Source organism: Oncorhynchus mykiss, chromosome 5 (assembly GCF_013265735.2).
Source record: "Oncorhynchus mykiss isolate Arlee chromosome 5, USDA_OmykA_1.1, whole genome shotgun sequence".
NCBI lineage: Eukaryota > Metazoa > Chordata > Actinopteri > Salmoniformes > Salmonidae > Oncorhynchus > Oncorhynchus mykiss.
Genome location: NC_048569.1, coordinates 62,566,630 through 62,710,808, shown reverse-complemented (window position 1 = coordinate 62,710,808; position 144,179 = coordinate 62,566,630). Strand labels below are relative to the sequence as shown.

The 144,179-nt window shown below is 43.5% G+C and overlaps 2 protein-coding genes across 4 annotated transcripts in view; one reads left to right on the top strand and one right to left on the bottom strand.

The window, feature by feature from the left end:
- Positions 1-20,922, bottom strand: part of LOC110524271 (fibroblast growth factor 10) — a 57,040-nt gene extending 36,118 nt beyond the window's left edge. The window contains exon 1 of the mRNA XM_021603761.2: positions 19,952-20,922. Within this exon, the coding sequence (XP_021459436.1) occupies positions 19,952-20,309 (358 nt within the window). The 5' untranslated portion in view covers positions 20,310-20,922. The remainder of the gene's footprint in view (positions 1-19,951) is intronic.
- Positions 20,923-30,593: 9,671 nt separating this feature from the next.
- LOC110524270 (DNA-directed RNA polymerase, mitochondrial) lies at positions 30,594-124,571 on the top strand. 3 transcript variants are annotated; one of them, XM_036978023.1, is made up of 21 exons: positions 30,595-30,802; positions 31,349-31,447; positions 31,587-32,461; positions 32,606-32,739; positions 51,819-52,005; positions 59,302-59,451; positions 65,977-66,144; positions 66,463-66,633; positions 66,753-66,992; positions 68,482-69,276; positions 69,424-69,546; positions 71,725-71,847; positions 73,325-73,504; positions 78,623-78,709; positions 79,751-79,864; positions 102,544-102,596; positions 118,151-118,249; positions 118,773-118,845; positions 120,263-120,354; positions 122,216-122,289; positions 123,616-124,571. In XM_036978023.1, exons 1-21 carry the CDS (start codon positions 30,670-30,672, stop codon positions 123,663-123,665), a joined length of 4,020 nt encoding a protein of 1,339 aa, XP_036833918.1. In that variant the 5' UTR covers positions 30,595-30,669; the 3' UTR covers positions 123,666-124,571. The 3 variants fall into 3 exon arrangements, 2 of the variants coding, with proteins under 2 accessions (XP_036833919.1, XP_036833918.1); XR_005051828.1 differs by lacking the exon at positions 102,544-102,596 and having other exon boundaries at positions 30,594-30,802; XM_036978024.1 differs by lacking the exons at positions 120,263-120,354; positions 122,216-122,289; positions 123,616-124,571 and adding an exon at positions 119,924-120,234 and having other exon boundaries at positions 30,594-30,802.
- The last annotated feature ends 19,608 nt before the right edge of the window (positions 124,572-144,179 follow it).

The following is a 144,179-nucleotide window of genomic DNA, read 5'->3' as shown; positions in this document are numbered from 1 at the left end:
TCGCATGGAATAGCCTTCATTTCTCAGAACACGAATAGACTGCTGATTTTCAGAAGAAAGGACTTTGTTTCTGGCCATTTTGAGCCTGTAATCGAACCCACAAATGCTGATGCTCCAGATAGTCAGCTAGTCTAAAGAAGGCCAGTTTTATTGCTTCTTTAATCAGGACAACAGTTTTCAGCTGTGCTAACATAATTGCAAAAGTGTTTTCTAATGATCAATTAGCCTTTTGAAATGATAAACTTGGATTAGCTAACACAATGTGCCATTGGAACACAGGAGTGATGGATGCTGATAATAGGCCTCTGTACGCCTATGTAGATATTCCATTAAAAATCAGACGTTTCCAGCTACAATAGTCATTTACAACATTATCAATGTCTACACTGTATATCTGATCAATTTGATGTTATTTTTAATGGACAAAAAATGTGCTTTTCTTTCAAAAGCAAGGACATTTAGCAAGGACATTTAGCTAGCTAACCAACATCTGTAACAATGTATTTGAGAGACAACAAGTAGTTATTGTACAAAGGTATTTATGTTTTCAATAAACATTGGAGACGACATATAGCTTAGAATCTATCGCCAGTTTTGTACGGCGCGGTGCAGCGCAGCGCGGCTCGGGGCGGAACATATCGGACCAATTTTTCTCTCCATGTCCCTGGATTTCGGCCGCTGGCTCTGGACGTCCATGCCTGGATCTCGCAGCTAGCTAGCTGCTATCCGTGTGACTATCGGCTTTCGTCGATTCCGGAGCTAACATCAATTGTTCCGGAGCTAGCCAGCTGAAGAGCTCCATCAATCACTCCTGGGCTGCAGTCACCTATCCGGACCCGTTTTGCTGCCTACGCGGAGCCCCACCGGGCCTTCACGGCTGGACTGCCGACGTTGTCTACCCGAGGGAATTGTCCGGCTGGCTCCTCCGGCGCAACGTTGCCTGGGCGCCCATCTGCGGCCTGCTAGCCGTTGGCTATCTTATCGGCTGCTATCTGAATAGACAATCGGACAATTTTTATTTTATTTTTATTTATTTATTTATTTTTCTTCTTGGGCCTCTATAACCATATCTATTGTTTTTATTTTTTGTTGTTGTTGTGTGATTTGGATTAATCCCCTCTACCACACGGAAACCCACTAATCTACTGACGGAACGCAAGAGTTGGCTAATAACAGACCTCCATCCTATGCTAGCTTGCTCCTATGCTAGCTTGCTACCGATTTAGCTGTCTAAATCGCCGTGACCCCCAACCTACCTCTCCACTCACTGGACCCTTTTGATCACTCGACTGAGCATGCCTCTCCTTAATGTCAATATGCCTTGTCCATTGCTGTTCTGGTTAGTGTTTATTGGCTTATTTCACTGTAGAGCCTCTAGTCCTGCTCGTTATACCTTATCCAACCTATTAGTTCCACCACCCACACTTGCAATGACATCTCCTGGTTTCAATGATGTTTCTAGAGACAATATCTCTCTCTTCATCACTCAATACCTAGGTTTACCTCCACTGTATTCACATCCTACCTTACCTTTGTCTGTACCTTGATGTTATTTTATCGACCCCAGAAACCTCCTTTTACTCTCTGTTCCAGACGTTCTAAACGACCAATTCTTATTGCTTTTAGCCGCACCCTTATTCTACTCCTACTCTGTTCATCTGGCGATGTAGAGGTGAATCCAGGCCCTGCAGTGCCTAGCTCCACTCCTATTCCCCAGGCTCTCTCTTTTGACGACTTCTGTAACCGTAATAGCCTTGGTTTCATGCATGTTAACATTAGAAGCCTCCTCCCTAAGTTTGTTCTATTCACTGCTTTAGCACACTCTGCCAACCCGGATGTTCTAGCTGTGTCTGAATCCTGGCTTAGGAAGACCACCAAAAATTCAGACATTTTAATTCCAAACTACAACATTTTCAGACAAGATAGAACTGCCAAAGGGGGCGGTGTTGCAATCTACTGCAAAGATAGCCTGCAGAGTTCTGTCCTACTATCCAGGTCTGTACCCAAACAATTTGAACTTCTACTTTTAAAAATCCACCTCTCTAAAAACAAGTCTCTCACCGTTGCCGCCTGCTATAGACCACCCTCTGCCCCCAGCTGTGCTCTGGACACCATATGTGAACTGATTGCCCCCCATCTTTCTTCAGAGCTTGTGCTGCTAGGCGACCTAAACTGGAACATGCTTAACACCCCAGCCATCCTACAATCTAAACTTGATGCCCTCAACCTCACACAAATTATCAATGAACCTACCAGGTGACTCCCCAAAGGCTTAAACACGGGCACCCTCATAGATATCATCCTAACCAACTTGCCCTCTAAATACACCTCTGCTGTTTTCAACCAAGATCTCAGCGATCACTGCCTCATTGCCTGCATCCGTAATGGGTCAGCGGTCAAACGACCTCCACTCATCACTGTAAAACGCTCCCTGAAACACTTCAGCGAGCAGGCCTTTCTAATCGACCTGGCCGGGGTATCCTGGAAGGATATTGATCTCATCCCGTCAGTAGAGGATGCCTGGATATTTTTTTTAAATGCCTTCCTAACCATCTTAAATAAACATGCCCCATTCAAGAAATTTAGAACCAGGAACAGATATAGCCCTTGGTTCTCCCCAGACCTGACTGCCCTTAACCAACACAAAAACATCCTATGGCGTTCTGTATTAGCATCGAACAGCCCCCGTGATATGCAGCTGTTCAGGGAAGCTAGAAACCATTATACACAGGCAGTTAGAAAAGCCAAGGCTAGCTTTTTCAAGCAGAAATTTGCTTCCTGCAACACTAACTCAAAAAAGTTCTGGGACACTGTAAAGTCCATGGAGAATAAGAACACCTCCTCCCAGCTGCCCACTGCACTGAAGATAGGAAACACTGTCACCACTGATAAATCCACCATAATTGAGAATTTAAATAAGCATTTTTCTACGGCTGGCCATGCTTTCCACCTGGCTACTCCTACCCCGGTCAACAGCACTGCACCCCCCACAACAACTCGCCCAAGCTTTCCCCATTTCTCCTTCTCCCAAATCTGCTCAGCTGATGTTCTGAATGAGCTGCAAAATCTGGACCCCTACAAATCAGCCGGGCTAGACAATCTGGACCCTTTCTTTCTAAAATTATCTGCCAAAATTGTTGCCACCCCTATTACTAGCCTGTTCAACCTCTCTTTCGTGTCGTCTGAGATTCCCAAAGATTGGAAAGCAGCTGCGGTTATCCCCCTCTTCAAAGGGGGTGACACTCTTGACCCAAACTGCTACAGACCTATATCTATCCTACCATGCCTTTCTCAGGTCTTCGAAAGCCAAGCCAACAAACAGATTACCGACCATTTCGAATCTCACCATACCTTCTCTGCTATGCAATCTGGTTTCAGAGCTGGTCATGGGTGCACCTCAGCCACGCTCAAGGTCCTAAACGATATCTTAACCTCCATCGATAAGAAACATTACTGTGCAGCTGTATTCATTGATCTGGCCAAGGCTTTCGACTCTGTCAATCACCACATCCTCATCGGCAGACTCGACAGCCTTGGTTTCTCAAATGATTGCCTCGCCTGGTTCACCAACTACTTCTCTGATAGAGTTCAGTGTGTCAAATCGGAGGGTCTGCTGTCCGGACCTCTGGCAGTCTTTTTTGGTGTGCCACAGGGTTCAATTCTTGGACCGACTCTCTTCTCTGTATACATCAATGAGGTCGCTCTTGCTGCTGGTGAGTCTCTGATCCACCTCTATGCAGATGACACCATTCTGTATACTTCTGGCCCTTCTTTGGACACTGTGTTAACAACCCTCCAGGCAAGCTTCAATGCCATACAACTCTCCTTCCGTGGCCTCCAATTGCTCTTAAATACAAGTAAAACTAAATGCATGCTCTTCAACCGATCACTACCTGTACCTACCCGCCTGTCCAACATTACTACTCTGGACGGCTCTGACTTAGAATACATGGACAACTACAAATCCTAGGTGTCTGGTTAGACTGTAAACTCTCCTTCCAGACCCATATCAAACATCTCCAATCCAAAGTTAAATCTAGAATTGGCTTCCTATTTCGCAACAAAGCATCCTTCACTCATGCTGCCAAACATACCCTTGTAAAACTGACCATCCTACCAATCCTCGACTTTGGCGATGTCATTTACAAAATAGCCTCCAATACCCTACTCAACAAATTGGATGCAGACTATCACAGTGCAATCCGTTTTGTCACCAAAGCCCCATATACTACCCACCATTGCGACCTGTACGCTCTCGTTGGCTGGCCCTCGCTTCATACTCGTCGCCAAACCCACTGGCTCCATGTCATCTACAAGACCCTGCTAGGTAAAGTCCCCCCTTATCTCAGCTCGCTGGTCACCATTGCATCTCCCACCTGCAGCACACGCTCCAGCAGGTATATCTCTCTAGTCACCCCCAAAACCAATTCTTTCTTTGGCCGCCTCTCCTTCCAGTTCTCTGCTGCCAATGACTGGAACGAACTACAAAAATCTCTGAAACTGGAAACACTTATCTCCCTCACTAGCTTTAAGCACCAACTGTCTGTAACGGTTTTCTTCAGTCTCCTCCTCTGATGAAGAGGTAGAACAAGGATCGGACCAAAATGCAGCGTGTAGATTGCGATCCATGTTTTAATGAACAAACGTAAAACACGAATCAATACAAACACTACCAAATAAAGAACGTGATGAACGTAACGAAAACCTAAACAGCCTATCTGGTGAAAACACATAGACAGGAACAATCACCCACAAACAAACAGTGAAACCCAGGCTACCTAAATATGGTTCCCAATCAGAGACAATGACAAACACCTGCCTCTGATTGAGAACCATATCAGGCCGAACATAGAACTAGACAAACTAGACATGTAACATAGAATGCCCACTCAGATCACACCCTGACCAATCAAAACATAGAAAATACAAAGTAAACTATGGTCAGGGCGTGACAGTACCCCCCCCCCAAGGTGCGGACTCCGGCCGCAAAACCTGAACCTATAGGGGAGGGTCTGGGTGGGCATCTGTCCGCGGTGGCGGCTCTGGCGCTGGACGTGGACCCCACTCCATGACAGTTTTAATCCCCCTCCTAAACGTCCCTAAATAGGTTACCCACCACAATGATAACATGGGACAGAGGGACAGCTCGGGACAGAGGTAACTCGGGACAGATGGGTAGCTCAGCCCTGAGAGGAAGCTCAGCACTGAGAAGAAGCTCAGCACTGAGAGGAAGCTCAGGCAGGTGGTTAGATCCGGCAGATCCCGGCTGGCTGGCGGTTCTGGAAGATCCTGGCTGACTGGCGGATCCGGAAGATCCTGGCTGACTGGCGGATCTGGGAGAATCTGGACGACTGGCAGATCTGGGAGAATCTGGACGACTGGCAGATCTGGGAGAATCTGGCCGACTGGCAGATCTGGAAGAGTCTGGTCGACTGGCAGATCTGGAAGAGTCTGGTCGACTGGCAGATCTGGAAGAGTCTGGACGACGGGCAGATCTGGAAGAGTCTGGACGACTGGCAGATCTGGGAGAGTCTGGACGACTGGCAGATCTGGGAGAGTCTGGTCGACTGGCAGATCTGGAAGAGTCTGGTCGACTGGCAGATCTGGAAGAGTCTGGTCGACTGGCAGATCTGGAAGAGTCTGGTCGACTGGCAGATCTGGAAGAGTCTGGACGACTGGCAGATCTGGGAGAATCTGGTCGACTGGCGGATCTGGGAGAATCTGGTCGACTGGCAGCTCTGGCTGCTCCATGCTGACTGGCTGCTCCATGATGACTGGCAGCTCTGGCTGCTCCATGCTGACTGGCTGCTCCATGCTGACTGGCAGCTCTGGCTGCTCCATGCTAATTGGCTGCTCCATGCTGACTGGCAGCTCTGGCTGCTCCATGCTGACTGGCTGCTCTGGCTGCTCCATGCTGACTGGCTGCTCCATGCTGACTGGCTGCTCCATGCTGACTGGCGGCCCTGGCTGCTCCATGCTGACTGGCGGCCCTGGCTGCTCCATGCTGACTGGCGGCCCTGGCTGCTCCATGCTGACTGGCATCTCTGGCTGCTCCATGCTGACTGGCTGCTCCATGCTGACTGGCAGCTCTGGCTGCTCCATGCTGACTGGCTGCTCTGGCTGCTCCATGCTGACTGGCTGCTCCATGCTGACTGGCTGCTCCATGCTGACTGGCGGCCCTGGCTGCTCCATGCTGACTGGCGGCCCTGGCTGCTCCATGCTAACTGGCAGCTCTGGCGGCTCCTTGCAGACTGGCAGCTCTGGCGGCTCCTTGCAGACTGGCAGCTTTGGCGGCATCCTGCAGACTGGCAGCTCTGGCGGCTCCTTGCAGACTGGCAGCTCCATGCAGACTGGCAGCTCTATGCAGACTGGCAGCTCCTTGCAGACTGGCAGCTCCTTGCAGACTGGCAGCTCCTTGCTAACTGGCAGCTCTATGCTAACTGGCAGCTCTATGCTAACTGGCAGCTCTATGCTAACTGGCAGCTCTTTGCAAACTGGCAGCTCTATGCTAACTGGCAGCTCTATGCTAACTGGCAGCTCTTTGCAAACTGGCAGCTCTATGCTAACTGGCAGCTCTATGCTAACTGGCAGTTCTGAACAGGCGGGAGACTCCGGCAGCGCTGTAGAGACGGAAAGCTCTGACAGCGCTAAACAGGCGGGAGACTCCGACAGCGCTGGAGAGGAGGAGGGCTCCGACAGCACTGGACAGGCGAGGCGCACTGTAGGCCTGATGCGTGGTGCTGGCACTGGTGGTACTGGGCCGAGAACACGCACAGGAAGCCTGGTGCGGGGAGCTGCTACCGGAGGGCTGGGGTGTGGAGGTGGTACTGGAAAAACCGGACCGTGCAGGCGCACTGGAGCTCTTGAGCACCGAGCCTGCCCAACCTTACCTGGTTGAATGCTCACGGTCGCCCTGCCAGTGCGGCGAGGTGGAATAGCCCGCACTGGACTATGCAGGCGAACCGGAGAAACCGAGCGCAAGGCTGGTGCCATGTAAACCGGCCCAAGGAGACGCACTGGGGACCAGCTGCGTAGAGCCGGCTTCATGGCATTAGGCTCGACGCTCAATCTAGCCCGGCAGACACGCGGAGCTGGAATATACCGCACCGGGCTATGCACCCGCACTGGAGACACCGTGCGCACCACTGCATAACACGGTGCCTGTCCGGTCTCTCTAGCCCCCCGGTAAGCACAGGGAGTCTGCCCAGGTCTCCTACCTGGCGTAGCCATACTCCCTGTTAGCCCCCCCCCAAGAAATTTTTGGGGCTGCCTCTCAGGCTTCCAACCGCGTCGCCGTGCTGCCTTCTCATACCAGCGCCTCTCTGCTTTCACCGCCTCCATTCTACGGTAACCCTCCTCGCATTGCTCCAGCGAATCCCAGGCGGGCTCCGGCACTCTCCCTGGGTCGGCCGCCCACCTGTCGATCTCCTCCCAAGTAGTATACTCCATACTGTACTCCTCCTTGGGCTGTTCCTGTTGTTTCTTCTCCCGCTGCACCTTAGTGCGGCTACACTCCCCTGGTTTAGCCCAGGGTCCTCTCCCGTCGAGGATTTCCTCCCATGTCCAGAAATCCTTATTGCGCTTCTCCTCGCGCTGCTCCTGCCTGTTGACACGCTGCTTGGTCCGTTGGTGGTGGGTGATTCTGTAACGGTTTTCTTCAGTCTCCTCCTCTGATGAAGAGGTAGAACAAGGATCGGACCAAAATGCAGCGTGTAGATTGCGATCCATGTTTTAATGAACAAACGTAAAACACGAATCAATACAAACACTACCAAATAAAGAACGTGATGAACGTAACGAAAACCTAAACAGCCTATCTGGTGAAAACACATAGACAGGAACAATCACCCACAAACAAACAGTGAAACCCAGGCTACCTAAATATGGTTCCCAATCAGAGACAATGACAAACACCTGCCTCTGATTGAGAACCATATCAGGCCGAACATAGAACTAGACAAACTAGACATGTAACATAGAATGCCCACTCAGATCACACCCTGACCAATCAAAACATAGAAAATACAAAGTAAACTATGGTCAGGGCGTGACACTGTCAAAGCAGCTCACAGATTACTGCACCTGTACATAGTCCACCTATAATTTAGCCCAAACAACTACCTCTTTCCCTACTGTATTTAATGTATTTATTTATTTTGCTCCTTTGCACCCCATTATTTTTATTTCTACTTTGCACATTGTCCCATTGCAAATCTACCATTCCAGTGTTTTACTTGCTATATTGTATTTACTTTGCCACCATGGCCTTTTTGCCTTTACCTCCCTTATCTCACCTCATTTGCTCACATCGTATATAGACTTGTTTATACTGTATTATTGACTGTATGTTTGTTTTACTCCATGTGTAACTCTGTGTCGTTGTATGTGTCGAACTGCTTTGCTTTACCTTGGCCAGGTCACAATTGTAAATGAGAACTTGTTCTCAACTTGCCTACCTGGTTAAATAAAGGTGAAATAAAGAAAAAAATAATAATTACATGTTGTCAACAATCTAAGTCAACCTATCTGTTTTGCCCCATGGTTGTGCGCTTGTCATTTTTGTTAGTAAATAATCAACCCGTCTATAGAAATGATAGTGATCATAGATTGGAGAATGGTAGGGCTAGTAGGCTAATTGTAGTGTGTCTTTGCTAAATTGTCATACAGTCTTCTTCTTTACCACAGATTGCCACAAGGTCTCGAAAGACTCCAGGGTGGGAAAATGCTTACAAAAAGAAACAGATGAAGACACAGATGTTGTCAATTTCCATTGTTACTTTCCATGTTAAAGGATAGGTAGGATGAGTTTTTACTCACAACGTAGTGTGGTCAAAGACTTAGTAACTTAGTTGTAGTCACGGTGTGGTCGTTTATTTTCTTAAATCACTGAACACAACAGGTGTTTATTTAATACAGGCTTATGCATTATAGCTGAATTTCTTTGTTTTCGCCAAGGGAAAGTTCAATCAGTGACGTCATTGGCTGATTGAACCTGCTGTTTGCTGTCTGATCAAAAAATAATGATTTGTAGCAATTATTCTGGCCTTTGTGTTTCGATGATTGCGGGATCATGCTAGCAGCGAGTAGATATAGTTGTCCTTGTTCAAAAGAGCCATTGGACATGTCTCAACGAGGTTCCTATATGCCAGGACATTGTCGGATATCTAGGTTGTCTCATTTTCCCTGGCTTTGTAAAGACTACAGCCTGACAGGAACCATTAGTACCACTACAAGCCAAGCTAGCTATGTTTAGCTAGCTAGCTAGCTGTGTTTGCTATACCTAAAATGTACTGTAGTCTAACGTTATAGCTACAGTAGATAACTAGTCTAGGTAGCCACAATGCCTCTCATTAGGATCAAAACTGGAGACATATTTTAAGGATGATAAAGGAGAGAAAAGGAATGACTGGCTTGATGCCTCATATTAGTCTTGGAATAACTATACCTATGTGTTGTAGCTAGCTAGCTAGCTAACGTGTGTCTGTGAGATGTATCATATTTAACTTGTTTAGCGTAGGCCGTTTCCAACTTCACTCACTATTTGTAGCTGTATAGTCTTTTTGTTTGTGTTATAGGTCTTTGCTAGCTTAATGTTCCGTTTGGTAGCTAGCTAGCACTCACTCACATGGCTGGTAGCACAGTCATGGTAAGGGACATGAGGGAAGCTCTTTAATATTAGGTTTTTCTAAGTAGTGGGAACGCTCAGGAGCAGGCAATGTTTATAACTAATCTTTAGACATGTACTTTTCTTAAATGTAGTTTTGTAATTGACTAAAACAAGCAGATAACAATAAAAACGTTTTTGAAAAATGTCAAGTTTTAGGTGTGAGTCAATGGGGCAACCTAGGCTGTTTACCCCACAGGCAGGGCCGTGACTTTCTATCTAATACAGGCTGGGACAATAACTATAAAAATAGTTTTTAATTTTTAATTAAAAAAAAATATTCTTTAACTTATTTTCAGATATCTTCAGAACTACCCACAATTCACTGTTGTCAACGTCAGCTGGCTAACGTTAGCTACTAGCCATGCTAGCATGTAATTACATTCAAAAATAAAGAAGAAAGCATATAAATTCATGTGAAAAACTGCATTTCCTCTTCTCCTGTGCATTGTGTAGTGGTAGTCAAGCTAGCGAGTGAGTTGTAGTAGTTTTCCGTCGTCCACAGCTAATGTTCGTTTTCAATTCAGACCCAATAGCTTTTTAAAAAGTGAAATATACCAAGGAGGTGTGTTATTGCTGGGTGCAGTAATACCCACAAGGAAAGGGGTTTCGACTAATTTGTGTCCCAAAAATGAGAAGCTAGCATTAAAATGGGACCAGTTTGTCTGGTTGAAGCGAGCGGATTGGAGTAAGGGAACAGTGGGCACGTCTACTGTATGCAGTGCTCATTTCATCCCAAAGGACTTTGATGGCTACAACCAGTGGAAGGCAAAATTTGGAATGAGGCCCCGACTGAAACCAGGTGCTGTGCCGAGCGTGAATGTGAAGCCTGCAACCTCTGTTTCCTACCAACCTACCGGTACATTGTGAGTGTCAGCAGTGATAGAGATAAACCACTTAAATTCAATTTGGATTTACCTTACTATATTGCTATTCAATTAACTGACTCTCCCTCGGCTGGTAAAAATGCCTCTCCCTCTGAAGTGCCTCACTTCTTGGCTTTTCTTTGGTAGCTATCTCATCTGTCTATCAGTAAGTTCTGTGGGTTCTTACCTGTGCTAGACTAGTTAGTGTTGTTCTCTGGCTTACTACTTAGCTATGTCAACCGTGGGGTTGGCTAGCTAGGCTAGCAGGCTAAAATAACTAACTTTAGCTGGCTGGCTTGCTGGTTAAGATAACTGTATATACCAGTAGTTAACATTTTTTGATAACTGATTAGATGGCGTTATGTATTTCCAAAATGTTTACTTTAATTTAGCTGTAATCTAGGTGCTGATAGTGCCTGTGTCACATTCTGACCCTAGTTCTTGCGTTATTTGTTTGTTTTAGTTGGTCAGGACCTGAGTTGGGTGGGCATTCTATGTTTTGTGTTTCTAGGTTGGTTTTCTGTGTATGGAACCTAGTATGGTTCTCAATCAGAGGCAGGTGTCGTTAGTTGTCTCTGATTGAGAATCATACTTAGGTAGCCCGGGTTTCACTGTTGTTTTGTGGGTGATTGTTTCCGTGTCTGTGTTTGTTCGCCACACGGCACTGTTTCGATTTTGTTCACATTTATTGTTTTGTATTCATTGAGTGTTCAGTTTATGTTTTATTAAACTATATGGACACTTACCACGCTGCACATTGGTCCTCCGGTCCTTCTCGCTACTTCTCCTCAGAAGAGGAGGAGGAAAACCTTTACAGAATCACCCACCAGCCAAGGACCAAGCGGGGTGGTAACGGGCAGCAGCAACAGCGGCCGAAAACACAAGACTCCTGGACGTGGGAGGACGAGTTGGACGGAAAAGGACCCTGGGCAGAGCCAGGGGAATATCGCCACCCCAATGGCATTCGCCCGACGGAGCGTGTCGGGGATTTGATGGCACCTGGGTCAGCTCTCCATACTCATCCTGAGGTGCATGCTAGTCGTCTGGTGAAGACTGTGCCAGCCTCACACACCAGGCCTCCTGTGCACCTTCCTAGCCCTGCATGTCCTGTGCCAGCTCAGCGCTACAGTGCTCCTAGCTGGGCTAACCGTGGCGGGCGTTGTACAGGTCAGGCACCGTGTTATGCGGTGGAACGCACGGTGTCCCCAGTACACGTGCTTAGCCCAGGGGGCTACATCCCAGCTCCCCACATCTGCCGGGCTAGGGAGAAGATCCAGCCAGGACGGATGGTGCCAGCCCTGCTCTCAAGATCTCCAGTACGCCTTCACGGTCCGGTCCATCCAGTGCCACCTCCACACACCAGCCCTCCGGTGGCAGCCCCCCACACCAGGCTGTCTCTGCGTCCTTTGGCTACAGGTGCCCCCGCCTGTCCAGCGCTGCTAGAGCTTTCCTCCTCTCCAGCGCCGCCAGATTCTCCCGTCTCTCCAGAGCTGCTAGAGTCTCCCGTCTCTCCAGAGCTGCTAGAGTCTCCCGCCTTTCCAGAGCTGCTAGAGTCTCCCGTCTGTTCAGAGCTGCTAGAGTCTCCCGCCTGTCCAGAGCTGCTAGAGTCTCCCGCCTGTCCAGAGCTGCTAGAATCTCCAGCCTGTCCAGAGTTGCTAGAGCCACCAGTCTGTCCTGAGCCGCCAGAGTTGCCAGTCTGTCATGAGCCACCAGAGCCACCAGTCTGTCATGAGCCGCCAGAGCCACCAGTCAGCATGGAGCCGCCAGAGCCGCCAGTCAGCATGGAGCCGCCAAAGCCGCCAGTCAGCATGGAGCCGCCAGAGCCGCCAGTTAGCATTGAGCCGCCAGAGTCAGCATGGAGCCGCCAGAGCCGGCAGTCAGCAAGGAGCCGCCAGAGCCGTCAGTCAGCCAGGAGCCGCCAGAGCCGTCAGCCAACCAGGAACTGCCAGAGCCGTCAACCAGCCAGGAGCTGCCAGAGCCGTCAACCAGCCTGAGCTACCTGAGATACCCCTCAGTCCTGAGCTGCCCCTCAGGCCGGAGAAATTTGTCAAGTCCAGAGGTGTCCCTCAGTCCTGTGGGCCTATTTATTAGGGTTCCCAGGTCAGGGTCAGCGGCAAGGGTCGCCGTTCCTAGGAGGCCACAGAGGCGGACTAAGACTATGGTGTAGCGAAGTTCGCACCTTGGAGGGGGGGGGGGTACTATCACGTTCTGACCCTAGTTCTTGTGTTATTTGTTTGTTTTAGTTGGTCAGGACGTGAGTTGGGTGGGCATTTTTTGTGTTTCTAGGTTGGTTTTCTGTGTTCGGCCTAGTATGGTTCTCAATCAGAGGCAGGTGTCGTTAGTTGTCTCTGATGGAGAATCATACTTAGGTAGCCTGGGTTTCACTGTTGTTTTGTGGGTGATTGTTTCCGTGTCTGTGTTTGTTCACCACACGGTACTGTTTCGGTTTTGTTCACGTTTATTGTTTTGTATTCATTGAGTGTTCAGTTTATATTTTATTAAACGATATGGACACTTACCACGCTGCGCATTGGTCCTCCGATCCTTCTCGCTACTCCTCCTCCTCAGAAGAGGAGCAGGAAAACCTGTACAGCCTGGCTGACTCATATAGTGCTAACATAACATTAGCAGGCTATTAGGGTAAACATTGACTGGCTAGTAAGCTAGCAACCTTGCAAGCTGATTTGTAACAATAAATTCAAAAACATTTTTCAGCATTACTTCGGCATTATTCAGAATTCTGATGGGTTTTATGTAATAACTCCAAAAATAGAAAAGTGAGGTGTCGCTTTGCTTTGGGACTTTTGATGCATATACTTATGCAAATCCATATGTTACACGTGGTTTAGTTAATGCTACCTACCCTTTGAAAAGGGGAAAAAGACAATGCTGTTTTTTCTGAATTAGCTAGCTAGGCTACACACCATACTATAGGCTGTAGATTTGAGTCACAACTATTAAAATCGTTATTTTATGTTATTGAGTTGACTTATATCTTTGTTTATTCTAATTAATCAAATTATTAATACAACAATATAAATCCTCATTATTTTGTAAGAAATGTAAGGTATTTTTAAATGTTGCAATTAAGTTGACTGAATTAGATGCTCATATTTAGTTTGTTTTCACTGGGTAATGAGTAGTAAATAAGTATATGGTAATTGTTCATGGGTAACTATGTACATAGGTGACGTACTATGTAGGTACACAAGAATTACAATTACAATAAGTAGCCCTTAAGATACACTTCGTTTTAACTAGCTAAATCTTGTTTAATTACATTGTAATTATTCAGATAGTACATGTACTCTGTGGTGTACTAGTGGGTTTATCCTCCCACTTGGACGGCAAGGAGCTTCAGGTTGTCATAATGGGCAACAACACATTAATTATAAGTAATTTTTGAAATTACAATCTGGGATGACATTTGTATGGTAGACCCCAGTCAGTGAGGTTGACCTATATCTGATCTGTTTTTGTCAACTCAACCAAATTCACCCAGATTATACACTTTTGGGGTGCAGCTGCTAGTGACAACATTGAGTGGAGAATTTGTTGAACAGTGCGTATTCATGTGTAGGTAATTAGAGCCTATTGAGCCACCAACCTTTCCAACCTTGGACACCTAGCGCTTCTGTCCACGAGAGATTCAAATTTTGTGACAGTTGGTACTGAACCAGATGCAGCTGAGAAGAAACGAAACAAATGGTGGACACGTGCCCATTTGTATCAAGCATGGTAACGAGCATTTGTTGTTTCACCTGTAATTAGACTGCAATTACCGCCTGTTACATGTTGTTATTACAGAGTCATTACAATTAACTACAATACTTGTTACAGTGTAATCACACATGCAATTACACTGTAATAGGAACCCTTAAAACGAACTGTTAGCAAGTTCTAGTTACAATAAACAGAAATAAACTCGTATTTTAGGGACTAAACAATAAATACTATAACGTGGACATTGCTGAGGCCAATTTGTAAGGTCTTTACAAGCAGCTAGTTGCCTGTAAAATAATTTATCCTACCCAATTCAAGTTCAACCTAGTCCTTCTCTGGCCAGTGAGTGACAGTTTCCCCTCTCTCAAATGGGTTTAAATCCTTTCCACAACATATTCTAGAGGGGTGGAAGATTTTCTTCCTATGGGCCCAGTCCAAGTCAAATACTCATGAACTCATTGCAGAGGAAAGTCGCACATCAAACAGCAAGATGTTGCAAAGCTAAGCTGAAGGGAAATGTGGTAAACAGGACACACCTCCTCCCAGTGTAAACTGCACAGATGAAGAACGTTAAAACAGCAAACTGACACATAGCGAAGCAGACATATTTTAATGTGACTTCTCTGATTATACTTGTCACATTACCTTATTTCCTCAGGTTAAACGCAGTGTCATAGCCTGGAGGCTGCTCAACTGTTTGATGCCCTTAGCCACACACACCCTTCATTTCAACAGTGTGTCCTTTTCAAGTGAGATGTGAACATGGCTCATACATTGGCATGCCTGCCAACTATATTTCATGCTGACCTGACATGAGAAAAAAGGGAAAAGTATGAAAACGAGGTTGGCCAAGCATAATGATCCAATATGTATTTTGAACTGGACTAAGGCTGGCTGAGGAACATCAAACATTGTGTTGTGATTTTATTGGTCTCCCTACTCAGTGATTGGCTGTTGGGGTTTATCGTGTGGAGGTCGGTCTGACCTCGACAGCTGTTGTGCTCTGCTTAATTCGTAAGTTATGACCCATGACCTTGGACAGGATATGATTCGTGCCGACTTTCAGAGCTTTTGTAAATACATTGATTTGTTTTTCTTTTCGATCATTGTACCTCCACCATTGGCTAAAAAGAAAAACATGTTGAACCCCAATCAGTCAAAAAGAAAACTCTCTCCTCTCATTATTATTTCAACAAGCTATTTTTAGCCCCTTGGTGACACACAAATGAAGGCCTACTTAGCCCGTGTGGTTTTTGCAAGCTATCTTTCATTGGTTTGCCAGGCACTTTATCATGGCTGATGGATATTTAGGTGATTTGATTAGCAAATGCTTTAAAGAGCTGTGGGGATTTGGTCTGACTGCAACAATAACACGTTTCAGGTATTGATATCTGACCTGTGTGTTCAAAATCATCAGGACAGAACAGGAGGCTTTTTCAGACAGAACTGCACCTTGGAGTGGATTAGCAAAATTATGCAATTGATATCTGGCCACAAATCGTGTCCAGACCAGTACAAGAAGTGTTACATTTCAATATTCCACAGATCATTTAGTCATTTAGTATAATATTCCACTGAACTCTAAGAACATCACTGTAGAGTGGTGGTATCATATTGTATCTAAACACAAATATGAGAACACGAATCAGCTTCTATCTGGATCTCATACACAGTTGAATTAATTCAGATATCCCAACCATTTAGATTTTGGACTATCACTCCTTTGCTCACCTTTTGGTCTCAAGACTGTGCTACCTGCTCTCTTCAACCCCACCTTCCCTCTCTCTGTCTCTCTGTCTCAGTCCCTTCCATCTCTCTGTCTCAGTCCCTTCCATCTCTCTGTCTCAGTCCCTTCCGTCTCTCTTTCTCAGTCCCTTCCGTCTCTCTGTCTCAGTCCCTTCCGTCTCTCTGTCTCAGTCCCTTCCGTCTCTCTGTCTCACTCCCTTCCGTCTCTCTGTCTCAGTCCCTTCTGTCTCTCTGTCTCACTCCCTTCCGTCTCTCTCTCTCAGTCCCTTCCGTCTCTCTCTCTCAGTCCCTTCCGTTTCTCTGTCTCAGTCCCTTCCATCTCTCTGTCTCAGTCCCTTCCATCTCTCTGTCTCAGTCCCTTCCATCTCTCTCTCTCTCTCAGTCCCTTCCATCTCTCTTAGATCCAGCTTCTTCCCTCAGCTGTTCCATACTCAGGTCCACTGGGATTGATACAATATTTTCCGACCTCAATTAGCAGAGTGCCTGTTGACTAATTCCGACTGTTTCTGCACCTGAGAGGTTGGAAGCATGGTCTGGAAAAACTGAGTGGGGCGAGGGCGTAGTAGGGCTGTCGGGGCAAATGTAGCCGTGTTGACAGACCGTAAGGGCAACACAGAGGACAAGGAGGGGCCTCGCACTGGACAGTATTCAGGGCTCTGCTGAGCTGTGCTTCCCCACTCACACCAGCAACATTAAATCGTGTGGGAAGGAGCAAGGAGTCTGCTGTGGGTGAGTGGTGTGAATGTGTAAGTTTGTGTGTGTGTGCTTGCGTGCCTGCGTGCATATGCATTTGCGCGTGCGTGTGCTCATGTGTGATGTGCTCACAGAAAGTGAGATTTATGTTTGGATAATAAAGTAATTGCTGTTTTCTTCATCTTGTATTAGACACTTGAGAAAATCAACTGAACACAAAAATCTACTCTGCCAGCCAAGCCACTTAAAGATAATGTTCTCTCTTTTCACCGGGACAGTTGTACTGCGGCTGCACTCTTGTATCTGTGTCAATGGAAGCTCATTACAAATGCAGAGCTTCCTCCCAGTCGTCCCTCTCCAATCTATAGCACAGTGACCGTATCAGTATCAAGGAATTCTCTAGGTAAAGATTGTTTAAGTCGAATTGAAAAAGCCTTTACGCAATGGCCTGTGGTGACACAGAACCCAAACTAGACCTCAGAATAGACCGAACCAGATTGTCTCATTGTGAGGTATGACCACATCAAGACCACACGGTCCCTTGAACTAATTTCAAGGCAAAGCCTGAATGACCACTGGTTTGGCAGGGTGCTGCTGTATGTGTACAGGTAGGTACACACCCTCACTGTGCTGTAGTGTTCATAGAGAATCTTTCTTTCCAGGGCAGGAAATGAGAGGATCGTGGTTAAAGACAGCATTGCATTTGGGGGCAGCACATTTTCATGGGGAACCACTCTGTACAACCGACTAACCACTTCTGACAAGATCATGGAAAGCCACAAATCTTCCAATCCAGATGCATCACTTTTCCTGCTTTCTAAGGGAGCATGAAAAAGTTTCAGCTAGCTACAGTCCTCTTATTAAGTTCCCTTGTCATGCCAATTCAACATTTCTACTGCTGCAGCCAATGAATTTAAAGGTCCAATGCAGACATTTTTATCTCAGTATCAAATGATTTCTGGGTAACAATTAAGTACCTTACTGTGATTGTTTTCAATTAAATTGGTCAAAAAAGAAATACAGATGGCTTCTTTGCAAAGGCCAATTGCTCAAGCAAGAATTTTGCTAGGACTTTCCGGGAGTGGTCTGAGTGGGGAGGGGAAAACTGAAAATGAGCTCTTATTGTAAGCATTTCACTGTTAGTCCACACCTATTGTTGACGAAGCATGTGATGAATACAATTTGATTTGATTGATTGGCAGAGAGGTTTGGAACTCTTATTGGCCTATTAACTAATTTACTACATGTTGATGTCACCATGAAAGGCCAAAACTCAATCCCACCAAAACAGGCTGACATTTCTGGCAGTCTTTTCAAACAGCTATTACCCTGAAAGGACATTATCATAATTTTCACAGTATTGTTCCAACCTAATAGTGTGGAAATATATATAAAACACAGGAAAATCACGTGCTTGACTCAGCAAAACTGAGTTTTGTAGTCATGGCTGCATCACATCGTAAATTAAGGTTGGGTTGGTTTCAACCCTGCCCACATGCCCACAACTGGCAGCACACAAGTAATCATCAATTTGGCGTGCAGATGCACGCGACCTGATCGTAATGCCTACGGTAAATTTGGGTTAAGTTTAGATATCCCTATGGGGCTAGTTAGGGAGCATCGGTAAATTACAAAGAATTTTGCATACAAATATTGAAAGAATTTAATGAGAACTGAAAGGTGTGCAAAATGAAAATATTGTCTTATTTACATTGTGTAATTTATTGACGGTCCCTAACTAGCCCGAAGATAGGCTATCTAAAGTCAAACCAACTTTGCCACCTTCGCACACCAGCCAGCTGAAGCTAATTGGCAGAAGATTTGGCTAACTCTTTCCACCTGTGAACACACATGAGACACCCACATCAAACCACACGCCGAAACCAACTCACATTGGTGAGGAAGTTCCGCCTCCCTTTAAAGTGTCAAACATAGATAGTTACATTTAATGATTATATCTGACATCTAAACCACCAATATGAAAATTTGAATCCCCATTTGAGGGAAACGATTTTGAATTGTGATAAATCAAGTCAATGTGAATTTATGTTGGCGTGTGTGTGAGGTATAAAACTGTCTGCCAGGTGAGTAGTCTAGTTAACAAATGTTAACAAATGTCACCAGACGGTTATAAGGCTGTACACAGTGGCAGACTGACTGGGCAGTCCCTGCTGTTACCTCGGTAGCATGGAAAAAACCTGACTCACCCACTGGCGTAAAAAGGCTTTAACGACAAAATGGATAAATATAACCGTCAAAGGTGTAAACGTCTCAAGGCTGTCCAGTGGCCACTGGGAAGTCAGTTCATGACCAGCGACAACTTGTCTGACCTGGTCAAAGGTCTGAAAGACACCATTGATTGAGATCATGGAGTGAGTGACACCAGTGCACGTCCCTCCTCTCAAGTGTCCTTATTACTAACATCAGATACAGTGCTGTCCAATCTGGAAAAACTAGGACAACTGAACATACTGAGATGAGATGGTAGCAGGTGATGAGGTCTGATCTGTTTAAGGCATTTTTGGAAGATCCTTGATGATACTGTAGGTATGTGTTAGGAGATTTATCACGTTGCATGGGTATGTGGAAATTCTCTGACTGTCTACAATAAATTAAACACTGTTGGCAAGCCCAGTACACTTGCTGTACACAGATGTGAAGCCAGCTCTCTGATCTGATCTGAAGTTTTCACACACACAGGATCGGTGTTAGATTGATTCTGGGTCTGTACTTAACAGTTCAAATCACAAAGGCTCCAAATTATCCCGACTATCCCCTTAAAGAGCGCTAAACAAACTTGGTGAGAAAACAGTGAAAAATTGAAAATTGCTGTGCCCATGTAAACTGTGACAGAAATGGTTTGTGGGTACATCTGCCCCTTGCAACTAGAGAACTTTCAACACAGTTTTGACATGTTAAGCCCCTGTGAAATTGAAGCTTTTTCCCAAGCCCAGTTTGCACGACCAACTGATGCACAATGTCTTTCCTCAAGTCTGCCTTGCTGTAAACACAGTGCCGGGGTTCCCATGAGGAGACTTAAACCACACTATGGAATTCCCAGCTTACCTAGCAACGTCTACCGCTCCAAACACGGCACAAATAGGTGCAAAAGGCTGATACAAGCCAGTGAAACTCCTATGAACCGCTATAAAAGTAGCAAGATCAGAGAATTTACACCACCATAAAAGACAATAGGCACCCTATCCCTTCTCCGTCACATAGGAAAGATAGAAAGGGGAGATAGTGTCAGCTTACTCACTTTCAGCGTAGTTTTTCCGTCTGGTGCCATCCACCTTGCCTGTTTTGTCGATACAGAGAAAGAACTTGTTGGCGGAGTAGAGCCGCCGTAGTCGGACGTCGCCCTCTAGGTGATTGTAACTGCGTGTGTGCCGCTCCAGTGTCCATGAGCAGTTGATGCCTCTCGCCAGTACTTGGAGGGGTTCATGCCCTACCCCGAGCGGGCAGCCCCCCAGAGCTGTGCCAGCCACCAGGAGCAGGGTGAGGAACGCCAAGCGAAGGGATGCAGCACTGGGCAAGGGCGGAAGCCCAGCGTGGGCAGTGCCAATGGCAGCGAGGTCAGGACGGAGACTAGCGACGGGTGGCATCCATCTGCACATGGTGAGTCAGACTCCCAAGGTGCACATTGCACAGGCAGTATGCATGCTGGCTGGCTGGAGACCCGGGCTGTGTGGTCCAGGTGAGTGGTCGCTCTCTGAGGGTGGGAAGGGGTGATGATCGAGGGAGCAGCAGACCCTGTCACTGAGGATCAGAGCAGAGAGGAGCCTGGGCTTCCAAACAACAGAGCAGAGAGGAACCTGGACTTCCAACCAGTCCTTATTCCCAGATGAGTTTGTTTCTTAATTTGTGTGTCTGATGAGGATCTCCTCTTCTTTGTATTTCAGCTTTTATTCACCGGAAAACAATTCACTTTGTAAATCCATTGCCAAAAGCAATCTGTTCTTTTTTGTTGTTTCCTTGTTCTCCGAAAGCTTGTTCTGTTCCTTGGCTTGCGTCCTTCTTTTACGGCTGCAGAGTCAGTCAGTGTCCTGTCTTGCGATGTGTGCACCTTGCGATGCTCCTCTCTCCAGCTGGACTGGAATAAGGTGCTTGTCTGTGCTGCTGACCCGTGGCTGAGAATGAGTTGAATGAGGAGAGAGAGTGAATGTGTGCATGTGTAAGTGTGTGTGAGGGTGTGATAGGGAGAGAGAGTCACAGAAAGAGTTAGTGTGTGTGTGTGTGTGTGTGTGTGTGTGTGTGTGTGTGTGTGTGTGTGTGTGTGTGTGTGTGTGTGTGTGTGTGTGTGTGTGTGTGTGTGTGTGTGTGTGTGTGTGTGTGTGTGTGTGTGTGTGTGTGTGTGCGAGAGCGAGAGAGAGAGAGAGAGAGAGAGAGAGAGAGAGAGAGAAAGAGGAGAGAGTGAAAGAACGAGGGAGACAGAGTTAGTGTGTGTGTGTGTGTCTGTGTATATGTGAGTGAGGAGAGGCAGAGTGAGAGGGAGGCAGAGGGTTGAGAGACAGTGTGTGTATGAGGGAGAGAGAGAGACGGAGGCAGCAGCTCGTGAGTGAGCGAGCGAGCGAGAGAGGCAGTCAGTGAGTGTGCGTCAGGTCTGTCTGTCTGTATAACGCAATGAAGCAGTAAATTAATGTCCTCACTCTCCCTGTGCAGCCAGTCCTTTCTCCTGTGTAGAATGGGAGGCTTGGGCTTGTCCTGTATTTTATCCTGGGCAGGGCTTGCATCTGGGGGGTTGAAAGGAGAGGGGTGGGGCCACAATCATTGATAACTATTTAAAATAAACGAGAGAGGCTTTGCACCATCTCCCTTCTATAATTTCTTAACATAGATTTGTTCTCCTAATCATGGTTCCTAGACAGCCATTAGTGTCATTAAGCCTGCGAACTGTAGTTTTTATTGCATCATGGAAAGTGTCAACTGGAAAGTGTCAAGTCAAACACCTTTGTTGTCCCAGCTCTTGAAGATGGTGAGGAGTTCTCCCAGGTCAAATCATCAGTAAGAAAGTAACTCCAGTAAAGTGACATGGGAGGTGGACTTTTGTGACACCTGAGACTGGACTGTTTGTAGACACATGGGACAGATTAAAAAGGGCTTTAGTTTTTGCCCCTGTTTTGCATCAATATGTCGGAAACAACGGCAGAGGGGAGTGTTGGTAGAGCTGTTCCAGTGAAGTCTTTCTGGTCACCTGTGTTAATGTTTCTATGAGGCTGTGTCTGATGTTCACCTTTGATTCGTAAGACCAGGGTGGTAATGGTGAACACGTGTTTTACCACTTCACATTCTGTCTTTCTGTCTGTGAATCAGGACTGAGTCATTGGCTTCAGAGAGATGAAAGACACCCTAATGCATGACATTAAATATTTCTCAAAACTGTCCATAAACTGTCCTGTCCTCACTCCTTAAGTTTGTTCCTGATGGTATTTGAAGAGTGGCTCAAGTTCACTGTTATATTCATTAATAACGAAATGATGATAAGACTGTAACTGCACTGTAGGCTATGTGTTGACCTTCTTTTTTTGTTTTGTTTTTTTTTACACCAAAGTGAAACAAAATGAAATATTTGATATCATCTGTTTCCGCCAGCCGAGGGTGCTAGGAGCATTCACTATAAGACCAGCCGCAGCACTCCACAGCACATGTTTTAAAGTGTGTCTATCCAGTTAGTGCGGCACTTACTTCCCGGTTTCAATGATGTGTACCGCCCCGGGGCGACCACGGTGTCCAGGGGTGGAAGTGTGTTTGAGGGGTGCGTGCACAGAGAGGGCGACAGTCACTTCACACTCTTTAGCTTGTTAACTGCTACCAGGAGTTGGCTGTCCTTATATCTCCCCCCTCTCCCATCATAAAAGACCAGTGAGACAGAAACCAGCCGCCCTCTCTCTCCCCCCCCCCCCCAGCCCCAACCCCCGGCAGCCGTTCCTGTCTACCTGCTTGTTCTGGCCATTAGATACAGTGGACCTCCTCATCAAAGCCTCTCTCTCTATTTATCTTCATAGGCTCTAGTAAAAATCACAATTTTCCCCCACCAATTAAACCACGCTGCAGTGTCTCTTGACTTCCAGTAGGTTTATTCCTTTTTTCCTACAGACTGTCCTTTCTTCCCCTTCTTCCACCCAGCGGAATAACTGTCTGTTTGTCGCTGCCTGCCTGTGCTGTTGCCAGGCTGGAGGAGCCTGGGCCGGGAGAGCACAGCACACATAGGGGATGTGTTTTATGTTAGCATTGTATAAAACTGTTTCCCAATCTTCAAAAAAATGTAAATAGTTCTCAGGACAGCTGAGTGTTCGCAGGCTTGCCTGTGTAATTGTTATAGGGTGCTCCAGCTCTCTCTATCAGCGGTGTAATGGAAAACAATATTCTTCAATGCCCTCTGAAGTACTAGAAGACCTTCCATCACAGCTGGCTTTGCTTATGCCTGCTCAACAATGTGTGAAGTTAAATACAAATATGCAAATCTAATTGTAATCAATAAAGAGTATACATCTACATTCACGTGTGGCTGGTAGACTTTACATCATGCTGTGGGCGTGTAGGTCTACATACCATTATAAAAAGATAGCTCAAATAACTGGGTCAAGGGGGTTTTCTTTGGGGTGTTTCTTTGGGATTCTATTTGAGTTGAATGACTCTTTAAGCTGATTTCTATGATAGCTCTTCTATTTCCACTTCATTCATATGCCAGCTGCTTGGTCATCCCGATTTTCACTTCATGGAGAGGGAACTCTTTCATGTGGCCTCCACCAATCTGGTGCCCCTCTGGCCTTCACATACCCCCCCAGGAAGCTCCATTTGCCCATCCTCTCTGAAAATTGGCCATAATTAAAATCATACAATCATGCTATGTACTGTATAACTTCTTATTTAAAAGTCAGTCTTCCCCGGAGGTCAAAGAACAAAGGTTCTGCCCTCATCCGAATGTCAGATGTGGCAGTAGATTGCTTTGTGGTGTCCTGGATCCAAACGTCAGTGCAAAGCTAGACACAAGCTCATGCATTGCTGTCTGTGGCTTGACTATAGACCCATACAGTATCCTTAGTTATTGAAGTTAGACATATTATTGTAGAGGTTGAATATGAGTGACCCAAAATGAGTTGTGTGGATATGGTGCTTCAAATAATGTCGCATTGTTAAAATATTTTGAATATTTAAACACATTCAAGTATATTTATCTTGGTGTGCACCATATTCTCAATAACCAGTACACAACATACTATATTATTTATTTTGATTTATTTCACCTTTATTTAACCAGGTAGGCCAGTTGAGAACAAGTTCTCATTTACAATTGCGACCTGGCCAAGATAAAGCAAAGCAGTGCGACAAAAACAACAACAGAGTTACACATGGGATAAACAAATGTACAATCAATAAAACAATAGAAAAATATATGTACAGTGTGTGCAAATGTGGTAAGATTAGAGAAGCAAGGCAATGAATAGGCCGCAGAGGCAAAATAATTACAATTTAGCATTAACACTGGAGGGATAGATGTGCAGATGATGATGTGCAAGTGGAGATACTGGGGAGCAAAATAGCAACAAAAAAAAATAACAGTATGGGGATGAGGCAGTTGGGTGTGCTATTTACTGATGGGCTGTGTACAGGTACAGTGATCGGTAAGCTGCTCTGACAGCTGATGCTTAAAGTTAGATAGACACTTATAGTATAACATTAAATACAGTAGGCCTATATGACAGCATCCAAGTCCATTCAAGACTTTTAGTCAATGTGATGATCGTTAAGAAACAAGGCCCAAAACCCATTGGTTCCCTATCCTAAAATACAAGGCTTATGCTAAACTCAGAGATCAGTAGCCGGTGGGGGGCCCTCTGGTGTGACGCAGCTTTCTCTCCAAATGAGAAAGGGCTTGCTTGTTGGGAGTTTGAGCCCTCCCCTCTCTCCTGCAGAAGGCTTTCAGTCGGCTCCCACGTCGCGTCTCCCAGCCAGGGTGCGCCCTGAGCTGAGAAAACTTTTGCAGCCCGGGCACCAGAGGAGGATGTTCACAAGCGAAGGAACCTAATCTTTCCCAGCAGGGATCCAAGCGGCTCTGTAAGTGTATGAATGGAGATAATATCTCTGTAATGAGGCCTGTTTTGTACCATCAAAGTCTTCAAAAGGGCTTGAAACTCGACCTCCCTCTTAGCACTGACGATCCCTCAGTAATAGCTCCTATTATTAATTGTTTTCTCTCTTTTGCTAACTCCACTGACTCACTCCCTGTTTCTGGACTTAATCTCTCTCTCTCTCTTTCTCTCTCACTCTCTCTCCCTTCCTCTCCCTCTCTCTAACTCTCTCTCTTTCCCTCTATACTTCTCTTGTTGATCTTTAAGTTTCAAGTTTTATTACAGTAGTTGTATGTATGGGATACACATGTTATACACCATCCAACTAAATGCTTACCTACAGGTTCCTTCTCGATGATGCAACAACAATAATAAATAATAAAAGATAAGACTATGAACATAATGTAAATGGCTCAGTAAAATAATTATAGTCCAATATTTACACGTGTTTTGGGAAAAAGGGGATTGGGGGCAAGTGTTTAAATTTACAGTATTTAACAATCATAATAAGAGTATGCCAGCAGCTATGATGTGTCTGTAGCATGAATATATATATGTGTGTGTGTGTGTGTGTGTGTGTGTGTGTGTGTGTGTGTGTGTGTGTGTGTGTGTGTGTGTGTGTGTGTGTGTGTGGATGTGTGTATGTCTGTGTGGGTGGGTGTGTGTGTGTGTGAGTGAGGTGCAGAGAATCAGTCCAGTTCAAGTGTTCAGTGATGGCTTGTAGATTCTTTCAGTTGCTGACCCCTGACCTCACTTTTTAAGCTTATGATAGAATAATTCTGCTCTTTTATCTCTTACCCAAATATTAAAAGGCAGATTTATATTGTGAGTATACAAATGTCTTCACATTTACTGTAACAATGTGTTAGCTAACATCTAATTGTAACAGCTGTGGGAAAGTTAGTAAATTCGCAAGGGACATAATGTGTAAATACAGTGCATTCGGAAAGTATTCAGAACCCTTCACTTTTCCACATTCTGTTACGTTACAGCCACATTCTAAAATTTATTACATAGTCAAGATGTTAGAGATAAATCTACACACAATACCCCATAATAACAAAGTAAAAACATGTTTTTAGAAATGTTTGCAGATCAAATAAAAAAAACTGAAATATCATATTTATGTAAGCATTCAGACCCTTTACGCAATACTTTGTTGAAGCACCTTTGGCAGCTTTTACAGCCTTGAGTCTTCTTGGGTATAATGCTACAAGCTTAGCACACCTGTATTTGAGGAGTTTCTCCCATTTTTCTCTGCAGATCCTCTCATGCTCTTATCAGGTTGGATGGGGAGCATTGCTGCACAGCTATTTTCAGGTCTCTCCAGAGATGTTTGATCAAGTTCAAGTCCGGGCTCAATCTGGACCACTCAAAGACATTCAGAGACTTGTCCCGAAGCTACTCCTGCATTGTCTTAGCTGTGCGCTTAGGGTCGTTGTCCTGTTGGAAGGTGAACCTTCGCCCCCAGTCTGAGGTCCTGAGCGCTCTGGAGCAGGTTTTCATCAAGGATTTGTCTGTACTTTGCTCCGTTCATCTTTCCCTCAATTCTGACTAGTCTCCCAGTCCCTGCCGCTTAAAAACATCCATACAGCATGATGCTGCCACCACCATGCTTCACCGTAGGGATGGCATAGGCCAGGGGATGAGCGATGCCTGGTTCCCTCCAGACGTGATGCTTGGAATTCAGACCAAAGAGTTCAATCTTGATTTCATCAGACCAGACAATCTTGTTTCTCATGGTCTGAGAGTCCTTTAGGAAGCCTTTTGGTAAACTCCAAGTGGGCTGTCACGTGCAATTGAGGAGTTGCTTCCATCTGGCCACTCTATCATAAAAACCTGATTGGTGGAGTGCTGCAGAGATGGTTGACCTCCTTGAAGGTTCTCCCACCTCCACAGAGGAAGTCTGGAGCTCTGACAGAGGGACCATCGGGTTCTTGGTCACTTCCCTGACCAAGGCCCTTCTCCCCAATTGCTCAGTTTGGCCAGGCGGACAGCTCTAGGAAGAGTTTTGGTGGTTCCAAACTTCTTCCATTTAAGAATGATGGAGGCCACTGTGGTCTTGGGGACCTTCAATGCTGCCGAAATGTTGGGGTTCCCTTCCCCAGATCTGTGCCTTGACACAATCCTGTCTCGGAGCTCTATGGATAATTCCTTCAACCACATAGCTTGGTTTTTGCTCAGACATGCACTGTCAACTATGGGACCTTATGTAGACAGGTGTGTGCCTTTCCAAATCATATCCAATCAGTTTAATTTACCACAGCTGGACTCCAATCAAGTTGTTGAACCATCTCAAGGATGATCAATGGAAACAGGAAGCACCTGAGCTCAATTTCGAGTCTCATAACAAAAAAAACTAAAAAATCTGTTTTTATTTTTAATGCATTTGGGATTCGATCTAGCAACCTTTCGGTTACTGGATCTAACCACTACGCTACCTGCCGCCCCATTTCCCAGCATGGGCATAGGGTATTGTGTGTAGATTTTAAAATAAGGCTGCAATGTAAGAAAATGTGGGAAAAGTGAAGGGGTATGAATACTCTCCGAATGCACTGTGTAACATACTGCCAATCAATTATTATAACAAAATAACCTCTGTGAATATGCAAATTCATCTGTCTTCACTTGTCGACTTCCTGCCAGTTTGGACCAATGAACGTGTTATTGATATCTCTGTGCCACACACTGTGGGTGACTGAGTAAACATCCAGGCCTCATTCAGGAACTGACCAAACCACCACTATCACTGTGCCCTGGCCTAGTCAGAGCATGGCTCATTTGCATATCCTGCTTCGTGACTATTGTCTATTGTTGGTGGCCTGGTAATAAACGGGGCACCTATCTGATGGACTGAACTGTTCTGAGAGACCCAGAAGCTATCCTCATCCTCCTACGATGGCGGGAGTAGATCTCAGGGCGATAGCACAAACTGTGGCTTTTTGAAGAAAAAAAGAGACATGACAGGTGTGATTAAGTAGCTGTGATTTTGCACATCAGTGATACCAAAGCAGATAATCAGAACACTGATAAGGTGAGACACAGAGATAGCGGTATGTAGACGTAATTACTGTAATGACCTCTGCTGGCTCAGCATTTTAAAACCCCTCAGAGGTTTTGGACAAGAACCAAAAGGGTACTTTGAGTCTAGCATTAAGTACAGTGATGGGAATAACTAAGCATCACAAAGGCAAAAGGTTACATGCACCTCTGTAGTCTCAGCCATTATTCCACTAAGTAGCACTTGTAAATACCAGCATAAAAAATCTTTACAATATTTTCCGAGATGACTCACTAATTCAAACCATCTTAATGTGCCTTGCCTCTTTGTGTGGGAAACCCTGTGAGAGTGGTGTGAGTCAGAATGGTCAAGATGTTAGTATTAATCCACTGTTGACACTCGTACTTCAAATATTTGCTCAATCTGTTTGGTAAACGAACAAAAGAAAGTGTTGGAATTAAAAATGTTATTTATGGCAATATTTGGAAGAGAAGATGAATAATGAATACTTACGTAATGTGACCAACAAAAACACATTTCCTATAAATGGCTATGCATATACTGTACTCACTGGCGTACCACACACCCCTGCACCCCCTGCAAGGCGGAGGTGGGTTTGGGTTGGGTGAACCCTGGAGGTCTGCCCCCTCCCCAGATGACATATGAACACGTCATAAACCATGACAGAACATTTAGAATTACAGGAAATGAGTGGTAAAACTGCAAAATTATATCACAGCCTTATGGCAAAATGTGTAGAATAGCAGGAAAAAAGCTTTCAAATCTAAATTCTCTCAGCCTCATTGCAAATGGTTTAGAATAGCATGAAATTAGCTATAAAACTGTTTTTTTTCTCTTTGCCCCATGGTAAAATGTGTAGAATTGTCTGAAGTTAGCTGTTTCCCACCCCAAAAATCCACCAAAACAAAAAATATATATATACTTTTGGGTGGGGGAGCTTGCTCAGAAACTGCAGTACGCCACTGAGTGTATTATACATATACTGTCCAGTACACACACAATAATTTCCAAAATATGTTTTCTTGACCATTTCAACATTATGACTAATATTTGACATGTCCAAGAACGACTCCTCTAGGAAGTCAGTTGGACAGCCTAAAGCAGCCATCTCTAAAAACTTTTTTCCACAGGAATGTCATTTGTTCCATCTGAGAGGAAAACACACACACACACACATGCCAAAAACATTTACCAACACAAGCATTTCACAAAGCATCTCCATCAAGTTTCCCTGGCCAGGAGAACTTTCAAAACAGCGTCCATCTGTAAAACAAATAGCGAGCCCCTACAGAGGTGTGCAAAGAATCCAGATGATCAAAGTGTGTGAGAATGGCAGCCTTGTCCTGGCCTGGCTATTATCAGGGCCATGAATGGCTGTCTTCTCGCCTTTTGTTGGCCCAAGCATTGACAGTCACTCACCCGGCAATGACTGTCACACCAGCGTAAAGAGCCAGCCGCCGACATAGGCCAACCACATCAAACGAGCCTGTCGAGGGGCCCTACTCGTGAACCGTAACAAGAAACACCTCCTGATCCTCACCTATATCTCAGTAGCAGACACCAACCGCTGTGACTGTGATCCCAACCACCACCTCCATTGAGAAAGATGTACTGCCTGGACCTCATTTCCCAGCCTGGCCTCTCAAGTAGTACTTATGTTAACTTCCAGCGCCTCACACAAAAGGCTGCACAAGTCTTTAGGAATGCTTTACGGGTGACAAGAGGAATCTGACACTTGTTAGGTCAAACGGCATGCAGGCTATTAGAACGATGTAGAATTTATTTTCTGCATTACTTCAACTAAGGATACATTGAAAAGGGCCTATGAAAGAATATTCAATTTTGATGCAGCGCGTAAGTGAATCTCATTGTATTGTATTGCAGAAGCACTGTGCATTTGTTTCAAAGGGTATGCTGAGTATGATATTGTAGTGAACAGAGGGGCTGTATGCATCGCACCAGTAGGGTTAACCGAACCAATTTACAAGCAGAACTAATATGATTATTTTTAAACATGGTGTTATATTGTAATTACACATCGACAACGTGGATTGGCAGTTCAAATGTGTTTCAAAAGTTCATCAGTGGTATTTGGAAGCCTTCCAAAAGGTTGTGATGTGGCAATATTTCATTCCAACCAACACATAATTGTACTGCAAGACCACCTATGTGTTACACCTAGTTTGACCTTAGTTCTACTTATTTTATGGTGAGGCTGCCATCTATAGGTGATATAGGTCATACACAGGTTTGAAACTAATTGTCCTTTATTTTTTTCAACAGAGGTCATCATTTCTATAATTTTATTTATTTTATTTAACCTTTATTTAACCAGGTAGGCTAGTTGAGAACAAGTTCTCATTTGCAACTGCGACCTGGCCAAGATAAAGCGTAACAATTCGACACATACAACAACACAGAGTTACACATGGAATAAACAAAACATACAGTCAATAATACAGTAGAACAAAAGAAAACAAAAAGTCTATATACAGTGAGTGCAAATGAGGTAAGTTAAGGAAATAAATAGGCCATGGTGGCGAAGTAATTACAGCATGAAATTGATCAGATATTCCTGAATAATACAATAAAACTTCATTTTCAACAAACATAAAAGTGATTTTTCACTGAGACTAAAGGTAAAACAAAATCAACTTTGCGCATACATTTCACAAATTGCATATTTATGATTCCTTGTTTAATTGGAAATATTTTACACTCCATTGCAGAAAAAAACGTGTACCTCCTTTCAAAACAAACACTGCTCGATTTATCCGTGCTCTTCTATCCGTGCCTGTACTCAGATCCATTGTGTTCGATTAGCTGGTGTAATTCAAAATGGCAACCTAGTGTGGGGAAAAGTAATGCGGTTATTATGTCAACATGTCACTTTTGAGACTCTGTACCTTTCCAAAGTGTCTGAGTGGTCGCATACTGTTGGAAATAAGTGTTCGTCGCGTGCCATATGTTGACCATTGCCTTACAATCCGGAATAACATTGAAAGGCACATTTCAGGTATGTTTTGTCCCTTGCTATCTAGCTAACGTTACTTACTGTATGTCAAGCTAAGGGGACGGGTGCACGAGAGAGTTCCAGCACAGCACTGTCTAGTTATAATATATAACTGTCTAGTTATAATATATAATATATAACTAGTTATAATATCCTTGCAATATTTGGTATCCCTCGATAACTATCTATTAGTATTATAATATATAAATTGATTTACCAGCTGTAGTTGACCAGCTATTACATACCCATGCTCAATTCTCATCCTGTCGAGATTTTAAAACCACGTTTGTAAACGCAGAGATGAGCTAAATGACTGTATTTACAGCTTATGTAACTATATTAGGATCTCCATATTATAAACTTGCAGGTCGTTGCCTGTCAAAATCGTCAATGCAATATTTGCTCAATTTTATTTCTAAACCTCAACACGAATTGGCATCTGATCTGCGAATGTCCCAGGATTGTTTTTGAAAAACACAACTAAAGTCACAGTGCATTCAGTGTGTCAGTTTTTGTCAAAGAAAAGCTCACAACACCTACTACTTGCAGAGCCACCATGGACATCACAACGAAGACATTTCTCAGCTCTGATCCCAAAGAAAGAAGATGGGAAAAAACGAGTATGGGAACAATCTCAGCTGCTGGATGGTGCGTAGGCCTACTTGCTTTACTAGGTTTGGAAATGGTCAATTGTTTTACATTTTGCATGCTATTCTTAGCATGCATAAGATACCTCATTCTTATGTTGATTATTTCATTATTTTCTCTCTTCCCTTCCTCTTTGCAGTGCTCAAAGCCAGGATCCAGCAACTCCAATCTGACGTCATTGTAGATGTCCAACATGAAAAAGTACAATTTGTTAAAGCTTCCAAGTCAGGGATAGGGGCTTCTTCAGGGAACAGTCCCAAGAATGTGTTTGGGGAGAGGACTGAGGTGCCCAAGGCGGGACAGACTATTAGTAAGGGAGGGGGACAGACTGGTAAAGGAGAGGGCAAAGATGCATCAGCCTCCAAATCCCGCTGGATGGAGAAACTGAGCCAGGAGAAGAAGACTAAAACAAAGAAACTGAAGCAGAAGCTAGGCCTAGAGGATAAACCTGTGAAAAGCAGCAAAGGCAAACTGATGCTACCAGGTACCTCACATAAAACCATATCGACAAAAGCAGGAATAAAAACTGCATCAACTGTTAAAAAGAGTAAAACTCTGAAAAACCAAGAGCACACCATGGCAGCTTCAAAGCATGAGCACACTATGGCAGCTGCACCGGTTGCTGCTGCTAATGTGCCTATTAGAAAAGCCAAAGGGAAGGGTAAAGCCTCGAAGGAGCCGGCTCCTGAGTTGTCGGAGGCCAGGAACAGGGCCGAGGAGATGGAGAGGAAGGCTGAGGCCAAGGCCCAGGAGCTGGCAGAGGTGGAGGAGCTGGAGAGGAAGCTGAACCAGTGGGCTGTGTCGGCCAGACCTGAGCTTGTGCAGGATAACAGCGAGGCCAGGGTGTACGGCGACGTCCAGCGCAGTGTGCGCTGCTACCTGGAGGCCTGTGTGTTCTGTGGGGACATCGACAGAGCTCACCGCTTTCTGCTCGGCCACCACCGTATGGTCAGCCGACGCAACCTGCTCAACATAGGACTCTACAACATCATGATGAGGGTCTGGGCCAAGAAGGTAAGTGCAGCTCAGTATTTTATTTCTATGGCATGTAGAGCTGCAACTCTGTGGTATTTTACAGACTTGTGTAGAAATTATGCAGGGCCTCCCCATGTGGAATATAAGATTATCCTGAGTGTGTCTCTCCTTGTTGTATTCCAGGGCTCTTTAAACCAGATTGGCCGTATGTTCATTCTGATAGAAGAGGCTGGTCTGAAGCCTAACCTTGGCTCTTACTGTGCTGCTCTGGAGTGTATGGGTCGAAACCCTGACTGTTCCCCACATGTCATCAACAGGTAGGCTAACCCACAGACATTTACAGGCCTTAACTCATTAGTGTAACTCTGAGCCTCTTGATCTTAGATAAAGATACTAGTATTTGCTATACATTATATATATATATATATATATATATATATATATATATATATAAAATGCCTAGACCTTCAAGACTCTGTTGGAAAGTGGGATTATAATGTGTAAGATAATTATTTGTGGTCTTGTATGATTATTTCTAGGTGGCCAGTGCATGCGTTGCCTGAGTTTGCCACTAGATGATGTCAGACTCTCCTATTAGCTTTGCGGTTCATGTTTCTCTTTATTCTAGCCTCTTCTGTTATACAGTGTTAACAACAAAAATGTATGCATGCATTACTTTAATTCGCTTTGGTTAAAAACGTATGCCAAATGCATTTATTATTATTATTATTATTATTATTATTATTATTATTATTATTATTATGTCTAGACATACTGGGATTCACAAAAGCCTGATGAAATATTCTGAAAATTAGACATTGAGCAGCTAGTTAAATATGAGATCTGATATTTCTGCCCCTTTTGTTACCCCATGCCTTTACCATGGTCTTTTATTTTAAAGAAAGCTGCTATAATAGTTCCTGTAATATGTTGTTGAGTGGGGCATTGTGGCTCATTGTGGAGTGCTGAGCATGTGGACCAGCTGTGTGTGGAGAGGTGCCATCGAAGCGTCTCTCCTGGAACTGAGGTGGCAGGTCAAGGAGAAGTGTTGTAGTTCAGCCTCCGTGATCCATCATTTCCTGTTCTCCTCCATCACTATAGGGCCTATTGTGGTCTCCACATCAACGCATTAGAGGAAACTGTTTTCAAGTGGACTGGTTACTATGTGTAACATCCTGTGCTATGTTATTTTATCAATTATCAATTTATCCTTCTGACATACACTATATATACAAAACTATGTGGACACCCCTTCTTCTTAGTCAATTTGTCTATTTCAACAACACCCGTTGCTGACTGGTGTATAAAATTGAGCACACAACCATTCAATCTCCATAGACAAACATTGGCAATAGAATGGCGTTACTGAAGAGCTCAGTGACTTTCAACGTGGCACCATCATAGGATGCCACCTTTACAACAAGTCAGTTTGTAAAATTTCTGCCCTCCTAGAGCTGCCCCGGTCAATTGTAAGTGCTGTTATTGTGAAGTAGAAACGTCTAGGAGCAACAAATTCTCACCTGAAAAGTGGTAGGCCACACAAGTTCACAGAACGGGACCTACGAGTGCTGAAACACGTAGTGTGTAAAAATTGTCTGTCCTCGGTTGCAACACTCACTACCGAGTTCCAAACTGCCTCTGGAAGCAACGTCAGCACAAGACCTGTTTCGTCGGGAGCTTCATGAAATGGGTTTCCAAGGCATAGCAGCCGCACACAAGCCTAAGATCACCATGCGCAATGCCAAGCGTCGGCTGGAGTGGTGTAAAGCTCGCCGCCATTGGAAACACGTTCTAGAGAAGTGGAAACACGTTCTCTGGAGTGATGAGTCACGCTTCACCATCTGACAGTCTGACGGACAAATCTGGGTTTGGCGGATGCCAGGGGAGTGCTACCTGCCCGAATGCATAGTGCCAACTGTAAAGTTTGGTGGAGGAGGAATAATTGTCTGAGGCTGTTACATGTTTCCGGCTAGGCTCCTTAGTTCCAGTGAAGGGAAATCTTAATGCTACAGCATACAATAGCATTCTAGATGATTCTGTGCTTCCAACTTTGTGGCATCAGTTTGGGGACAGCCCTTTCCTATTTCAGCAGGACAGTGCCCCCGTGCACAAAGCAAGGTCCATACAGAAATAGCTTTGTCGAGATCGGTATAGAAGAACTTGCCTGGCCTGCACAGAGCCCTGACCTCAACCCCATCAAACACCTTTGGATGAATTGCAACGCCGACTGCGAGCCAGGCCTAATCCCCCAACATCAGTGCCCGACCTCACTAAAGCTCTTGTGGCTGAAAAGAAGCAAGTCTCCACAGCAATGTTCCAACATCTAGTTGTAAACCTTCCTAGAAAAGTGGAGGCTGTTATAGCACCGAAGGGGGACCAAATCCATTTTAATGCCCATGATTTTGGAATGAGATGTTCGATGAGCAGGTGTTCACATACTTTTGACCATATAGTGTATTTTAATATGCTTCTTCTATATTGTGTTTTCAATTGTTTCGACTCTTGGCCAACTGAACGGAAGCTTGGGAAGTTGTGAATACTGTAGCAGAGTACCTACAGAGAAAATAATTGATGCGTATCAGGTGTCAATAAGGGATACAGTATTTGTCTCGTCCAGATGTTTCACAACTATAGTGGCCAAATAACTTCTTAAAATTAAGCACATGAATCTGATTTACAAGGGGGGGTAGAGCCTAACTGGCATACAAAAGCAGGACGTGAGTTTCAAGTTTGGGGAAGATCATTTTCACCATAAAAATGCACCTTTTATAATAAAAGCATTACATGCATAATTGCATTTGCGGTCACTTTTGATAATGGTGTTTTTGCGCTAATGGAACATTCGCGCATCCCAGAACTGTCCCAGACTATGTTTGGAATATTTATTTCTTGCACAGAATAGAATAGGTCGACTTTTGTACTACGGGGATAGTAGATTTGCATAGACTAGTGCTGTTTGCTGTTCGTTCGGCTTACTCATCTTGTTGGCTGATCTTCCAATATCGTTAATATGCATCTCGGAATTGGATAAGGATGTGCGCAGTTGCGTCCCCCATGTGACTCTTCACTTGTAGCCTGTGAGAAAGACCCCATCACGTGATAAGTGACAGGTGAATCAGAGCGCTCAGCACTCGGAGAGAAAGTTCACTGGTCGCAAAAGGCATAGATTTTTTGGGGGGTTCATTGCGGCCACACAAAGGGGATACTGCCGTGAAATTCTAGCCATTATCAAGTGCTTGTCAAATTGTGAATGAGTGACTGATGTAGTGTGTACAGTCTGCACAAAAACAACGAAGCAGCTTATGCCTTTCAAGCAACTTTTTTTCAAATCCTTAGTCGCATCATGCAGCCTTACAATGTATTGAACATCAAAACATATAGCCCAACATATGTAGAATAAAGTTACATTAATAACTCTAAGTTAAGAATATAGGAATACCTATTTCTTTGTTAACCTCTCAACACAGATTAGCCGTGTGTGTACACTCCCTCAACTCGTTTGGAGAAAATGTCCTTTCTATTCTATTCAGCTTTGTTCAATTGTATTCTTCATACTATAAAATAATGCCACTGAATTCTAAGCAAATCTTGTCTGCTAAATGAACTAGTGTAGCCCACAGCCATTTGGCATAGCCTGATCAGTACCTAATACAAGGACAACTCAGAGTATTCTATTCTTCTGAAATAGACTACATTTTCTTCATACCATGCTTCGTTAGACCGGTCTAAAATAAATAATGGATTTATTGCGAAGGTGTAGGCTATATTACATGGATTTATTAGACTATTTAAAATGTAGATGTTCCAAAGGTCTGCATCAGTGACTTGTTGGCTGTGTGTGGAAGCCAAGAGTGGCTAAATGTGTTTATGTTAATTAACGGTCAATTACTGTGAGACCGACAGTTATTTGCTTGATAATCACCAGCTGATGAAGTTTCGTCACCACCGCAGCATTAGCCTGGGGGAGACATCACCAATGAGTGTTATTAATTGAGTTTAGGCCAGTGGTGGTGTCAGTGACTGTATTCTTCCTCCAGACATAGGCTGATGTAGGCTAGGCCAATCTGCTGGCTGACTATATAGAGACAGGAGCCGGATGGATTTCAGTCATGCCAAATGGATTGTGATTGATACTGTATGCTTTTGGTTTCTTAACAACTTGCTGTCAGTAATTTGATTTTGCTTATTGGACAAGGAACTTACACAGATTTTTCACCAAGCTTCCAAACAATTTCTCATTGTCAATTTGCTGACTATAACGTTTGGCTAATTGATTCAATGTTTTTATTTTTCTCTCTGCACAAACTGGCTGGTATGAAGGTGTTAATATTCATAATAACACAGGTTTTTCTATCAGATTTTCTTTCTAGTTGTGTTGGACTGCAGAACTTGTCTCCAGCTATCCCTCCCTACTACTGTTCCCCCTGAGGATGTCACCCTATGCAGGGTGGCCCAATGACAAAGCAGGTTGCAGTGCAGTAGGGGTGGAGAGGGGCAGCTGGTTGGTCCATCGATCGCTGTAAGGTGATACCAATGACATTGTTGTTCTGCGGTGGTGCTCTCTTGCTAACTCATATTTTTCGCACACTCTGTTCTTCTTCCCCTGTTCGTCTCCAGTTCCCCCTCTCTCTTCCTGTCTCTGGCCGTACTGTATCTCCTGTTCAGATATGGTTGCCATTGTCCGCAGTGGCGCTGTGCCTAGCGACTAGCATCCTTTTAAAGCACATGTCATTCCTACAGAACTAAATCTTCAGCTTGTTCAATTCAGCTTGCTTCCTCTGAATGGTGTTTTTTTTCACTGGTTGCCCTTTTCTTGTGGCAACGGGTCACAAATCTTGCTGATGTGATGGCACACTATGGTATTTCACCTAAAAGATAGGAAAGTTGATCAAAATTGCATTTATTTTTGAATTATTTGTGGGTCTGTATAATCTGAGGGAAATATGTCTCTAATATGGGCATACATTTGGCAGGAGGTGAGGAAGTGTATCTCAGTTTCCACCTAATTTTGTGGGCAGTGTGCACGTAACCTGTACGGCGGCCTCTCAATAGCAAGGCTATACTCACTCAGTGTACATAGTCACAGCTTTCCTTAATTTGGAGTCTGTCACAGTGGTCAGGTATTCTGCCATTGTATACTCTCTGTGTATGTCTTTTGGTTAATTCTTTCCATTGTGTCACATAATTATATTTGTATCTCTCTTTGTTGTCATGGGCCAGCTTGCTGAGGGGACTGTTCTTCAGGTTCATTGCTCTGTATCAGAGTTTCCTAAAACAATAATTGCCCACCTCACGGTTCAGCTGTCAGAGATTTGAGCACTAAATGCATCAGGGCATTGCATACATAGGCCAATAGGCTTAGTCGTCCACTGTGTGACATTTAATATACAAAAATATATACAGTACCAGTCAAAACTTTGGACACACCTACTCATTCCAGTTTTTCTTAATTTTACTAGTTTCTACATTGTAGAATAATAGTGAAGACATCAAAACTATGAAATAAACACATATAGAATCATGTTTTAACCTAAAAATTGTTAAACAAATCCGAATATATTTTCTATTTGAGATTCTTCAAAGTAGCCACCCTTTGCCTTGATGACAGCTTTGCACACTCTTGACATTCTCTCAACCAACTTCATGAGGTAGTCAACCTGGAATGTGTTTCAATGAACTTCTTATGGTATAGGGGACGCTTGCGTCCCACTTGGCCAAAAGCCCGGGAAAAAGCAGCGCGGCAAATTCAAATAAAATTATATAAAAATAACTTTCATTAAATCACACATGTAAGATACTAAATTAAAGGTACACTCGTTGTGAATCCAGCCAACATGTCGGATTTTAAAAAGGCTTTTCGGCGAAAGCATAAGAAGCTATTATCTGATGATAGCCCAACAGTAAACAAAGAGGGTAGCATACTTCATCTCTGCATGCGCTACACAAAACGCAGAAATAAAACATGCCTTAGCTTTGACGAGCTTCTTTTGTTGGCACTCCAATATGTCCCATAAACATCACAATTGGTCCTTTTTGTTCGATTAATTCCGTCCATATATATCCAAAATGTCAATTTTTATTTGGCGCGTTTCATCCAGAAAAAAACAGCTTCCAAATTGCGCAACGGCACTTGAAAATATTTCAAAAGTTGCCTGTAAACTTTGCCAAAACATTTCAAACTACTTTTGTAATACAACTTTAGGGATTTTTAAACGTTAATAATCAATCAAATTGAAGACTGGTCTATCTGTGTTCAATACAGGAAGACAACAAACCAAGCTACTTTTCAAGTCTTGCGCAACTCTCAACAGTGTTACGCAGTTCCTAGATGGCCATACTTCTTCATTGCACAATGGAATAACCTCAACCAAATTCCAAAGACTGGTGACATCCAGTGGAAGCGGTAGGAACTGAAAACAAGTTCCTAAGAAATATCGTTTCCCAATGAGAACCCAATGAACAGACAGAGACTTAATAATAAATAATAAAATAATAATATCTGAACGGTTAGTCTTCGGGGTTGTGCCTGTTACATAAGTTCTGTTATACTCACAGACATGATTCAAACAGTTTTAGAAACTTCATAGTGTTTTCTATCCAAGTCTTCTAATAATATTCATATCTTATATTCTTGGCATGAGTAGCAGGAAGTTGAAATTGGGCAAGCTATTTATCCAAAAGTGAAAATGCTGCCCCCTATACCTTTTAACAGGTGTGCCTTGTTAAAAGTTAATTTGTGGAATTTATTTTCTTAATACATTTGAGCCAATCAGCTGTGTTGTGACAAGTTAGGGCTATCTTCTGTATACCCTCCTATTTGGTAAAAGACCAAGTCTCATATTATGACAAGATCAGCTCAAATAAGCAAAGAGAAACCACAGCATCATTACTTTAAGAGATGAACATCAGTCAGTCTGGAAAATTTCACGTCTCAACATCAAGTGTTCAGAGGAGACTGAGTGAATCAGGCCTTTATGGTCGAATTTCTGCAAAGAAACCACCCCTAAAGGACACCAAAAATAAGAGAAACATGCGCAATTAGACTGGTGGATATCTGTCCTTTTGGTTTGATGAGTCCAAATTTGAGATTTTTGGTTCCAACCGCCGTGTCTTTGTGAGATCCAGAGTAGGGGAACAGATGATCTCTGTATATGTGGTTCCCACAGTGAAGCATGGAGGAGGATGTGTGATGATGTGCGGGTGCTTTGCTGGTGACACTATGATAGACAGCCTCTCCGTGACAATTTGGCCCGCTACAATTGTATTTATCGGGTTGTATTTATCGGCAATTACCGGCTAACGAAAACCCTGCTCTGTATGTGATTGCTTTGTTATGGAATGTTTGGGAATCACTTCCTTTTAGATAGTTGTAGAATTTAACGACTTTTCTCTGGATTTTTTACATTTGCGGGTATCGTCCTAATTCTGCTCTACATGCATTATCTGGTGTTTTACATTGCACATGGAGGATGGTTTTGCTGAATTCTGCATGCAGTCTCAATTTGCTGTTTGTTCCATTTTGTGAAATATTGGTTGTGAGTGGACCCCAGACATCACAACCACAAAAGGCATTGGATTCTATAACAGATTCAAGTACTTTTAGCCAGTTTCTAATTGGGATGTTGAATGCCTTGAATCTCAGATCATTTACAGCTTTGTGGAAGTTAACTGTGGGGCTGATGTTTAGGCCGAGATATGTATAGTGTTTTTTTGTCTGCGCTAGTGCAATGGTGTCTAGATGGAATTTGTATTTGTGGTCCTGGCAACTGGACCATCTTTGGACACCATTATTTTTGTCTTATTGAGATTCACTGTCACGGTCCGACAGATTCTGTGCAGAAGCACCAGAACATCAGCAAACGGTAGACTGCATCCCTGTCTCACATCCCGACCATGTGGAAAGAAATGTGTTTTTTTGCCAAATTTGTTGTTTGTGTACATGGATTTTATAATGTCGTATATTTTTCCCCCCAACACCACTTTCAATCAATTTGTATAGCAAACTCTCAAGCCAAATTCAGTCAAATGCTTTTTTAAAAAATCAATAAAGTATAAGAAGACTTTGCCTTTGTTGTGGTTTGTTTCGTGGGGGGGTGGGGGGGGGGGGGTTGTTCTGTGCTGTCTGGATTGTGTGTGTGTAGACTAGCTTGCTGAGCTCTACCATCTTTCTCCAGGGGGGGTTACTATTGTCTTGGGGCTGCTTGTGTGCAGGGCAGTTGGAGGAGTTGTGATCAGACTCAGGATAGGGGAGTCATCACCAAAAGAGAGCCCCTTGTTGTGCTCTGATCCCCTTAAAGTCTTGCTGAAACCGCACCACCACTGTTCCAGACTTGCACATGTTGACAGAGGTTGTTTCAGTTTCATGGTCCTCAATGTCTACTGTTCTGAGTTTCCACCCTGGGTCAATACCCTTTCTCATGACAGAGGGGTAGTGTGCTCTTATAGCACAGTGCCATGCAAGGAGATTAAGCCATGGTGCAGTGGGATGAAAAGGTCTCTGCATTTGGGTTGGGGAGGCTGTGATGCTCTGTTGCCATTGTTGGGTTCACATGATTTCACACCTCAGTGCTAATTGAAGTTTCAGCTGGGACATCTATCCTATCCTAGGAAGCACGGTAGCTTAGTAGCCTTATTAACTTAACATAAGCCTTTATATAACACAATTACCTTGAGATTATTATTTTACTTTTTGCCTTCAGAGGTAGCTTCAGTGTGAACATTACTCACTCAGTTTTGGGTTGGATGGTATTTCCAGATTTCTTCTGTGTTTCTTCTGCAGGTTTTGATTTGACAGAAGTTTTTTTCTGGATAGTCTTTGGTAGTAATAATCCTTCAAAGTAATTTTGTCCAAAATAATGTTTTTTAGATGTATCATTGTCATTGTCTGACCAGTTTACAGAGGAGTACAGAGTCCAGGGATGTGTCCTATAAGGAGCATTGGTGGCAATTCTGATGGCTGAATGGTAAAGAACATCTAGCCGCTCGAGAGCACCCTTGCCTGCCGATCTATAAATGATGTCTCCATAATCTAGCATTGGTAGGATGGTCATCTAAAATTAGGGTTAGTTTGGCAGCTGGGGTGAAAGAGGAGCGATTACGATAGAGGAAACCAAATCTAGATTTAACTTTAGCCTGCAGCTTTGATATGTGCTGAGAGAAGGGCTGTGCACCGTCTAGCCATACTCCCAAGTACTTGTATGAGATGACTACCTCAAACTCTAAACCCTCAGAAATAGTAATTACACCTGTGGGGAGAGGGGCATTCTTCTTACCAAACCATATAACTTTGTTCTGAACACCTCCAAAACAAAAGTTAAAGTGTAGAGAGAGCTTGTTGGACACTAAGAAAGCTTTGTTCTAGAGCATTTAACACAAAATCTGAGGGGCCAGCTGAGTATAAGACTGTATCATCTGCATATAAATTGATGAGAGAGCTTCCTATTGCCTGAGCTATGTTGTTGATGTAAATTGAGAATGTGTGGGGCCTAGGATTGAGCCTTGGGGTACTCCCTTGGTGACAGGCAGTGGCTGAGACAGCAGATTTTCTCACTTTATACACCGCATTCTTTGAGAGAGGTAGTTAGCAAACCAGCCCAAAGACCCCTCAGAGACACCTATATTCCTTAGCCGGCCCACAAGAATGGAATGTTCTTCCATATCCAAAGCTTTGGCCAAATCAATATAATAGCAGCACAATATTGCTTAGAATCAAGGTCAATGGTGACATCATTGAGGACCTTGTTGCAGTGACACATCCATAACCTGAGCGAAAACCAGATTGCATATCCGAGAGAATACTGTAGACCTCAAGAAAGCCAGTCAGTTGACTATTGACAAGTTTTTCCAACACTTGATAAACAGGGCAAAATAGAAATAGGCCTATAACAGTTAGGATCAGCTTGATCTCCCCCTTTAAATAAAGGATGAACTGTGGCTGCTTTCCAAGCAATAGGAACCTCCCCAGAAAGGAGAGACAGGCTTGGCGATGATGGGAGCAGCAACCTTAAAGAAGAAAGGGTCTAAACCATCTGACCCAGATGTTTTTTTGGGGTCAAGTTTAAGGAGTTCCTTTAGTACCTCGGACTCCGGGAGAAACTTTGTAGCGGTGCAGGGAAAAGCATCAGGGAAATTAGAATTAGAAGGGGTGGGAGATAAGGAAATGTTGGATGGGCAAGGAGGCATGGCTGAGTCAAATAGGAATCCTGACTTAATGAAGTGGTGATTAAAGAGCTCAGCCATGTGCTTCTTGTCAGTAACAACCACATCATCAACATTAAGGGACATGGGCAGCTGTAAGGAGGAGGGTTTATTCTCTATGTCTTTAACCGTTTTTCCAGAACTTCTTGGAGTTAGATCCAGAGAGAGAGAACTGCTCCTTAAAGTAACTAACTTTGGCCTTCCGAATAGCCTGAGTGCACTTTTTTCTCATTTGCCTGAACGATAGCCAGTCAACCTGAGTATGCGTGTGCCGAGCCTTTCACCAAATGCAATTCTTGAGGTGGAGTAACTCTGCAAGATCAGGGTCGAACCAGGGGCTGAACCTGTTTTTTAATTCTAACTTTCTTTAAGGTGTTTTTTTAACAATACCACTTACAATATCAACAAAGAAGGTCCAAGCGTCTTTGACAGAGGGGCTCAAACTGATTCTATACCATTTTACAGAGGCCAGTTCATGAAGGAAGGCTTGCTCATTCAAGTTTTTTACCAAGCGTCTATGACAAATCAGGACAGGTTGTTTCACTGAGCAGCCATTACGAACACAGGCTCTAAAACGGTGATCACTAAGGTCATTACAGAAAACACCAGACTGATACCTATCAGGATTATTTGTGAGGATAACATCAAGGAGAGTAGCCTTTTCTGGGTGTTTGGAGTCAAACCTTGTGGGATTGGTAATAATCTGAGAAAGATTTAGGGAGTCCCATTGCTTTAGGACTTGGTCAGGTGGTTTAAGCATGTCCCAGTTTAGGTCACCAAGCAGGACAAATTCAGACTTAGTGTAAGGGGCCAGGAGAGAGTTTAGGGCAGGTAGGGTACAGGCCGGTGATGATGGAGGACGATAGCACCCAGCAACAGTAAACAAAGAGGTATTTGAAAGTTTAATGCTTAAAACCAGAAAATCAAATTGTTTGGGGACAGACTTGGTGGAGACAACCGAGCACTGAAGGTGATCCATGGTAAAGATTGCCACTCCCCCACCTTTGGAAGATCTGTCTTGCCGAAAAAGATTATAACCAGAAAGGTTAACAGTATTAAACAGTACAGGGAATTTAAAAGCCAATCCAATGTGTCATTCCCATCCAAGTATTTTAAACGATACCCAACACATGCAAAGAAGTCGGGGTGACATAGAGGCAGGTATCCTAGCGTTAAGCGTGTTAACTGAAAGGTCGCTGGTTCGAATCCCTGAGCCGACTAGGTGAAAAATAGTCTGTACCCTTGAGTCAGGCACTTACCCCTAATTGCTCCTGAAAGTCACTCTGGATAAGAACATTTGCTAAGTGACTAAAATGTAATAAAGAGGGAGGATTACATTTGATTCTGTGAATGCCTAGAGAATTGAACTGGAGTGGGAGCAGTGTGGCAGCTGCTAATTGTGTTAGCCTGACGAGGGGCTGCTGGGTGTTTAAGCAGGATTTCCTGTAGAAGGTAATTAAGGTCATGTTATTTAATCACTGTCTTGCAGAAAGGTGTAGAGGGCAAAGGAAGGCTGTCATTATCAGAGGCTGATGACAAATCTTACACCCTTCCATCCCTTTGTCACAGTGTTCTGTCTTACTCCACTAGAGGGCAGTGGTAACACGTAAGCCCAGCAGGGCCCTCTGTCTCTGGGTTACATCAAGGTGTTACACATCAAATGCCACAACCTAGGCGGACTCTTCCTCTTCCTACAGTGCTCTGAAGTAGTCACATATAGCAACAGTTTAAATCAGAAATGTAGTTTGACTTAGCCAAATAATACACTTCAGTTTTGTCTCTTGTTTTGTTCACAAAATCGGTTATCCAAGGGTCTGCTTTAAATTAATCAGGCTTTAGTTTCCTTCCTCCCTTTTAAGCTTCAGTTGTTGCTCCATACACTACCATCTGTTTCCCACTGGCTGTTTGCACATTGCTGTCTCCTGAATTGAGCAGTTCATTTATGGCAGGTGTGGAGTCTCTGGATGATATTATTTGAATAAACATGACACTGACTTTCTCTGTGACCATCTGTCTGTGGACTGCCTGATATTTCCAATGCGTCTGAAAGAACCAAGTGTCAATGCAAATATTCTGTTTGTTAAGCTGCCATTGTCAATCAGCTTTAATAAAGCCATGCATAATGATATCAGAGGTGCTTTCAATTTGATTAAGTCACCATGGGGCCACTGTGAACTACACTGAGTGTACAAAACATTAAGAACACCTGACCAGGTGAACGCTATGGCCCCTTATTGATGTTACTTTTTAAATCCACTTAAATCAGTGTAGATGAAAGGGAGGAGACAGGTCAAATAAGGATTTTTAAGCCTTGAGACAATTGAGACATGGATTGTGTATGTGTGCCATTCAGAGGGTGAATGGGCAAGACAAAATATTTACGTGCCTTTGAACAGGGTATGTTAGTAGGTGCCAGGCTTTGGAAATCCGATTTGTGTCAATAACTGCAAACTACTGTGTTTTTCACGCTCAACGTGCGTGTGTGTGTGAATCAATCACATTTATTTATAAAGCCCTTTTTACATCAGCCGATGTCAAGTGCTATACAAAAACCCGGCCTAAAACCCCAAACATCAAGAAATGCAGATGTAGAAGCACGGTGGCTGGGAAAAACTCCCTAGAAAGGTAGGAACTTAGGAAGAAACCTAGAGAGGAACCAGGCTCTGAGGGGTGGCCAGTCTTCTTCTGGCTGTGCCTGGTGGAGATTTCTAACAGTACATGGCCAAGATGTTCAAACGTTCATAGATGACCAGCAGGGTCAAATAATAATAATCACAGTGGTTGTGGAGGGTGCAACAGGTCAGCACCTCAGGAGTAAATGTCAGTTGGCTTTTCATAGCTGGTAATTCAGAGTTGGAGACAGCAGCTGCGGTAGACAGAGAGAGAGTTGAAAACAGCAGGTCCAGGACAAGGTAGCCCGTCCGGTGAACAGATCAGGGTTCCATAGCCGCAGGCAGAACAGTTGAAACTAGATCAGCAGCACTACCAGGTTGACTGGGGACAGGCAGGAGTCATCAGGCCACGTAGCCCTGAGGCATGGTCCTAGGGATCAGGTCCGGGGAGAGCGGGAGAGAATACTTAAATTCACACAGTACACCGGATAAGACAGGAGAAAACCCCACCCAATTTGCCAAAGAACAGCCCCCTCACCACTAGAGGGATATCTTCAAACGACCAACTTACTACCCTGAGACAAGGCTGAGTATAGCCCACGAAGATCTCCCCCATGGCACGAACACGAGGGGGGCGCCAACCCGGACAGAAAGATCACGTCAGTGACTCAACCCACTCAAGTGATGCACCCCTTGTAGGGACGGCATGGAAGAGCACCAGTAAGCCAGTGACTCAGCCCTGTAATAGGGTTAGAGGCAGAGAATCCCAGTGGCGAGAGGGAAACCGGCCAGGCAGACACAGCAATGGTGGTTCGTCGCTCCAGTGCCTTTCCTTTCACCTTGACACCCCTGGGACAGACTACACTCAATCAGAGGACCTACTGAAGAGATGAGTCTTCAATAAAGACTTAACTTCTTGACGCACCCATCCCGTTAGCGGGATCATTTTCGTCAACATTCGCTGAATTGCAGAGCGCCAAATTCAAATTAAATTACTAAAAATATTTAATTTTCATGAAATCACAAGTGCAATATAGCAAAACACAGTTTAGCTTGTTGTTAATCCACCTGGCGTGTCAGATTTCAAAAAAGCTTTTCGGCGAAAGCATACCAAGCGTTTATGTAAGGACATCTCTCTCAGCAGACAAAACATTACAAACAGCTAGCAGCAAAGTAGATTGGTCACGAAAGTCAGAAAAGCAATAAAATGAATCGCTTACCTTTGATGATCTTTGGATGTTTGCACTCACGAGACTCCCAGTTGCACAATAAATGTTCCTTTTGTTCCATAAAGATGATTTTTGATTTTTATATCCAAAATACCTCCATTTGGTTGGTGCGTTATGTTCAGAAATCCACAGGCTCGAGCGGTCACGACGGGGCAGACGAAAATTCCAAATAGTATCCGTAAAGTTAGTAGAAACATGTCAAACACTTTTTATAATCAATCCTCAGGTTGTTTTTACAATATATAATCGATAATATTTCAACCGGACCGTAGCTTCTTCAGAGAGAGAGAGAGAAAATGTCTGCTCCACTCTGTTGGCGCATGCTAAACGCTGCTGGCAGCCATCCACTGACGTGATGTGATCTTTCTCGCTAATTTTTCAAAATAAAAGCCTGAAACTATGTCTAAAGACTGTTCACACCATGTAGAAGCCATAGGAAAAGGAATCTGGTTGATATCCCTTTAAATGGAGGGAAGGCATGCAATGGAACAGAGAGCTTTCAGGAAAAACAGCACTTCCTGGTTGGATTTTCCTCAGGTTTTCGCTTGCAATATCAGTTCTGTTATACTCACAGATAATATTGACAGTTTTGGAAACTTTAGAGTGTTTTCTATCCTAATCTGACAATTATATGCATATTCTAGATTCTGGGCCTGAGAAATAGGCAGTTTCATTTGGGTACGTTTTTCATCCAAACATGAAAATACTGCCCCCTACACTCAAGTTAAAGGTCGAGACCAAGTCTGCGTCTCTGACATGGATTGGCAGACCATTCCATAAAAATGTAGCTTTATAGGAGAAAGCCCTGCTTCCAGCTGTTTGCTTAGAACTTCTATGGACAATAAGGAGGCCTGCGTCTTGTGACCGTAGCGTCCGTGTAGGTATGTACGGCAGGAATAAATCGGAAAGATGGGTAAGAGCAAGCCCATGTAATGCTTTGTTGGTTAGCAGTAAAACCTTGAAATCAGCCCTAGCCTTAAAAGGAAGCTAGTGTAAAGAGGCTAGCACTGGAGGAATATCATCACATTTTTTGGTTCTAGTCAAGATTCTAGCAGCCGTGTTTCGCACGAACTGAAGTTTATTTTATGCTTTATCCGGGTAGCCAGAAAGTAGAGCATTGCAGTTTTCTAATCTAGAAGTGACAAAAGCATGGATTCATTTTTCTGCATCCATTTTTGGAAAGTTTCAGATTTTTGCAATGTTACGTAGCTGTCCTTGAAACAGTCTTGATATATTCGTCAAAAGAGAGATCCGGGTCCAGAGTAACACTGAGGTCCTTCAGTTTTATTTGATACGACTGTACAACCATCAAGATGAATTGTCCGATCCAACAGAAGATCCCTTTGTTTCTTGTGACCTAGAACTAGCATTTCTGTTTTGTCCAAGTTTAAAAGTAAAACATTTTCCGCCATCCACTTCCTTATGTCTGAAACACAGGCTTCCAGGGAGGGCAAATTTGGGGCTTCGCCATGTTTCATTGAAATGTACAGCTGTGTATCTTCCGCATAGCAGTGAAAGTTAACATTATGTTTCCGAATGACATCACCAAGAGGTAAAATATATAGTGAAAACAATAGTGGTCCTAAAACGGAACCTTGAGGAACACCGGACAAACCATCCACAGAGAGGAACTGATATCTTTCCGACAGATAAGATCTAAACCAGGCCAGAACTTGTCCGTGTAGACCAATTTGGGTTTCCAATCTCTCCAAAAGAATGTGGTGATTGATTGTGTCAAAAGCATCACCAAGGTCTAGGAGCACGAGGACAGATGCAGAGCCTTGGTCTGACACCATTAAAAGGTAATTTACCACCTTCACGAGTGCAGCCTCAGTGCTATCATGGGGTCTAAAACCAGACTGAAGCGTTTCGTATACATTGTTTGTCTTCAGGAAGGCAGTGAGTTGCTGCGCAACAGCTTTTTCTAATTATTTTTAGAGGAAGATTCGATATAGGCTGATTTAGTTTTTTATATTTTTTGGGTCAAGGTTTTGTTTTTTCAAGAGGCTTTATTACTGCCGCTTTTAGTGAGTTTGGTACATATCCGGTGGATAGGGAGGCGTTTATTATGTTCAACACAGGAGGGCCATGCACAGGAAGCAGCTCTTTCAGTACTTTAGTTGGAATAGGGTCCAGTATGCAGCTTGAGGATTTAGCGGCCATGACTATTTTCATCAATGTTTCAAGAGATCTACTATTAAAAAACCTGTGTTTCCCTTGGTCCTGGCAGTGTTTTGCAGACAACTGAGCTTTGGAGAAATATGCACATTTAAAAAGGAGTCCTCTCTTGGGGAATGCTGCTTTTTAGTTAGCTTTGCGACAGTATAAACATTTTTTTTTGTTCTTATTCGTCTCAATTAAATTGGAAAAATAGGACGATCAAGCAGCAGTGGGGGCTCTTCGATACTGCACGGTACTGTCTTTCCAACGTTACTGACTTTCAGTTTGGTGTAGCGCCATTTCCGGTCCAACTTTTTGGAAGCTTGTTTCAGGGCTCGGATATTCTCTGTTTACCAGGGAGCTAGTTTACCAGGGAGCACATCTGGACAAGAGGATACCTATGTAAGAATGCTGTTCATCGATTAAGCTCAGCATTTAACACCATGGTACCCTCCAAACTCATCATTAAGCTTGAGACCCTGGGTCTCGACCCCGCCCTGTGCAACTGGGTCCTGGATTTTCTGACAGGCCGCCCTTAGGTGGTGAGGGTAGGAAATATCTCCACCCTGCTGATCTTCAACACTGGGGCCCCACAAGGGTGAGTTCTCAGCCCTCTCCTGTACTTCCTGTTCACCCATGACTGCGTGGCCATGCACGCCTCCAACTCAATCATCAAGTTTGCAAACGACACTATAGTGGTAGGCTTGATTACCAACAACAACGAGACAGCCTACAGGGAGGAGGTGAGGGCCCTCGGAGTGTGGTGTCAGGAAAATCTCACACTCAACGTCATCAAAACAAAGGAGATTATCGTGGACTTCAGGAAACAGCAGTGGGAGCACCCCCCTATCCACATCGACGGGACAGTAGTGGAGAAGGTGGAAAGTTTTAAGTTCCTCGGCGTACTCATCATGTACAAACTGAAATGGTCCACTCACACAGACAGTGTGGTGAAGAAGGTGCAACAGCGCTTCTTCATCCTCAGGAGGATGAAGAAATATTTCTGGTCACCGAAAACACTCACAAACTTTTACAGATGCACAATCGAGAGTATCCTGTCAGGCTGTATCCCCGCCTGGTACGGCAACTGTTCCGCCCACAACCGTAAGCCTCTCCAGAGGGTAGTGAGGTCTGCACGCATCATCACTAGGGGCAAACTACCTGCCCTCCAGCACACCTACAGCACCCGATGTCACAGAAAGGCCAAAAAGATAATCAAGGACAACAACCTCCCGAGCCACTGCCTGTTCACCCCGCTATCATCCAGAAGGTGAGGTCAGTACAGGTGCATCAAAGTTGGGACAGAAGCTGTTTTTCAGTCTCGATCTCAAGGCCATCAAACTGTTAAACAGCCATCACTAACATTGAGTGGCTGCTGCCAACATACTGACTAAAATCTCTAGCCACTTTAATAATAAATAATTGGAGGTAATAAATGTATCACTATTCACTTTAAACAATGACACTTTACACAATGTTTACGTACCCTACATTTCTCATATGTATGTACTGTACTCTATACCATCTACTGCTTCTAGCCTATGTCACACAGCCATCGCTCATCCATATATTTATATGTACATATTCTTATTCATTCCTTACACTTGTGTGTATAAGGTAGTTGTTGTGAAATTGTTCGATTACTTGTTAGATATTACTGCATGGTCGGAACTAGAAGCACAAGCAATTTCACTGCACTCGCATTGACATCTGTTAACCATGTGTATGTGACCAATGAAATTTGATTTGATTGAGTTGTGAGACTCTGCTGTACAGCTCATCACTCCCCCTAACTGGGAGGGGGCCAGAGACAATTACTCGATGCCGACACATCTTTCTAGCTGCTTTTCTAGCTGCTTTGCACTTGGTGACCTCTGACTGTTTCATCCTAACATCTTTGGTGCCAACATGGATAACAATATCCCAATACTATCTACACTCGTCAGTTTTAACCTTAGCCAGCACCATCTTCAGATTAGCCTTAACGTCGGTAGCCCTGCCCCCTGGCAAACAGTGTTTGATCGCTGGATTGTTCTTTTTAAGTCTAATATTGTGGGTAATGGAGTCACCAATGACTTGGGTTTTCAATTTGTCAGAGCTAATGGTGGGAGGCTTCGGCATCTCAGACTCTGTAATGGGTGGAGGATAGACCATGGAAGGCTCGACCTCTGAATCCGACTCGGGGAAAAACCGGTAAAATGTTTCTGTCGTCTGAATGAGTGACACCAGTTGAACATTCCTACAGCATTTCCTTCCAGAAGCCATGAGAAAATTGTCCGGCTGCGGGGACTGTCTGAGGGGATTTATACTACTATCTATATTTATTGGTGGCACAGACACTGTTTCATACTTTCCTACACTTTATTTACCCTTGACTAACGATTGCGTCTGAAGCTGGGCTTGCAGCATAGCTATCCTCATCATAAGGCGATCGTTCTCCTGTATATTATGAGTACAGCGACTGCAATTAGAAGGCATTGGAGGTCGTGTAGTACCATGTCCAGATAAAGCGTCCGGGGTGAAAAAGTTGAATGAAAATAGTAGAGCGTTTTAAATATAAAACAGTAATTAAAAAGTAAAAACCGTAAACTTGGCAGGTAGCAAAGTAACGTTATCAACAAACCGCACAGCAGTACGTAAACAAGTCTACAAGTTGTGACCGGAAATTACATCGAAACTCCTAGCTGAACCAATCTTAGTCCTGTCACCCCTTTCCCTTTATCAAGAATGGTCCACTACCCAAAGGACATTCAGCTAACTTGACACAACTGTTAGAAGCATTGGAGTCAACATGTGTCAGCATTCCTGTGGAAAGCTTTCGACACTTTGTAGAGTCCTTGCCCCAACAAATTGAGGCTGTTCTGAGGGAAAAAGAGGGTGCAACTCAATATTAGGAACGTCTTCTTAATGTTTTGTACACTGTGTATGAGACACTTGGCCCAACCTTATGAAGACTAAGGTCAAAATATTGACTTCTATGTTTTTATACTGATACATGTGCATTCCTAACTTTGAACTTCAAGCAAATAACATATTACCTAAAGATGGTGTTCAACACTTGTAATCGATCCGTTGCCTTTACCCCCAAGGCACTTGTCATCTGGACGTAGGCCTGGATATTTATGGCAAAATTCTGCTTTTTAGGGAATAATGTGTATTTTCTAACTCAACCCATTTTGTTTCCTGGTCTGTCCTCAGGGTCTTGCGTCAGATGGAGGAGGATGGCCTGCCTGTGGACGAGCTGTTCAGTCACTGTGTGTTCAGGCAGGATGAGAGGGACATGGTGCTCAGAGCCATCCACACCGTGCAACCAGACTTCCAGTCCAGCATCAACACTATCCTGCAAACCTGCTCCTCACCACTAGTCAAAGACTTCTATACAGAGGTAGGACACAAGTTGAACCATGAGTAAAGTAGAGTAGACACCTCAAGCCAAGAGTAGAGTAGACACCTCAAGCCACGAGTAGACTAGACGCCTCAAGCCACGAGTAGACTAGACGCCTCAAGCCACGAGGAGAGTAGATGGCTCAAGCCACGAGGAGAGTAGATGGCTCAAGCCACGAGGAGAGTAGATGGCTCAAGCCACGAGGAGAGTAGACGCCTCAAGCTACGAGGAGAGTAGACGCCTCAAGCCACGAGTAGACTAGACGCCTCAAGCCACGAGTAGACTAGACGCCTCAAGCCACGAGGAGAGTAGACGCCTCAAGCCACGAGGAGAGTAGACGCCTCAAGCCACGAGTAGACTAGACGCCTCAAGCCACGAGGAGAGTAGACGCCTCAAGCCACGAGGAGAGTAGACGCCTCAAGCCACGAGGAGAGTAGACTGCTCAAGCCACAAGGAGAGTAGAAGAGAGTCAAATAGAATAATTATCACATCTAGAGTAAGTAGACTGGACTAGAATGACAGAATAGAACACTACTTCCATTGTTGGAGACAGAAATGTCTCTTTGGCCAACTGCCTTGCTGTCTGACACATAACATGCTTCTTCTCAGTCCATGCCTGGAGCCCTCTCTGAAAGCAGTGTTTGGACTAGGTCGTGTTTTTATGTCCTATAACAAGCTCTATGAAATCATGGTACATTAGCTACATGTATTTTTGAACATAGTGTACACTTCTTTTTAGACCTCATGTTGTTGTCCTACATACAGTCTGTTGGTAGAGCAAAGGAAAACAATATTCGGGAACAGAGAAAGCTTGATGAATTTATTGGTGATGACATCATCATAGAAAAACAACAACTGACAAAGTAGGGTTCTAGGAGTAGTGATGAAGTGGGTGTTAAATAGGTGTTTAGTTGGGCTGACTGTAGAGTTGGAGCAGCAGTGTGAATGAGGAATATGCCAGCCAGGAGACCCTAGCACTAGCAGCAGAATGATATGATTGTCACTCCTCCTTTCAGACATGTATCATGATATCCATTTTTAGACATTGTGGCAAAACGTGCTCTCTATCTGGGGGTGCTGCTGTGCTGTGCTTCCTCACACGATTCATTTCCAGCCAGTACAGTACACAGTTGTGTTTTTAGCAGTGCTGGCCCACGTTCATTCTCTTATATTTTGTGACTGGAGAAAAAAATCGATATAGTTACATATCGGGATATTAATTTTGACGATCGATCGTATTGTTGTGACAATATTGCAATATTATTTTTGTGCTTTTTGGCTGTACCTGCACCAAAACTCCAGTATTTTCCTTCATAGCTTGTTCTCCATTATCTTTTTAAATAGGCAGCCAATTTGCTTTCAGCACTTCTATTTCCATGCCTTCCATGCCTATTTCCTTACCTTTTATCTTCGCTCCCTCTTGTTTGGAGCATTGATCACAGTATCGAATCGCAATACATATAGAATCGCAATACATATAAATAGAATCGCAATACATATATATAGAATCGCAATACATATCCTAAAGGCACCTAAGTATTGAGATGATATGGTAATGTGAGGTCCCTGGCAAATCCCAACCCTACTTACATTATTTGTCAGGCTGACATATTGCAGGGTGCCATGCCAGTAATGATATGCCTGGCTCTCTCCCTGTTAGGTCTCTGACGGTCTTGGAATTTGATGTTACAGTAATTCCCTAGGCCAATGTACACGGTCACCAACATAACCGTGGATTTTCTCTGCAACGTCACTATTACAGTTACACTTAGTTATTATCAGTAGCATTTCATTATTATTATTTAAGTTATTACCGCTAAATATTAGTCTTGAATTCTAAATAAATCACAGACCGTGTTACCAGCAAAGCACCCCCACACCGTAACAGCTCCTCCTCCATGCTTTACGGTGGGAATCACACATGTGGAGATCATCCATTCACCCACACCGCATCTCACAAAGACACGGCAGTTGGAACCAAAAATCTCAAATTTGGACTCCAGAACAAATGACACATTTCCACCGGTCTAATGTCTATTGCTTGTGTTTCTTAGCCCAAACAAACTCTTCTTATTATTGGTGTCCTTTAATAGTGATTTCTTTTTTATCAATTTGACCATGAAGGCCTGATTCACGCAGTCTTCTCTGAACAGTTGATGTTGAGATGTGTCTGTTACTTGAACTCTGTAAAGCATTTATTTGGGCTGCAATTTCTGAGGCTGGTAACTCTAATGAACTTATCCTTTGCAGCAGAGGTAACTCTGGGTCTTCCACTCCTGTGACGGTCCTCATGAGAGCCAGTTTCATCATAGCGCTTGATAGTTTTTGCAACTGCACTTGAGGAAACTTTCAAAGTTCTTGAAATATTTCGTATTGACTGACCTTCATGTCTTAAAATAATGATGAACTGTCGTTTCTCTTTGCATATTTGAGCTGTTCTTGCCATAATATGGACTTGGTCTTTTACCAAATAGGGCTATCCTGTATACCCCCCTACATTGTCACAACACAACTGATTGGATGAATTGCATTAAAAAGGAAAGCAATTCCACAAGTAAACTTTTAAGAAGGCACACCTGTTATTTGAGATGCATTCCAGGTGACTTCCTCATGAAGCTGGTTGAGAGAATGCCAAGAGTGTGCAAAGCTGTCATCAAGGCAAAGGGTGGCTATTTGAAGAATCTCAAATATAAAATGTATTTTGATTTGTTGAACACTTTTTTGGTTACTATATGATTCCATATGTGTTATTTCATAGTTTTGATGTCTTCACTATTATTCTACAATGTAGAAAATAGTAAAAATAAAGAAAAAGTAGCTGTTCTAAAACTTTTGACCGGTAGTGTATAGGCCTGTAGATAGAATCAGCGAACCCACACACGCATATCCCCGTAAAAGGACCCGTCAATCAAAGCAACCAGCGTATGTCAGACACAAGCAAATATTTATCCTTTCCTTAAAACTTATGAAAAAACCTAGGCCTACCTTAGGCTTTCCGAAAGTACACTATGTGATAATGAATTGACAAGGAAAGTATGAAGGAGAGAGACAGCTATGCGATTCGTATGAAATTGACTGTCATTAAAATTTATCAGCATTTCATTGGTCTATAAATTAAGAAAATATTCTGTATCAAATTATAGGGTAGGTAGGAAAGGATTGGTGCGTTGTCCATTTGACACAACAGTAGGGCATTCTACGCCTCAGAGCCAAAACAATCTTGTCTACTGCTGTTGAATCATTTTTGAATAGTCACACATCCAACCTTTTTTTTTTTTTAAGGAAAAAAAAAATTAAACCTACTTCCTGTGTAACTAACAGGGCTGGGTAGGGTGTACCAGGAGAGCATATTATCTATCATATCCAGAAAAGGTCAACAGAACACTGTGCAGCTGACTACTAAGTCAGAAGTTTACACTTTACACGTACACTTAGGTTGGAGTCATTAAAACTTGTTTTTCAACCAATCCACACACTTCTTGTTAACAAACTATAGTTTGGTAAGTCGGTTAGGACATTGTGGACATAGGACATTGTGCATGACACATGTAATCTTTCCAACAATTGTTTACAGACAGATTATTTCACTTATAATTCACTGTATCACATTTCCAGTGGGTCAGAAGTTTACATACACTAAGTTGACTGTGCCTTTAAACAGCTTGGAAAATTCCAGAAAATGATGTCATGGCTTTAGAAGCTTCTGATAGGCTAATTGCCATCATTTGAGTCAATTTGAGGTGTACCTGTGGATGTATTTCAAGGACTACCTTCAAACAAAAGTGCCTCTTTGCTTGACATCATGGGAAAATCAAAAGAAATCAGCCAATTGTAGACCTGTTCATCCTTGGGAGCAATTTCCAAACGCCTAAAGGTACCAGTTCATCTGTACAAACAATAGTATGCAAGTATAAACACCATGGGACCACGCAGCCTTCATACCGCTTAGGAAGGAGGCGCGTTCTGTCTCCTAGAGATGAGCGTACGTTGGTGCGAAAAGTGCAAATCAATCTCAGAACAACAGCAAAGGACCTTGTGAAGATGCTGGAGGAAACCGGTAGAAAAGTATCTATATCCACAGTAAAACAAGTCCAAAATCGACACAACCTGAAAGGCCGCTCAGCAAGGAAGAGGCCACTGCTCCAAAACCACCATAAAAAAGCCAGACTACGGTTTGCAACTGCACATGGGAACAAAGATTGTACTTTTTGTAGAAATGTCCTCTGGTCTGCTGAAACAAAATTCAAACTGTTTGGCCATAATGACCATTGTTATGTTTGGAGGAAAAAGGGGGAGGCTCGCAAGCCGAAGAACACCATCCCAACCTTGAAGCATGGGGGTGGCAGCATCATGTTGTGGTGGTGCTTTTCTGCATGAGGGACTGGTGCACTTCACAAAATAGATGGCATCATGATGAAGGGAAATTATGTTGAAGCAACATCTCAATACATCAGTCAGGAAGTTAAAGCTTGTTCGCAAATGGATCTTCCAAATGGACAATGACCCCGAGCATACTTCCAAAGTTATGGCTAAAGGACAACAAAGTCAAGGTATTGGTGTGGCCATCACAAAGCCCTGACCTCATCCTTTTGAAAATTTGTGGGCAGAACTGAAAAAGCGTGTGCGATCAAGGCTACCTGAAACGTTTGAACCAAGTTAATCAATTTAAAGGCAATGCTACCAAATACTAATTGAGTGTATGTAAACATCTGACCCACTGGGAATGTGATGAAAGAAATAGAAGCTGAAATAAATCCTTCTCTATACCATTATTCTGACATTTTACATTCGTAAAATAAAGTGGTGATCCTAACTGACCTAAAACAGGGGATTTTTTACGAGGACTAAATGTTGGGAATTGTGAAAAACTGAGTTTTTAAATGTATTTGGCGAAGGTATATGTAAACTTCCGACTTCAACTGTAGGCTATATGTACCAAGTGGCATCCTATTCACTGTATAGTGCACTACTTTTGACCAGGGCCTTGGGGCTCTGCTCGAAAGTAGTGCACTAAATAGGGAATAGGCTAAGGTGCATTGCAAACACCAGAGGTCTGCAACATTTACAATCTGCTTCTGCTTTCATAATTGAGTACTGGCTGAGAGTGAGAGAGAGAGAGAGAGAGTTGTTGTTTACTCAGTGCCAAGGTTTCATAACACTGTCTCATGAGTAGTCTCAATTACTGTCGGCATAAGCTCGTTAAAATATTATTTGTGTAATGTACTATTTGGAATATGTATGAAGTTTTAGCAAATGCAGTTTGGTCTACTATTTAGACATTGTCATTGAAGATTTTGTGTTTTTATTCTTATAAAGCACACAGCCTTCTTAGTGGTCATTCATTTTGATTCCCTCTCCTGCCCTGGGCTGTGGCTTAGCTGACAGATAAGTCTTTGCCAGGGGCCCTTGAAAACAGACAGTGAGGAGGAGGAAGAGAAAGACAGTGGGATAGGCGTGGTAGTTGTCCCATTCCAGCCTATGCTGAAAGCCGGGCATCGCATGACACTGCTCTCTCTCTGGACAATCTCACAGCCCCTGGGCAGCAACAAGCATCTGACTCACTTCTTCTCACGCAAACAACAATACACATGAACAAATGCTTATTATTCAGTCCCCTCTCTTGGCCCAGCATGAACTGCCATAGTCAAGCTGAAACACAATGTTTGAGACCTACACAGAGATGTGTCTATATACGTCAGTATATATCCTGTCGTTTCTCAGCAGCAAAGCTTGCTCTTAAAAAAAAGATTAAGAGCCCATCTACTCCACAGAGAAGGTAGTATTTTGCCATGATGTAGTGCAGCAGAGCCAATGCCCAAGTGATTTATCTCCCGGGTAACCTTTAGCTTTGTTTTGGCTGCGGTCCAATAGCGTGCAGTCTCTTCTCTTGAGGACAGATTTAGTGTTTGTCTCCTGGGTTAATAAAGCATCAACCCCTATGTAATGTGTTTTCTGATAATACCCAGTTGTCCTTGCACAGGCCACTGACGTCCTCTTTCAATAATAAATGACAACATGTATAAGCACACCGGACCTCTCAGTATGTAGGCCTACTCAGTACCCTTCCTGCTGGACCACTTAGCCAGCTCTGTATTTATATAATGAGTGTATATGGGTTTTTTAATTGGGTGGCTGCCATACCTTTGGTGCTGGTTAAGCTTAAAGCAGCAGCACATAACGATATAAGCATAGTTATTTTTTAATTAGCCACAGGGAGGGTGATGGGATGGAAGGTAATTTGCATATCTACTGGCCGTTAAATTAAGGCTTTGTGAGTTTGGCTTGCATTAGTTTGTGCCCTCGTTTCCTCCGTATTTGTCTCTGTCAGGTAACTGCAGGCACAGGGGGAATGATGGCATGGGCCTTAGTCCATTTTGTGCCATCACTCCCAGCGCTATACACACCCACCCTGTTGGGCCAGTGGGCAAAAGGTCGCTGGTTCAAATCCCTGAGCCGACAAGGTGAAAAATCTGTTTGTGCTGTTGAGCAAGGCACTTAATCATAATTGCTCCAGGGTCGCCATTGAATGGCAGACCCTGTCTGTGTCCCCGCTCTCCGAGGGTGTCTCAGGGAGAGTGGGATATGCAAAAAACATATTTCCAATTCACACGCGTGTATTAACACCCACTTGTACATGTGTGAAGTAGGACAAATATAAGTACACACCACACACACACAGAGAGATAACTACATTTACGTTAAATGTGTTACCATCCAATTCTAGGTGTTAGCAATATCCACATGCCTATGTAAAGACGTATACTGTAGTTAGATTTTCACTTTGATCTCGGAAATGAAATGCCGATCGGGTCAAGGTACCAGCTCACAGTAATACAATTTGATGGCGCACACAGGACATGACTACACGTTTTAACACCGAGCATAATGAGCCATTTGTTTTGCTTTATAGTCTTGTGGAGCTGAGCGTCTAGTAATAAAAGGCTGGGTAAGGCTCAGCACCCTGACCCGACAAAACCCTACCCATCAACACAGTCCCTCATTATTCAGCACACACACATACCCTCTCTTTGGCCAGGATTGTTCACACACACACTGTCACACACACACATACACATTCCAAAATGTATCAAAGCAATGTGTGTATTCTCCACAAGGAAACATTGATGTACCAGCACTATTACGTCTAATAATAGACTTTAGGTTTAATGTAGGCTTCCTTCTAATGTGTCTCTCCTATGATGCAAGGTAATAGTCTCTCCCTGGAGATCCCAGTCTGTTTATGCCCCCCCCCCCCCCCCCCCCACCCTTATCCTCTGCTCTGTCTGTGTGTTTCAGAGGGCAGATGCTAAATACCCCAAGATGGCCTTCAGCCTGGAGGAGCTGCAGGAGAGGTTCAGCCGTCAGCTGAGCATCGAGCAGGCCAGCACCATCACCATTCACTCTGTGGAGGCCATGAAGCCTGTCACCTCACACATGGCCAAGATGGTAAACAAACTGGCCACCTACACATATAGTCTGGCCTAGCTGGAGTAACAGTGAAATATACTACTATAGTAATACATTATGGAATAGAAATACACTATAGTAATACAATATGGAATAGTAACACACTGAAATATACTACTATAGTAATACAGTATGGAAAATAAATACAATATAGTAATACAGTATGGAATAGAAATACACTATAGGAATACAATATGGAATAGTAACACTGAAATATACTACTATAGAAATACACTAGGAATACAGTATGGAATAGAAATACACTAGGAAAACAGTATGGAATAGAAATACACTATAGGAATACAGTATGGAATAGAAATACACTATAGCAATACAGCATGGAATAGAAATACACTATAGAAATACAGTATGGAATAGAAATACACTATAGGAATACAGTATGGAATAGAAATACACTAGTAATACAGCATGGAATAGAAATACACTATAGAAATACAGTATGGAATAGAAATACACTATAGGATTACAGTATGGAATAGAAATACACTATGGGAATACAGTATGGAATAATAATACTGAAATATACTACTATACTAATACAGTATGGAATAGTAACACACTGAAATACACTATAGTTTATTGCCTGCACCTAGCAAACAGTTTTTTAAATGATTTGGAACGGCAAGCAAAGGCAGAATTAAACGGGCCTATTTATATAATGAATATGAATTTGGAGGGCAGAAATTATTAAATATTAAAGCATTAAACCTCTCACTAAAGGCTTCAGTCATACAAAAGTTATACTGAATTCCAAACTGGTTCTCTAGTAAATTGGTAGGAATGTCTCACCCTATGTTCAAGAATGGCCTTTTTCCTTTTATTCAGATTTCAACCTCTCACTTTCAGTTATTTGAAAAGGAAATCATCTCATATTTTTAAAACAAGCCATAGATAGTTGGTTGCAATTTCAATTTAATCCACCAGAAAATACAGAACAAATAATACAACAAATATTGTGGTTAGTTTAACCATATTTGAGAGATGATTTACTTTTCAAATAACGGAAAGTGAGAGGTTGTAATCTGAATAAAAGGAAAAAGGCCATTCTTGAACATGAGACAGTTTTACTAATTTGCTCGTGAACCAGTTTGGAATTCAGTATAACTTTTGTATGACTGAAGCCTTTAGTGAGAGGTCTAGTGCTTTAATATTTAATAATTTCTGCCCTCCAAATTAATATTCATTATATAAATAGACCCGTTTAATTCTGCCTGGCTTGCCGTTCCAAATAATATATTTTTTAAAACTATTTGCTATGTGCAGGCAATAAACTAGAGTGTATTTCAGTGTGTTACTATTCCATACTGTATTACTAGAGTGTATTTCAGTGTGTTACTATAAATATATTTATGACAAAAAAATAAGACTGGTGGAGTTATGTCACACATGCAGCTAACAAAAACATATGGAAATGTCTGCTCTACCCAAAATTACAACCAACTATTTGCAGCGTTTCCGCAAAAATGGAAGAGGAAAGTGGAAGGGGGAAAAAGTAAGGAACCTGTCTGTCAGCCCTGCATTAAAGACCATAATTGGTTAAAGAAAATTGTGATAAATAAAAAAAGTATACCAGTTTAATTTATTAAGGACCAAGAAATTGACAGTCGTGCAGTTTAGATTGCAAAATAGTTTGGAAGAGATTTTTGACGTACCATGGCACAAAACTTTGAATTTTACCATTTAAATTATTATACGAAATTCTTGCAACCAATATAATGTTATTTATATGGGGGATACAACCTTCCCAGCTCTGCAGATTTTGCTGCAAAGAGACAATCATTAGATCTTTTTTTTTTAAATACTATCCATATGTAGCTTGTTTTTGGTCATAGGTCCAGGAATGGCAGAAGAATTGCAATATTTACCTGGAGCTAACCCTGCAGATAGCACTACTGGGTGATCGGAAAAGTCAGTCAATCGATCAATAATATAATAATTATTTTTTATTTTCAATTTACATTCTGTAGAAACAATGAGAATAGAAAGGTTCAGAACTTTTGTGAAACATCACATCAGTTGAGAAATAAATGGCAAATAGAAATCCAATATGGATTATGTTAAGAGATAGATGGGAGGGGTTGAATAGAGCTGAAGGTTGAGACTAATAACAACTTATAATAAATAGACTGTGTCCATAAAATGTATGTAGTATGTATACGCTGGAAATACAGGCCTAAGCGTTGTTGTTCACTAGTTTACTCCAATTGGGGGAGGGGTGCTAGGGTTAGACAGTAATAAAGGAAAATATATATATTTTTTAAGTGTGTGTGTGTGTGTGTGTGTGTGTGTGTAAGCAATATAGCATGAGGGGATGTGGTATATGGCCAATATACCATGGCTACGGGCTGTTCTTAGGCACGACGCAAACCGACCTCAAAAAGCACTATTCGCTCAGCATTACCAATGACAAAATCATGTATTTTCATGATGTTGATGTATTTTTTTCATGTTCAGTCAGTGTCATCTGTGAGAAAAGTTTGTGTCCAGACTTCAGTCAAAACTTTGAACATTATGCATTGAGGCCACCAGACATCAGCTATATTATTCCTGCGATGTGTCCCTCTCCCCATATCTCAGTGGTCTGGGGCCAGGCATTGGCATTTACAGTTTAAACTCTCCCTGCATTTCCAGACAATGTTTCAGACTGGGAGCCGGAGGACGAGGGTCCCTGGTGGTCCTGCAACATTTACAGCAGGCAGAGCAGCATGATAATATATTGTAATGAGGCTCTCCTGAGGAGGGAGCTGAGTCACCTTTACAGGCCAGGCCAGCCTATCTGCTCGGTGTCAGCTGGGCGCTCTCCTCTTGGCATGGATGGGGAATATGACAGTCCCATGGATGGAAGGCTGACCTGGTTTTACAACCTGGCTGGAGACGTCTGTCCTCTCACCATCTCTGAATCTGAACACATACAGATGCACCAAATATATTGGCACCTTTCCATGATTCACTATTTCTTCTCAAATAAGTTGAAATTGAAAAACGTTGTGTTCACATGTGTATTTGTTTGATTTACAACTGCACAGGACCCAAAAAATGTAATGTATTTCACCTGTGGTAAGTTGCAGGTGCCTACCGGCTAAAAATAGCCATTCAATCAGTTTTTCAAAGAGAAAACATAATATTCTGCTTCATTGATCTCCATTGAAAAAGTGCAAGGAACGCCTTCCAAATATTGAGTTTTGTATTTATTATGGATCCTTTGGCAACAGCTACTCTTCCTGGGGTCCAACAAAATTAAGGCAGTTAACATTTTTTTTAAACATTACAATACATCCACTGGCTTTACTCAAGGGGGGATATGCCAGTGGCATGTCGTTAGTAAAGATTTTAAAAAGTAAGGGGCCTGCCCTGGGGAATTCCTGATTCTACCTGGGGGGAGATGCAGGGTGGTATGCTGCTGGCTTAATAAGTGTAAGTGCTTGTTGAATGTCCTCCCCTTTAAGCGTGCTGAAAGTCTGTCAATTTGTTTACTGAAAAATAGCATTGGATCTGGTCAAATACATCCAAATGGTTGGTAACAGGCTGATTGGTCGGCTATAACTTTTGCTTCCCTCCATGCCTGAGGGAACACATTTTCTAGTAGGCTTAAATTGAAGATATGGCAAAACGGAGTGGCAATATCGTCCGCTATTATCCTCAGTAATTTTCCATCCAAGTTGTCAGACCCGGTGGCTTTTTCACCTCTTCCACACTTACTTTACGGAATTCAAAATTACAATGCTTGTCTTTCATAATTTGGTCAGATATACTTGTGTAGTGTCAGCGATGTGTAGTGTCAGCATTTGTTGCTGGCATGTTGTGCCTAAAGTTGCTAATCTTGCCAATAAAAAAAATATTAAAGTAGTTGGCAATATCAGTGGGTTTTGGGATGAATGAGTCATCTGATTCAATCAATCAATCAAATGTATTTATAAAGCCTTTTTACATCAGCCGATGTCACAAAGTGCTGTACAGAAACCCAGCCTAAAACCCCAAACAGCAAGCAATGCAGATGTAGAAGCATGGTGGCTATGAAAACTCAATAGAAAGACCAGACCCTAGGAAGAAACCTAGAGAGGAACAGGCTCTGAGGGGTGGCCAGTCATTTTCTGGCTGTGGCGGGTGGAGATTAACAGAACATGGCCAAGATGTTCAAACATTCATAGATGACCAGCAGGGTCAGATAATAATAATCAGCTGAGTTTTCCTTTTTGCCCAAAATGTAATTTAAGGTGCTCCAAAGCCTTACTATCATTCTTTATGTAATTTATCTTTGTTTCATAGTATAGTTTATTCTTCTTTTTATTCAGTTTAGTCACAATTTCTCAATTTGCTGTACGTTTGCCATTTGGTTGTACAGCCAGACCTCTTTTGCCATTTATTTGCCATTTATTTAGCTTCACCCCTCTCAACCATACAGTTGCACCCCCTTTTGCCATCAGAACAGCCTCAATTCGTCGGGAAAGGGACTCTACAATGTATCGAAAGAGTTCCACAGGGATGCTGGTTAATGTTGACTCCAATGCTTGTCAAGTTGTCTGGATGTCCTTTGGGTGTTGGCCCATTCTTGATACACACAGGAAACTGTTGAGCTTGAGAAATTCAGCAGTGTTGCAGTTCTTGACACACTCAAACCGATGCACCTGGCACCTACTACCCAGGGTTTCCGTTAGGAAAATGTTTCGCCGGACATTTGTCCTGCAACATTTTAATTGACAGGAAATTTGCGAAATTTTCCGGACCCATATGCATTGGGTGCGTAAACCTGATTAGGGGGGTCCACCCATGGTACTCAGGATTACATAAACCACATTTAGAATGGTAATTCATAAAAAACAGAACATGCAAGTCGACGAATTAGAAGCACAAGCATTACGCTACACTCGCAATAACATCTGCTATGTGTATGTGACCAATAAAATTTGATTTGATTTGATGATGCTTACCGAATTCTGATGTGAACTTTGATGTGCATTAGACTAACTGGTTACATTTACTTTTCCTCGGCCAACAAGATGAGTAGCGAACAGCAAAATCACCAGCCTGTTTCAATCTACTATAGTAGACAAGTTTAGGCTCCTTATTCTATTGGTTAGCTTGTCGAGAAAGAAATAGACTGTTCCAAACAGACTCGGGACAGTTGTGGGACAATATTCATACCAACATGAATAAAATGACACCAAAAAGAAATGTCTGATGCAACAGATCAGAACGTTTAGCTTAAAATGTTGATAAATTATTATTTCTTGACATTATAAGTGCAGCAATGCGCACAAAGCAGTAGGCTACGTGCAAATGTACGTTCCGTAATGCAATTAGCGGGAAACCACCTTTGTCAAAAGGGCACTGCACATGCAAGCGGTTTCATGTGATAGAGATGAAAATTAGAATAGAGGAGATCTAATAGGCTACTTTGAAGCAAGGTAAGACATGCCTCAAAATATGTATTAAAATGTTCAGGTTTTAAACCATTGTTTTCAAAATGTGTGTGTGACGCACTGATGAAGCCTGCCTTCCATTTCCATTTTCAAAACAACTCAGAACTAGTTGTATCACTAGAAAATGGCTACAAAAAGACCCTCCCACAGTGACACAATGGATAGTGATTGTAAAAGAAATACACCATATGGAGCATTCAAGACTGGGAACTTGGCAAAAAAACGAGCTCCGACTGGGAATTACAACTCCGCAACTCTGTCTAGAATGCCGATTTTCCTGACTTTAAGATCACTGACGTCATGATTTGACCTTTTATCCTCCAAGTTCCCAGTTGTCTTGAAAGCACCACAAGATGCAGCAGCAGCAACATATTTTCCACTCAAAGGCTCTGTATCTGTATGCTGTACGCTTGTGATAAATAAGATGCATAACGAATGTACTGTACACAAGCCTATTTAATTCCACTAAATGAATTTATAGACAGATAAGCATGACCAGTCAAATGTATTTCCATCAATGAATCGGCTAAAAAGCATTCTTTCGCAATGGGATTTTTCTTTCTCCTGGACAATTGGCTGGCGCAAATTTTATTCATCGTCTTTAAAAAGATATATCGGACAAAAGCTGGCTATTACCTAGCCCTGCTATTACCATACCCTGTTCAAAGGCACTTAAATATTTTGTCTTGCCCTTTCACCCTCTGAATGGCATACATGCACAATCCATGTCTCAATTGCCTTACGGCTTAAAAATCATTATTTAGCCTGACTCCTCTTCTGTATCTACACTGATTTGAAGTGGATTTAACAAGTGGCATCAATAAGGAATCATAGCTTTCGCCTGGTAAGTCTATGTCATTGGAAGAGCAGGTGTTCCTAATGTTTTGTACACTCAATGTATTTGGCCTCAATTGTATGTGCTGAATGCCACAGATACTACAGATCTAATGTGTTTGTTGTTTAACCTTAAGTCAAAGTTGAACTCATGTCCAGAGTGGATATAAGGCAGAATATGTTTTCATCCACACTAGACCATGCAGTGAGACCATGTTGTCTGTTTCAGCGGGACCTTCTGGCAGTGCAGCGGTTAGTGTGGCACAAAGCCCTGGTTGGGGCCCTGAGGGAGGGCAAGATAATCCTGGCCAGCAGCACCCAGAAAGCCGTCAGACTCAGCCTCTACCCCTACCTCTGTCTGCTGGATGAAAAGGACTATGTAGACATCATGATCCAGGTATATAACCCGCTGAATACTATCAGTATATTGGTGCTTGGGTCATACACACATCTGTTGTTTTAAATCTCACCTTTTTGAAAGGTGATGATCTGAATGATCCAAAGTTGAATTTGACTTTCTGCAATGTTCTGCGCTCGGATCCCTCAGATAAAACCCACTGAATCCCAGCAGTATCTATGATCTTGGGTCCTATAGACCTCTGTTGTATTTAGAGTTCAGGGTTGAGGTTTATTTAGCAACTTTGTAGCATTGCATAAAATGTAATTCTATAAAATCTGGATAGTCCTAATCATGTTGCTCTTTGTCTGTGGTCAGAGTCTGTCCAACCTGCCTCCCAGTGGGGAGTCTCTCCACATCCTGGCCAAGGAGCTAGGCAACCGGGTCCACAACATGTTCTGCATCCGCATGAAGGGACACAATCAGATGGTGGACAAGCTCAGCCATATCTACAATGAATATGCTGAGCTACTGGCCAAAGACTCTAAGGTATGACACTCCTCCACATCTGGTCTTTATCTGGTCTTTATCTGCATGCAATTAGAAGACGTATCAAATTATTGACCTACTGTTTGACTTAAAGAAAACCTCCTTACTGTGCCTTGCAGGAGTTTGACGTATTGCCTAGGGAGCGATGGTGGAAGCTGGAGGCGGAGCATAGCTCTGGTCCCTCCCTGCTGGGGGACGAGACCCACTGGCCTCACATGGTGGTGGTGGAGCTGGGTACCTATCTGGTGGACCTCATGGTCAAGCACATGAAAGTGAACAGCGACATCCTCAACTCTGCCTACGACCGAAAGCTCATCCCTGTGCTCTACCACATGTACACCTTCCGCAGTAACAAACAGGTAAAGCATATACTAGAGTGGAATTGTTAGTTGAAGTGATTTTATGCCAGTTATTTTCTCCCAATTTATTCACCCAATTTCCCAGGGTTAGTGTTGGTTCCTCAGCTCATGCCTTAATCTTCACGTTGGCATTTATGAGTGAAATCGATCAGTAGTGCAGCAGTGAAAAGCAGCCAGAACATAACAAGTGACCTTGGTTTTGGACAGGGCTGTCTGTCATAGCTTCTCCATCTGTCTTCAGCTCTCCTCTCTCAGCTCAGCTCCCTCATATTACTCTCTGCCTGCACGGTCTGGCTCATAGGCATATGAATAATAAAACCGCTTTCCTTGCAAGAGTGGACGGCGGTGCAGTTGAGTAAGACGAATGGCTTCCAAAGTAATCCTTTTTTACTGTCCCCTTAATTGGCTGGCTGATTTACTGTCCTGGGATAACTGACAAGGAAATTAAGACACTTTCTATATTGTCCTCCGAGCCTCGTTCCTGGTGGGGGAAAAAAGCACCTGCCGGCATCTCAACCTGGTGGACTTGATGTGCTTTGACAGTGGAGTCCACTGTGGGTTTCGAAGCTTGTCTCTGGCCACCCAGCCTTCTGCTGTTCTGGCTCAGAGGGATAGAGGGTAGGCCAGCAGGGGTGCAGCCTAATGATTTTACAGCATGCACAGTTAGGCTCTGCCTGGTTGATGGACTGAATCTGTTATAATATCTCTCTTTCTCTCTTTAGCTCTCTCTGTGCACTGTTGGTTTATACTGTAGTGCTGTTCAATGCTGTTTCTGTCTGTCTGGGTTTGGATGGTGAAGCCCTTCAGGGAGTAGTTAGTTCATCTCCGGCTGTCACGTGATTAAAACTGCTATGAACTGGGTTCCCGAGTGGTGAAGCGGTCTAAGGCACTGCATCACAGTGATAGAGGCGTCACTACAGACCTGGGTTCGATCCCAGGCTGCATCACAACCGGCCGTGATCGAGAGTGCCATAGGGCGGCGTGCAATTGGCCCAGCGTCATCCGGGTTAGGGGAGGGTTTGGCCGGAGCTTATTGTGCTCTAGCGAATCCTTGTGGCGGGGCGGACGCCTGCAGGCTGACCTCGGTTGTCAGTTGAATGGTGTTTCTTCCGACACATTGGTGCAGCTGGCTTTTGGGTTAAGCAGGCGGGAGTTAAGAAGCGTCTTTTGGTGGGTCATATTTCGGAGGACGCATGACTCGACCTTCGCCTTCCGAGCCTGTTGGGGAGTTGCAGCAATGAGACCAGATCGAAATTGGGGTGGAAAATGGGGTAAAAAATAATAAATAAACCTTCTATGAACCAGACACCTTAGCTGAAGCCATGATTAATGTGTTGTTGTCTCAGCAAATAAGCCTGACTGTTTTACTGAAGCTTAATTGAAAAATTCAGCTCTGTTTTGAGCATAAATTTGATTGGACTGGTACTGTATTTGTATGATTTGTATTTAATGTAATTAATTAGATCTCTTGTGATGTGATTGGCTCCAGGTCGGCTTCATCAAGCCGCACCCCATCCTGACGCAGATGCAGCAGGATGCCATGGACACCACGCTGACCTTTGACTCCTACGTGATGCCCATGCTGTGCCCGCCCGTGCCCTGGACCTCGGCTAAATTCGGCGCTTACCTCCTGACCCCCACCAAAATGATGCGCGCGGTGGAAGGTGCCAACCAGCATGAGATCCTGCTGGAGAAGTGCCAGGATGCTGACCTCCATGCCGTGCTGGACTCCCTCAACCAGCTGGGCAACGCAGCCTGGAGGATCAACCAGCCCCTGCTGGACATCATCATCTCCATCTTCAATGACAAGGGTAGTGAGAAGCTGGACGTTCCGCCGCCCAACTCTGAGGCTCCTAAGATTCCCCGCTACAACCAGCAGGACTCAGCCACCTTCACCTCAGCCGAGAAGGCCCACCTGAAGAGGGAGGTGGTTAATGCCAAGAAGAAGTGCAGTGAGATGCACAGCCTCAGGATGGACGCCCTCTATAAACTCTCCATCGCCAACCACATGAGGGACGAGGTCTTCTGGTTCCCCCACAACATGGACTTCCGCGGGCGCACCTACCCGTGCCCGCCCTACTTCAACCACCTAGGCAGCGATGTGACCAGGGCCGTCCTGGTGTTTGCGGAGGGGAAGCCCTTAGGGCCGGGTGGGCTGGAATGGCTGAAGATCCACCTGGTCAACCTGACAGGCTTGAAGAAACGCAGCTCGCTGGCCGGCAGGTTGGAGTACGCCAACTCCATCATGGACGACATCCTGGACTCTGCAGACAACCCCCTCATCGTCAGTCTGCTAACAATGTTTTCTGTTTCTTATCATACTGTTGGAGCTCATAGATTGAGATTATTATTCTACCCACTGGGAGATAATCGAACCGTTGAGTAGTAATGTTGTGTATCTAGTACCTCATTGTCTATGTTTCCATGGCAGGGTAAGAAGTGGTGGCAGAATGCAGATGAACCCTGGCAAACCCTGGCCTGCTGTATGGAGATAGCCAACGCCGTCAGGTCACCTGACCCCACACACTTCATCTCCCACTTTCCTGTACATCAGGTAATGACGTTGACCTCTAACCCCTACCACTTGACCCTCCATGTAGATCTGAAATGATTATATAGGTACAGTTGAAGTCAGAAGTTAACATACACTTAGGTTGGAGTCATTAAAACTCGTTTTTCAAACACTCCACACATTTCTTGTTAACAAACTATAGTTTTGGCAAGTCGGTTAGGACATCTACTTCGTGCATGACACAAGTTATTTTTCCAACAATTGTTTACAGACAGATTATTTCACTTATAATTCACTGTATCACAATTCCAGTGGGTCAGAAGATACATACACTATGTTGACTGTGGCTTTTAATCAGCTTAGAAAATTCCAGAAAATTATGTAATGGTTTTAGAAGCTTCTGATAGGCGAATTGACACAATTTGAGTCAATTGGAGGTGTACCTGTGGGTGTATTTCAAGGCCTACCTTCAAACTCAGTGCCTCTTTGCTTGACATCATGGGAAAATCAAAAGAAATCAACCTCTGAAAAAAAATTGTGGACCTCCATAATTCTGGTTCATCCTTGGGAACAATTTCCAAATGCCTGAAGGTTCCACTTTCATCTGTACAAACAATAGTACGCAAGAATAAACACCATGGAACCACGCAGCCTTCATACCGCTCAGGAAGGAGACGTGTTCTTTGGTGCGAAAAGTGCAAATCAATCCCAGAAAAACAGAAAAGGACCTTGTGCAGATGCTGGAGGAAACAGGTACAAAAGTATCTATATCCACAGTAAATCTAGTCCTATATCGACATAACCTGAAAGGCCGCTCAGCAAGGAAGAAGCCACTGCTCCAAAACCGCCATCAAAAAGCCAGACTACGGTTGCAACTACACATAGGGACAAAGATTGTACTTTTTGTAGAAATGTCCTCTGGTTTGATGAAACAAAAATAGAACTGTTTGGCCATAATGACCATCATTATGTTTGGAGAAAAAGGGAGACTTGCAAGCTGAAGAACACCATCCCAAACGTAAAGCACGGGGGTGTCAGCATCATGTTGTGGGGATGCTTTGCTGCAGGAGGGACTGTTGCACTTCACAAAATAGATGGCATCATGAGGAAAGAAAATGATGTGGATATATTGAAGCAACATCTCAAGACATCAGTCAGGAAGTTAAAGCTTGGTGGCAAATGGGTCTTCCAAATGGACAATGACCCCAAGCATACTTCCAAAGTTGTGGCAAAATCGCTAAAGGACAACAAAGTCAAGGTATTAAATTGGCCATCACAAAGCCCTGACCTCAATCCTATAGAAAATGTGTGGATAGAACTGAATAAGCCTACAAACCTGACTCAGTTACACCAGCTCTGTCAGGAGGAATGGGCCAAAATTCACCCAACTTATTGTGGGAATCTTTTGGAAGGCTACCCGAAACGTTTGACCCAAATTAATCAATTTAACGGCAATGCTACCAAATACTAATTGAGTGTATGTAAACTTCTGACCCACTGGGAATGTGATCAAAGAAATAAAAGCTGAAATAAATCTCTCTCTACTATTATTCTGACATTTCACATTCTTAAAATAAATTGGTGATCCTAACTGACCTATGGCAGGGATTTTTTACTAGGATTAAATGTCAGGAATTGTGAAAAACTGAGTTTAAATGTATTTGGCTAAGGTGTATGTAAACTTCCGACTTTAACTGTAGGTGTAAGCAATATGGTCATCCAGCCTAAATGATGTGTTCAGACATCAGTTAGCTGTCTGTTGGCTGGGCTCTGGCTGTGTAATAGAGCCAGTGGTAGAGCAATCTGCAGGGGTAAGCACAATCGGTGCCCAGTTAAAACCCCACGAAGAGCTGAGCAGCCCATTGACCTGGTCTTTCTCTGCTGCTTCAGGACTCCATCCATGGCCACGGTTCATCTTTTATTTGCCACTCCAATAAAAGTTGCTTGCTTATTTGCTCTCTATTTTCCTTTTTATTATTTTTGAGTCTCTCTGTCTCTGTGTGAGAAGTCAAGGTCCAGATGTCTTTTGGAATGAGCGTAGTAATTTGACTGGTACTTAATTGTCTGTTACTCTAGCCTCGGAAAAATTACAATCTGTGGGCTATGTCATTGTTAAATTAAACGAATGCTGCCAGCAGTATCACACCACCAACTCGACTCCATCCACCAGTTTTGTGATCTGTTATAGTGTTGCATCTCTCTCTCTCTCCTCTCTCTCAGGATGGCTCGTGTAACGGCCTGCAGCACTATGCAGCCCTGGGTCGAGACGTGATTGGTGCCACCTCTGTGAACCTTATTCCCTGTGAGGTACCCCAGGATGTCTACAGCGGGGTGGCACAGCAGGTCAGTCAGCCTGGGCACCAGAGGGCGCAGTGGGCAGGGGTTCTAGTTAATGCTGGGGTGGTTGAATCACCCTTCCCTTACCACCTGATTCAGATGGGTTGGGTTAAATGCGGAAGACACATTTCAGTTGAATGCATTGTAGTAAAACCCTTTCCCTTATACTGTAGTAATAACACCAACTGTCAAAACAGCTTGGCTGTAATGCCCAAATTCATGTTCTATTTATCTTCCTATGTCCTTGATGAGTGTCTTACATTATTGAGCTTCTTTATTCATTTACTTGGGTGGTTGGACTCCTATTGAATGACAGTCTACTTGTTCTTTTTCCTTAGCACAGTCTATAATAACAGCACCTGCTCTCCTCAGCCTTACATCAGGCTTACTTTGCCTCTTTGCCCCAGAGCCCTCTTTGCCCCAGAGCCCTCTTTACCCCAGAGCTCCTCTTTACCCCAGAGCTCCTCTTTACCCCAGAGCTCCTCTTTGCCCCAGAGCTCCTCTTTGTCCCAGAGCTCCTCTTTGTCCCAGAGCTCCTCTTTGTCCCAGAGCTCCTCTTTGTCCCAGAGCTCATCTTTGTCCCAGAGCTCCTCTTTGTCCCAGAGCTCCTCTTTGTCCCAGAGCTCCTCTTTGTCCCAGAGCTCCTCTTTGCCCCAGAGCTCCTCTTTGCCCCAGAGCTCCTCTTTGCCCCAGAGCCCCTCTTTGCCCCAGAGCCCCTCTTTGCCCCAGAGCCCCTCTTTGCCCCAGAGCCCTTCTTTGCCCCAGCTCCTACAGCGCAAGGATTCTGCTCTGAACAAGCGTCTCATTTTAAGGGGAAATAATTTCAGGCTAATAGTGAGCCTATTGATTTTAGCACCGGTGGGAGTGGAGAGTGTTTATGCTGTGATAAAAAAGCACAGTGCGGCCATGCCAAAAACATCAAGCCTCATTTAACTGGAGCAGCAGAGTACATTGAGGAGTTCTCAATGAGCTGGGCTGCCCGTCAGAATAGTGCTGTGTCAGTGCTCTCTGCTCCCTCCTACCTCATTGTCCACTCACCCCTGGGAGCTCTGATTAGAAAGCAGCTGATGAAATCATCTCCGCTCTTAGTCCTAGGGAGGAGAAACACCTCCTGTACACACAGGGCCCCAATCATCCAGGTTACAATGTTTACAGGAAGTATACACCCGGTGTAACTTTAAAGTGATTGCAGTTCATTGATTCAGACTGTACACTTGTATAACTAGTACAGCAGGTTCTGTACAGGCTATACAGCAAAGTGCTGCTAAAGCAATTGCTCTATTGAGGCAGTGTGGTAGCTGTGTCGCAGGCACTGACAGTCTAAATCCTTGTATTGTCTGTAGCACACTGAGTCAATGTGGTGCTCTTATGCTCCCAAATGATGCTCTGTGCCTGTCAGTCAGTGAATGATACTATTGTGAGTCAGTGCGATTCCCTTTGGACAAGATGACAGTGTGTTTGGTGCTCTCTGTGGGTTTTATAGGTGGAGGAGTTCCGTGTGCGGGATGCTGAGAAGGGTCTGAAGATCGCCCAGGTGCTGGAGGGCTTCATCAGCAGGAAGGTGGTGAAGCAGACGGTGATGACGGTGGTGTACGGGGTGACGCGCTACGGAGGACGTCTCCAGATAGAGAAGAGGCTCAAGGAGATTGATGACTTCCCCAAGGTAAGGCCTACCAGTAGCCTCCAGTACCCCAGTGAGGACAATAAAGATTGGTTCCATTTATCCATCCTCGGGTGTTGGCTAGTGTGTACCGATACCACGATAGTATCACAGTACCAAAACGTCATGATACTTATGATACCAGCATTTTAGAATACCGTAGTACAATTTCATATGATACTACCAAATTTTCGTCCCCTACTGATATAAAGAACCTGCTGGCGCCTGTTATAAAATGTTTATATATTCAGTTGATTTGAAGCAACAGCCACCAGTCTCTGGTATGCGCCGGTCCAATAATATACACTTCACTTTCATGTTGCAACTGTAATCAGCCAGCAGTATCCCCTTCCAGCCATCACTCACATGCCTCTCTCCGTCCACGCTTCCTGCACATCTGTTCCTCCATCAGTTTTGTAAATATCATTTAGGGGATGCAGACCCCGGTGAGTCTTCTGGTGTTACATTGGAGCAGCGCGCAGAGCGTACAAAGTTGGCATCATTTCATTGACTGTTACCAAGAGCACAGGCTAGTCTTAGTAGACTGCAGGTTCACTGTCATGCGCAACCTCTGAGTGCCAGAGAGGGGAAATGGACAGGCATGCTTGCAGCTTTACAGCAAAGAAATGGCTCGTCTCTAGCCTAAACGGTTACAAAGAATATGAGCCATAATAACGGAGATAACTTTTATAACTAGACAAGTCAGTTAAGAACAAATTCTTATTTACACCGACGGCCTACCGGGGAACAGTGTGTTAACTGCCTTGTTCAGGGGCAAAACGACAGATCTTTACCTTGTCTGCTCGGGGATTCGATCCAGCAACCTTTCGGTTACTGGCCCTGTGCTCAAACCACTAGGTTACCTTCCACCCCTTCTACACCATTTGACCACTTCAAATCCCCAAAGAGAGCTGTTGTTGGTTTTATGATGTCACTATGAACTTTCTAGATGAATACTTAACAGTATTATATAACAATCTCCTATATCATATGACTGTGTTACGAGAAATGGCATACACAGCGATACATTCCCATGTATGGCATACTGATGACTGATGTCATTCACTGTATATCCGTCTATGATAGCCATTGATTTTATTGATCTTTAGGTACTTCACACAAGCACGTAGGCCTGTTATAATACAGTAGCAAGGGTGCAACTTTCACTGGGGACAGGGGGGACATGTCCCCCCCCCCCAACCCCCCAACATTCAGAAATTCAATTTCTGTCCCCCCCTAGAGTTTATTTTCTCATAGCCAGAGAGATGTTAACAATTGTAATTAGTTCAACAGGGAATCTGGGAACAGTGTAATGGGAAATTATTACTACAGTGAAACGAACGGCTGGGGAAACCGTCTGATCACACTGAGATTTATATACCACTGTAATGTGACGATCGTACTTCTCATAACCTTTTAGTTCAATGCAGCAATATCACCATGAATGTAATACCCCTATTCTCAGTCAAATTCTATGCCAAAATCATTGATACCTATATACCTATACAAATGGTAATTGTCTCATCATAACCTACTGTATTATGGTAATTGATAACAGTATGGAGAAAGCCCCCCCCCCCCCCAGTTGATGCAATCATACTGTTGAGTATGTAAATGTGGTGGTTGGGATGTCATTAGTTACAGTGGTGTCAGGGGTAATGAGAGTGCTGATGGCAGTTCCGTGGCCTCACAGCTTGTCTAAGGGGCCCTGCTGTGGTAGGGTACAGTAAAACTTCTGTGCTCCCCCAACAGCAGAACTGGGTAGGAGTTGGGATAGACAGGCAGCAGCTGGGAGCTTGTGACACCACACACACTGATATCCATTTTTTGTTTCTGCTTATAATTTCCGACATTTTGGTAGGCAATGTGTTAGTCGACTTGTCTATAATTAGATGAGGCTTCTCTTTGTCATTATGTTGCCCTAGAAGACTAAATAAACCTTTGCTCAACAGGATAATGTAAAAGATCGATATTATTAATTTTTCAATTTAGTTGAAATTGGTAAAGTTTTCTCTGTCATCGTTTGCGGAGCAAAATAATTCAATAATGCAACAAAAAAACAGGAAAAATGTGCAAAATGTCCAAATGACATTCGTTTAACCGGTGGTAAGGAGAAAGAAAGCTGTGAAAACGACCCAACGATTTCAGTTCGGCTTAGATGCATATTTTATGTGGTTAAAATACTATCCGATTTTGGGCCTCCCGGGAGGGAGTGGTTAAGGGCGCTGTATTGCAGCGCCAGCTGTGCCATCAGAGTCTGGGTTCACGCCCAGGCTCTGTCGTAACCGGCCGCGACCGGGAGGTCCGTGGGGCGACGCACAATTGGCCTAGCGTCGCCCGGGTTAGGGAGGGTTTGGTCGGTAGGGGTGTCCTTGTCTCATCGCGCACCAGCAACTCCTGTGGTGGGCTGCGCGCAGTGTGCGCTAACCAAGGTGGCCAGGTGCACGGTGTTTCCTCCGGCGCATTGGTGCGGCTGGCTTCCGGGTTGGATGTGCGCTGTGTTAAGAAGCAGTGCGGCTTGGTTGGGTTGTGTATCGGAGGACGCACCTTCAACCTTCGTCTCTCCCGAGCCCGTACGGGAGTTGTAGCGATGAGACAAGATAGTGATGATACTACAACAATTGGATACCACGAAATTGGGGAGAAAAAGGGGTAAAAAATAAATTAATTTAAAAATAAAAAATAAATAAAAATACTATCCGATTTTATGACGCTGTTACGATAAAGACAGCACTTCTGCAGATGGTATATAACTGAGCATGGCATTCTCTCAATATGCAGAAATAAAGATATCATATTTCTCCAGTCCAAATTTTGCCTACATTTGGTGTATCATTTTACTCGAAGAAATGCTTAATTCTGCAGGAGTTATTATTGAGGCTACTGCCTTATTCGCACAGGACTAGTATTACTAGAGAACGTTCTTCCTCTTTTTTCTATCATTTTACAGATATAACGGAAGGCTGGAGTTTTTGTCTAGGCGTGAAGATATTTCAACAAGTCCAGGCGATAACCGGCTACACTGATATCTCGAGCTTGGTTACCAAGTTTCTAAACCTTACCAAACCATATTTGATATAGTGTCGCCATTATATTTGAAATGAGCAAGTGTGATGATAATCATTAGGATATTTTAGCGATCTGTAGAAGATATCCTAATTGTCCCCCAGCCTTCAGATGTGAGCTAAACAGTTAACTTGGTATGCGTTTTTTGGTTATATATGAGGAAGTGAAATTGTTCTAAAATTTGTATGCTGCTTTGCGATCTATTAACAGCAAGGGTTGCATTAAATAGACGCAATATTTTTTTATGATGCATTTGGCGATGTTCAATTATAATTCGCACAAAATAATTCACTGTGAAAGTTGATACATGTGGGCCCTTCATATATAGGCTATGCACAGCACTTTGTTCAATATATCGAATCAGTTATTATTTTCTTGCTCAAACCGCGAGCAATACCTGGCAAACTCAGACATTTATCTCAAAACACAGGGCTGTCGATTCGCACGGGACTAGTATTATCAGAGGACTTTGGAGTTTGCCAAAAAACAATGGGTTATTCTGGTTAGTCAATGTCCAGATAAGCCCTGAAGTTTAAGTGTATGCAATAATACTAGAGAGCCTAAAATAATTAAATAAAACCTCAATGTAGCCTATATAAATTGCGCAATAATAAAACATTTATGGATTATCGTTTCTCTTTATTCAACCCTCCCGCCACCCACCCGCCCTTCAGCCACACAAGATTTAATGACCCTTAACCCATCCGCGTCTATCAACTAGGGCTGAGCAGTTTTACGACATACCGGTATTGATGCACAGACCTTCTTGCGTTTTTTACATTACCTTCTATAACTGTATTTTAATGTTTGGTTTGTTGAATATGATATGCCGTGTGTAACGCCCATTTTTATAGTTTACTCCACTACTTGAGTCATCTCTCTCTCTCCATGCTGCTTTCCACACAGACCTAGCCGCCCCCTGTCACTCAAGGGGCGCATTTGTTGTTCCTCGACCACCAAGACACTTGCGTTCAGGCTGCATGGTCAATGCAGCACATGCAACAATGTTGATGACAATGATGCTGTTTTCACTTTGCCTCTTAATATGAACCCACACACGTTCTATAATTACACTATTACTCTGTGTTTCTTACATCTGCAAACGGCTAGTTTCTTTTCTGAGCAAGTTGGGCCTAAATCGTGTTAGCCGCTAATGCTAATAGAGCAAACATAATTAGCTATACAGCCTGATAATACCGGTGATGGTGTAGACCTAAATCAGCATGTTGTTTGTGCAACAGTATCTTCTAAATCAAAAAGGAATATGTGAAGAATGAATATGTTAGCTACATGAAGTAGCTAAGAGAAAACATTCAATGTAGCCAAAGATTATAGGGTCCACTAGGAAAAAACGTATCAACACTTTGGTTCCTACCCTGTCACAATCACTCCTCCCTGGCATTTTCATTCGTTGTCATGTCAAACAACACTGTATTCAAAGTGGCCACTATTATATTCTAACTATAGAATTAGAATAATCATTCTATTTCCATGATTCCAACAGTTCATTCAAGGGTTTTTCTCTAAATCGCAACATTTTGTTAAAAATAAAGCCTGTTTGCCCATATCTTGCAGCCCTACGTGGCAGTGTGGAAATTATCTCAAATGAGTGCAGGAAATACAGAAATATATGAAAATACATAAAATTATTTTTGGTTGAATTGAACAGTATAAAACAATCAGAAGGGAGACAGACCCATTTTAATCACTTAGAATGTATGTGTTGCCACCCTAGGGTCACACGCTACTCCTAAAGCAAACGTATAACTTTTATTATTCAAAAATGTTAAATATTGTAATTCTGTCCAATTTTAAAAAAAAATGTATTTAAAAAAAAAGTGATATGATATTTTGGCCATATCGCCCAGCCCTAATACATGTATCAACCCATTAATTGTATGGAACAGACCGTCATTTACCTTGTGGAGTTCCTCAGGGTTCTGTACTTGGTCCTTTTACTCTTTTTGAATATGTGCAAATAAATGTGTATATAGATGTGCTCGATTTGGATATATGTATTGTCCTGCCATTGAGATGTGTGTGTTGTGATTGCAGGAGTATGTATGGGATGCCTCTCACTACCTGGTCCACCAGGTGTTCAGCAGTCTGAAGGAGATGTTCACCGGCACTAGAGAGATCCAGGTACATGACACACATTACTAATATATCCATTTACCTGCTGCATATGCCGTCTCCACAGTTCACCCAGAGCGCAAAATGAGTGTGTGAACTTATTATTAACGACTAATTTACTTTACTATTAGCGCAATAGCCGTGCTTGGTCATCATTTTCATTTCCTTTATAGTTCACATACATTTAGGACGACATTCACCAGCACCTGGTACGGTCTCATAAATTAAAACCATAGGAGTGAGAATGATCAGGGTATCTTAAGGACCCACCGCCCACTGTTTCTATTAGCTCACCAGGGGGTGAGGGCTGACATGAAATATCCCTCCTTCGCCTCGCCCCTGCTCCCGGTTCATCTCTAAATGGGTCGGGTCCTGCTGGGTCTACACAGCAGTGGCTCAAGGAGAGAGCAGCAGTGGTTAAGTACATGATCAATCCCTCTCTCCTCTTCCTCTCCTCTCTGCCTGGGTAGGGGAGGAGAAATAGGAGCGAGGGAGGGAGAAAGAGGGCCACAAGGAACACAGACAGTCTGATGAATGGGCAGTGGATGATGACCTCTGGGACGCTAATATGGCTTCCATTCCTAGACAGTGAATCTGTGTGAGAGAGAGAGAGTGAACAGACTCAGCAACAGCCAGCCCAGCACTGTAATGTGTCTAGTGTAGTGTTCTACTGTCTGCAAGCAACAACTGTCCACCTGTTTATACAAAAATGCTCCATCTGTTGGCACTGGATAGAACTAATCACGGAAGAAGCTGCATCTAAGTTTAAACTGATCATACTTTCAAGCTGCTGAGTGAATGTAATATGTCTATTTTCGAAAAGCAATTTCACAAACATCCTAATTTGAGCAGAACATAGTCCATATGTACTCACCAGTCAACAGTAGATGACGAAAGTGATTTGAATCCCCTAGCTCTGATGTGTATCTACAGTAGCTGGCAGCTGCATGCTGTGACCTGTGAGTGGTGTTTTAAGTGTCCTACTTCAATTTCACTGAGTGACCACCTCTCCTCCAATTAGCTAACCCGTGGCGGGGCCCTCTGTTTCAGGACTGGCTGACGGAGAGCGCCAGGCTCATCTCTAAGTCGGGCAGCACGGTAGAGTGGGTGACACCCCTGGGCCTTCCCATCATCCAGCCCTACCACCGCAGCCGGACACAGATGGTAAGAGTAAATGTCACTTACTCTAGATACTTAAGCTGTTGCTTAGTAGGAGCTCAGAGAAGCATAAAGAAATAAGTATATATTGAACATCTTACACCCAAGCGGTGATCCTTCCTTTGTGTCCTACTACACTTGTGTTTACAGTAAAGGCACCCTGTGCTGCTGCACTGTTATACAAGCTCATACATGTCAACTTTGCCCTTTTCAAAGAAAATATGTGCATATTTATACAATATACAGTGGGGCAAAAAAGTATTTAGTCAGCCACCAGTTGTGCAAGTTCTCCCACTTAAAAAGATGAGAGAGGCCTGTAATTTTCAGCATAGGTACACTTCAACTATGACAGACAAAATGAGAAAAAAAATCCAGAAAATCACATTGTAGGATTTTTAATGAATTTATTTGCAAATTATCGTGGAAAATAAGTATTTGGTCAATAACAAAAGTTTATCTCAATACTTTGTTATATACCCTTTGTTGTCAATGACAGAAGTCAAACGTTTTCTGTAAGTCTTCACAAGGTTTTCACACACTGTTGCTGGTATTTTGGCTCATTCCTCCATGCAGATCTCCTCTAGAGCAGTGATGTTTTGGGGCTGTTGCTGGGCAACACAGACTTTCAACTCCCTCCAAAGATTTTCTATGGGGTTGAGATTTGGAGACTGGCTAGGCCACTCCAGGACCTTGAAATGCTTCTTACGAAGCCACTCCTTCGTTGCCCGGGCGGTGTGTTTGGGATCATTGTCATGCTGAAAGACCCAGCCACATTTTATATTCAATGCCCTTGCTGATGGAAGGAGGTTTTCACTCAAAATCTCACGATACATGGCCCCATTCATTCTTTCCTTTACACGGATCAGTCGTCCTGGTCCCTTTGCAGAAAAATAGCCCCAAAGCATGATGTTTCCACCCCCATGCTTCACAGTAGGTATGGTGTTCTTTGGATGCAACTCAGCATTCTTTGTCCTCCAAACACGACGAGTTGAGTTTTTACCAAAAAGTTATATTTTGGTTTCATCTGACCATATGACATTCTCCCAATCTTCTTCTGGATCATCCAAATGCTCTCTAGCAAACTTCAGACAGACCTGGACATGTACTGGCTTAAGCAGGGGGACACGTCTGGCACTGCAGGATTTGAGTCCCTGGCGGCGTAGTGTGTTACTGATGGTAGGCTTTGTTACTTTGGTCCCAGCTCTCTGCAGGTCATTCACTAGGTCCCCCCGTGTGGTTCTGGGATTTTTGCTCACCGTTCTTGTGATCATTTTGACCCCACGGGGTGAGATCTTACGTGGAGCCCCAGATCGAGGGAGATTATCAGTGGTCTTGTATGTCTTCCATTTCCTAATAATTGCTCTCACAGTTGATTTCTTCAAACCAAGCTGCTTACCTATTGCAGATTCAGTCTTCCCAGCCTGGTGCAGTTCTACAATTTTGTTTCTGGTGTCCTTTGACAGCTCTTTGGTCTTGGCCATAGTGGAGTTTGGAGTGTGACTGTTTGTGGTTGTGGACAGGTGTCTTTTATACTGATAACAAGTTCAAACAGGTGCCATTAATACAGGTAACGAGTGGAGGACAGAGGAGCCTCTTAAAGAAGAAGTTACAGGTCTGTGAGAGCCAGAAATCTTGCTTGTTGTAGGTGACCAAATACTTATTTTCCACCATAATTTGCAAATAAATTCATAAAAAATCCTACAATGTGATTTTTGTTTTTTTTGTCTGTCATAGTTAAAGTGTACCTATGATGAAAATTACAGGCCTCTCTCATCTTTTTAAGTGGGAGAACTTGCACAATTGGTGGCTGACTAAATACTTTTTTGCCCCACTGTACAGTACCAGTCAAAGTTTGGACACACCTACTCATTGTGTCAAGTTGGCTGGATGGCCTTTGGGTGTTGGACCATTCTTGATACACACGGAAAACTGTTGAGCGTAAAAAACCCAGCAGCGCTGCGGTTCTTGACACAAACCGGTGCGCATGGTAGCTACTACCATACCCCGTTCAAAGACACTTAAATTGTTGTCTTGACCATTCACCCTCTGAATACACAATTCATGTCTCAATTGTCTCCAGGCTTAAAAATCCTTCTTTAACTGATCTCCTCCCCTTCATCTACACTGATCGAAGTGAATTTATCAAGTGACATCAATAAGGGATCATAGATTTCAACTGGTCAGTATATGTCGTAGAAAGAGCATGTGTTCTTAATATTTTGTGCACTCAGTCTATGTGTTCTGTAGACTAACCAATCTGGCTGTGTTCACCATTAATGCCAGTCACATGTTATCTGGAGAGGTCATGAAAATAACAAGCAGACTAGGGTCCCTCGTAAGGTCCTCTTTCCCCCCTAATTGAGACCAGTGTCTCTCTGTGATCTTGTTGTTTGGCTATAGTGGTGTGTCGTGAGCTGGTAGAAGGGCCTAAAAGCAGTAGCCAATTACAGGGCTCTCTTCACCTCACCTGACCTCTGCTGACCTCACTGACAGACTGGGGGCGGCGGCCTCTGAAAGGTCTCGTGCTGCCTCGTGTTCTTGTGAAACAATAAGCCAGCTGCAGCAGTGGCTTTGCATGCTCCCTCTCTTCTTCCTCCTTCCCCCTCTTTCTCTTCTGTCTATTCTCCCCTTCTCTCTCTCTCATCTGCCTCTCTGCCTGCCAGACAGTTTTAAGAGCCAGAGCCCGAGCTCAGAGGTGGTTATGTTGTGTGGAAGTTTAGGCAGAGCTGCTTCTTCTCACTTCTGCTGAAAGCATCTGGCTGCACATCTGTCTCACTGGCACGAGGTCTCTGTAGCATTTATTGTCACTGAGCTGGCCAATATACGTCCTGTGGTCAACACTGGCACTGGTTCCACCAACCCAAGTCTCTGGAGAAGGGTGTGGCATTAGGGCACCTGAAATTGAGAGTTGCTTAATGTTGGCTATGTATGCATGCTTGTCTTTGTTCTTTTGCCACATGTTTTACATTTCAAATGTAATTCAAATCCAAGGAAATGTGTAACCGCCATTTTGTCTTGCCTGACACCGCCTTGTGGTTGAACAGGAGTGTGTGGCAGGGCTCCACTGTTCCGAACACATGAACCAGGTAATGGGCAGAGGGCACACTGACTCTACTTTGGCACAGCTCTGCTCATCATCACTGCAATGCAGAGAGGGCTGTGACTTCTCTACCCTTTATTGTCCTCTACTCTCTCCTCCTCCAGAATACAGTGCACCACCACCACCAGGCCCCTGTCTGTCCTTCAGGCCTGTGCTATCAGCCAGTCAGACAGCAGTGATGTCAGATGGCACCCTAATAGTCTGAGTTAATCTGACGGCTACTATTCGGCTGCCCACTGAGACAGAGGTGCTGCTAAATCAAAATCAAATCAAATGTATTTATAATGCCCTTCTTACATCAACTGATATCTCAAAGTGCTGTACAGAAACCCAGCCTAAAACCCCAAACAGAAAGCAATGCAGGTATTGAAGCACGGTGGCTAGGAAAAACTCCCTAGAAAGGACAAAACCTAGGAAGAAACCTAGAGAGGAACCAGGCTATGAGGGGTGGCCAGTCCTCTTCTGGCTGTGCCGGGTGGAGATTATAACAGAACATGGTTGATATGTTCAAATATGACCAGCATGGTCAAATAATAATAATCACAGTCGTTTTTGAGGGTGCAGCAAGTCAGCACCTCAGGAGTAAATGTCAGTTGGCTTTTCATAGCCGATCATTAAGAGTATCTCTACCACTCCTGCTGTCTCTAGAGAGTTGAAAACAGCAGGTCTGGGACAGGTAGCACGTCCAGTGAACAGGTCAGGGTTCCATAGCCGCAGGCAGAACAGTTGAAACTGTAGCAGCAGCACGGCCAGGTGGACTGGGGAAAGCAAGGAGTCATCATGCCAGGTAGTCCTGAGGCATGGTCCTAGCGCTCAGGTCCTCTGAGAGAGAGAGAGCATACTTAAATTCACACAGGACACCGGATAAGACAGGAGAAGTACTCCAGATATAACAAACTAACCCTAGCCCCCCGACACATAAACTACTGCAGCATAAATACTGGAGGCTGAGACAGGAGGGGTCAGGAGACACTGTGGCCCCATCTGATGATACCCCCGGAGATGGCCAAACAGGAAGGATATAACCTCACCCACTTTGCCAAAGCACAGCCCCCACACCACTAGAGGGATATCTTCAACCACCAACCTACCATCCTGAGACAAGGCCGAGTATAGCCCACAAAGATCTCCGCCACGGCACAACCCAAGGGGGGGCGCCAACCCAGACAGGAAGATCACGTCAGTGACTCAACCCACTCAAGTGACGCACCCCTCCTAGGGACGGCATGAAAGAGCACCAGTAAGCCAGTGACTCAACCCCTGCTTCCGAGCTCGGGTATATTCTGTATACCAGGGAGCTAGTTTCTTATGACAAATGTTTTTAGTTTTTAGGGGTGCAACTGCATCTAGGGTATTGCGCAAGGTTAAATTGAGTTCCTCAGTTAAGTGGTTAACTGATTTTTGTCCTCTGACGTCCTTGGGTAGGCAGAGGGAGTCTGAAAGGGCATCAAGGAATCTTTTCCATGTGAATATTAAAATCACCAAAAATGTGACTGTTATCTGCTATGACTACAAGGTCCGATAGGAATTCAGGGAACTCAGTGAGCAACACTGTATATGGCCCAGGAGGCCTGTAAACAGTAGCTATAAAAAGTGATTGAGTAGGCTGCATAGATTTCATGACTAGAAGCTCAAAAGACGAAAGCGTCATTTTTTTTTTTGTAAATTGAAATTTGCTGTCGTAAATGTTAGCCACACCTCCGCCTTTGCGGGATGCACGGGGATATGGTCACTGGTGTAACCAGGAGGTTCGGCCTCATTTAACACAGTAAATTCATCAGGCTTAAGCCATGTTTCAGTCAGGCCAATCACATCAAAATTATGATCCAGTGATTAGTTCATTGACTATAACTGCCTTTGAAGTGAGGGATCTAACATTAAGTAGCCCTATTTTGAGATGTGAGGTATCACGATGTCTTTCAATAATGGCAGGAATGGAGGAGGTCTTTATCCTAATGAGATTGCTAAGGTGAACACCGCCATGTTTAGTTTTGCCCAACCTAGGTCGAGGCACAGACACGCTACTGCAGCTTCTGTGACCCTCCCTCCCCAATCTTCTCTGAGAGAGTTACTCTAATAACATTGCCCCAATTTTGGACTTAATTTACCAGTGTTAAATGCAGGGAGTTAGTATGCATTTAGGAGGGTTCACAGAGAGGGTGTGTGGGGGTTGAGGTTGTTTGATCTCAGCTCCAAGGTGGAGCATTGCAGGCCTATTTGCTGTATATAGCAATATACTGTTATGTTTTGATTTGATTAATATTCTCCCTATTAGTCTACTTCCTGGGATTTCCTCAGGAAGTCTGGGCTCGGGAGCTTGATATCATCATTCCACTGTGTGATTTCAGGTCATTACATTTTATTGGACTGTTACGGCATTTCTTGACGAAGGTCTTCATAAATCAGGGGGCTGTGTCAATTCTTCTCCTCTTGAATTCTTCTCCACTTAATCATTTTTAATCACACACCCAACCGTGCTGCCATGCCATCTCACATGTTACCCGGTGCTGGAGAAAACACACAACACAATCTCAATGGATGAAGAATCACCTGACTACTTCACTACACACTTAACTGCTCTGCCCTACCAAGCAAAAGAGCAGGAATTGCTTCAACGTTTTTTTTTCTATTGTCCAGCAAAATACATTGTAGGCAGATTATTGGAGGTGTGGTTATCTGTTGTTTTACTGCAAGGTTATTTTTTATTCATATTTACCCTGACCTCTGACATGACCTTTGACCGTAGCTTGGTACACAAACTTGTGTTATTATATTTATTTGGACGTGGCTGTCAATGTCATACAATTTGATACTTCTATCAGCAAAGAACAATAGATAATACCAAGGTCAACAAACCGTAGACACTGCAACCCAAAGCTCAGTGAAACCAAGGTAAAAAGCTGACTTGAGTGATGGCAGTTACAGTGAAACCAAGGAAAACAGCAGTAACTTTTTTCAGTTACCGTAAACATGACCGACCCCCCCCCCCCCCCCCCCCCCCCCATTTTCTCCATAACACAACACATTGGAGGCAGGATATGGAGGCAGGATATTTGTCCGCATGTATTTAATGTATAATGTATATTTAATGTGCAGTTATTGCTCTTTTGAATCACTAGTCTAGTCTACACTATACACTGAACCGCTGCACTCTCATTGTAACTGAAGACCAAAAGATATATTTTGTATAATTCTACTAGAAAAAACATAGGCCTATAGCCTATTTTAATTTCCATTGCAATAAAATATTAGTGCAATCCATTTGATCAACTTTATTTGTATATTAAATTATTAATAGAGAGTAATTTGAGTAATTACTAAAGTCCAGTTACAGCTTCTTTTGACAAAGTAGAAACGAAAAAGATGATGATAATAATAAAATCAAAATCAAATCAAATTTTATTAGTCACATGCGCCAAATACAACAGGTATAGGTACACCTTACAGTGAAATGTTTACTTATTAAGAGCCCCTAACCAACAATACAGTTTAACAAGTAATTAAAGAGCAACAGTAAAATAACAATAGCAAGACTATATACAGGGGGGTACCAAAACAGTCGAGGTGCGGGGGCACCGGTTAGTTGAGGTAGTATGTGCATGGAGGTAGAGTTATTAAAGTGAATATGCATAGATGACAACAGAGAGTAGCGGTGGTGTAAAGGGGGGGGGGGGGGGGGCACTGCAAATAGTCTGGGTAGCCATTTGACTAGATGTTCAGGAGTCTTATGGCTTCGGGGTAGAAGCTGTTTAGAAGCCTCTTGGACCTAGACTTGGCACTCTGGTACCGCTTGCCGTGTGGTAGCAGAGAGAACAGTCTATGACTACGGTGGCTGCAGTCTTTGACAATTTTTAGGGCCTTCCTCTGACACCGCCTGGTATAGAGGTCCTGGATGGCAGGGAGCTTGGCCCCTGTGATGTACTGGGCCATTCGCACTAACCTCTGTAGTGCCTTACCGTCGGAGACCGAGCAGTTGCCGTACCAGGCAGTGATGCAACCAATGGTGTTGAACGCTGAGCTGTAGTTAATGAATAGCATTCTCACATAGGTGTTCCTTTTTGTCCAGGTGGGAAAGGGCAGTTTGGAGTGCAATAGAGATTGCATCATCTGTGGATCTGTTGGGGTGGTATGCAAATTGGAGTGGGTCTAGGGTTTCTGGGATAATGGTGTATGTGAGCCGTGACCAGCCTTTCAAAGCACTTCATGGCTACAGACGTGAGTGCTATGGGTAGGTAGTCGTTTAGGCAGGTTACCTTAGTATTCTTGTGCACAGGGACTATGGTGGTCTGTTTAAAACATGTTGGTATTAGAGACTCAGACAGGGAGAGGTTGAAAATGTCAGTGAAGACACTTGCCAGTTGGTCAACGCATGCTCGCTGTACACGTCCTGGTAATCCGTCTGGCCCTGCGGCCTAGTAATTTTGACCTGTTTAAAGGTCTTACTCGTGTCGGCTGCGGAAAGCGTGATCACACAGTCTTCCGGAACAGCTGGTGCTCTCATGCATGTTTCAGTGTTATTTGCCTCGAAGCGAGCATGGAAGTAGTTTAGCTCATCTGGTAGGCTTGCGTCACTGGGCAGCGCAGTAATATAACCAGCCAGGTGCGCAGGTGAAATTATTTGCTCTATTCCTAAACAAAAACACCAGTTCATGACCAATTGTAAAATATTTATTTCATAAAGAAATATTAGTGGAAATACATTGCATTTGTAAAGTATTCAGACCCCTTGACTTTTTCCACATTTTATTACGTTACAGCCTTATTATTTTTTTAATGATCCTCTTTAGCTCTGTAAGGTTGGATGGGGAGTGTCGCTGCAAAGCTTTTTTCAGGTCTCTCTGGAGATGTTTGATTGGGCTCAAGTCCAGGCTCTGGCTGGACCACTCAAGGACCACTCAAGGACGTTCAGAGACTTGTCCCAAAGCCACTCCTGCGTTGTCTTTGCTGTGTGCTTAGGGTTGTTGTCCTGTTGGAAGGTGAACCTTCCCCCAGTCTGAGGTCCTGAGCGCTCTGGAGCAGGTTTTCATCAAGGATCTCTTTTCTTTGTTCATCTTTCCCTCGATCCTGACTAGTCTCCCAGTCCCTGCCACTGAAAAACATCACCACAGCATGACGCTGCCACCACCATGCTTCACCGCAGGGATGGTGCCAGGTTTTCTCCTGACGTGACACTTGGCATTCAGGCCAAATAGTTAAATCTTGTTTTCATCAGAACAATTAATCTTTTTTCTTATGGTCTGAGAGTCCTTTAGGTGCCGTTTAGCAAACTCCAAGTGGGCTGTCATGTGCCTTTTACTGAGGAGTGGCTTCCATCTGGACACTCTACCATAAAGGCCTGATTGGTGGAGTGCTGCAGAGATGGTTGTCCTTTTGAAAGGTTCTCCCATCTCCACAGAGGAACTCTGGAGTTCTGTCAGAGTGACCATCGGGTTCTCTCTGACCAAGGCCCTTCTCCCCAATTGCTCAGTTTGGCTGGGGAGCCAGCTCTAGGAAGAGTCTAGGTGGGTCCAAACTTCTTCCATTTAAGAATGATGGAGGTCACTGTGTTCTTGGGGACCTTCAATCCTGCAAACATTTTTTGGTACCCTTCCCCAGATCTGTGCCTCGACACAATCCTGTCTTGGAATTCTATGGACCATTCCTTTGACCTCATGGCTTTGTTATTGCTCTGTCATCCACTGTCAACTGTGGGACCTTGTACAGACAGGTGTGTGCCTTTCCAAATCATGTCCTATCAATTGAATTTACCACAGGTGGGCTCCAATCAAGTTGTCGAAACATCTCAAAGATGATGAATGGAAACAGGATGCACCTGAGCTCAATTTCTAATCTAATAGCATCGGGTCTGAATACTTATGTTACTAAGGTATTTCTAAAAAATAAATCTAAAAACCTGTTTCGCTTTGTCATTCTGGGGTATTGTTTGTAGATTGATGAGGATAAAATACATTTATTCCAAAATGTGGAAAGGGGAAGGGGCCTGAATACTTTCCGAGTGCACTGTATACGATCGTCACGTCTATCATTGACATATTATTTGCACCACTACAAATAGAAAAAAATAAATGTGGTTGAACGCTACCCTGTTTTGCCTCTACCTAACTGGGTATGAAGGCCCCGGGCCCTTACAATTGGATTGTCTTTGAGCTAGCTGTTTGTCATTGTGCCCTATTGCCAAGCATGGGGCTGGGAGGGCTAAATTAAATATTGTCTTCCCTTGTCAATAACTCCTCCATTCCATCTACCCCCCACAGCCTACTTTGCCCAGTTTACATGTTATACAGTGCCAGAATTTCAGAGTGGATTTAGAGTGTCGTGCTCCTTCACCTTTACTGACCATTGATGGGCTAGTTATATACTGATAGCAGTGCTGCTGCTCTCTCTCTTTAGCACTTGTGCTCTCTCTGTCTCTCTCTGGATTTGCTCAGTATGGGTTCCAGTTCCCTGTTTAAAAATGTCACGGTGCCTGGCCAGATTCATGCAGAACCAGCCTGGATTCCATTAATAATCTTAAAGACAGGACACCGCCTCAGATCCGCACCACCACAGTCCTCTTATAGCCAGGACACCACAGCACAGATTTCCTGCAGCGCCTCTACTACTGGAGTGTAAGGATACAGACAGTAGCCCTGGAGTTCATGTTAAGGTCCATATCCTTCAATTTTCTTGGATAAAGGACTGCCAGAGATTGTAATTGATGTGCCAATTCTTAAGTAGAAGCAATGTGCTTTCTTGGATATATTGTAGTACAGTCAGTGTATTTGAGTGTGCATTGAATGCAAGGTTTGGGATTGAAAAGCTTTTTGAGTGCAGTACCTGAAATGGAAAAGCTTCTAGGACTTGCAATTGCATTTGTAAGTCTATGGCTTCATTATAATAATACAGTGTATTGATGTGAACCGTCTCTGTCCAACCTGGGTTCAGCTGAAGGTGCTCTTCCCCAGCAATCTGTGTGTGTAGTGTGTGCGCATTTGTATGGAATGTTCTACCCAAAGATTTGTAAGGATGACTGATGGGGGGCGCTGTGTTGAAGCCACCGGGCCTCCATCTTGGTACTCCCCCACCGTTGTAAAAAATATTTTGGAAGCTATATAAATCCATTTATTGTCTACATGTCCCTCTTATTGTCTTTTTGCCTATTTTATTCTATTACAGACACTTTTAATGCATTCTTTGACATTATATTATGTGAGCTAAACATAAACATTTAAAATGAAGAAATATATACAAACATTTTCCTTAAAGGGCAACTCCACCACTTTTCTTCCTCATTTTCATTCTCTCCATCACAATACCAGTGTCAGCATATATGAAAATGTCGCATGTACTACGTTTTGTAGATACATTTTTAAAGTTAAAAATTTCTACCTGTTGACATCAAACATTTAACACAGATTAAATGTTTGTTTTTTTTAAACACTATGAGAATCAGGGTGGTGTGGGGAGCAAGGAAATACTCTCACTTGGGCATGTTTTGAAAATCATTGTTCTTTACTTTTAATCCTATCCTGTGATGTCACAAAGAAGCATTTTTTAGGACTTTTCTTCTCCATGTTTTTAACCACAGATCATAGAAATGCTGGAGAGGATGAATATTAGGTTGAAAACTGGTGGATTTGCCCTTTAACCCCCTAGAGTCGATGTCCACGCACCTGCGGAAATCCAATTAGCATGATAATAAAAAAATCCCCATAAAAATGTGTTCGTTTAAGCTAGAGAGATGTTTTTTTTTTGCATTGGATGCGTCTCAATCCACCAATGTTGCACTTCTGCATCTGCGGTGAAAGCTGACAGAGCTAGAGCGGTGTTTGTCAGACCATGAGACATCCCGAAAATCGGTCTTTTCACAAAATCATCTGTAGCTCCGAACGGTTTGTACGGTAGCTCTGAACGGTTTGCCTATAATCTATTATATGTGACTCTCATGAACGCTATGGTGTTCTCCGTTTTGCTCTAGGATGCCCACAGGCCTCAAGACTCGTCTGAAGGTCCCCCGGTATCTGTGGGGGAAAATGTATGGAAGTACAGTACCAGTCAATAGTTTGGACACACCTAATCATTCAAGGTTTTTTTTTGTTTTTACTATTTTCCACATTGTAGAATAATAGTGAAGACATCAAAACTATGGAATAACACATGGAATCATGTAGTAACCAAGTAAGTGTTTTAACAAATCAAAATATATTTTGGATTCTTCAAAGTAGCCACCCTTTGCCTTGATGATAGCTTTGCACACTCTTGGCATTCTCTCAACCAGCTTCATGAGGTAGTCACCTGGAATGCTTTTCCAACAGTCTTCAAGGAGTTCCCACATATGCTGAGAACTTGTTGGCTGCTCTTCCTGCACTCTGCGGTCAAACTCATCCCAAACCATCTCAATTGGGTTGAGGTCAAATGATTGTGGAGGCCATGTCATCTGATGCAGCACTTCATCACTCTCCTTTTTGATCAAATAGCCCTTATACAGCCTGGATGTGTGTTTTGGGTCATTGTCCTTTTGAAAAACAAATGATAGTCCCACTAAGCGCAAACCAGATGGGGAAGGCATATCGCTACAGAATGCTGTGGTAGCCATGTTGGTTAAGTGTGCCTTAAATTCTAAATAAATCACCAACAGTGTCATCAGCAAAGCACCCCCACTCCATCACATCTCCTCATGGTGGGAACCACACATGCGGAGATCATCCATTCAGCTATTCTGCATCTCACAAAGACACGGCTGTTGGAACTAAAAATCTGACATTTGGACTCATCAGACCAAAGGACAGATTTACACAGGTCTAATGTCCATTGCTCATGTTTCTTGGTCTAAGCAAGTCTCTTCTTATTATTGGTGTCCTTTACTAGTGGTTTCTTTGCAGCAATTCGACCATGAAGGCCTGATTCACGCAGTCTTCTCTGAATAGTTGATGTTGTGATGTGTCTGTTACTTGAACTCTGTGAAGCAATTTTTTGGGCTGCAGTCTGAGGTGCAGTTAATTGCCAATTTCTGAGGCTGGTAACTCAAATGAACTTATCCTATGCAGCAGAGGTGACTGTGGTGTGTTTTCCTTTCCTGTGGGGGTCCTCATGAGAGCCAGTTTCATCATAGTGCTTGTTGGTTTTTGCGACTGCACTTGAAGAAACTTTCAAAGTTCTTGACATTTTCTGGATTGACTGACCTTCATGTCTTAAGATAATGATGGGCTGTCATTTTTCTTTGCTTATGAGCTGTTCTTGCCATAATATGGACTTGGTATTTTACCAAATAGATCTATCTTCTGTATACCATCCAGAAAATGTACACCACATCTTCTGTATACCACCCCTACCTTGTCACAACCCAACTGATTGGCTCAAAAGCATTAAGAAAGAAAGAAATTCCACAAATGAACTTGTAATTAATTCAACTGCTGTTAATTGAGATGCATTCCAGGTGACTAACTCATGATGCTGGTTGAGAGAATGCCAAGAGTGTTCAAAGCTGTCATCAAGAAGAATCTCAAATATAAAATATATTTTGATTTGTTTAACAGTTTTTTGGTTACTACATGATTCCATATGTATTATATCATAGTTTTGATGTCTTCACTATTATTGTTGATACTTAAAGGGGTCTTTTAAAATTCAAAATCAAATAGCAAAATTATCCTTGGCATTCCATATAGCTTAGTAGAACCCCCCCCCTTTTAGACAGAGCTTAGACTGTAATGGGTTAAAGTTTTTTAAAGTTTTTTTTTTAGATTACTGATGTTACTGTCCCCGTTATAACAAAAAAATGGTGTGTGTATGTGGTTGTGTGGATCCGTTTGTGTGTGTGAAGCTGTGTGTGTGCTGTGCTGCTTACGTGTCTGGCATTCAGCACTAACTTAGAGCAGACAGACATCCTAAGCAGGTCTGTCAGCTAGCCCAGCGTGCTCTGGTAGTGTGGTATCAAGCAGCGGTGATGCGCTGGGCTAGCAGCACCTCATCAGCAGGTGCTGGGGAGCAGAGGTGACAGATGGCAGGCCTCTGGAGGGCTCTCGCTCTCTCGCTCTCTCTCTCTCTGTCTCTCTGCCTCTGTCTCTGTCCCTCTCTGCCTCTCTCTCTCTCTCTCTCTCTCTCTCTCTCTCTCTCTCTCTGTCCCTCTCTGCCTCTCTCTCTCTCTCTCTCTCTCTCTCTCTCTCTCTCGCTCTCTCTCTCTCTGTCCCTCGCTGCCTCTGCCTCTCTCTCTCTCTGTCTCTGTCCCTCTCTGCCTCTCTCTCTCTCTCTCTCTCGTCTGTAGACGTGATTTGTTTCTCTGTAGACGTGATTTGTTTCTGTAGTGTGAATCATATATTTAGCTGCCGATACGAATGTGTGTATCATAGTCTGCTTTGTAAGTAATAACATCCTCAAACATACACCCACACACACTACCAAGACGAATGTAACTCACCCTTACACTATTATTCCCACACTTCGTGTTATATACCCTACATACTTTTATTCCCTCTCCATCTACTTGCATCATGGGGCCAACAGAAATTAAACACTACAAAGGTCACCTTTTCTCCCTAATATTCCACCATACTTGATTCAATCTTTTTTTCCTTTCATAAATGGACTCTGTGGAGCATTAATTAGAGTAGACAATATGGGAGAAGATGAAGCACCCGGAACAACCAGTACACAAATAAGCAGGAAGAGAAGGGAGAGAAGCGTCCCATAATCAGTCAGTGGCGGAGGGAGGGAAGGTGGCCCAGTGCTGATGATAGGTTGGAGGAAATGACAGTAGCAAGCTGCGAGCAGCGTGGACATGCATCAATATGGCTGCCTAACGGGATTGTAGGCAACTAATCAGATTAGGGGTCACTTTTGCCTGGGCGAAGATTTTTCTCCTTTCCACCCTCGCTGGCTGAGTTACATAAGTGAAACTGGAGAAGTGGATTTCACCGGGGAAAGGAGTGGTGGATTATGGGGTTACTCCATGCTTTTATTACCCAGAGAGACAGACAGTGGATCTATGTTGAGTTGAAACCCTTCCATTAAAGGTCTTTTCCCTAGAGGGAATCCATCTACGCCGTATCCTCAACTAACCTTGCTGGTGGAAACCCAAAGGATCGGGGGTCCCACTGTTAAAAACACTTTATGTTGGGGTTTAAAGACAACTCTCCAGTCTTTCTACACACTATTTTGCCTGCTGTGTGGAGGCCTACTTAAGATATCCTTTCCAATCCTAACCCCTTGTCTTGATGAAACATGCTAGCTGCTGTAGTCACGATGAGTATGCTAGTGGAATATGCACTGTACCATACACAGAATCAGAATGAGTTATTTTAATTCCATGATACCGCACTTCTCCAAATGTTGACTTGTCCTCTCCCTCACTCCCCGAGAACCAAAGCCAGCAACTCCCCGCGGTTTTGGGGTGAACTAATAAATGCTGCTGGAGTTTCAAGGACACCCTGGAGGTAATGGATAAAAGAAGGAGAAGGGAGGGATGGAGGGGAGGAGAGGAAAAGGTCAGTGGGAATTTGGTAGGTCTCCAGGGGGGAGATGAATAATTGTGTTGTACTTCATCTGTGGACTGTCTGACCACCGTGATCAATAAGGTGAGTGAGTGACAGCTGGGGTGAGCGTGGTAGAGAGTTGGCGCGAGATAGAGGGGCCAGGAATGCTCAGGTTAGCGTAGAGTGGTTGGCTCATTGGGCTGGAGGCAGGGCTTGACGTGGACTGATGATGGTTGTGGTAGGAAGTGCCACAACAGAGTCGTAATGTGATGGGAATCCTCCCACTTCCGGCACAATGCTGCTTCTTCACTGATACTTATGACTGTTATATCTAGTGCTGTCTAATAGAGTAACTCTCAGGTGAGTTGGGACTATTCTCCATGGAGAGAATGTTGCACAGTATCAAGGGCAAATTCATCATAAGCTATGGATTGGGCTAGGCTGGCAAAACTGGTGCAGATATAATGATGTGGGTATAGTGTACAAATCAAGACATGAATTAAAATCTCTCTCTTCAAAGATATATTGCAGATCCATTCCTAGGGAAAATTACAATGATCAAGATTTTAAAGGTAGACTCAGCGATATGAAATATATGCAGAAAGTAAACAACACGAGGCTCAACTTCTCTGCTGTTTTGGTCCCGTGGCTCCCACACTGAAGGGCGACATCTTACGAGCTCCAACCCAACTTTGTTATTTAGTGACTTTTATCGTGTTTATGTTGATTTCTTTTGTACAGAAAGTTCATACTATCATCACATAATGACCACCAAGTACTTCTGGACATCAGATCGACAGCTGTTTCACTGTTCCACGACTCAGCTATTCCACTGTTCAACCCTATTCCTTTGTTTCATAAGCTACCAAAACGCCACCGGCGAGATGGAATCCTGGTAAAATTGAGGCGAAGAGAACTGAACGGCACTCCTCAGCGTTCTATTGGCAAATGTTCAGTCACTCAAGAATAGCTTTGTTCGAGAGTCTCCTATCAGAGAGACTTGAAAAGCTGCAATATTATGTGTGTCAGGGATTGCACACGATAACGGATTACAAACGGAAACCAAGCCGTGAGTTACCCACCGATGCAGAACTCCCAAATGAGCTAAATATCACACTGTGCCTTGCGTGAAAGCCCATGTTTTTTCGGATGACTGTGTGATCTCACTGTCTGTGGCCGATGTGAGCAAATCTTACCGGAGCATCGTCTCTCGTACCAACAGGCTCTGAGACCTCTTCTTCCCACAAGCCTGCTAAATAGCCAGACTACTAAGTAGTTTGGGTACCATTAACTGACTATCTGCACTGACTCTATCTTGCACATACCCTACGCACATTCACTAGACTATATAGACAGTGCATTTGGAAAGTATTCAGACCCCTTGACTTTTTCCACATTTTCTTACGTTACAGCCTTATTCTAAAATATATATATTTTTTAATCTACACACAACATCCCAAAATGACAAAGCAAAAAAAAGTTTTTTAGACATTTTTTAAAATTTATTTCACAGAAAAAAATGGAAATATTACATTTAGGTAGGTATTCAGAACCTTAACTTAGTACTTTGTTGAAGCACTTTTGGCAGCGATTACAGCCTCACGTCTTCTTGGGTATGACGCTAAAAGCTTGGCACACCTTATTTGGAAAGTTTCTCTCATTCTTCTCTGCAGATCCTCTCAATCTCTGTCAGGTTGGATGTGGAGCGTCGCAGCACTGTTATTTTCAGGTCTCTCCACAGATGTTCAATCGGGTTCAAGACCGGGCTCTGGCTGGGACACTCAAGGACATTCAGAGACTTGTCCCCAAAGCCACTCCTGTGTTGTCTTGGCTGTATGCTTAGGGTCGTTGTCCTGTTGGAAGGGGAACCTTAGCCCCGGTCTGAGGTCCTGAGTGTCCTGGAGAAGGTTTTCATCAGCAATCTCTCTGTACCTTGCTTCGTTCATTTCCCTCAATCCTAACAAAAAAAACATCCCCGCATCACGATGCTGCCACCACCATGCTTCACCGTAGGGATGGTGCCAGGTTTCCTCCAGACGTGACGCTTGGCATTCAGGCCAAAGAGTTCAATCTTGGGTTCATCAGACCAGAGAATATTTTTTCTTTAGGTGCCTTTTGCCAAACTCCAAGCGGGCTATCATGTGCCTTTTACTGAGGAGTGGCTTTTATCTGGCCACTCTACCATAAAGGCCTGATGGATTGGTGGAGTGCTACAGAGATGGTTGTCCTTCTGGAAGGTTCTCCCATCTCCACATAGAAAACCTGAAGCTCTGTCAGAGTGACCATCGGGTTCTTGGTCACCTCCCTGACCCAAGGCCCTTCTCTCCCGATTGTTCAGTTTGGCCGGGCAGCCAGCTCTAGGAAGAGTTGGTGGTTCCAAACTTCTTCCATTTAAGAATGATGGAGGCCACTGTGTTCTTGGGGACCTTCAATGCTGCAGAAATGTTTTGGTATCCGTCCCCAGATCTGTGCCTCAACAAAATCCTGTCTCGGAGCTCTACGGACAATTCCTTCGACCTCATGGCTTGTTTTTTGCTCTGATATGCACTGTCAACTGTGGGACCTTATACAGACAGGTGTGTGCCTTTCCAAATCATGTCCAATCAATAGAATTTACCACAGGTGGACTCCAAGTTGTAGATGATCAATGGAAACAGGATGCGCCTGAGCGCAATTTCGAGTCTCATGGCAAAGGGTCGGAATACTTATGAGTAAGGTATTTTTATTTTTAATAAATGTGCAAAAATGTCTACAAACCTGTTTTCACTTTGTCATTATGGGGTATTGTGTGTAGATTGATGAGGGGAAAAAACAATTGTATCCTTTCTAGAATAAGGCTGCAATGTAACAAAATGTGGAAAAAGTCAAGGAGTCTGAATTCTTTCCAAATGCACTGTATACACACTGTATACATTGACACTCCCACACATTCACAACATACACACACACACTTTTACACTCAACATTTGCTGCTTCTATTCTGTTCTTTATTTTACACCTATTATTATCTATCCTGATGCCTAATCACTTTACCCTGCCTTTATGTACATATCTACCTCAAATACCTCAGCACATTGATCTGGTACTGGTAGTCCCTGTATATAGCTTCATTCTTGTGTATTTTATTTTATTTCTCTTGTTACAATTTTTATTCTTAAACTCTGCATCGTTGGGATGGGCTCGTAAGCAACCATTTCAAGTCTACACAAGTTGTATTCGGCGCATGTGACAAATACGATTGGATTTGTGAGAGTGATGTCTTGCATTTCGATAACTGCAGCTTTAATTATGGCAGAGTAATTTCGCTACGCCTACCTTTAATTCCTATTTTATGCAAACTCAATAAGGATATGGAAGATACAGTGCCTTGCGAAAGTATTCGGCCCCCTTGAACTTTGCGACCTTTTGCCACATTTCAGGCTTCAAACATAAAGATATAAAACTGTATTTTTTTGTGAAGAATCAACAACAAGTGGGACACAATCATGAAGTGGAACGACATTTATTGGATATTTCAAACTTTTTTAAGAGATGCAGCCAAGAGGCCCATGATCACTCTGGATGAACTGCAGAGATCTACAGCTGAGGTGGGAGACTCTGTCCATAGGACAACAATCAGTTGTATATTGCACAAATCTGGCCTTTATGGAAGAGTGGCAAGAAGAAAGCCATTTCTTAAAGATATCCATAAAAAGTGTTGTTTAAAGTTTGCCACAAGCCACCTGGGAGACACACCAAACATGTGGAAGAAGGTGCTCTGGTCAGATGAAACCAAAATTGAACTTTTTGGCAACAATGCAAAACGTTATGTTTGGCGTAAAAGCAACACAGCTGAACACACCATCCCCACTGTCAAACATGGTGGTGGCAGCATCATGGTTTGGGCCTGCTTTTCTTCAGCAGGGACAGGGAAGATGGTTAAAATTGATGGGAAGATGGATGGAGCCAAATACAGGACCATTCTGGAAGAAAACCTGACGGAGTCTGCAAAAGACCTGAGACTGGGACGGAGATTTGTCTTCCAACAAGACAATGATCCAAAACATAAAGCAAAATCTACAATGGAATGGTTCAAAAATAAACATATCCAGGTGTTAGAATGGCCAAGTCAAAGTCCAGACCTGAATCCAATCGAGAATCTGTGGAAAGAACTGAAAACTGCTGTTCACAAATGCTCTCCATCCAACCTCACTGAGCTCAAGCTGTTTTGCAAGGAGGAATGGGAAAAAATGTCAGTCTCTCGATGTGCAAAACTGATAGAGACATACCCCAAGCAACTTACAGCTGTAATCGCAGCAAAAGGTGGCTGAATAATTTTGCACGCCCAATTTTTCAGTTTTTGATTTGTTAAAAAAGTTTGAAATATCCAATAAATGTTGTTCCACTTCATGATTGTGTCCCACTTGTTGTTGATTCTTCACAAAAAAATACAGTTTTATATCTTTATGTTTGAAGCCTGAAATGTGGCAAAAGGTCGCAAAGTTCAAGGGGGCCGAATACTTTCGCAAGGCACTGTACATAAGACATTTTAAGTAAGTTACAGGAGCAATTAGGTTTAAGTGCCTTGCTCAAGGGCACATTGGCAGATTTTTCACCTAGTCGGTTCGGGGAATCGAACCAGCAACATTTTGGTTACTAGCCAAACGCTCTAACTGCTAGGCTACCTGCTGCCCCTACGTACAATAGAGTAGTGTGAGTTAACCCCAGATCCTTCCATCATTACCTCTTCCTTTCTCCCTAAATGTATCCCTGAGGACATGGGGAGATCGGAAAGACTTTCTGCCACAGTGATAGACACATCTTTCCTTCAACTCCTCCTAGAGGGCTGATGGATGAGATCGCACTACATGGCACATGCTGATGGGAATGTATCGCCCTGTGTGTCTGTGTGTGTCTATTTTCAACCTGTTTGGTTGTTTCTGTAATAAATCAATGTGCCCTGGAGCCATTGACAGGAGAGGAGGCAGCTTGCTGGGTAAATCAAGAGAGCTGCTACCCTGCATGAAGGCTTGTCACTGTGGGATTGGATTTATCTCCAGAAGTCCTAATTCCTGATTTATCTATTTTTTATTTAGCATAAAGAACTGACCTCATTAGGCACAAAATGGAAGAAAACGGGTAGAAACAGGATGGCACTATCTGAACCTGTCCAATAACAAATTCTTATTTTCTGTTGCAAAATGTTTCACTACGGGTTCCACTAATGAATAGCACACAGGCTTTTGCAGCACATTTCCATTCATGAAAGCAGTTGCAGACACTTTTCTCCCCTGGTTCTAAACTAGAAGCATGAATGAACCGCATTCAGTTAGAGACACTACAGTCTGGGTGAAGGATTTAAGTGTTTTAAAGAGATTCCCAACTCACCTTTTGTATTATTTTTATCCAGTAGTTCTGAAAGTAGAGGTCACGAGCCAAAACTGGTCCCAGAAATGTGCGTACTAAGTCACATATGTGCAGATATGTGCACCACGTCATTGCTCTTTCTCTCGCTCTGCTGTGTGTTCAACTTGCTAGCTGTCACTCAAATGGCAAGGGACTGAAGCTTATTGGCTAGAACTTGAATTTCTAGGGGGCTGCCCCATGTGGGGGGAAATGTAGGGAAAGTGGCACAGCCCATCTTCCAGAAAAACTGTTTTCAAACTAAGGATTTTGTGGCTAATTTAGGTAAGACAGTAATTCTACAAAAAATTATGTTTGTATGAACTACACATTGACACATTTAGCCCAAAGCGGGAGGTTTAAAAATACTTAGTCGCCAAAGTTCCGGAGCATGTCTTTAAGTGTTCTCAGTGCTTTTGATGATTTACTTTTAAGTGAACCAGTGTCAGTGAGAGCACTTCATTTGGAGAGCTTTCAGTTAGTCAGGAGTTCCAGACGAATGAATGGTTCTCTTCACTTGTGGCGGGCAGACAGACATTCATTCTTTTCCAGAACCAGCGGTGTTCATGTAATGTGTGCTATGATGTGCAGTAGTGTCTGCTGTCTGAAGCCAGTCTTATCTGGTTGTTGATAGATGTTTTCATCACACAGGCCTACTGCCAGGGTGTATCAGTGGGACGACTGCCCTGGCTGCCTTGGTATGGCTAGATGTAGGAGTGAAAGTAGTGAATCCTATTTGATTCCGAGCCACAAAATGTTATTTTCTTAGATGGGCATCATTTTGACCCATAACAAAGGTCTTTCTTAGATGAAGGAGATATACTGCTACAATGATGATGACCTGATCCAGGGATGGGCAACTCCAGTCCTCGGAGGCTGGAGTGCTGTCACACTTTTTCCCCATCCCTAGCAAACACAGCTGATTTTAAGTAATTGCATTCTAAACTAAAGATCATGATTAGTGGTTTATTCAAGTCAGATGTGTTAGCTGGGGCAAAAGTGTGTCACCAAGGACTGGAGTTCCCCAGGCCTGACCTGATCCTTTCAAGTTATGTCCATTTATGTCTATATCATTGTACTCTATTATCGTAGAGAGCCTGTTTGGGTAGAGGTTCCCATTCACTGCTAGTCTTATCACTTCGCTTCACCTTCAACCTGAGTATAAAAGACTGTTCTGTTCTTTATTTCTACTGTCTCTGTAGAGCCGTGTTTCTTAATCCTGCTCCTGGGACCCGAAGGAGGGCCCTAGCTCTACACACCTGATTCCACTCTGACCTAGGTCCAAAGGCTTGATGAGTTGATTATTTGAATCAGGTGTGTAGTGCTAAAGCGAAAACAAAATTGTGCACCCCTTTGGAAGCTCTGCTGTAGAGGAATTGCAGGGCAGAATAACTAATGAGCGAGGTGAGTGAGCAAGGTGTCTCTTCACTCTCCTTGTCTCTCTCACCCCTAATTCTCTCTATGTCATTCTCTCTCTCTTTTTCTGACCCCCCCCTCTCACTCTCTTTCTTTCTCTCATCTCTCCTACATTAAGTGGTTATTCTATTAATGGGGTCTAATAGATTCATAAATCATAGTGATTGATGACCACCCACAGGACTGCATCTCAATTTACCTCATGGCCAGCACACACACTCCACCCAAGCTCCAGCTCTCAAGCTATCCTCAGCACTTCAGATGTCCCTCGACTGTGTGCTGCTTGTCTCTCTCATGTTTCTCTGTCTTCTCTCTGTCCCGGCTCAATGCAGTGTCACCTCTCTCCTCTACTGCTCGCTCTCTGTGTGTGTGTGTGTGTGTGTGTGTGTGTGTGAGTGTGTGAGTGAGAGAGAGAAAGAAAGAAAGAAAGGGAGAAACTAATCTGAGCTGTAATGTGATTGAGGCACTCAGGGGCGTGACAGTGATAGGGCCAATGTGGAGAGCAGTCACTCACATTCGTGACAAAATGGCTTCCCTTACAGCTCTTACAGGGCCAAAATGATGGGCTCCATTATTCACCTCAGCCTGGCCAAACTCTCTTCTGTGGCAGAACCTATAGTAGTTAGTGTGTCTGCTCTGTCAGTAGCTGTTGTTGAGATTTGAGCACTAGTCAGGTTTATTTCTAGGACTACGGTTCCCAACCTGTTCCTTTCCGGGGACCACCAAATAACTGTCAAAAGCTCTTGAGGACCACCATTTTTTACATAAAATATCTTAGTCAATTCTATCAGTGAATGTAACACATGAAATGCCTATTATTACAGATGGATTTTTGTTTGACAGTTTCTAACATCTAGATGCTCCCAACTGTTATTATTTTTGGAAGACAATTGATATTTTGATCCCTTTTTTGATTTATTATAATTGACTCACAGGTTGGAAACTAGTGTCCTAGGAGACAATTACTGTTTGTTAGCATGTCACAGTACGCTTGTATGTTGGCTCAAGTCAGGTTTTACCAGTCATTAATGTCTTGTGTTCTATTGTCATTTCTGTGGCAGGTGGGCTGGGTAGCACTTGTAGGTCAATCAGAGGCTTTCAATAAGAATGGATTCCACATTCATTTGATTTTCCATCAATGTGTTAGAAATGTCAAACAGAAGGACTGCTTTGGGTGTTAGAAGTTTTCCCTGTTTGCTTTGTGTTTGTTTACAGAATGTCTAATACTAATCCAGTCCCCTCTCCCAACCTCCACCATTTCATTGACCGAAATGACATCATCAAACCTACCTGACTCATTCTTGTCCCCCCCCCCCCTCACCCCATGTCTCCTGCAGCTGAAGGCCACCATCCAGTACCTGAGTCTCCAGATCACCCATGACTCTAAAGAGTAAGTTCCTCTCCCTCCAGACCCTTCTAACACTATCAGAGTTGGGATCAATTCCGTTTATATTCCTGTCAGTTGCATTGGACATGGGATTTCTCCATAGGGGAAAGTTGTTACATTCCTGACTTGACTGGTATTTAGATGGAATCGACCCCAACCCTGTCATCCATCGGTATCTTCGCAGGGCTCACTTTTTTTCTCTCCACTCATCTCCAACTTGCTTTAGAGACTTTGACATGTACACCCTGTATAAAAACATGTTTACCACTTTTGATTGGTCACATCCTGATCCGTTCAGCGACAGCAAGCACATCATCAGGATGATGTGGCAAGTGACACTTTGCGTCTTGAAAATCCTATATCTTAACTTGACTGCTGACATGCAAAACATTTTGGGATTGTATTAACAGTGGACTAAAGGGAGTTTCCGGTTGACGTTGTGAACGGGAAAACAGCTGGAAGACGCAGCTGCGACCCAAATGGAAAAGTAACTAACTACTGTAGTACTATATATTAAGAGTGGCAAATATTGAACAAAGTGGCAGGAAAAGTTGAATAATGACTTTGTCAAGTAGATACAACAACAAATAACGACAGTTCAAAAGATTCCAGAGGAGACCGGTGAGGACAGAGCCACGGTGTGTGACGACTTGGAAAATATGCTGAGGTAGCAGAATGCGTTGAAATAAATGATATGATGAGCTTTGTGAGGGCACTGGTTACGAAGCTGAGAGATACAGAAGCACCGTATAGTGCGGTTTCTGGACTTTACTGTCAAAGAAACTATTCTACGCCAGGCCTGGGAGCAGAGGCAAGTTACATTTCAGGAGAAAACAATCTACTTTGACCATGATTTTTCCCCAGACCTACAGAAGAAAAGGATGTGAGTCTGAGAAGTGATCAAACAGCTGAGAGGGAACAACATAAAAGCGAAGTGCCCATACCCAGCCCAACTGAGGATGACACTAAACTCAGGCACTAAGACCTTCAGAACTTTTGATGGATGCAATCCTGACCCTGAGGGAGTTGGGAATCACGGTACGGATGGACGAAAGAAAACGTCTGGAGAGAGATTTCGAGAGAGACCGATGGCAGGTGCAGGAGGCAGGGACAGAATAGTGCTGTCAGATATGGATCTGAAGACATTCATCCAGGAAGACGTTTGAAATGTATTGCCCCACATTACAATATGTGTTTACACTGAGGTAATGAACACATTGATTTGCTATGTAGATGTAGGCCACTTTATTTGGTTTAATTATTGTATAACGTTGTCGACAGATAGTATACATATATAGTATGTTAGCAAGTCTATAACTTTTATTTAAAACTGATAATAAGTTCAATGGGTCGTGTGTGGGGTGGTGGGAGTCCGGGTTTGAGCAGCAACTTCCTAGAATGGGGATTTGACTCTTTTGGATCATGGCATCCACACAGACTGTGTTTACTCCAGACAGACAGGAAAGGTCATACAATACCACACATGAATATACAGTGCACATACAGTGGGGGATAAAATTATTTAGTCAGCCACCAATTGTGCAAGTTCTCCCACTTAAAAAGATGTGAGAGTTCTGACAGACAAAATGAGAAGAAAAAAATCCAGAAAATCACATTGTAGGATTTTTAATGAATTTATTTGCAAATTATGGTGGAAAATAAGTATTTGGTCACCTACAAACAAGCAAGATTTCTGGCTCTCACAGACCTGTAACTTCTTCTTTAAGAGGCTCCTCTGTCCTCCACTCGTTACCTGTATTAATGGCACCTGTTTGAACTTGTTATCAGTATAAAAGACACCTGTCCACAACCTCAAACAGTCACACTCCAAACTCCACAATGGCCAAGACCAAAGAGCTGTCAAAGGACACCAGAAACAAAATTGTAGACCTGCACCAGGCTGGGAAGACTGAATCTGCAATAGATAAGCAGCTTGGTTTGAAGAAATCAACTGTGGGAGCAATTATTAGGAAATGGAAGACATACAAGACCACTGAATCTCCCTCGATCTGGGGCACAACGCAAGAGCTCACCCCGTGGGGTCAAAATGATCACAAGAACGGTGAGCAAAAATCCCAGAACCACACGGGGGGACCTAGTGAATGACCTGCAGAGAGCTGGGCCCAAAGTAACAAAGCCTACCATCAGTAACACACTACGCCGCCAGGGACTCAAATCCTGCAGTGGCAGACGTGTCCCCCTGCTTAAGCCAGTACATGTCCAGGCCCGTCTGAAGTTTGCTAGAGAGCATGTGAATGATCCAAAAGAAGATTGGGAGAATGTCATATGGTCAGATGAAACCAAAATATAACTTTTTGGTAAGAACTCAACTCGTCGTGTTTGGAGGACAAAGAATGCTGAGTTGCATCCAAAGAACACCATACCTACTGTGAAGCATGGGGGTGGAAACATCATGCTTTGGGGCTGTTTTTCTGCAAAGGGACCAGGACGACTGATCTGTGTAAAGGAAAGAATGAATGGGGCCATGTATCGTGAGATTTTGAGTGAAAACCTCCTTCCATCAGCAAGGGTATTGAAGATGAAACGTGGCTGGGTCTTTCAGCATGACAATGATCCCAAACACACCGCCCGGGCAACGAAGGAGTGGCTTCGTAAGAAGCATTTCAAGGTCCTGGAGTGGCCTAGCCAGTCTCCAGATCTCAACTCCATACAAAATCTTTGGAGGGAGTTGAAAGTCCGTGTTGCCCAGCAACAGCCCCAAAACATCACTGCTCTATAGGAGATCTGCATGTAGGAATGGTCCAAAATACCAGCAACATTGTGTGAAGACTTACAGAAAACGTTTGACCTCTGTCATTGCCAACAAAGGGTATATAACAAAGTATTTGAGATAAACTTTTGTTATTGACCAAATACTTATTTTCCACCATAATTTGCAAATATATTCATAAAAAATCCTACAATGTGATTTTCTGGATTTTTTTTCTCATTTTGTCTGTCATAGTTGTACCTATGCTGAAAATTACAGGCCTCTCTCATCTTTTTAAGTGGGAGAACTTGCACAATTGGTGGCTGACTAAATACTTTTTTGCCCCACTGTATGTCGAAAGGGGATGGTGTATTTTACTTCAGATAATCAACATGACTTTATTTGAGAGAACCTGTTTTTTTTTGGGGGGGGGGGGGGGGGGGGGGGGGCAGATTTTGTTTGGTTATGTTCGATGTTCCATTTGTCCTTGACCATCGTATTGAGCTTAGGAGTGAGTTTATGCACTTCACAGACATTACTTTTTTTAATGGATTTACAGTGCCTTGCGAAAGTATTCGGCCCCCTTGAACTTTGCGACCTTTTGCCACATTTCAGGCTTCAAACATAAAGATATAAAACTGTATTTTTTTGTGAAGAATCAACAACAAGTGGGACACAGTCATGAAGTGGAACGACATTTATTGGATATTTCAAACTTTTTTAACAAATCAAAAACTGAACAATTGGGCGTGCAAAATTATTCAGCCCCTTTACTTTCAGTGCAGCAAACTCTCTCCAGAAGTTCAGTGAGGATCTCTGAATGATCCAATGTTGACCTAAATGACTAATGATGATAAATACAATCCACCTGTGTGTAATCAAGTCTCCGTATAAATGCACCTGCACTGTGATAGTCTCAGAGGTCCGTTAAAAGCGCAGAGAGCATCATGAAGAACAAGGAACACACCAGGCAGGTCCGAGATACTGTTGTGAAGAAGTTTAAAGCCGGATTTGGATACAAAAATATTTCCCAAGCTTTAAACATCCCAAGGAGCACTGTGCAAGCGATAATATTGAAATGGAAGGAGTATCAGACCACTGCAAATCTACCATGACCTGGCCGTCCCTCTAAACTTTGAGCTCATACAAGGAGAAGACTGATCAGAGATGCAGCCAAGAGGCCCATGATCACTCTGGATGAACTGCAGAGATCTACAGCTGAGGTGGGAGACTCTGTCCATAGGACAACAATCAGTTGTATATTGCACAAATCTGGCCTTTATGGAAGAGTGGCAAGAAGAAAGCCATTTCTTAAAGATATCCATAAAAAGTGTTGTTTAAAGTTTGCCACAAGCCACCTGGGAGACACACCAAACATGTGGAAGAAGGTGCTCTGGTCAGATGAAACCAAAATTGAAATTTTTGGCAACAATGCAAAACGTTATGTTTGGCGTAAAAGCAACAGAGCTGAACACACCATCCCCACTGTCAAACATGGTGGTGGCAGCATCATGGTTTGGGCCTGCTTTTCTTCAGCAGGGACAGGGAAGATGGTTAAAATTGATGGGAAGATGGATGGAGCCAAATACAGGACCATTCTGGAAGAAAACCTGATGGAGTCTGCAAAAGACCTGAGACTGGGATGGAGATTTGTCTTCCAACAAGACAATGATCCAAAACATAAAGCAAAATCTACAATGGAATGGTTCAAAAATAAACATATTCAGGTGTTAGAATGGCCAAGTCAAAGTCCAGACCTGAATCCAATCAAGAATCTGTGGAAAGAACTGAAAACTGCTGTTCACAAATGCTCTCCATCCAACCTCACTGAGCTTGAGCTGTTTTGCAAGGAAGAATGGGAAAAAAATTCAGTCTCTCGATGTGCAAAACTGATAGAGACATACCCCAAGCGACTTACAGCTGTAATCGCAGCAAAAGGTGGCGCTACAAAGTATTAACTTAAGGGGGCTGAATAATTTTGCACGCCCAATTTTTCAGTTTTTGATTTGTTAAAAAAGTTTGAAATATCCAATAAATGTCGTTCCACTTCATGATTGTGTCCCACTTGTTGTTGATTCTTCACAAAAAAATACCGTTTTATATCTTTATGTTTGAAGCCTGAAATGTGGCAAAAGGTCGCAAAGTTCAAGGGGGCCGAATACTTTCGCAAGGCACTGTTTATGATGAGAGAGGGGAGTACAAGTTGAGGAGGGAGTTATGTATCAATGCAAAACAACAGATTAAACGACTAGTTAATTGTATTAGTTATAATATAAACATTCAGTAGAACATTAACAAAAAAATGAAGAAGAGAATGGGTAGATCAAGTATTTTGTGTATCTTTTCATGGTGGGGAAAAAAGAGGTGTTGCAATCTTATTTAATAGATCTGTGTGCTTTGCCAAGAATAAAGTGTTGAAGGATAATCAGGGTAGATTAGGGTAGTGGGGACAGAAATTAATATTCTGAACTTGAATGCATCAAAATGAGGACTGCCCAGGGTTCTTTAAAGATATCACAACTGTAATCGTGGACAATGCAAAAGGGATGGTTATTATTGGCGGGGACTTTTAATTGCATGCAGAATTACAAGCTTGACCGACTTCCTGCTGAGCACAGTCCACATTCTAAGAAATCTAAAGCCCTGGCTGCCATGATGAATGAACTGGGGCTTATTGATACTTGGCGTTCAAAGCATTCCAGAATAAAATACCATTTTTTTTCTCAAAGGGTCATGGCAGCTACTCCAGAATATACTTAATTTGTATATCCAAGCAGTATTTACATAAAGTAAAGTAATGCAGCGTTGAAAACTATATCGGACCCCAGTCAAGTATGTCTAAAGATACATCTAGGAAGGGAGAAGCACTTTAAATTTTGTCTCCATATTGACATAACATATTGTAAAGCAAGAGTTACAATGAACATTTGAAAGATTACTTATTTTTTTTAATAATGATGTATCATCAATCCATTTTGTGGGAAGGGGCAAAGGCGGTATTAAGAGGTAAGATAATTGCTTTGTCTGCCAAATTAAAGAAGCAGTGTATTGACAAACAGCAGCGTTTGGAGGATAGTTTAAAGAGACTTGAACGAGAACATAAAAAAACAAGGGAAGATGATACATTGCATAAGTTGAATGAATGTCAACAAAAGTTATGTAAGTTATTGACTTACAAAACAGAAGGGACATTTAGATTTACTAATCAAAGATGTTATGAGCTGGGTAATAGAGACAGCTGGTTGTTAGCCTTCCAGCTAAGAAAAGCCCAGGCTAGCAGAGTAGTCCCTAAGATAATTAATCCCTTCTCTAAAGCAGAAGTCTCAAAGCCAAGTGACATTGCGGAGGTGTTTGCAGCATATTATAAAGACCTTAATGATTCAGCAGAACAAGACCATAAACAAGAAAACATTTGAACCCTCTTGTCTAACCTAAATCTCACAAAATGATCACAGGAAGATTGGGCCGAAATGACACGGCCAGTTATAGAGAACGAGGTTGAGTAAGCCATCAAGAGATTGCAAAATAATAAATCACCAGGGGACAGATGGATACTGAGGTGAAGACCTTCATTGAGGATATTAGCCTGGTTTTGTGCAGAGTATATAACTATGCATTATCAAAGGAAGACCCACCCAAAACATGGTCAATCATAACAGTAATCCACAAGGAAGGTAAAGATCCTTCCCAGTGTAGCTCATTCAGGCATATTAGTCTCCTCCCCACGGACCCGAAATTTACTAAGAGAATTCAGAAACATATACAGTAGGGAAACTGATTAACCCGGTTCAGACAGGTTTTATACTTGGCAGACAAATTACTAACAATATTAGTAGGGTATTAAACATTCAGTCACTGGCTAAGGGTAGACAACAAACAGCAATGCTTCTCTGCAACAGCCTTGCTTCTCAGCCTAGATGCGGAGAAGGCATTTCATACTGTTGATTAGTTCTACCTAGAACAAACACTTTTGAGAATGGGATTCATTCCATTGGTTATTAAGGATTAGAGTATGGATCCCCAACCCTATATCCAGGGTTAGAGTGAATGGCTACAGCTCACAATTCATTTCCGAGAATACCCCTTCCTTCATTACCGTTTTTAGGCCCATTACATTGGAGGAAGGTTAGATTGAAGACTGAATGTAAAAGATACACTCTTAAGGTATGGACAGCAGTCCATAATGGCAGAAAGGGTTGATCACAATTGACCCTTTGGTTAGCCCCAGAATTCCGGGGAACCAACAGCAGCAACTGGATAGCAACGGACATCAAGTCCAACACCTCGGAAAAACTCACGTTTATATTGCATGAAAGCCAATGAGGGCTATGGCAAAAACGGAGAGTTTTCATCCAAAAAAACATGTTTAAATTGATAAATAATTTAACAGTGTACCAGAAGTACTTGTCCTTGTGATTCCTGAAATGCATAGCCTGTTGAAGTATTTTTTGAATACAAAATTATACTTTTGTTACATTGTTTTCCACCAAACGTTAATAATACTAAATAGCTTGCTAGCCACTCAATAAAACGTATGTTCTCAAAATGTACAGTACCAGTCATAAGTTTGGACACAACTACTCATTCAATATTTTTTCTTCACTTTATTATTTTATACATTGTAGAATAATACTGAAGACATCAAAACTATGAAATAACACATATGGAATCATGTAGTAACCAAAAAAGTGTTAAACAAATCAAAATGTATTTTATATTTGAGTTTCTTCAAAGTAGCCACCCTTCGCCTCGTTGACAGCTTTCCACACTCTTGGCATTTCACTTATTCTACAATTTAGAAAATAATAAAAATGAAGAAAAGGTGTAGGTGTCCAAACTTTTGACTGGTACGGTATATATTTATACTTGAGTCTTCAAAGTAGCCACCCTTTGCCTTGATGACAGCTTTGTAAGGGCTATTTGAACTCCAAGACTGTTGGAAAAGCATTTCTGATGAAGCTGGTTGAGAGAATGCCAAGAATGTGCAAATCTGTCATCAAGGCAAAGGGTGGCTACTTTGAAGAATCTCAAATATAAAATATAAGTTGATTTGTTTACTACATAATTCCATATGTGTTATTTCATAATTTCGATGTCTTCACTATTATTCTATAATGTAGAAAATATATTTTAAAAAATAAAGAAAACCCTGAATGAGTAGGTGTGTCCAAACTTTTGACCGGTACTGTATGTTAGCTAGCTAAGTTAGCAATGTTATGAATAAAACTCCCATTTTCTGTCAACATCAGGGTATGATTTTAGAGCACTTGCTAGCTAGTTTGCTCCAAATATATTTATAGCTTTCACTGCATGCTGACAGTGAATTCAGAGCCATTCAGTGGCTAGCTATACTACAAACATCATTTTACCAGGTTCCCTTTCCCGTGAAGCAACAATCCACCACAACATTACCCAAGAGTTTCCTGATTAGCAAGGGGTAGTCTGTTTAATTTCATTGTGTATTAGAAACACAGTTTGAGATCATTGTGAGGGCATTTCGCCAGTGGTTGAATGGGGAATTGGGCTTCCTGGGAAAATGCTGTCTGAGGTTGCAACAGTAACCAAGGGGGGTGGGGCTTAGCGAAGGGTCAATTAACCAGCTTTTTGAAGCGAATGTTCACAAATCTTTTACTCTGCTCCAAACCAAATATGGTCTACCTGCAAATGACATGTTTAGGTACTTCCAGATAAGACACAACCTAATGACACACAAGAAATGGGAGGTCATAAAAAAATCGTCATTCAGTGTCAAGCAATATTTCATAAACATATTGGAAGGTCAAATAACCCAAAAATATGTGTCTCAGTTATATAAATGGTTTCACACGCAGGATGTGAAAGGAAAATGGAAACTAGAGATGAATTTGATGGTGGAAGATCAATCATGGGAGAGAATTTGTGAAAGTAGTCACAAATGCACTAGTTTGACTGGAAAGTGAAAATGAGATACTTTGAAACACCTTTCTTGATAATGAAATTGTATGCTGGGGGGGGTGGGGGTGGGGGGGGGGGGCTGTTGACCAATAGGAGACCACACACATATCTTCTGCTACTGTCCAAAGTTTACAGGGCTTCTGGAAGAACATTAAAAAAGAAGTAGTGAAGACACTCCTAGACATTAGTTACCACTGGAATCACTTTTCATTGTATTGGGAGCAGTACCTTGTAACCTGGATGACAAAAAAAACAAATGTACATGTCAAGGGAACTGTTAGTGATTGGGACAGAAAATTACTACGGCCAATTTGGCTCAAACCACAGCCGCCAACTGTAAGTCAAAGGACTCAGAGACTGAAAAATGTGTATGTAATGTCAATTATAACAGCCGGGTTGCGACTAAAGACATGTTGTACCCTGCCAAATAACTGTATAGACAAAAACAGGAACGTGTGTGTTAATTATATTCAATGACATTGAGGTAAACTGCTGTAATTATTATTTGTATAACTTACAGTATTTTTGTCCTTTTAGGGATAGTTTGTAAGAAATGACTTTATTTCTCTCTCTCTCTTTCCCTCTGTCTCTTTCTCTTCCAAAAACATGACATGTTTTATAATGTATAATGTATATGTGAACTTTTTGAACTTGAAAAGGAAAGATATGTTCAAAACAATGGGGCCATCTGCACCAGATGGACAGACGGACGGACAGACAGGCCACTGATAGCCCTGGGTAGGGTGGCATTTGGGCTAAAATGTCACCGCTGAATGATTTCTGTAAAAGGGCCATTGAATGTGTGATTAGTATCAGAGGTAGAGCTGGAGGTTAATACACCGTGGTTGTTGTTTGTTGGGTATTTGGTTTGAAACTTTTTTTTAAAGTAGCCTATACATATTCCTGTGCAACATAGGAAACTAGGCCTAGTTGAGATAGTTAGTGTAAATCTTTGAGTGAGTGCCTACACTATAACACAAAACACTACAGCTGTATCACTAAGACTGGAAAAATGCATATGGGTCATTTCTAACTTTAAAATAAAAAGTTAATTTCATACTCTGTTCTTCACAATGTCCATGCTGACTGACAGCCACACACGTTTTGTGACTATTTCATCCAGCTCGTGATTGCTGCTGTCTGTAGCCTACTGTCTGATCCCTCAGTGAGGTGAGGCCTATGCCTTGTGACAGTCTCCCCATTACTCTGAGGTCTGCCGCTGACATCGAGAGAGACCATAAATACCTCACTGACATCGAGAGAGACCATAAATACCTCACTGACATCGAGAGAGACCATAAATACCTCACTGACATCGAGAGACCATAAATACCTCACTGACATCGAGAGAGACCATAAATACCGCACTGACATCGAGAGAGACCATAAATACCTCACTGACATTGAGAGAGACCATAAATACCTCACTGACATCGAGAGACCATAAATACCTCACTGACATTGAGAGAGACCATAAATACCTCACTGACATCGAGAGACCATAAATACCTCACTGACATCGAGAGACCATAAATACCTCACTGACATCGAGAGACCATAAATACCTCACTGACATTGAGAGAGACCATAAATACCTCACTGACATCGAGAGACCATAAATACCTCTCTGACATCGAGAGACCATAAATACCTCACTGACATCGAGAGACCATAAATACCTCACTGACTGAGACCATAAATACCTCACTGACTGAGAGAGACCATAAATACCTCACTGACATCGAGAGAGACCATAAATACCGCACTGACATCGAGAGACCATAAATACCTCACTGACATCGAGAGACCATAAATACCTCACTGACATCGAGAGAGACCATAAATACCGCACTGACATCGAGAGACCATAAATACCTCACTGACATCGAGAGACCATAAATACCTCACTGACTGAGCGAGAGGAGACAGATTGACAGCCTTCTGTCTGACCTGACATTCACCGCCACACACGAGCACGGCGACACAACAAAAAGCTTCCTCCTCTTTATCTCAAACTAAAGTGTGTGTGTGCTTGTGCGCGCGTGCGTGCGTGCAGAGGGATGCTGCTGCTTATAGAGTTATTCCTCTCAACTTAGATTTCTGCCAGAGAAAGAATCCATATTTCACAGTCTGCCAGTTACAGCCGAGCTCAGCATTCCCTCCTCTCTGCTGATTTCCCCAGCTTTCACTCGTGTACATACACACAGCTTTGTTTTCGTGAATTTTCAGGACTTTTTGCGGAGCAAAAATTTATTCCCATTCAAAATCCTATTTTTCTTAACTCCTACACCTTAACCCTAAACTTATCCCTAACCTTAACCCCAAACCCTAAACCTAACCCTTAAGCCTAAAATAGCATTTAAAACAAATTCAGGACATGAAAAAAGTCCTGGCTTTACAGAATGTTTCCTGTTTTCCTACTTTGTCAGGACGTTCTGGTGATTAGTCAGGACATTCTGGTCCTGATAAGGCCGGAAAACATGTACTGTACACACGCACGCACACAGTATAGGCCTTAAAAAGGCCTTTGTTAGGGTAAGTAAGTGGTGTGGTTGGCTGTGGCTCTCCTGTGCTTACAGGCCTCTAACCATCTAACCAGACGTATGTGGCAGGGTCTACAGTCAATCACAGATTACAAAAAGAAAACCAGCCCTGTCGCAGACACCGACGTCTTGTTTCCAGACAAATTAAACAACAACTTTGAGGACAATGCAGTGCCACTGACACTGCCCACTACCAAAGCCTGTGGGCTCTCCTTCTCCGTGGCCAACGTGAGTAAAGCATTTAAACGTGTTAACCCTCGCAAGGCTGCCGGCCCAGACAGCATCCCTAGCCACATCCTTAGAGCATGCGTAGACCAGCTGGCTGGTGTGTTTACGAACATATTCAATCAATCCCTGTCCCAGTCTGCTGTGGCCACATGCTTCAAGATGGCCACCATTGTTCCTGTCCCCAAGAAAGCTAAGGTAACTGAGCTAAACGACTATTGCCCCGTAGCACTCACTTCTGTCATTATGAAGTGCTTTGAGAGACTAGTCAAGGACCATTTCACCTCCACCCTACCTGACACCCTAGACCCACTCCAATTTGCTTACTGCCCCAATAGGTTCACAAACGACGCAATCCCCATCACACTGGACACTGCCCTATCCCATCTGGACAAGAGGAATACCTATGTAAGAATGCTGTTCATTGACTACAGAACAGCATTTAACACCATGGTACCCTCCAAACTCATCATTAAGCTCGAGACCCTGGATCTCGACCCTGGATCTCGACCCCACCCTTTGCAACTGGGTCCTGGATTTTCTGATGGGTCGCCCCCAGGTGGTGAGGGTAGGAAACAACATCTCTACCCCGCTGATCCTCAACACTTGGGCCCCAAAAGGGTGCATTCTCAGCCCTCTCCTGTACTCCCTGTTCATCCATGACTGCGTGGCCATCCACGCTTCCAACTCAATCATCAAGTTTGCAGACGACACTACAGTGGTAGGCTTGATTACCAACCGTGACGAGACGGCCTACAGGGAGGAGGTGAGGGCCCTCGGAGTGTGGTGTCAGGGAAATAACCTCTCACTCAATGTCAACAAAACAAAGGAGATGATTGTGGACTTCAGGAAACAGCAGAGGGAGCACCCCCCCCATTCACATCGACGGGACAGTAGTGGAGAAGGTGGAAAGTTTTAAGTTCCTCGGCGTACAAATCACGGACAAACTGAAATGGTCCACCCACACAGACAGTGTGGTGAAGAAGGCGCAACAGTGCCTCTTCAACCTCAGGAGGCTGAAGAAATATTTCTTGCCACCTAAAACACTCACAAACTTTTACAGATGCACAATCGAGAGAATCCTGTCGGGCTGTATCACCGGCTGGTATGGCAACTGCTCCGGCCACAACCGTAAGGCTCTCTAGAGGGTAGTGGGGTCTGAACAAAGCATTTACCGAGGGCAAACTACCTGCCCTCCAGGACACCTACAGCACCCGATGTCACAGGAAGGCCAAAAAGATCATCAAGGACAATAACCACCCGAGCCACTGCCTGTTTACCCCACTATCATCCAGAAGGCGAGGTCAGTACAGGTGCATCAAAGCTGGGACCGAGAGACTGAAAAACAGCTTCTATCTCAAGGCCATCAAACTATTAAACAGTCATCACTAACATAGAGTGGCTGCTGCCAACATACTGACTCAAATCTCTGGCCACTTTAATAAATGTAATAAATTGATTTAATAAAGGTATTACTAGTCACTTTAAATAACGGCACTTTAATAATGTTTACATATCCTACATTACTAATCTCATATGTATACAGTGCCTTGCGAAAGTATTCGGCCCCCTTGAACTTTGCGACCTTTTGCCACATTTCAGGCTTCAAACATAAAGATATAAAACTGTATTTTTTTGTGAAGAATCAACAACAAGTGGGACACAATCATGAAGTGGAACGACATTTATTGGATATTTCAAACTTTTTTTTAAAATCAAAAACTGAAAAATTGGGCGTGCAAAATTATTCAGCCCCCTTAAGTTAATACTTTGTAGCGCCACCTTTTGCTGCGATTACAGCTGTAAGTCGCTTGGGGTATGTCTCTATCAGTTTTGCACATTGAGAGACTGACATTGGAGTGGTTGGATGGAGAGCATTTGTGAACAGCAGTTTTCAGTTCTTTCCACAGATTCTCGATTGGATTCAGGTCTGGACTTTGACTTGGCCATTCTAACACCTGGATATGTTTATTTTTGAACCATTCCATTGTAGATTTTGCTTTATGTTTGGGATCATTGTCTTGTTGGAAGACAAATCTCCGTCCCAGTCTCAGGTCTTTTGCAGACTCCATCAGGTTTTCTTCCAGAATGGTCCTGTATTTGGCTCCATCCATCTTCCCATCAATTTTAACCATCTTCCCTGTCCCTGCTGAAGAAAAGCAGGCCCCAACCATGATGCTGCCACCACCATGTTTGACAGTGGGGATGGTGTGTTCAGTGTGATGAGCTATGTTGCTTTTACGCCAAACATAACGTTTTGCATTGTTGCCAAAAAGTTCAATTTTGGTTTCATCTGACCAGAGCACCTTCTTCCACATGTTTGGTGTGTCTCCCAGGTGGCTTGTGGCAAACTTTAAACAACACTTTTTATGGATATCTTTAAGAAATGGCTTTCTTCTTGCCACTCTTCCATAAAGGCCAGATTTGTGCAATATACGACTGATTGTTGTCCTATGGACAGAGTCTCCCACCTCAGCTGTAGATCTCTGCAGTTCATCCAGAGTGATCATGGGCCTCTTGGCTGCATCTCTGATCAGTCTTCTCCTTGTATGAGCTGAAAGTTTAGAGGGACGGCCAGGTCTTGGTAGATTTGCAGTGGTCTGATACTCCTTCCATTTCAATATTATCGCTTGCACAGTGCTCCTTGGGATGTTTAAAGCTTGGGAAATCTTTTTGTATCCAAATCCGGCTTTAAACTTCTTCACAACAGTATCTCGGACCTGCCTGGTGTGTTCCTTGTTCTTCATGATGCTCTCTGCGCTTTTAACGGACCTCTGAGACTATCACAGTGCAGGTGCATTTATACTTGATTACACACAGGTGGATTGTATTTATCATCATTAGTCATTTAGGTCAACATTGGATCATTCAGAGATCCTCACTGAACTTCTGGAGAGAGTTTGCTGCACTGAAAGTAAAGGGGCTGAATAATTTTGCACGCCCAATTTTTCAGTTTTTGATTTGTTAAAAAAGTTTGAAATATCCAATAAATGTCGTTCCACTTCATGATTGTGTCCCACTTGTTGTTGATTCTTCACAAAAAAATACAGTTTTATATCTTTATGTTTGAAGCCTGAAATGTGGCAAAAGGTCGCAAAGTTCAAGGGGGCCGAATACTTTCGCAAGGCACTGTATACTGTATTCTATAGCATCTACTGCATCTTGCCTATGCCGCACGGCCATCGCTCATCCATATATTTATATGTACATATTCTTATGTACATCCCATTTGTGTGTACAAGGTAGTCATTTTTGTTAGATTACTTGTTAGATATTACTGCACTGTCGCAACTAGAAACACAATCATTTCACTACACTCGCATTAACATCTGCTAACCATGTGTATGTGACCAATAAAATGTGATTTGACTTGACTAACTGTTGCTAAAGTGCTTGAAGCTAAACTCCCAGTCTATCCCATTCCCCATAGAGACAAAGTTAACCGCATAGTTTTCAATCGCATAGATTTCAGAGTAGGTAGAAGTTACCCCTAAGCACTGATACAGGCTTGGCTATTTTCTCCATCACTCTGGCCAGTTCCCAGCCAAACGGCGTTACAGGGGAGTGGAGTTGACATCTGTATAGCTGGCATGCCTATGTCTAGTCTGTGCTGCTGGGTGCATCCCAAGCTATTATCCCCCTGTACTCCATCCTCATTACAAGTGCACTGGATCAGTGGGTTGGGAGGTCAAGGCCCAGGCTAATGAGGATAATGTGTGCATATACAGATTGGGAAAGTGCTCACTTTCAGCAGAGGTCGATGCACATTTACATTTCTCCAACCCTTCAGTTGGATGACAGTTGCCAAAACAGCTTCTAATACTGCAATGTGTTTTTCTTTTCTCGCCAACACCCAATTAGCTGGAGGCATGCACGGGAATTTGGAAGTTTAGAGTGCAGTTGTTATTGGCGAGATGCCTGCTGTCACGTGAACATCTGTTCTGTTGTTTCTTTGTCACTCATACATAATTCATATTGATCTACCATCAGTGATTTATGGACTTGGAAACTGGCTTTTCAGTTCCTTGCATCATCAGGGACTTCATGGTGGGGGGTATGTGTTGGTGTGTGAGAGAAACATAGTTAGCGTGTGACTGTGTGTGTCTTCTCCTGTTGTGAATAACTGTCCTGTTTTTCATCCACAGGAGACCAGACACTGTGAAACAGAAGAATGCCTTCCCTCCTAACTTCATCCACTCTCTGGACTCCACACACATGATGCTGACTGCTCTCTACTGCTACAGGTACACTAAGGCCTAACCTATAACCTCTGACCCACACCACACTCTACAACAGGGATGGGGAAACTGGTGGCAGGCTGCAACTATTTCCAAGGAGGTCTCAACTTGCTGTTGAGAGTTAGACAATTAGAATAGGCCTATTTCTAAAATGTGGTTGTGCATCAGCAGTTTTTCTCTTGTCACTCACTGACATTCACTCAATTATCTAAACTTTTAGTAATCGTGGACGAATTAATTAATTTATTTTCTTAGTCACTCTCACTCAGATTTTTCTGCACCCTATGGCAAACTGAGTAGAGTTGCAGGAAATAAGCTGTAGAATTGCACATTTTTCTCTCCGGTCCATGGAAAAATGTGTAGAATTGCAAGAAATGAGTTATAAAATTGCTACATTTTCTCTATGCCCCATGGCAAAATGTGTAGAATTGGGGCCCGGCAACCTCATGTTACGGTATCCAGTTTCCACCACGATTTCCTTCCACCACGTCTAGCCCTAGTCTCTTTCTTCCTCTGTGTGCTTCTCCAGCGCCGGCCTGACGTTCGTCTCCGTCCACGACTGCTTCTGGACCCACGCCATCACAGTCGACACCATGAACAAGGTACGTCATCTTCATTTTCTTCTATCACCTTCATTCCTCCTTTGACCTTAGCACACAGCTCCTTGTGGCTGGGTGGGGTAGTATACTTAAGCAATAAGGCCCAGGTCAGGTGTGGTATATGGCCAATATACCACGGCTAAGGGCTGTTCTTACGCATGAAGCAACGATGGGGGCCTGGACACAGCCCATAGCCGTGGTATACTGGCCAAATACCACAAACCCCCGAGTTACCTTATTGCTATTATAAACTGGTTACCAATGTAATTAGAGCAGTAAAAAAATAAAGGTTTTGTCATACCCGTGGTATACAGTCTGATATACCACAGCTGTCAGCCAATCAGCATTCAAGGCTTGAACTACCCAGAGTATAATACCCCGTATAGGCCTTCCCTGGTGGCCAGAGTCAATTACTTTACACCACTGGCTGCCTGGCTGTTAATACATGGCTTTACAGCTATTGGCAGCAGACAGCACCATATGTCCCAGAGTTGCATCCTGTTACAGAGGGCCATTACGGAGTATAGAGGGCTGTGTTGGCCTGTCCTTTTTAGCGTGACTCCGAGGTGTTAACAACACTAAATTGAGATGCTCCGAGGTGTCAACAACACTAAATTGAGACGCTCTGTTGAGATCCAAAATGGCCGAATTACCATAATGGTATTTCTGTGTGAATTATGTTAAGGAAAGTGCTATTTCTTCATCCAATCTCCAATAATTAGCATTGAAGTGGGTTTTCACAGTGTGGTTATTTCTTGTCATGTTTAAATCTCAAAGTGCCCTTCCCTCATTACATAGCCAATTGAACACAAAGGCTAGGGGCAGCACTTTAAATATATTGGTCCGCACCTTAACATATGACATAGGATTTTATATTATCATATTTCTATTCTTCAGGCAAGCATTAAATTGGCACCGACCTGGCAGTATAAATGAATGGCCCCAATCATTCTAGCTAGTCTCCTATCCCTTTCCTCCTCCATTTCTACCTCTACCCCCGCTTCTCCTTCTCTCCTCCTGTCCTCCCCTGTTGTCTATGTAGTATCAGGGTCTGTGACCGGTCTCCTCTCCTTCCTCTCAGAGGGATTGTGAGCGTTTCATCAACCTAGTTTAGATCTCCCCAGTCACACAATGGAGACCGACGGCACTGGAGAGGACAAATGGAGCAACCCCAATGGAGATCATTAGCATAACTCAAGTCAGCAGTGTGACTTCGAGTCCTGTGTCAATGAAGCTGGAGAGTTGAGTAGTGTTGTTGGTTCTGCTTGTATCATGAGGACAGAGTGAGTGACTCTCTCGGGTTGCCAGATCACTCTAGAACTCCCAGTACAGTCAAATGCCAGTGTTGAATAGAGTGATTGCTTGAGTGCTGGGAGTACAGTAGAGTGACTGTGTGTGGTGTGCTCTCTTGGGTTGCCAGGTTTGCCGGGAGCAGTTTGTGGCACTGCACAGCCAGCCCATCCTTCAAGAGCTGTCCAACTTCCTACTGAAGAAATACTGTTCTGGGCTACAGTAAGTTTCTACACACCACACACTGGACCACTGATACACCACACTGGGACTGGCAGTTTAGTATGCTTTATTTAGCTATAAGATAGGAGGAAAGGAGCATAGAGGGAAAAAAGTGTTGGGGAGGGGAAAAACCTGACTTTAAATGTCTTTATATGCAAACCTCGCCTATTTTGTGCATTTACCAGAACGTGTTATTGCACATTGAGCATTTTTTACTGAGAATACATAACTCAACAAAAAGTAGATTCAACAGCACTGCCGATGAACCTTTCACTTTCTCTCAGCCATGTATGCAAAGAATGTACAAACATTCATCTACTTGGGAGTTTACTGCTGTGGACTCTCTCTCACCCTGTATACGCTATGTACTTGTTAAGCCTTCAGACACTATTCAGACCCCTTGACTTTTTCCACGTGTTACGTTACGTTAGTCTTATTCTAAAATAGTTTAAATTGTTTTGGGTTTTTCTCCTCATCAATCTACACACAATCTTTCCCTCGATCCTGACTAGTCTCCCAGTCCCTTCCAGTCCCTGCCACTGAAAACATCCCCACATCATGATGCTGACACGACCATGCTTCACCGTAGGGATGGTGCCAGGTTTACTCCAGGCGTGACGCTTGGCATTCAGGCCAAAGAGATCAATCTTGGTTTCATCAGACCAGCAAATCAGGTTCTTGGTCACCTCTTTGACCAAGGTCATTCTCCCCTGATTGCTCAGTTTGGCCGGGCAGCCAGCTCTAGGAAGAGTCTTGGTGGTTCCAAACTTCTTCCATTTAAGAATGATGGAGGCCACTGTGTTCTTGGGGACCTTCAATGCTGCATAAGGGTTTTGGTACCCATTCCCAGATCTGTGCATCGACACAATCCTGTCTCGGGGCTCGTTCGGACAATTCCTTCAACCTCATGGCTTACTTTTTGCTCTGACATGCATTGTCAACTGTGGGACCTTATATAGACAGGTGTGCCTTTCCAAATCATGTCCAATCAATTGAATTTATCACAGGTGGACTCCAATCAAGTTGTAGAAACATCTCAAGGATGATCAATGTAAACAGGATGCACCTGAGCTCAATTTCGAGGCCCATAGCAAAAGGTCTAAATACTAATGTAAATAAGGTATTTCTGTTTTTTATTTGTAATACATTTGCAAAAATTCTAAAAAACCTGTTTTCACTTTGTCATTATGGGCTATTGTTTGTAGATTGATGTTTATTTTTATTTGTTTTAAATGTATTTTTAGATTAAGTCTGTAACTACACAAAATGTGGAAAAGGGGAATGGGTCTGAATACTTTCCTAATGCACTGTAGTTGCATGGTAAAGCATACACACATCGTTAAAGTAATAATAATTTAAGCACCGTAGAAGGTAAACATACTAAACTCTGGATGGGCTTTTAACTATGCTATCCAATAGAGACATGATTTTTAACGTCAACAAATTCCCAGATCCCAGACTTCCTTTGAAGGTAAATGTGTTTAGAATCTCAACAGACTACTTGTATTACAGTAAAAAAAAAGGGCTGTTTTACTGTTAGTGAGGTTGCTTGTAAAAAGTTTTGTTTTTACGGTAATCCCCTGGGCTTGGGTTAAGTGTACATGGTATCCACACTGCTCCTTCTGTGAGGTAATTGGGCACCTCAGGCCAGCCCCTCACTCCCTGTGCCCAGGCCCCGTGAGGTCATTAGTCCCTAGGAGGAAAGGCGAGGAGAGACCGAGGAAGGCTGGAGCTTAGGGAGATGAGCCTGAGGATCCTGCACCACTATCCTGCTCTTCTCACGGGACTCCTGACCAACCTCTTACCACCACAACAACAACAGTTAAATAAGGCTTTTATCGTGTCCTCCCTTCTCCTCCAGGAGCGAGGTCAAAAGCAAAAAGTTTCTGGAGTACCGGAGAATGCTGCTGCTGCTGGCCAAAGTGCCCCAAACAGGTCAGTGTCTCTGTCTGCGTCTGTCTGTCTGTGTGTCTGTCTGTCTGTCTGTCTGTCTGTCTGTCTGTCTGTCTGTCTGTGCCTCGTTCTCTGACTCTCGTTCTCTCGTTCTCTCTCTGCCTCGTTCTCTGACTCTCGTTCTCTCGTTCTCTCTCTGCCTCGTTCTCTGACTCTCGTTCTCTCGTTCTCTCTCTGCCTCGTTCTCTGACTCTCGTTCTCTCTCTGCCTCGTTCTCTGACTCTCGTTCTCTCTCTGCCTCGTTCTCTGACTCATGTTCTCTCGTTCTCTCTCTGCCTCGTTCTGACTCTCGTTCTCTCGTTCTCTCTGCCTCGTTCTCTGACTCTCGTTCTCTTGTTCTCTCTCTGCCTCGTTCTCTGACTCTCGTTCTCTTGTTCTCTCTCTGCATCTTTGTCTCTCTCTCTATCTGCACCCAATGTGACCTGTGTGTTCTGTCCATCAGATTCTACCTCTAATTCCCACAGCATAGACATAGGGTATGATTGATAACAGCGTACGTTGTTCTGTCAGCACCACGTCCATCCATCAGTTCTGAAGGAGGCTTTACTCAACCTCTCTCTCTGTCCATCTGTAGTGGCTGGTTGGCACCGGCAGCTGAATTGCATAAAGTTGATTACCATTAATTGTCCCCACCCTCCACCCGCATTCATAATCTGTTTACATGGCTCAGGCAGATGTGGTGGTCTGCTTTGTGTCCGAACCACACAGAGGCCATCACCACGGTAACCCATGGATGTCTCCTCTAACAGGATACAGTGGATGAATACTAGCTGGACATAATCCAGGATGATTTTCTGCATCACTCCGCCAGGTTACATTGAACAGGTCGCGGTTAATTTCAGCATCGCCCATTGTTATACAACATAATCGGAACATTTAGTTCCTCTCGTGTAGTAGGTTACATGTGTTAGTTGAGATAGAATAGCTATGCACAGAGTGGGTGTCTTGCCTAGCTGTCATTTCCCCTCCTCTAAATGACAGAATCAGTATTATAATCTGGTCCCTTATATAGACGGTCAGGCCCCTCCCTACTCTTGCACTCACATATGACAGGTTACAGTCAGCAGTCTGGCCCACCTATATAATGGTAGAGGAAGCATTGACTCCTATAATGTATCTATAGGAGTCGACAGTCATGTACAGGGGCAACTTTTCAGAGTTGAATTCAATGCGGATCTGAAGATGGAGATTGATATTAGACTGATCAGTCACTCCGAATTGGACCACAATATTTGACAGATCAAAACTTAAGCAATCATCACACATCACTTTTCACTGAGGTGTGTTTGTGTTGTTTTTGTCTCCCAGGCAACTTTGATCTCCAGCGGGTAAAGGAATCCACTTACTTCTTCAGCTGAGAGGAACAGGCAGACAGGAAGCTGAAGCCAATGGAGGGAGATGAGTGGGATTGACAGGCTGTGAGGCTAAACACTGGGAGGGCTGCGTGGGGCCTGGGAGGCTGGGAGGTCTTGTCTCCCTCAGACATCGGCTGATTGATCCACAGCCCGCTGGGCGAAGCCAAGGCCTTCGGAAGCAGCTCAATCACTCATAATGTCCCAGACAGACAGCTAGCCACAGACCATTGTGGGAGGAGAGGAGGAGAGGCCAGCTCTGGAGAGGAGAGGAGAGGAGAGCAACTCCCCCACCCTGGACTGAAGATCTCAACAGAGCTCAATTATGACCCATGCTATGACTTTCTCTCTCCTATTACTGTAGTGTGTGGGTGGTTGTGAGAGAACGTTTCCGTGTGTCAATGTGTGCGAATGACATTTCTTGATGAGAATGTGAACGTTGCTTTATACTGTATTACGCTCGTGTTCCTCACACCTGTGTGTCCTCCCCTTATCAGGTATACCCCCATTACATAAAGAGCCAGAGACACTAAGCGAGACTTCTGAGTGAGCGTTGATCAACGGTGTAGCCCAGTGTGGTCAGTCTGTGCCCTCCATCCCCTCTCCTTCTCTGGGCAGAGTCGGTCGGCTCTCTCCCTCCGGCTAACACCTGGGTCATTAAAGCACATGATCCTGCCTTTCATCGATTCCGAGGCACCCAGGAAGAGATGCCCACTCTCACATTTCGAGCGATACTTCATTTACATCACAAGTTTCCAATAGAGACAGTTACTCTCACTTACAGAGAGAGGGAAGAAGATAGAAATAATGGATTGGAATGAGGTAGAAATCTGTGACTTCGTGTTCTTATTTTCACCTAATGGAGTAATTAAGCAATAGATTTTTTTTTAAATAAACATATTTCTTAAAGCATCTCTTGTTCATTTGATGATAAGAGTTTTGATTGGATAATGTGTTTACAGACATGGGGGTTTATTTAATTATATCTGTACCCTTTAATTGTATCGAGCGTCATAAGATGGTCCACAAAGGGTTTGAAGAATTGCTAATCAACAAAGATCATATTTTTCTGGGCCAGTGGCCACATCTAGAGGTACAAAAAAAGCAGGAATGGTATCTGATCTGGGCTTCAAACGCAACAGCAGTTTCAGACAAAAGGTGTTGAGTCGATGTTCAAATGCAAATGCAGCCTAGACCCAAACAGAACTGGCTGTGAGAGGGAGGACGTCATGAAATATGGATGATCCTGCTGTTTAAAAAAAAAAAAAAGCCACATTCTTTTTTTCTGCTTTTCCAGTCTGTGTAACTGGTCATTTGTTTGCCATGAATCTGGCACAGTTACAATTGTATGTAGCGTTGATGAATTCTTTTAGTGTGGCAGTTGAAACGGAATACTTCGGCGACACTACTTAAACTAAACCATTTCATAAATATAGTATTACTGAACAATTCGCATGCCATCTGTCTCGTGCCATCTGTTTACCAACTCCTCATAATGTTCACAAGTGATTACAAAGAAGTAATATTTGCTCTTTAGGCATGGATACGTCCTCTTATTCTGAGCAAAGTCCTCTATCATTAACTCAAGAGCCTTGTTTGCAATCACCTCAGAGCCATCTGTATTAATTCCACACTTAGACTTGGTTCATTTTCAGATTTCAATTGAATGGACTGGTTTTTACTCGGCCATCCCCACTATGCCTCTTGCTGTGTTATAAGCCTGTTGATTGTGAGAGGTCCTCTGTTACCGTTGTGTAATTTCAATGACAAAGCAAATCAAGTCGGGGTCCTCGAATGGTCTAAAAAGCACTCCCTGCATGTCTTAGCTCTCTCTTCTCCCCGTCAGTGTTCATGTTCAAGGGCACAGCTCTGATTGTTGCTGTGAAGTGCTTTCAGGTTCTCATACACTCATGCATATCCCCTTTCACAACTTGGCCACTGACGCAGAGCACAGAGCTCAATCTGAGCAGAGAACTAAGAAGTGATTGGTGAAAGGGTTTAATCTGTCAGACAAACAGACAGAAAAAGGCTCTGTACATGTCTGGGCTGATGGAACATGGCTGCTAGGCATGGCTACATGGAGTTTCAATAATGATCTGTGGCTGAGGTATAGATCTGTTGTTCTGATGCATTATGGCAGATTCTCTCTCTCTCTCTCTCTCTCTGGGAGAACACCTTACAGACCAGACTAGGGTTGAATATGTTACTGGTATTTTACAAGTGTTCCATCCCAAGAATAAATCACTGTTCACCAGGGTAACCTGGTATTTCCTTCCAAAACCGGAAGCGTGATTCAAAAGCATATAAATAGGCCTACGTCTGGATTTGATTAGAGATTTGATCGAAAATTCAAGCCAGGTGCTACCTGAGCCTGATGAGCCATACTTTAAATGGGATCTGCCCCTTTTTTTTCCCATTTTCGGCTAAAATGACATTCCCAAATCTAACTGCCTGTAGCTCAGGACCTGAAGCAAGGATATACATATTCTTGATACCATTTGAAAGGAAGCACTTTCCTAACGTTTGTGGAAATTTGAAATTAATGTAGGAGAATATAACACATTAGATCTGGTAAAAGATAATACAAAGAAAAAAACATGATTTTGTTTAAACCTCTAAAAACCTCTTAAGGATTCCGTAAGATCGGAGTCCCTATACTGGGACGGTTGTTGCTAACGTGCGCTAATGTGACAATAATGACGTTGTAATAACAGCAAACTTTTCAGGACATACATGATTCCATGTGTTATTTCATAGTTTTGGTGTCTTCACTATTATTCTACAATGTGGGAAATAGTAAGAAGAAAGAAAAACCCTTGAATGAGTAGGTGTGGCCAAACTTTTGACTGGTACTGTATATATTTTTTTTAATACTATATTTCCCCTAATGTTATAGCCTACCTCCTCTTTCTCTCTATTGCTTCATTCCTTCCCAGCTTTCAACAATTAAATGAAATACGTTTTGTTGTCTTCATCATTCTAATGACATGCTTGCATAATATAGGACTAGAAATAGGTGCAGATGGCTTTCACTTCTCTTCACGAAGATTGAATGGTTATGAGTCTGAATAAATAACTGCTATAGCCTACCATCATTGCGCATTCGCTCTTCTTTCAAACTACACGTGAGCTCGATTGGCTGCTGTATTTAGCATTCAGCAAACAAGAGCTTGCATCCCTCTGAATAGTTTATTGATATAAAAAGAAGCCCGGCAAGCTATTGTAGTCTAGCTTTTTCTGCATGGGACTCAAAGAGCTAAGGAGCGTTTTCTTATGGAGAGGTCAGCGGAGCACAGGTGCTTGCATGTTGCGCAAGAGGCAAGCTATAAGTTAGAAGCTTATTATGCATAACCCATCATTAATTAGACTAATATAAAGGCTGATACTGCATTGAATTTATTACCTGAAAAAGGTAGACTAGGACATATATATATATATATAAATCTAGAACAGGATTATCTATTTTGGATGCAATTTGAATGGAATTGAGAAAGACTGCAAGAGAGTGTTCGCTTGTGAACTAATTTAAAGCAACAACATTTTAGTGATAGGCTGTTTTAAAACTGCAATAATAAAAATGAAGACACCTTTACAATTAAAAAATTAGGTAGTCGTCCTGAGTGGTGCAGCGGTCTAAGGCACTGCATCTTAGTGCTAGCTGCATCACTACAGATCCTGGTAGATCCCAGGCTGTGTTGGGACCGGAAGACCCATGAGGTGGCGCACAATTGGCCCAGCGTTGTCCGGGTTAGGGGAGGGTTTGGCCAGCCGGGTTGTCCTTTTCCCATTGCGCTCTACCTACTCCTGTGGCTGCCCGGGCGCAATGCACGCTGACACGGTCGCCAGGTGTACTGTGTTTCCTCTGACACATTGGTGCGGCTGGCTTCCGGGTTAAGTGAACATTGTGTCAAGAAGCAGGCGGCTTGGCGGAGTCATGTTTCGGAGGACCCACGGCTCTCGACCTTGCCTCTCCCGAGTCCGTACAGAAGTTGCAGGGATGGGACAAGGCTGTAACTACCAATTTGGATATCACAAAATTGGGGATAGAAAAATAAAATGAAAAAAGGTGACCCTGAAAGCCAGATGGAGATGTGTAAATTAGACGCACATTTGGTCATTATATTACTGTAGCATAGGCTATGCTGCAGCAAATGCAGGTCTACCTGTCACAAGAAAATAAAAAAAGGGATGGTGCCAGGTTTACTCCAGACTTGATGCTTGGCATTCAGGCCAAAGAGTTGAAACTTTGTTTCATCAGACCAGAGTCTTGTTTCTCATGGTCTGAGAGTCTTTAGGTGCCTAGTGGGCTGTCATGTCTCTTTTACTGAGGAGAGGCTTCCGTCTGGCCACTCTACCATAAAGCCTGAATGGGGAAGTGCTGCAGAGATGGTTGGCCTTCTGGAAGGTTCTCCCGTCTCCACAGAGGACGTCTAGAGCTCTGTCGAGTGACCATCTCAGTTTTTGGTCACCTCCCTGACCAAGACCCTTCTCCCCCGATTGCTCAGTTTGGCCGGGCGGCCAGCTCTTAAGAAAAGTCTTCCAAACGCCTTCCATTTAAGAATGATTGAGGCAACTGTGTTTTTGGGGACCTTCAATGCTGCAAACATTTTTGGTACCCTTCCACAGATCTGTGCCTCGACACAATCCTGTCGTGGAGCTCTACGGACAATTCCTTCAACCTCATATGAAGCTTTGTTTTTGCTCTGACAGGCACTGTCAAGTGTGGGATAGACAGGTTTGTGCCTTTCCAAATCATGTCCAATCAATTGAATTTACCACTCCAATCAAGTTGAAAAAACATGGGCCTCCCGGGTGGCGCAGTGGTTAAGGGAGCTGTACTGCAGCGTCAGCTGCACCACCAGAGACTCTGGGTTCGCGCCCAGGCTCTGTCGTGACCGGCCGTGACCGGGAGGTCCGTGGGGCGACGCACAATTGGCCTAGCGTCGTCCGGGTTAGGGAGGGTTTGGCCGGTAGGGAAATCCTTGTCTCATCGCGCAACAGCGACTCCTGTGGCAGGCCGGGCACAGTGCGCGCTAACCAAGGTTGCCAGATGCACGGTGTTTCCTCTGACACATTCCGGGTTGGATGGCGCTTGGTTGGGTTGTGTATCGGAGGACGCATGACTTTCAACCTTCGTCTCTCCCGAGCCTGTACGGGAGTTGTAGCGATGAGACAAGATAGTAGCTACTAAAACAATTGGATACCACGAAATTGGGGAGAAAAATTCAACAACAAAAACACACAAAAAAAAGTTTAAAAACCATCATACGAGTCTTATGATGGTTTTTAAACTTTTTTTTGTGTGTTTTTGTTGTTGAATTTTTCTCCCCAATTTCGTGGTATCCAATTGTTTTAGTAGCTACTATCTTGTCTCATCGCTACAACTCCCGTAGTAAAGGTTCTGAATACTTACACTACCGTTCAAAAGTTTGGGGTCACTGAGAAATGTCCTTGTTTTTGAAAGAAAAACAAATATTTTGTCCATTAAAATAACATCAATACCAGCTACTATGGCACGTTGTGTTAGCTAATCCAAGTTTATAATTTTAAAAGGCTAATTGATCATTAGAAAACCCTATTGCAAGTATGTTAGCACAGCTGAAAACTCAACAGTGAAGAGGCGACTCTGTGATGCTGGACTTCTAGGCAGAGTTGCAAAGAAAAAGCCATATATCAGACTGGCCAATAAAAAAAAAATTGAGATTGGCAAAAGAACACAGACACTGGACAGAGGAACTCTGCCTAGAAGGCCAGCATCCTCGCCTCTTCCCTGTTGACGTTGAGACAGGTGTTTTGCGGGTACTATTTAATTAAGCTGCCAGTTGAGGACTTGTGAGGCATCTGTTTCTCAAACTAGACACACTAATGTACTTGTTCTCTTGCTCAGTTGTGCACCAGGGTCTCCCACTCCTCTTTCTATGCTGGTTAGAGACAAATCAAATTGTATTTGTCACATACACATGGTTAGCAGATGTTAAAGCGAGTGTAGCGAAATGCTTGCGCTTCTACTTCCGACAATGCAGTAATAACAATTCACAACAACTACCTTATACACACAAGTGTAAAGGGATGAAGAATATGTACATAAAGATATATGAATGAGTGATGGTACAGAACGGCATAGGCAAGATGCAGTAGATGGTATCGACTACAGTATATACATATGAGAAGAGTAATGTAGGGTATGTAAACATATACAAGTGGCATTGTTTAAAGTGGCTAGTGATAAATTTTTTACATCAATTTTTTCCAATAATAAAGTGGCTGGGGTTGAGTCAATATGTTGGCAGCAGCCACTCAATGTTAGTGGTGGCTGTTTAACAGTCTAATGACCTTGAGATAGAAGCTGTTTTTCAGTCTCTCTGTCTCTGCTTTGATGCACCTGTACTGACCTCGTCTTCTGGATGATAGCGGGGTGAACAGGCAGTGGCTCGGGTGTTTGTTGTCCATAATGATCTTTATGGCCTTCCTGTGACATTGGATTTTGAAGATGTCCTGGAGGGCAGGTAGTTTGCCCCCGGTGATGCGTTGTGCAGACCTGACTACCCTCTGGAGAGACTTACGGTTGTGGGCGGAGCAGTTGCCATACCAGGCAGTGATACAGCCCGACACAGATGCTCTCGATTGTGCATCTGTAAAAGTTTGTGAGTGCTTTTGGTGACAAGCCAAATTTCTTCAGCCTCCTGAGGTTGAAGAGGCGCTGCTGCGCCTTCTTCACCACGCTGTCTGTGTGGGTGGACCAATTCAGTTTGTCCGTGATGTGTACGCCGAGGAACTTAAAACTTACTACCCTCTCCACTACTGTCCCGTCGATGTGGATGTGGATGGGGGGTGCTCCCTCTGCTATTTCCTGAAGTCCATGATCATCTCCTTTGTTTTGTTGACATTGAGTGTGAGGTTATTTTCCTGACACCACACTCCGAGGGCCCTCACTTCCTCCCTGTAGGCCGTCTCGTCGTTGTTGGTAATCAAGCCTACCACTGTAGTGTCGTCTGCAAACTTGATGATTTAGTTGGAGGTGTGCATGGCCACACAGTCGTGGGTGAACAGGGAGTACAGGAGAGGGCTCAGAACACACCCTTGTGGGGCCCCAGTGTTGAGGATCAGCAGGGGGAAATGTTGTTTCCTACCCTCACCACCTGGGGGCGACCCATCAGAAAATCCAGGACCCAGTTGCAAAGGGTGGGATCGAGATCCAGGGTCTCGAGCTTAATGATGAGTTTGGAGGGTACCGTGGTGTTAAATGCCGAGCTGTAGTCAATGAACATCATTCTCACATACAGTGGGGGAAACAAGTATTCAATACATTGGCGATTTTGCAGGTTTTCCTACTTACAAAGCATGTAGAGGTCTGTAATTTGTATCATAGGTACACTTCAACTGTGAGAGACGGAATCTAAAACAAAAATTAATTTGTATTTGATACATCAGAAAAGCAGAACTTAATATTTGGTACAGAAACCTTTGTTTGCAATTACAGAGATCATACGTTTCCTGTAGTTCTTGACCAGGTTTGCACACACTGCAGCAGGGATTTTGGCCCACTCCTCCATACAGACCTTCTTCAGATCCTTCAGGTTTCGGGGCTGTCGCTGGGCAATACGGACTTTCAGCTCCCTCCAAAGATGTTCTATTGGGTTCAGGTCTGGAGACTGGCTAGGCCACTCCAGGACCTTGAGATGCTTCTGATGGAGCCACTCCTTAGTTGCCCTGGCTGTGTGTTTCGAGGGTCGTTGTCATGCTGGAAGACCCAGCCACGACCCATCTTCAATTCTCTTACTGAGTGGTTGTTGGCCAAGATCTCGCAATACATGGCCGCATCCATCCTCCCCTCAATACGGTGCAGTCGTCCTGTCCCCTTTGCAGAAAAGCATCTCCAAAGAATTATGTTTCCACCTCCATGCTTCACGGTTGGGATGGTGTTCTTGGGGTTGTTCTCATCCATCTTCTTCCTCCAAACACAGCGAGTGGAGTTTGGACCAAAAAGCTCTATTTTTGTCTCAACAGACCACATGACCTTCTCCCATTCCTCCTCTGGATCATCCAGATGGTCATTGGAAAACTTCAGTCGGGCCTGGACATGCGCCGGCTTGAGCAGGGTGTGTGTTACTAATGGTTTTCTTTGAGACTGTGGTCCCAGCTCTCTTCAGGTCATTGACCAGGTCTTGCCGTGTAGTTCTGGGCTGATCCCTCACCTTCCTCATGATCATTGATGCCCCACGAGGTGAGATCTTGCATGGAGCCCCAGACTGAGGGTGATTGACCGCCATCTTGAACTTCTTCCATTTTCTAATAATTGCACCAACAGTTGTTGCCTTCTCACCAAGCTGCTTGCCTATTGTCCTGTAGCCCATCCCAGCCTTGTGCAGGTCTACAATTGTATCCCTGATGTCCTTACACAGCTCTCTGGTCTTGGCCATTGTGGAGAGGTGGGAGTCTGTTTGATTGAGTGTGTGGACAGATGTCTTTTATACAGTTAACGAGTTCAAACAGGTGCAGTTAATACAGGTAATGAGTGGAGAACAGGAGGGCTTCTTAAAGAAAAACTAACAGGTCTGTGAGAGCTGGTATTCTTACTGGTTGGTAGGTGATCAAATACTTATGTCATGCAATAAAATGCAAACTATTACTTAAAAATCATACAATGTGATTTTCTGGATTTTTTAGATTCTGTCTCTCACAGTTGAAGTGTACCTATGATAAAAATTACAGACCTCTACTTGCTTTGTAAGTAGGTAAACCTGCAAAATCGGCAGTGTATCAAATACTTGTGGGAACAGCAGACTGGGATAAGGATTGATTGAATATGTCCGTAAATACACCAGCCAGCTGGTCTGCGCATGTTCTGAGGACGCGGCTGGGGATGCCGTCTGGGCCTGCAGCCTTGCGAGGGTTAACACGTTTAAATGTTTTACTCACATCTGCTGCAGTGAAGGAGAGTCTGCAGGTTTTGATTGCCTTGCGGAGGGAATAGCTACACTGTTTGCATTCGGTCATGTTTCCGGTCACCTTGCCCTGGTTAAAAGCAGTGGTTCGGGCTTTCAGATTTGCGCAAATGCTGCCATCAATCCACAGTTTCCGGTTTGGGACTGTTTTAATAGTTGCTGTGGTTACGACATCGCCGATGCACTTGCTAATAAACTCGCTCACCGAATCAGCGTATTCATCAATGTTGTTGTTTGACGCAATGCGGAACATATCCCAATCCACGTGATCGAAGCAATCTTGAAGCGTGGAATCAGATTGGTTGGACCAGGGTTGAACAGACCTGAGCGCGAGAGCGTTCTGTTTTAGTCTCTGTCTAAAGGCAGGGAGCAACAAAATGGAGTCGTGGTCAGCTTTGTTGTTATTTTAATAGACTTTTTTTTTTTTTTCAAATACAATGACATTTCTAAGAGACCCCAACATTTTGAAAGGTAGTGTATGTAAATAAGGTATTTCTGAATTTTAATATTAATACATTTGCAAACATAAAAAAAAGTTTTTTTTCGCTTTTTTTCGTATTTTTTTATTTAATTCCTTTTAGAATAAGGCTGTAACGTAACAAAATGTGAAAAAAGTCCAGGGGTTTGACTACTTTCCGAAGGCGTTGTACATGTCTGCCTGAGACAGAGAAGTTGTAGTGAGAAAAATAGAGCAAACTCTAATGTTTCTAAGTGGAACAAAGACAGTAGCTCCAGCACGCTGCATCAGTTACATGGCCAAACAAGCCATGGCCAAACAAGCCATCTCCACCAAAGGGGGTAATGCTTGATAAGGAGGCTGTGTGCTTGAACTCATCCTCTCCCTGCAGTTATTTGAGTGCACTAGTACTGTTCCTATCTAGCTCCTGATTCTGTTTCCCCCAGCTACGGTTTAATGAGATGTGAGCCCCCTTCTGTTGTAAAAAAAAAAAACGATCTGCCTTCAAAGGCCCTGAACGATGGGGTAATGGTAGTGTCTTTCTACTCCACTGCAGTCCTGGAAGGATTTCCCTTCGTTTTGACCCTCTCTTGTTCCGCTTGTCATACTTATACCTCAGTCTGTTTTATCACATTCGCAAGCCCATTTACCACTCAAAGCCCTCCAAATGTAGATGTTTTTGAAATGGTGTAGGTAACCCTCTCACCAAACACTTGACTAGTTTAACATGGAAATAATGGTGAAAAGGACATCTCAGTAAATTAACTCGTATGATATTGATTCGCTAGGGGAGGCTAGGGATATTACTAATAGATATTTAAAGGCTTAGAAACACTACATTTTACTACAGCCGTTGCTGTTGAGCCTATGTGATTGCATTACTTCAAACAATTGTTGCTTTCATGTGCAATAATCGGTAACAGTCAAGTTGGTAGATTTCTTGCCGTCCACTAAATTATTTTGCTCTTTTACATTCAAGTGAACTAAAGCAACCTGGTTTGGTTTAGCCAATAATAAACATTACGTTTTGGAATAACGTGTGAATTTGGGGGTTTTCTGTTGGGAGGAAGACTTTTTGGGACTCGTGACTCTCTGCTCGAGCTGAGAAGAGAGAAGGACACTATTTGTTGAGCTTAAACTTTTACATCTGTGAAGATATGAATTGCATTTATTTAGCAAAAAGACTGTTGCCTAATCTTATTTACATGTTACAGTCTAGAGAAATTCTAGTTTAATATCTAACTTACCTGAATTCGCCTGCTGTGGATTTATTTTTTATTTTTTATTTCACCTTTATTTAACCAGGTATGCCAGTTGAGAACAAGTTCTCATTTACAACTGACCTGGCCAAGATAAAGCAAAGCAGTACGACAAAAACAACAACACATAGTTACACATGGAATAAACAAACATACAGTCAATATCACAATAGAAAGTTTATATACGATGTGTGCAAATGAGGTAAGATAAGGGAGTAAATAGGCCATAGTGGCGAAATAATTACAGTTTCGCAATTAAACACTGAAGAGATAGATGTGCAGAAGATGAATGTGCAAGTAGAGATACTGGGGAGCAAAGGAGCAAAAAAATAACAGCATGGGGATGAGGTAGTTGGATGGGCTATTTACAGATGGGCTATGTACAGGTGCAGTGATCTGTGAGCTGCTCTGACAGCTGGTGCTTAAAGTTAGAGATGGAGATATGTCTCCAGCTTCAGTGTTTTTTTGCAATTTGTTCCAATCATTGGCAGCAGAGAACTGGAAGGAGAGGCGGCCAAAGGAGGAATTGGCTTTGGGGGTGACCAGGGAAATATACCTTCTGGAGCGCGTGCTACGGGTGTGTGCTGCTATCGTGACCAGTGAGCCGAGATAAGGCGGGGCTTTACCTAGCAAAGACTTATAGAGGACCTGGAGCCAGTGGGTTTGGCGCCGAATATGAAGCGAGGGCCAGCCAACGAGAGCATACAGGTTGCAGTGTTGGGTAGTATATGGGGTTTTGGTGACAAAATGGATGGCACTGTGATAGACCGTATCCAATTTGCTGAGTAGAGTGTTGGAGGCTATTTTGTAAATGACATCGCCGAAGTCAAGGATCGGTAGGATAGTCAGATAGTCAGTCTATTTGTTACGAAATAGGAAGCCGATCCTAGATTTAATGTTGGATTGGAGATGCTTAATGTGAGTCTGGAAGGAGAGTTTACTATCTAACCCGACGCCTAGGTATTTGTAGTTGTCCACATATTCTAAGTCAGAACCGTCCAGAGTAGAGAGGCTGGATGGGCGGGCTGGTGCGGGCAGCGATCGGTTGAAGAGCATGCATTTAGTTTTACTTGCATTTAAGAGCAGTTGGAGGCCACGGAAGGAGAGTTGTATGGCATTGAAGTTCGTCTGGAGGTTAGTTAACACAGTGTCCAAAGAAGGGCCAGAAGTATACAGAATGGTGTCGTTTGCGTAGAGGTGGATCAGAGAATCACCAGCAGCAAGAGCGACATCATTGATGTATACAGGGAAAAGAGACAGCCCGAGAATTGAACCCTGTGGCACCCCATAGAGACTGCCAGAGGTCTGGACAACAGGCCCTCCGATTTGACACACTGAACTCTGTCTGAGAAGTAGTTGGTGAACCAGGCGAGGCAGTCATTTGAGAAACCAAGGCTGTTGAGTCTGCCGATAAGGATGTGGTGATTGACAGAGTCGAAAGCCTTAGCCAGGTCTATAATATGGCTCTTATTGATGCTGGTTATGATATAATTTAGGACCTTGAGCGTGGCTGAGGTGGACCCATGACCAGCTCCGCTTGCATAGCGGAGAAGGGGATTCGAAATGGTCGGTGATCTGTTTGTTAAATTGGCTTTCGAAGACTTTAGAAAGGCAGGGCAGGATGGATATAGGTCTATAACAGTTTGGGTCTAGAATGTCTCCCCCTTTGAAGAGGGGGATGACCGCGGCAGCTTTCCAATCTTTAGGGATCTCAGACGATGCAAAAGAGAGTTTGAACAGGCTAGTAATAGGGATTGCAACAATTGCAACGGATAATTTTAGAAAGAGAGGGTCCAGATTTTCTAGCCCGGCTGATTTGTAGGGGTCCAGATTTTGCAGCTCTTTCTAAACATTGCCTATCTGGTTTTGGGTGAAGGAGAAAAGGCGAGGCTTGGGCAAGTTGCTGTGGATTGTGCAGGGCTGTTGACCGGGATAGGGGTAGCTAAGTGGAAAGCATGGCCAGCTGTAGAAAAATGCTTATTGAAATTCTCAATTATCGGTGGTGACAGTGTTTCCTAGCCTCAGTGCAGTGGGCAGCTGGGAGGAGGTGTTCTTATTCTCCATGGACTTTACAGTGTTCCAGAACTTTTTGGAGTTTGTGCTACAGGATGCACATTTCTGTTTGAGAAGGCTAACCTTTGCTTTCTTAACTGCCTGTGCATATTGGTTCCTAACTTCCATGAAAAGTTGCATATCACGGGGGCTATTCAATGCTAATGCAGTATGCCACAGGATGTTTTTGTGCTGGTCAAGGGCAGTCAGGTCTGGATTGAACCAAGGGCTGTTAGGGGCGGCAGCGTAGCCTAGTGGTTAGAGTGTTGGACTAGTAACCGGAAGGTTGCAAGTTCAAACCCCCGAGCTGACAAGGTACAAATCTGTCGTTCTACCCCTGAACAGGCAGTTAACCCACTAGGCCGTCATTGAAAATAAGAATTTGTTCTTAACTGACTTGCCTAGTTAAATAAAGGTAAAAAAAAATATCTGTTCCTTGTTAAATCGTTTTTTGAATGGGGCATGCTTATTTAAGATGGTGAGGAAAGCACTTTTAAAGAATAACCAGGCATCCTCTACTGACGGAATGAGGTCAATATCCTTCCAGGATACCCGGGCCAGGTCAATTAGAAAGGCATGCTCGCGGAAGTGTTTTAGGGAGCGTTTGACAGTGATGAGGGGTAGTCGTTTGACCGCAGACCCATTACGGACGCAGGCAATGAGGCAGGGATCGCTGAGATCCTGGTTGAAGACAGCAGAGGTGTATTTGCAGGGCAGGTTGTTACTGACGATATCTATGAGGGTGTACCTGGTAGGTTCATTTGATAATTTGTGTGAGATTGAGGGCATCTAGTTTAGATTGTAGGACAGCCAGGGTGTTAAGCATGTCCCTGTTTAGGTCACCTAACAGTACGAGCTCTGACTATAGATGGGGGGCAATCAATTCACATATGGTGCCCAGGGGACAGCTGGGGGGCACAAGGTGGTCTATAGCAAGCGGCAACGGTGAGAAACTTGTTTCTGGAAAGGTGGATTTTTAAAAGTAGAAGCTCAAATTGTTTGGCCACAGATCTGGATAGTATGACAGAACTATGCAGGCTATCTCTGCAGTAGATTGCAACTCCGCCCCCTTTGGCTGTTCTGTCTTGTCGGAAATTTCAGGGTTTTTAGTGGGCTTCCTAAGCCAGGATTCAGACACGGCTAGGACATCTGGGTTGGCAGAGTGTGCCAAAGAAGTGAAAGAACAAACTTAGGGAGGAGGTTTCTAATGTTGACATGCATGAAACCAAGGCTTTTACGGTTACAGAAGTCAACAAATGAGAGCGCCTGGGGAATGTGAGTGGAGCTAGTTACTGCAAGGCCTGGATTAACCTCTACATCACCAGAGGAGGAGTAGGATAAGAGTATGGCTAAAGGCTAAAATAACTGGTCGTCTAATGCGTTCGGAACAGAGAGTAATAGAAGCAGATTTCTGGGCACTGAAGAATAGATTCAAGGCATAATGTACAGACAAGGGTATGGTAGGATGTGAATACAGTGGAGGTAAACCTAGGCATTGAGTGACAATGAGAGAGGTATTGTCTCTAGAGACACCATTTAAATCAGGGAACGTTGCGACAGAGGAGCCTGTTGAAAACCCCCTCGGGCTGATTACATCGGCATACCAGTCGTGAAGGATCGGCGGGTTCCATATCAGCAGTAAAAGGGGTCCAGGCCAATTGCTCTAGGTTGAATCGCGCTGTGCAGACTGGCAGGAGTTGTCCGGGCTAAAGGTTAGCTGATGACCGCTAGCAGTGGCTAGCTGACTACTAGTTAGTAACTAGTTAGCTGGCTTGCTTCTGTTGGGGGTTCCAGTTCTAAAGTAAAGAAAATAGCAGATTCATACCACATTGGGTGAGGTGGGTTGCAGGAGAGTATGTTGGAGTTGAGGTTAAAAAAAAATATATATATATATATATATATATATATATATATATATATATATATATATATATATATGCGAAGAAAACATATATATACACGGGACACGACAAGACGAATACAGACTCCTGACTGCTACGCCATCTTGGATTTATTACTTAAATATTATTTATTGAGCCGTCATCGCTTCAAAATGTTAGCCTGGCTTCGTCGGATCGGGAGCTGTAGAGGAAGAATTTGTTCTGAGATGAGTCGCCTCTTCTGTTGCGTACAGGGCATTTTCCGCAATTGGATTATAGATAGACATCAGTCTTGGAATTATTGTTTCAAATCAAAATGCAATCAAATTTTCTTTGTCACGTACATATGTTTAGCAGATGTTATTGTGGGTGTTGGGAAATGCTTGTTTCTAGCTCCAATAGTGCAGTAATATCTAACAATTCACAACAATACACAGAACCTAAAAGTAAAAGAATGGAATTAAGGAATATATAAATATTAGGGTTAACAATGTCGGAGTGGCATAGACTAAACACAGTAGAATAGAATACAGTATATACATAATGAGATGTATGTAAACATTACTAAAAATGGCTAGTGTTCCATTATTAAAGTGGCCAGTGATTTCAAGTCTATGTATATGGGGCAACAGACTCTAAGGTGCAGGGTTATGTAACCAGATGGAAGCATCCTAGTGATGGCTATTTAACAGTCTGATGGCCTTGAGATAGAAGCTGTTTTTCAGTCTCTCGGTCCCAGCTTTGATGCACCTGTACTGACCTCACCTTCTGGATGATAGCGGGGTGAACAGGCAGTGGCTCGAGTGGTTGTTGTCCTTTAATCTTTGTGGCCTTCCTGTGACATTGGGTTTTGTAGGTGTCCTGGAGGGCAGGTAGTTTGCCCCCGATGATGCGCTGGGCAGACCGCATCACCCTCTGGAGAGCCCTGTGGTTGCGGGTGATGCTGTTGCCGTACCAGGCAGTGATACAGCCCAACAGGAAGCTCAAAATTGTGCATCTGTGAAGTCTGTGAGGGTTTTAGTTGCCAAGCCAAATTTCTTCAGCCTCCTGTTGCGCCTTCTTCACCACACTGTCTTTATTGGAAGAAGCATTTCAGATCGTCAGTGATGTGTACGCAGAGGAACTTAAAGCTCTCCACCTGCTCCACTGTGGTCCCATGGATGTGGATAGGGGTGTGCTCCCTCTGCTGTTTCCTGAAGTCTACGATCAGCTCCTTTGTTTTGTCGACATTGAGTGAGAGGTTATTTTCCTGGCACGACACTCCCAGGGCCCTCACCTCTCTGTAGGCTGTCTTGTCATTGTTGGTAATCAGGCCTATTACTGTTGTGTCATCTGCAAACTTGATGATTGAGTTGGAGGCGTGTGTGGCCACAGTCATGGGTGAACAGGGAGTACAGGAGAGGGCTGAGCACGCACCCAAATCAAATCAAATCAAATTTTATTTGTCACATACACATGGTTAGCAGATGTTAATGCGAGTGTAGCGAAATGCTTGTGCTTCTAGTTCCGACAATGCAGTAATAACCAACAAGTAATCTAACTAACAATTCCAAAACTACTGTCTTGTACACAGTGTAAGGGGATAAAGAATATGTACATAAGGATATATGAATGAGTGATGGTACAGAGAAGCATAGGCAAGATACAGTAGATGGTATCGAGTACAGTATATACATATGAGATGAGAATGGAAACAAAGTGGCATAGTTAAAGTGGCTAGTGATACATGTATTACATAAGGATACAGTCGATGATATAGAGTACAGTATATACGTATGCATATGAGATGAATAATGTAGGGTAAGTAACATTATATAAGGTAGCATTGTTTAAAGTGGCTAGTGATATATTTACATCATTTCCCATCAATTCCCATTATTAAAGTGGCTGGAGTTGTGTCAGTGTGTTGGCAGCAGCCACTCAATGTTAGTGGTGGCTGTTTAACAGTCTGATGGCCTTGAGATAGAAGCTGTTTTTCAGTCTCTCGGTCCCAGCTTTGATGCACCTGTACTGACCTCGCCTTCTGGATGATAGCGGGGTGAACAGGCAGTGGCTCGGGTGGTTGATGTCCTTGATGATCTTTATGGCCTTTCTGTAACATCGGGTGGTGTAGGTGTCCTGGAGGGCAGGTAGTTTGCCCCCGGTGATGCGTTGTGCAGACCTCACTACCCTCTGGAGAGCCTTACGGTTGAGGGCGGAGCAGTTGCCGTACCAGGCGGTGATACAGCCCGCCAGGATGCTCTCGATTGTGCATCTGTAGAAGTTTGTGAGTGCTTTTGGTGACAAGCCGAATTTCTTCAGCCTCCTGAGGTTGAAGAGGCGCTGCTGCGCCTTCTTCACAATGCTGTCTGTGTGAGTGGACCAATTCAGTTTGTCTGTGATGTGTATGCCGAGGAACTTAAAACTTGCTACCCTCTCCACTACTGTTCCATCGATGTGGATAGGGGGGTGTTCCCTCTGCTGTTTCCTGAAGTTGACGTTGAGTGTGAGGTTATTTTCCTGACACCACACTCCGAGGGCCCTCACCTCCTCCCTGTAGGCCGTCTCGTCGTTGTTGGTAATCAAGCCTACCACTGTTGTGTCGTCCGCAAACTTGATGATTGAGTTGGAGGCGTGCGTGGCCACGCAGTCGTGGGTGAACAGGGAGTACAGGAGAGGGCTCAGCACGCACCCTTGTGGGGCCCCAGTGTTGAGGATCAGCGGGGAGGAGATGTTGTTGCCTACCCTCACCACCTGGGGGGCGGCCCGTCAGGAAGTCCAGTACCCAGTTGCACAGGGCGGGGTCGAGACCCAGGGTCTCGAGCTTGATGACGAGCTTGGAGGGTACTATGGCGTTGAATGCCGAGCTGTAGTCAATGAACAGCATGTGGTGGAGGTGATATGGTCCTTGACTAGTCTCTCAAAGCACTTCATGATGACGGAAGTGAGTGCTACGGGGCGGTAGTCGTTTAGCTCAGTTACCTTAGCTTTCTTGGGAACAGGAACAATGGTGGCCCTCTTGAAGCATGTGGGAACAGCAGACTGGTATAGGGATTAATTGAATATGTCCGTAAACACACCGGCCAGCTGGTCTGCGCATGCTCTGAGGGCGCGGCTGGAGATGCCGTCTGGGCCTGCAGCCTTGCGAGGGTTAACACGTTTAAATGTCTTACTCACCTCGGCTGCAGTGAAGGAGAGACCGCATGTTTTCGTTGCAGGCCGTGTCAGTGGCACTGTATTGTCCTCAAAGCGGGCAAAAAAGTTATTTAGTCTGCCTGGGAGCAAGACATCCTGGTCCGTGCCTGGGCTGGATTTCTTCCTGTAGTCCGTGATTGACTGTAGACCCTGCCACATGCCTCTTGTGTCTGAGCCGTTGAATTGAGATTCTACTTTGTCTCTGTACTGACGCTTAGCTTGTTTGATAGCCTTGCAGAGGGAATAGCTGCACTGTTTGTATTCGGTCATGTTACCAGACACCTTGCCCTGATTAAAAGCAGCGCTTTCAGTTTCACGCGAATGCTGCCATCAATCCACGGTTTCTGGTTAGGGAATGTTTTAATCGTTGCTATGGGAACGACATCTTCAACGCACGTTCTAATGAACTCGCACACCGAATCAGCGTATTCGTCAATATTGTTATCTGACGCAATACGAAACATGTCCCAGTCCACGTGATGGAAGCAGTCTTGGAGTGTGGAGTCAGCTTGGTCGGACCAGCGTTGGACAGACCTCAGCGTGGGAGCCTCTTGTTTTAGTTTCTGTCTGTAGGCAGGGATCAACAAAATGGAGTCGTGGTCAGCTTTTCCGAAAGGGGGGCGGGGCAGGGCCTTATATGCGTCGCGGAAGTTAGAGTAACAATGATCCAAGGTCTTTCCACCCCTGGTTGCGCAATCGATATGCTGATAAAATTTAGGGAGTCTTGTTTTCAGATTAGCCTTGTTAAAATCCCGAGTTACAATGAATGCAGCCTCCGGATAAATGGTTTCCAGTTTGCAAAGAGTTAAATAAAGTTCGTTCAGAGCCATCGATGTGTCTGCTTGGGGGGGATATATACGGCTGTGATTATAATCGAAGAGAATTCTCTTGGTAGATAATGCGGTCTACATTTGATTGTGAGGAATTCTAAATCAGGTGAACAGAAGGATTTGAGTTCCTGTATGTTTCTTTCATCACACCATGTCACGTTAGCCATAAGGCATACGCCCCCGCCCCTCTTCTTACCAGAAAGATGTTTGTTTCTGTCTGCGTGATGCGTGGAGAATCCCGTTGGCTGCACCGCCTCGGATAGCGTCTCTCCAGTGAGCCACGTTTCCGTGAAGCAAAGAACGTTACAGTCTCTGATGTCCCTCTGGAATGCTACCCTTGCTCGGATTTCATCAACCTTGTTGTCAAGACTGGACATTGGCAAGAAGAATGCTAGGGAGTGGTGCACGGTGTGCCCGTCTCCGGAGTCTGACCAGAAGACCGCCTCGTTTCCCTCTTTTTCGGAGTCGTTTTTTTGGGTCGCTGCATGGGATCCACTCCGTTGTCCTATTTGTAAGGAAGAACACAGGATCCGCGTCGCGAAAAACATATTCTTGGTCGTACTGATGGTGAGTTGACGCTGATCTTATATTCAGTAGTTCTTCTCGACTGTATGTAATGAAACCTAAGATGACCTGGGGTACTAATGTAAGAAATAACACGTAAAAAAACAAAAAAACTGCATAGTTTCCTAGGAACGCGAAGCGAGGCGGCCATCTCTGTCGGCGCCGGAAGTAGGTTCCCTGTGTTGAGGATCAGAGAAGTGGAGGTGTTGTTTCTTACCTTCACCACCTGATACGGGGAAATAGTAATTTAGTTCAGTTACCTTTTCTTTCTTGGGTACAGGAACAATGGTGTACATATTGAAGTAAGTGGGGACAGCAGACTGGGATTGGGAGAGATTGAATATGTCCGGTAACACACCAGCCAGCTGGTTTCAAGGGTTTGCTGCGGTACTGTGAGTAACATTGTGTTCACATTCATTGCTTAATCATTAATTGAGCTCCAACGTGAGTCAACATTAGCTTGCTAGGTCAAACAGTGTCATTGACTGAGTTTTAAGAGGGAGCTCTATAACCAGGATTATGTTTTTGATTTCTATACTGTAATTGATTGTATTGCGTTTGTATACCTAATCATTATTTTAGCTAATACATTTAAGTCAAATTGCATTCAGTGTGTGGTTATATTTTCATACTACATTTATTCTATTGCAAAGGAGTACATTCTGAAAACAACCATCTAAACTTTAAATATCTATTAGTAATATCCCTAGCCTCTCGTTTTTCCCCTAGCAAGTCATTATCATAGAATTTAATTTACTGAGATGTCCTTTTCACAATTATTCCCATGCTGATCCATCCGAGTCACAGAGATGACTGTTTTCAGGATGTTCTCCCATGCAATCATAACTCAATAAAAAGACAACTACACACGGAATGCAATTAACTTTAAAATATTATTAGACAAAATTATTTGGCACACAACACAATCACAATACAGAAATAAAACAAAACCCTGGCTATAGAGTGCACTCTTAAAACCTCTGTCACTGAAGTGATGACTAACTCAGCAAACAAATGGAAATCCAACATTACTCACGGTACCGCAGCAAACTCCCCGAAACTATAATTCCAAGGCCGATGCTTATCTATAATCCATGGCGGAAAATGCCCTGCGTGCAATAGAAATGATGTCCAGCGTCATAAAATAAGTCCTGCTCTCGCTTGGAACAACTACCATTGAAGCAACGATGGCTACACTCCATAGCAGGTGAATTCAGGTAAGTTCGATAGATAGTTGAAGCTTGCACATGAAAGCAACACAAGTGTTTGATGAAAAGCAACCGAACATAGTTTTACTACAGCCTTTGCTGTTAAGCCAAAGTGTTTCTAATGCATGATTTCAAAAGGATGTAGTATACA

Bases quoted from the DNA above. Each gene is read 5' to 3' on its own strand.
- LOC110524270 (XM_036978023.1), top strand. From the start codon at position 30,670: ATGTCACTTTTGAGACTCTGTACCTTTCCAAAGTGTCTGAGTGGTCGC. The intron at 31,448-31,586 runs GTGCGTAGGCCT...TCCTCTTTGCAG, and splicing joins ACAATCTCAGCTGCTGGATG to TGCTCAAAGCCAGGATCCAG. The intron at 73,505-78,622 runs GTAAGGCCTACC...TTGTGATTGCAG, and splicing joins AGATTGATGACTTCCCCAAG to GAGTATGTATGGGATGCCTC.